The sequence below is a fragment of the Equus asinus genome, chromosome 9 (assembly GCF_041296235.1).
Source record: "Equus asinus isolate D_3611 breed Donkey chromosome 9, EquAss-T2T_v2, whole genome shotgun sequence".
Lineage (NCBI taxonomy): Eukaryota > Metazoa > Chordata > Mammalia > Perissodactyla > Equidae > Equus > Equus asinus.
The window spans coordinates 48685383-48829561 of NC_091798.1; the positions used below are offsets into that span (position 1 = coordinate 48685383).

Here is a 144179-nt window from a genome sequence, read left to right on the forward strand (position 1 = left end):
AGAATAAATTACTTGATAAGGAAATTAAATTATTTTATATAAAATTTGTGGTGTTTCCATAAAATTGAAACTTTTCTAAGCCTACTTATTATCTCTCTTGCACACACACAAACACCATGCACACATACTTCCTTTTTCATCTTGAATTTTCTTCTAAATAAGCAGACTTCACAGGCCTGGTCTTGATGCCAAAATGAACTCCTTTCATTTGCTGATTGAGATCTGGCTCAACAGCCCATGTTTCCCGCTGGGTCCTTACAGAGGGAGCATTCATATTTTACCCTAATTTATTCATTATCAAACATCAAACCTTTGGAAGATAAAACAAAGACCTAGTGAACAATGAAGGGAGAACTTACTGGTTTGTTTTCATCTTCACTCTCAGATGAAAGAATTCTTCAGTAGCACAGCCCACTCTGCCAATACATCATCCAGGTAATTGGGGGAAGGGGGCGGGGGGAATGACAGGCTGGGCCAAATCAACCTTCTGCATCCACTGGTGCACACAATAATCTCCAACATCAAAAGTATCTAATGAGAACTTGGGAATCCACGGCATTGTATTAGCTGACCCAATCTTGTAATTAAGTATCAAAAATCCCCAAGCTTTTTGTGAACATTTACAAGTTACATAGCTAGATCTCTACACATGCAAAACAAAAGGCCTTAGTCATACTTTCCTTCTCAGAGGAAAACTTTAATGACAGCTCTGGACAAGCACCAGATTTTCAGTATCAAAGACCCCAGTTTCTGTGTTAGTTCTGCTGCTAAGAGACTGCATAATGATGGATAAGTCGTATATTCTTATTTATAAGGAGATATTACCTTTCTCAAGGATGTTTGAGAAGAGATGAAATCATGATGTGAAAGTTGCTTTGTAAAATGTGAAGTATCTTACAAATTTTTGGTATTTCTATTACTATTATGACAAACACTGATACTATTGCTTGCACTCATCGGGTAAAGCAGCAAGGACAGCAACATCCTTCACCATGATTGGCCTCATGGAGAGATGCTTGCAGACTTAAGATTTGACAGTACCACAGTAGCTTAAATATGGAGATTTTTCTGCCCTACTTAAAATTCCAATGTTCCAAAGAATAGGTTTAAGACATCAAATTATGTGAAAGGTGTAATAACAACATGAAGAAAAGATAAATAACTTAATGTTGTCTTCTCCTCTTGTGATTGACACTGATAGGAATCAGGAGACAACAGTTACAGAGATGTATGGGTACACTGAGTGAGAAAAGAGGTAAATTCTGCCCATGGGCAGAAACCAGATGAATCTTTAGAACTCTGGATGGTTTGAGATTTTCTGTGGTGTCCCATCAATGTCGACACACTTTTAAATTCATGTTGCTGTTCCAGTCTAATCAGCCAACTCCAGACACATTATTGTGACCCTTGAAACCAATCTGTGTCATATTTTTGCCTATCTTGGTCATTTGCAATCTGAAAATGATGCATGTTTTATTGCAAAGGCTGCTCAACAATGGACTGAGAGTCAAGTTATTCAGTGGATTTCCTGTTCTCGCTACGACACACAGGCTTTGGGTATAGTTGAGTGTTGGAACAGCCGCTTTAAAAATCAACTCAAAAAGATTTCTAACTCTGCCTCCCTCACCTCCTACTGGTTCTCATACCTTCATAAGGCCGTTTGGTCACTTAATGTGGCTGCATCCCAAAAGGGCCGCTTCATGAGTATAGATCAGGCCAAAAGGAATAGAGGGTTATATACTAATTTGGAAAATTCAGGATTCTGCCAAGACCATTTCTGGACCTGATGCTCCTTTCTTTCCCTTAACAGCCTGGCCAAAAGGGGATCTAAGGGATTCAAACTTAATTCTGGTTTGGCTACCTGGATTCTCTTGTTGGACTGACATGATCCTAGATACTAAGGATAATGACCTCTTGGCTGCATAAACTGCTCACCAAGAGGCTACATGTGTTAAAGTGGGATACAATGGGTATCTGTGTGTTTTATAAAAATGTCCTTTCCCCTCTTGTACCTGTCCCTTCTTGACAAAAGTTCTGAGCGTTGAGTAGGGGATAATTTAGTAAAACGTCAAGTTATAGCAGCTAAAATGGGACAGCCAGATTTTGTGGTGGTGGAGGGATATCAATAACCTTGGCACCAGGGGAGGGAACACCTCAGACCCCAAGAGTGATAGAGGAGGTAAGGATATGTAAAAAAATAATGATAAAAGATAAAAAGACTTATGATAAAATATTGAGCCAGGACAATGTGTGGGAAATCTTAAAAGGCTGATTAAAAAGTGAGTTGACTCAAAGAACACTCTGGAATATACTGGTTATATAAGGTGATCATATAAAAAGTTGAGACATTTGTTTGATCCTGGGTCCTGGCAGTAGGTTGGTGCTACTGGTGATAATCATGGTGGCTTTACAGGTGGGACACATTCTCTGCTAAGTGCTTTAAGGAGTTAATTCAAAAATATAGAAAAATAAATTAGGGAAGAGGTTTCTTAACACAAAAAAATCTTTGCTCTTTTTTGTTGTTGTTCCTTCAGCCTTCTAGAATTAATTTGTCTTGAACAGATGTCAACTTTAACAAGACATTGATATTTATTTTGAGATAGAGATTTAAGTTGATTTTTATCACTTTACTTTTTTTTAATGTGGACAAAGGAAGGCAATGATCCTTTAGCCTTTAAGAAGAAAGAATTCTACACAATTGAAGATTTCACTACAGTTTACTACAGAAAAAGGTATGAATATAAATCTTATTTTTTCTTACATGTATTATAAATTTAGAACAGTATACATATATATATATACGTATGTACTTATATATTGCACACAGATATGAATATATATAAACATATACACACATATAGTTTAAACAATTGCTGACTGAAATGTTGATATATTTTTCCTCCAGATGTTTTAAATGTATATCATTAGTTAGAACATTATTTTGTTCGCATGTTTAAGAGTAATCAGATTTTTAAAGATGTATGTATTACATATACCAAACTGGAAAAATACAGCTGTGTAATTATTCTCAAAGAGGACCAGGAAGGTGCTAAAAATAATGGATTTTAAATTGTCTCTGTTTAAAAAGCAGTTTGAAAACTGTTTCAGAGTGTAGTAGCCACGATTTTTGCTATCTTTTTGGTCTTCACCTTATTTCATGGATTAGCCTTTACATAATTTTTGTCTGAAAACATTACGGTCATCTCATTTTGTCTTGAGAACACCAGGACTTTTACTTCTTCCTCTCTCCTCTTCTCTTCTTTTTCTTCTCATTCTTTTTTTGAAAGTAGCAAAGCTCTTCTAAAGCCATTGAGAAATAGTTTTTTCTTACAAAATCACAAAATAGTTCTTGGAATAATAATTCCATAGTTACTAAGTTATTAAGGCCAGAAGATTAAATAATTTTCAAAGATTTATAGGAGAAAAACCTTAAGAATTTAAAAGGATTTTACTTATTTCTTTTTCTTGGCATCATAGATTGATTCTTAATCCGTTGCTTTTCAATTAAAAAGATATTTCTAGACAATTTTTAAACTATTTTCTCTCTTTTTAGAAGTTGGACAGGCACAGAGCTTTTGTTTCAATGGTTATGAAAAGCTATAAATATAGGAGTATAAACTAGCAGTAAATGGTAGATGTACAAAATTAAGAAAATCGGAAAACAAAACTTAACAACATTGCTGGCAGAGAGCAGGCAGTTGGGAGCACCTAAAAAAAATCCACTGAGACGTCCAGCTTGAAAGTCATTTTATTTCCTGAAAAATACTTTTAATAAGAATAAACTTTCAGATGGACTAGGTTCCCATACAGTTCTAAATAAAAATGTGCATATTTATGAATATACTAGGTCTTATTTTAAATCACTTATAAAGATCGATGCCACAAATCATCCTCCCGCTGAAGGTTAAGTTCTTTGAACATATGACTCACATTATATCACCCCCATTCCTCTGGGAAGAAATGTTTTAATTGCGGTAAAAATATCCACAACATTTAAATATTTATAGTACAAGGAACAAACTGTTCCCTATATCTGATGAACAGCGTCAATGGAGTTTTAAGTTACTACTCAATTTTCAGCTACCCATTCAGATCACGTTTCCATTACTTTCTGTTACAGTTGAAATTGATGAACGATTCTATGCAAAGAAAGTCTCTCTCAAGAGGTCTAGAGGTTTTCAAGTCTCTCTCCTCTTTCTTCATTTAGGGCAGTTTCTTCCGAAAGCTAATGAAGCAAACACACTTAGGAGAAAAGACTACATTCCTTAATGCTGAAAACGTTCATTTGAGGATCCAGAGTTTAGTTTTCTTTTTAAAAAAATTGCAGATAGAGAATCTGAGCTTCTCAGTTGAATTACAGGACACTTCCACACAACAAAACAAAGGCTCGATGTAATAAAAGTGTAACATTCTCCTACCTGCCATAATGACTTTTAGGAAGAAAAATTCCAGTGACAAAAACAAAACTCCAGGACCCAGGAGTTCAGAGTACCTATTCCAGATGTAGAAGAGTCTTTATAAAAAATGTATTCATACTTACTTGGGTTGTCTTAGTTTGCCTGCACAGAGATCATCTACATTTTTCTGCAAATGTGCGTACTATTACGATGTTATAAAGATGTTAGATTATGCACATGCTTTGTCTAACACAGAGTTTTTAACAAAGTAACAAAAATAGATTTGAGAATTTAAGCCTGAGTTGTATGCAAATTCCTTTTTTTGAATTTGAAAACTGCTATTGGTGCATGAAAAGAATTCCAACACTTTGGAAAGTGTTAAAATTAAAAATAAGCAATTCCCTTTTGCTCTTTACCAATTTCCAACATAATTCTCTACTGTAAACTTCTACTGAGAGATATTGGATGTACTTTCAGAGGTTTTAATTTATCTACAAATAAATGGTTTTGTCCTGCTTCGAATAGCTTTCACGAGGTTTCAGTATCATTTCACTTGATTTCTCAATGACACTGACTGTTCAACTTTGTTTACTTGAAATATTTTCACTGTCCATTACCTAGAATTTGTCATTTTGTTTTTGCTTTAAACAATACCTCAGTTCTTCTCCAACTTCAACTACTCAAGTCCTACTCATCCTTCCATTCTCAGATGGAGTATCACGTTCTCAAGGAAACTTTTGCTACAGTCTCAGACCAGGTCAGTGGGTCCCCAAAACTGTTATTCTTTCCTTCACTGTACCTATCAGAGTGATCATTTTAAATGTGTTAATGAAATATTTTGCTTAAGGATCCTTCACCACTGCAGCATAATCTCGAGGAGGACAGAGCATAAATATTTTGAGCTCAGGTGTATTTTCAACAAGTTGCAGAGGTTCTGGAATATAGCAAGAATTTAATGAATGTTCATTAAATGAATGAATGAACAAAAATCCTCCTAACAGAAATCAGAGGACATGAATAATACTAATCAGAATCTTATACTTTTCTCATCATTCCATGTTTTAGATATATCTTTAAACTCCCTTGAAGCTTGTCTCAGATTTATTATCTTCCCCTAAAGACTTCTCTTTGAGTGCTAGGTATTACTGGTTTGTGTTTAGTCTATTGCTTGAGCATGGACATGGGATTAAACTCACTTTGGGCTGTGACAGGTGCAAAGTGTAAGGGATTCCCTCTAGTCAAATTTGTGACAGTCTGGGCTTCAATAAAGAATACGATTGTACATGATTGAAGCACAATCTATGAAAATGCTTGGGTCCATCACCATATTCAAAAAAGAAACATGAATTCTCTATCCAAAGAAATGACTAATCAACTCTTTTCCTTTGAAATTTGGTAATTAAAGATGGATAATTAAGAATTTATTTTTCATTTAAATAGCAACTGTAGTTTAGGGTACTAAGTAGCCCCATTTAAAAGAGAAAGCCAGAGAATTCTGTACAAGAATTAGGAGGAATGATCAATTTTTGCAAATCTTGATGACAATCTAGATTCTGGCAACAATTATCAGTAGGTGCTGAAAGCATAAGATGAATGGTTGATGGGAAATGGGACATTCGTAAGGCACCAAAGTCATAAACCAGAGATTACTTTTTGCTTGCACAGGGAAAAACCTAACTGCACAATAGTCTTTACTTAAAAGACATAAGAAGCAAATTAAATCCATGCTATTGGGTTTCTCTTGTTTTGGACATTTGGGGGCAATTGGGAAAGTTTGAATAAGAAATGATAATATAGCATGTTAAGAAATTTTTATTTTAAATGAGGTAATACTTCTGTTATGTAGAAAAATGCTCTAATTTTTTTGGATTCATACCAAAGTTGATGAATAAAGGCAAAATAAAGGCATTTTTTGACATACTTAATTTGAGAAGTTTGTTACTAGTCGATCATCATATCAAGTAGGAAAAAAAAATGACCTCAAAGGACAGGTGTGAGATGCAAGTAGTAAAGAACAGAGATAATGGAAAACTATAAATAAGGCTTGACATACAATAATAAGAGTAATATCTATAGTGGTTTAAAAGAGAAAAATCAGATAGACTTAAAACATAGTAATAATAGGTTGGGAATGTAAACTATAAAGACGAATGAAGGAGTTATGTGGATCTCAGGATGCTAACTTGATGTGTGTTTCACAGAGCGGGGCATCACACCCACCTGGGAGTTGTTACAGTGTTCACTCTCTGGTCCACCATGACCTCCTGAATCAGAAACTGCATTTCACAAGGTCCTTGAGTATTTCACATAGATCTTCAGTTCAAGAATCATTAAAGTCTAGAAGAGGGTAGAGATGTTGCTAACTGTAGACTGCAAAGTAAAATATTAATGTAACCAAGCCAAGTAAAGAATAGAAATATATTTTATAATTTCCAAACTAAGAGAGCAAAATGAAAAGAGAATAATTAAAAAGACAAGAAATGAGAGAAAAACACAGATTAAGGAAGACAAATAAAAAGCAGAAAATATGATAGACAATGTAAATTCAAACATTTTAAGAGTCCAAGCCATAGGCCTTTAAAAATTCTCTTGAAAGACGTTCAGTGTTTCTTACTCCTCCTAGTCTGGGATCACACCTACGGTTCATATCCAAATGGTAGGAGTTAGAGGGTTTTTCTCAGAATTGTGTCCACTCACTTTCTCCCTCTATTTCTACCTGTTGATTTGAGGAGGACAGAAAACCAGGAGTAAACATTGTGGCTGATTTCTGAGTTCTGTCTATTTCTGATGGCCAATGTGGAATTGGTGTTGTATCCCTTCCTTCATTTTATAGCTGCTTTGGTTGGCTTGGCCTTCTGGTATTTACTCATAATTTGGATATTTTTAGTTTTTGGAGGTGGTAGATTGAGGAATTTCATTTTCCTCGAGAATTTTAAGAATGCTTCTGGATAATCCTCGTGTATATATGCTTTAGTTATCTATTGTTGTGTAACAAATTACCCAAGATTTAGAAGCTTAAGGTGATAAACATTGATCTCACAATATCTGCGGGTTAGGGATCAGGGTACAGCTTTGCTAAGAGGTTTTGGCTCAGGGTCTCTCATCACGTTGCTGCCAAGATGTTGGCCAGGGCTGTAGTCATCTCAAGACTTGTATGAGGCTAAAGGATCTACTTTTAAGCTTACCCCTTGGTTGTTTCCAGGCCTCAGTTCCTCATGGGCTGTTGTACGGAGGACCTCACTTCCTTGTCACATGGGTCTCTCCATAGGGCTGCTAACAGCATGGTGAGTTGTTTCCCCCGTGGCGACTGATGAGGGAGAAAGAGAAGTACTACCTTTTTAACCTGAACTTGGAATTGACATGTTATTTCTGGCATATTCTATTTGTTAGAAGTTGAGTCACTAAGTCTAGCACATACTTACAGGAAGAGGAATTAAGCATTACCTCTTCAAGAATGGAGTATTAAAGGATTTGTGGATATAGTTTTAAAAGCAACACAATGTATTTGAAGGACTAACATATAGGACGATGACCAGACATTCTGTTTTTTCACTGAGAATAAAAATGAGGATGCAGTCATTATAGCATGAGGACTATAAATCCAAAGGTGGCAGATAATCCCATTTTTATTGAATATATTTCTTCAGTAATTCTATTTTCTTATTACAAAAGAGATTCATGTTCATTATATTGGAACATATAAGAAAATATGAATAAGAAAAATGATATAAGCTCATATTTTGACAACTGCAAATAACTACTCTCTATATTTTGAGCATTACGGTAACTTTCCTCCCAAACATTTTTATATATATATATTTTTGTGTGCATATGTGTGTTGGCATGCCTCCGTCACCTACCCTTTACGTCTATTTCTTCCCAAAGGTTCATGATTTTGCACACTTTCACATCTAAAGCTTTCTTAGCCCCTGAAAGAGAACAATGGTTTCTACTTAAAAATAAATCTGAAAGGCATAAGAGGTTTTTTTTTAGAAACTTGATTAATTTCCAATGGCATTGTTTTCCTTGTTAAAGCTGAATAAATATGTGCTGATTTGTGATTTTGGCTGACTTCTTTTTTAAAAAGTAGGTTAAAATGGCAGATTTTCTTATTGTTTCACTCCAATTTGGGTTTAATTAAGACAGACCCATCAGAAAAAGAAAGCCAGAGAAAACAGCCAAAGATAATGCCTAATCACCATCTATCATAATTAAGCTTATGACAGTGCTAATCTTCTGGAACACTGGGACCTGGCAATCACTGGAGGCCTCTCAGTTGTACTTTGCCCATTGTTCTGACAATTCCCAGCATCAATCTCCAGAGGAGGAATTTTTTTAAAGATTCATCTTTTTCTTTGATTTAAAGTGAATCCATTTCAATTTCAAAAGAAAATAATTTTATAGCAACTGTTGTAATTAAGACCTGTGAATGATTAACAGTGATAGTGAAAATATATAGATTGTCCAACTTCTTCATATTCCTATCATGGATCCATTTGCTTCCATGTGTACTAGCAGATGCTTTTTTTGTTATTGTTGCTTTTTTGTTTTCTGATTATGGGAAAAGAAAGAGAAAAAATAAATACACCCATTTTATAAAGGGTAATGAATGCTGGAATTATGTTGAGCTGCCTGTAGCGAGACTTGAAATTTAACAGTGGCTTATACTTGATTTCAGAATGTCTTTTTTTCTCATATAACATGGGCTAGCATGGTGGCTCCATTGAGTTATCACAGCCCAAGTCCCTAGTATCTTTTTGCTCCACCATCCTTAATGTGTAGCTTCCATCCTCACATTCATCATATGCTCACAAGATGGTTATTGGGCTTCCATAATCGTTATTGAATTCCAGACAGGAAGATAGAAGAAACGAGAGAAGCAAAACATCCCCTGCCAGTTCCAGAGCTCTTAAAGAATTTCCCCAAAGCTTGCTCAATAGATTCTGCTCATGTATCATTAGCCAGCCCCATAAGCATGGGAGACCAGAAAACATAATTTTTTTGATGGGCAAATTGTTGTTCCCAACAATATAGAGATTCTGAAAATAATCGAAAAGTAGAGAATAGATATTCAGTAGACATATAGCCCACAGGAGGAAAAATCCGATTTTAAGTAATCAAGGGTTAGGAAGAGTAAGTACTAATATTCTTTAAGTGCCGTCTTTCCTAATAGAGACTTGATGGGTCACGACTTCACATAAAACTCTGTCCACTCAAGTATTGAGATTAATTGTAAATTATATAATCATTATAATAGCAAAGATTTTAAAATTTAATCTAGTACAATAAGGATGAGGTCTCAGAATTGTTTTATTTTAATCTGATAATACGATGTCAGCTCTTAATATCTGAAGAAGCCCAAGCTGCTCAAAGTGAGCCTGGCTATGTAATTGCCAACAGCAGTCATCTCCTTTTTAGTCTATCATTCTTCCAGACCTTAATGCAGATCTTTGCAATGGGTTTCTAGAAAAGAATAACCAATAGGGGGTACTTAGTGAAGAGGAAGTGAAATCACAATGCCATTTTACATTTACATAAGATTTTAAACTAAAAACAAAGACAAACTTTGTATATATATTATTTTTAAAACACACGATGGATAGGTATTCTTATTCCCCTGCCGCTTATAAGGAAAATAATTCATTCTCTCTCAGAAAAAGAAACTCAAGGCAAAGTCAAGGATCAGAATTCATGACCACTAAAGAGCAACAACAACATCATGAGAGCCTTAATTAAGGCTCATGAATTAAGGCAACGTTGAACACTGTGCTGACAGGCTTGGAGCAGTGGAAGAGGCAGAGTAGACTTGAGTCATTTGACTCTTTCAGTCTCAAGGGTTATGTAGATGTGGGGTATAGACATGGGGTATCAGTGGCAGAGGTGGTAACAGTGACTCAAACAGAAAATAGCCAAGACAATATTATGAGCTGTACCCATATTTTCATGGTATAAAATGTAAGTCTCTGGAAAGAGAGTCTTTTGTAGTCAAAATTTAATTTGATAGAAAACCTGATTGGAATTTAATTAAACTGATTATAAAAGACAACTGTTGTCATTCATTTTCCAATGTGAATGTGGGTGAGGAAAACCAGCAACACTTTTCAGTGGAGCTGAAAGTCCAGCTTTTGTAAGGCAATACTTTTTACCAGACTGCTCTAAAATGACAGCACAGATGACATTTTTGGTTACCTCTGTTAATAGGCTAAAAACAAACTCTTAACATCTGCACTTGTCTTGAACTATTGAATCCAACTGTCCGTCAGATGGTTTTGTTGTTCAGATCACAAACAGGCCTAACATAATTCATCAAGAACGTCACTCCTCAGTGGCCATGAATCAGTCACGCACTGCCACTGTTAAAATGCAAACATGATGCATATTCATGCAAAAACAGGAGGGTAGAATGCATCCTCACTTTGTTAGACTGTCTTATAATGAATGCTTGACAAATACCATAAACGATTTTATATAATACTTCACCATTTTCTGTGCGAGGGGAACTTGGAAAGAGTATAGAGAAAACTACCATAATGATTCAAAGAGCCAAAAAAGGCAGACAAATGATATAGGATTGAACGATTTGTTTAGTTTTAAGAAGAAAAGTTCCAAGAATACCTAACTGCATATCTTCAAGTATATTATATAAATATAGATTTTGACCATGCATTTTAATCTTCAGTGAAGGGAAGAATATAGACTTAACATAACAAGATACATTTAAAATATAAATATGTAGAAAATTCTTAACTACAGGAGCTATTAATGAGAATAGTTGCCAAGAGAATTTGGAAAGTTTCCTTCCTTAACTCATCTTCTGAGCAAGATCAATAACACACTAGAGCTTGTTGGGTGAATGATTGGATTTGTATTGTGCTAATAGTGTAGAACACTGAGGGGTAGACCCTACAGCAGTTGGGTGCTACCTTGTAAATGACCATGTAACCCAAGCTATGTGGTTTGAAAACTATTCTGGAAGCAAGGCAAAAGGTGCAAAATAATTTTAACCTAGAGAATGACACGATTTGTTTTATTGGAGGACAGTAATTTCAGCAGAAACTTCATCTGTGAGATCTGGGTTTCATTAATTTATAATATTTATTGAGTTCTTTTACTCTGTATACGGCACTTTACCACCGTCAAAAACTGTCTTTAAAAATGTTGGGAGGAGATATGAAGAGAAATAGAATGTTACTCCTGCTTCAAAATTCTTAGGGTACTCTGTAAATAAAAAGTGGAATTACCAAATTAAGAGATCCTCAGCGAGTCTATTCCTTTCCATTTAAGAGGTCTCCCCTAGTCCGAATCCAAGCGCAGTTAATCTGGACACAGACTGACTTTTCACTTAAATCAGACATAGCCTGAAGATCTCTACAATTAACCGGAATCCTTTTGGGCCAAAAATTCTACCCATATTGGCCAGATTATTGAAGCTAAACCTACCAACTTCATATTGACTCACCCAAACATTTCCCCAAACTTTCACAACACCATTTTAAACCAGAAGCAAAAGAAGGAATAAGACCTTTCTTGAAGGATTAATAGACAGGGCCTCATCCATTGCAGTGGCCCTTTTAAGCATTATTTTTCTTCAACTCCTCCTGAAACTTATTTTATAGTTATGGACTGAGGTTCTGCTTTCTTTAGAATCAGTTTACATGTAGGTAGTAAATGCTTGTTTCCCTTTACTTGTGAAAATCAACAAATACACATGGACTGCCATACTCCAGAGGTTCAATGAGATTTTGACTTACTTTTCACCGGTTTCTAATAAAGATCTCCAGGATCTCATATTCCCCAATAATTCTACCCTCAACTCATGAGTGGATTATCTGTTGTAGTACTCTGAAGGGAAAAAACTCCAAAACTTACCTTCCATAAAAAAGAAGTGTCAAGAAAGAAACCCTTACTTGAGACATGATTTCCCTCAGGGAGATAAGTACATCATGTCCAAGTAGTGTTTATTCAATGTATGTAAAGACATCTAATGTAATTTATCACCTAAAAAGATTAAAGGAGAAAATTTTATACCATCTTCTCAAAAGGTTTTCATACATTTATTTTTTGCTAAGACTTACATAGTAATTACAGTAGGTCATGAAAGTATTAAATGCTTTCGAAATAGCTTTCAGCAGCAGCTCTTCCCTGCTCTAAGTGTTAACATGTGAATACATGTTGAGAGGTAAAATTCAAAAGATAGAATATGATGTGAACATTAAGCGGTGGAAATAGAGCTACAAGTACCGTCTTTTATCATTTTTCCTACCTCCTACAGCTTGGAATGCAGTCTTGGTGCTGAAGAGTCAGTTTCTATGACTCAAGACAAGGAGAGCATCTTGAGGGCTGGTAGAATAGTAATATGAAAGGAATCCTTCTCCCTGGATATCTTTTTGCTTAGAGTCATCTACTTGCCGCAGACCATCTTTCAACCTTTGGACTATCATGTGTGAGAAATATTAACTTCTATTTTGTTTGATCCACTATATTTTTTAGTTGCTTCGTTTTATATATATATATATTTATATATATTTATATATATTTTATATATTTATATATATGTTCATAATTTATTTACAAATTAGCCCCTGAAAATAGGATACTGCCACAACAAAACCTGTAATATTGATTTCTTAGTTTTTTGATGGGCAGCAAGAAAATAGATGGTACATCCTGGAAAACTGATGGCAGATGTTTGAAAAAACTCTGCCCGTGGTAAATCTGATGGCAGATTACGTGCAGACTGAGGTCGTAGCTATAGGGAAAACATTTTTAAAAAGTCAGAATATTAATAGATTTGACTGTTCCTTACTGCATTTATCAAGATGCTACAATATAGGAAAGAATTAGGCAGTTTGCAAATAATGAGTACCATTTTCCTCCTATAAAATTATTACAGATGATGGGATATGATGTTTTAAGGCTATAGTGAGATAGAAAGCTTTAACAGCTCTGCTAAGGCTACCCGTGGCCCCAAATCTAAATTAACTGAGACTCCAGTAATTTGGGAAAAAGCAAACTGCTTCAAAACCTCCAAACAAGAAATAAAAGTGTTACTCAGAGGCTTTCTCAAGTGCCTCCCATTATTTCTCTCTTTCAGACATTAGGAACCAGCTCAGCAGCAAACTTGGGTTAAGATTTTGACCAATGATCCAGATCTATAAATTCAGGAGGCCTCAGGGTAGGCACCATTAAATTGAGGGTGAGAGAAATGGGCCAAACAAGACAGACCACCAAGCAAACAGTTGAAGGCTTAAAATAATGAGTAGCCCCAATGAGCTACCATTTCATACTCACTAGGATGGTGGTAATCAAAAAGATAGTGTCAAATGTTGTCAAGGATAGGAAGAAATTGGAATCTTTATGCATTGCTGGTTGGAATGTAAAATGGTTTAGATGCTTTGGAAAACAGTTTGATATTTCTTAAAAATGTTAAACAGAGTTACCATGTGATGCATATCCTAGGTATATACCCAAGAGAAATAAAAACATATCCACAGGGGCTGGCCCCGTGGCTGAGTGGTTGAGTTCGCAGGCTCTGCTTTGGCAGCCCGGGGTTTCACTGGTTGGGGTCCTGGGTGCAGACATGGTGCCACTTGTCAGGTCATGCTGAGGTGGCCTCCCACATGTCACAACTGGAAGGACTCACAACTAAAATACACAACTATGTACTGAGGGATTTGGGGAGAAAAAGCAGGAAAAAAAAACATATCCACAAACCTCATACTCAAATGTTCATAGCAGCATTATTCATAGAAGTCAAAAAGTAGAAACAACTCAAACATCCATCAAATAACAAATGAATACATAAAATGTGGTATATCCATACAATGGAATATTATTAAGCAATAAAAAGAAATAAGGTACTATTACATAACATAACATGGATAAACATTGAAAACATTCGGCTAAGTGAAAAAAACAGTCCTATGAGACCAAGAAATTTTCCACATTGGTAATTGACTGGGGAAAGTCACAAATAACTTTTGATCTTTTAGGGGAAAGAGGCTTTCTATTTTATGGATGTCATGGCATGGATAATGGACTTGGGACTAATAAAATTGATATTTATCTTTAGATGGAAGTTCTGGCCTTTCGTTGCTGTCTTCACGAGCTGGAGGAGGGAGCAATGACACTGTGAGGAGGAAGGCTTTGGGCCCTGGAGCTTATTGACAAACGGAACTGGGGGGGTGAAGCTCTTTTGCTGTTGAGTGCCTGCATGAAAGGATCACCTAGTGAACAATTTCATTTATATGAAAAGTCAAAAGAGAAGAATATATAGAGACAGAAACTAGATTAGCTGTTGCCTAGGGCTGGTAGTAAGTAGTTGGGAAGGGAGTTAATGGGAGTGGGAAGTAACTTTTAATGGATATGGGGTTTCTTTTCGGGTGATTAAAATGTCCTAAAATTGCTCGTCGTGATAGTTGCGTAACTTTGTGAATATGCTAAAAACCATTAAATTGTACACTTTGAATAGGTGAGTTGTGTGGAATGTGAATTATAACTCAATGAAGCTGTTAAAACAATTATAACTGGGACAGATGATAGCTAGGATTGATTTCATATGAAACTGACTGGGAATAAATAGATAGAAACTTACCAGTTTTTGTTTTTGATTTAAAGGAATAATAGTTCTGAAGAAATTACAAGCTTGACCTGCAATGCCTGTGATTGCTAAACCCTTAACACAAGCTCCAGGTTTCCAAATATACGTAGAGATCAACTCAAAATACAAGAAGCCCTAGTGGCCTGCCTGGTGGCGTGGTGTTTAAGTTCACACGCTCCACTTCGGTGGCCCTGGGTTCGCCAGCCTGGGGTCCGCCAGTTTGGATCGGGGGTGCGGACATACATAACTGCTCATCAAGCCATGCTGTGGCAGGTGTCCCACATATAAAATAGAGGAAGACGGGTACAAATGTTAGCTCAGGGCCAATCTGCCTCGGCAAAAAGAAGAGGATTGGTGGCAGATGTTAGCTCAGGGCTAATTTTCCTCAAACAAAAAAAAGACAAGAAGCCCCAAAGAAGGTGTAGTCTCCAATGGCCACTTCAGATTCAAGGAAAAGTCTCTAGAAGAATAAAACCAAGGGCACAAGAGGACAAGAACATTCATGCAAGTGTGCAGAACCAGGGTCCAAATAATGAATTTATTTTACTACTAGGATAGGAAGTCTTTGCACTTCCTGCCCAGCAGGGCTTGTTTGACACGGATCAGTGAGTGTTGTGTATTTCCTATTCTTTCCTTTACTGAATAGGGCTGTAATTGCTGTTAACCTATTCCTACCCCAATGTTCTTTAATATGTGTGTGTGCGCCCATGTGTGATGGGGGGAGGAAGGGCAGATGACTTGTCTGTTAGTTTATATATCTCTGGATCACAAGGAACCAATGTGACCATACCCACAAATGGTGGACTCTGAGCTGGACAGAGTAAGAAGATAGATGGGACTTTGACTTTGAGTTGTCTCCCTTAAGGAGGGAGCAAATGTGTAGTGTGTGTGGATAAAAATGGTATGTATGGTATGTATACCCCATTTGTACATTTTCATCTTGGGAAGACATGGAGGGGTGCAAGAGAAATAAAAGTACACAGTCTGGGTGGCCATAGGCTGGGAACATACTAGCTGTTTAGACTAACCAGGCTAAAAATCAACCTTCACAGAAACTGATGGTTCCAGACTGATCACCCTGAACCCTGACATGCTTGGGACATTGACCACCCTTCCATGCTGCCACAGAGGCAGTCCCTGGTAAGTCTGCACATGGGGAGAGGTGAGTGGAGCAATAGCAGGCCAAGATTCCTCAAGCTCTCTGGGGTATATCTGCAGGTCACGGATTTCTTTTATTTTTTCAAAAGGTGTTTTGTAGTTTCCAAGAAAGAACGGATAGCGCCATCAAATAGTTACACCTATTCCTCCACCTTTTCATTTTTTTATAACTAATTTTTCCCCAAAAGTATTGATTAGGACAATTGTATCGTTACAATAAATACTAATTGCATGCCCAAAATGATAATATATAATAATAGTGGTGATGGGGCATCCTTCTCTGGTTCTTGACCTTACTGGAAATGGGAATAAGAATTTTTGCTTATTCCATGTTGAGATACAGACAGTGATAAATATCACGTATATACAAATAGGTATATGTGACATATATTTACATTAGATTTTAAAATTTCCAAACCATTACATATTTATAGATTAAAATGCTATGAAATATTCACCTATTTCTTTTTTCTTTTCTTCTTTTTTTTACTGAGGAGGATTTTCCCTGAGTGAACATCCATTGCCAATCCTCCTCTTTTTGTATGTGAGCCACCACCACAGTATGGCCACTGACAGACGAGTGGTGTTGGTCCGCACCCAGGAACCAAACCCAGGCGCCAAAGTGGAGTGCACCAAACTTACCTACTAGCCCACCAGTGCTGGCCCTCAGCTATTTCTGTTTTATGAAATATTTTATCAGGAATGTTATTGATTTTGGCAAAGCTTTTTCTGCCTATAAAGAACGGAACATATTTTTCACATTTGAATTATGATTAATTTTATTAGATTTCCTCATACTAAGACCTCTTTGTATTTCTGGTTGACATATAATTGGTCTCAGGGTATTACTTGTTAATCTGCCATTGGCTTCTACATTTTTAATACAGTTTAGAGATTTTTCATTGATATTCATAAATGAGGCTAGTCAGGTTTTATTTTACTTTTTTGTATATTTTGTCAGGTTTTAATATGTTATGCTGGCTCTGTAAATATAAATTATGATAATTTTTGTTAGCATTATATTACATTAGTAGGTTAATGTGGGAAAATTAAAAGTTTTTCTAGCTCTCTCTTCTTTCTGGAACAGACAATTTCTTCTTTAGAGTCTGTTCTAACTCATCTGTGGAAACATTCATACATGATCCTTTTAATAGAGATCACGTTGACAACTTTCTCCATGCCTACAATGGATCTAATCTGTGTAGACTTTCTATCACTTCTAGGTCAGCTTAGGTGATTTAGATATTAATAGAAAAACCATCCATTTCACTCAAGTTTTCAAATTTATTTAATGAATTAAGTGTTAGCTTCTAATCTACTTGAAATGCTTTTTACATCGTTGTTTCTTCTTTTATGCATGTACGTATGTTGTCTACCTCTTTCAAAATATATCTAGTAGATCTCTTCATATTTTAAATAAATGAGTTCTATTTATTTCCTATTTTCTAATTATTTTCAATTATAAGTTTTATTTTTGCTTTTGTTAGGTATATTTTTGTAACATTGTGAATTTAGCATTTTATTTTGTCTGTACTAGAAATACAGGTGTTTATCATTACAAATGATTCTCTATGTACTGCTTTAGTCAGTGCATCTCATAAGTTCTATACCATAGAATTTTACTAACATATTTTATACATAATCCACAATATTGGTTTGAACTCTTCTGGGGATGAAAGGTAAATAAAAGTAAAATTAAAAATCTGAACATAGTGCTTTTTGTTTTGATCTACTTTTGTTACTCTATGATCAATGATTGTGGTTTGGGATGCTTCTATTTTGTTATTTGTAAATGTTTCATGAGTGCTTGAAAAGAATGGTGTTTAAATGCAAACAAAAATATGGCACATATGGGGCCGGCCTGGTGGGATAGCCGTTAAATTCGAGTACTCCGCTTCGGTGGCCTGAGGTTCACCAATTGGGATCCCCAGTGCAGACCTAGCAATGCTCATCAAGCCATGCTGTGGCAGGCATCCCCCATATGAAAAAAATAGAGAAGGATGAGCAAGGATGTTAACTCAGGGCCAATCTTCCTCAGCAAAAAGAGGAGGATTGGTTGCAAATGTTAGCTCAGGGCTAATCTTCCTCAAAAAAAAGAAATTAAAAAAATGGCATATAATAAACACTATACAGTGTTTTAAATTTTCCATTTGTCAACTAAATCTTCTATACCCCTACTTCTTTCTTATTTCCTTAATCTGTTGTGGGCTGATATTCTTACTCCTACTCCTCATAGCTTTGTCTTTCTATCAAATTATGCTTTGTCATTTTATATACAAATATTCATGACAGTAATACACTGTAGATGATATTGTTTTCATTATAAAGTGTCTTTTATCATTGTAATATTTTTCTATGGATTAAATATTTGATATTTTTTATTAGCTTTTGCTTTTATTTAGTTTACATTTGTGTGTTTTGATTTACCCATTTAACTTTCTACCATCCTTAATCATTTGATGTGGATAAATTTCTTGTATATTCTAATTAGTAGGATTGCTTTGTGGTCAAAGCTTTCATTCTAATAATTTTCTATTTCCCATTTAAGGGGTGCATTTATTTTATTTATATTTGTGAATATGATAGATATGCTTATCATTAGTTCTGCATCATATTTGTGTAATGGCAGGAAATTGGTGTTCTCTGCCTGATGAGCATAAACGAGCCAATGAATTATGGCATCAGCCTCTTAGGAGAGAAATTAGCCATTTATTCTGCGAGATCCATCTGCAGGAAGACGGGGCATGCGCCCTCAGATCTGTCTCCCCAATTCAGGATTTGGCAAGAAACTTAAGAGGTTAGGGAGAACAGGCTGGCACGTGGGAATGATAGGGTGCCAGGTTTTGCTTGGTGGGCTTCAAGCATTGACGGTAACGTTTTAAACATTTATGACAGGGTTCCAAACATTTATGATGAGGTTCTAAACAATTTTGATGGGGTGGGGAAAAGATTTTAACACCAGATCTCCTGAATAAGGGACTCCTCCCTTCTGATGAGAGTCTGACTTTCGAGTTCTGGTCATGTCCCTGTCCTTGGGTTCCATGGGGAAGACCTTTAGTTCAGAGGTCATTTCAGGTCATGATTTCTTCTTTTACACATGCTCTGGCTATGTGACTTTGCAGATTTTCTGAAAGGCAATTCTTAATCACTCTGTTGATAAGAGATGGGGTCAGCTGAACCGGTCCTGGAGCGCCACAGTTACACTTAAATAAATGCTCATTTTAATGCTAAAAATGCTCTTTTTGGTAGATGGCTTGTGTTGTCCTTGTTTGGCTTTTGGTGTGTTTTATTTCTACTCTTTGGTTCTTCTGTAGCTTGTTTGTATAACTCAATACAAACCATTATCTACTCCACTGGAATGGTGAAGAAATCAGAACATAACTCTCATTCTGTTCATGTCCTGACTTTATTAGTTATTCTATATTTTGTATCTTGTCAATGTTTTTAAGGTTTTAAAATTTTTCTTCTGCAAATGTTCATTATTCTTAAGATTTAGTCTTATATTTAAAAGGAGTCAATGTTCATTTCCAATACTCATTCTGTGTTTCTCTAACTTTAGGTGGGCCAGAGTTCATCTTCATGCAGGTTTTCATAAGGGTTATTGGATACTATATTCCTGGGTTCTTGTATATTCTAAAAGTGTAAGACTCTTTCTATAATGAATGAGAATTTGCCTCATACTGAGACAGGAACCAGCTTAACAAGACAAGGCCATCTGCGAGGGAGCTTATGCTGAGGAGGGAACTTTCTACATAAAAACTTGTATTTTGAAAACTAGAAAAGTCCTCTTTGGACTAACACGGTAAGGCCTCTAACCAATCCGCAAGCTAGGAGAATCAGATAGAGACCACCAACATCCATATTCCGCAGTTTTGAGACTTTCCTGGGTTTATGCATGCTCCCTAGCACCCACAAGTTGTCTGAAGGTGACTCTAGCCCCAATACCATACCAAAAATCACACCCAGGGGTGGAGAGCTAGCATGCTAATGACACGTGGGTCTCGTATAGCAGCATGCTACATAACAGCACAGGCACAAGCACAACCCCACCTCTACATACCATGACAAGGCACTCCTCCCCAACCTTTGTCAAATAAAAGCCCCACAATCCCGCTCCCTAACCAGCTGGCCACTTGCCCCTTTCCTTTCTGCACTGGCTCCCTTGTGCTTCCCCTGTGCATAAGCTAATAAACTCTTACTTTTCTATTCCCGTTTGTTGTCTCTCTTGATTTCTATCTTGGGGGACAACCCAATGTGCCAGTAACAATACAAATGTTGAAATAATGTTTTCACTTTAAAAGTAGAATTTGCTCTACAATATCCGTATATTTTTGACTAATTATTGTAAAAATTTTCAACCATTCTCAAAACCAGAGAAAAAAGTATGATGAACATATTTGAATATTAGATGTGGAAAGGTTTGACTTCAGCCTAATTAGTTTTCCTATTAGTGACCTGAATTTGTCTCCAAGTTATTTTTTTAATTTCTTTTTCTTGGGACACGCATTACTTAGTCTGCATATTCATATATTCCTTTATTTTAAGGTGGTTTTCTTGTATCATACTTGAATGGAGTTTGTTTTGTTTTTTAATTGGTTCTATTCTTTTCTTCAGATACACCAACATTTAATGTGTTGGAATTTTTAATTTTGTTTATTTATTTATTTATTTTTTAAAGATTAGCACCTGAGCTAACATCTGTTGCCAATCTTCCTTTTTTTCTCTTCTCTGCAAAGCCCCCCAGTACACAGTTGTATATTCTAGTTGTAGGTCCTTCTGGCTCTGCTGTGCGGGACACCACCTCAGCATGGTCTGATGAGCCGCGCTAGGTCTGCGCCCAAGATCCAAATCGGTGAAATCCTGGCCACAGAAGTGGAGCACTGTGAACTTAACCCCTTGGCCAGGGGGCCAGCCACCTGTCTTTTATTTTTTTGATTTTTTAATTTTATATGAAATACATTTTTAAAATCTATGTTTTTCTTTTCACCACATCCATTTTCTTCAGGTATCTGTTATAAGTATAGCCTACTGAAGAAAACGGCCAAAAATGTGTGGATTTTTTTTCATTCACAGAGGGCAAATGCTGACAGAAATTAGTCCTTTCATAATTAAAAGACCTATAGTCATGTATTTTAACTCAAATAAAAAATGAATGCCTTAATGTTTTCATTACCCCATTCCATTGTCATATCTACTCATTCTTCTGAATTAATGCTCTGATTGCCTTTCTTTCAATTGTATATTTGAATCTCCCTTAGGTTGTTACTTTACTTTGTTTACTGGGCAATCCTTTATTTTCAAAATACATCCCTGAATCACTTTCCAAATACGAAAAAAAGACATTGACTTATTACTGGTGCAAGGAATAAGTACTTAGAAGAAGGTTGATTTGATGTCTGAAGAAATATTAATTGCTCAGTAACTTCATTTGTTTAACAAATTAGACATTTAATGCAGTAAGACGGGAGTTTTGCTCTCCATGCATACAACATCCTTGGACTTTGGACCTCTAGTGTTGTGTTTCTCCTTTCTCACCTTTGCAAAGACCTCATGCTTATTTCTTTCTGGTTATTACTCATCTTTGAAAGGGAGGCATTTTTTCTTGCCAGCTCTTTGTTGAAAGATGGTGTGAGGAACAGGTCTGGCATGGGAACCAGCTGGGTCAGCAGACAGTTCCAGTTTGCATTGGTAGTTTTCTATCACTTTCTTACCAGACGTTTACTGGACATCTGTGTGCAGTCTGAGTCCCACCCAGGCTGGCAGGAAAACCATAGGCCCCAGGCAAGACAGCAGTGTTTGGTGTGGTGATTCAGCAGTAATATCTCTTCCTCTGATCCAAATCAGCAGCTGTAGAGCTGTTTGCCCTGTGCTTTTCTCAGACCCTCTGACACATTGTCAATCTGCTCATTGACTCAGTCATCCTTGTCTTACCTTCCACAGCTTTATGTCAAATGGGGGTAAGGAGCCTTCCCTTAAGTACCCTTCAAAGCAAAGTGTCACTGGATTGGACCCTCAGAGTATGGAACATATTTTGAAGGACTTCACGTGATGCTAATGATCTGCATGCACTGTTGAATTTATATTACCACCAACTCCATTTTTTACTTTACTTATATCTCTTCTTCAAAGAGTATGGCTCTTGGCTGTGGCTGCTTTCTAGGTTCATAAAAATAATAATTATTAAATTATTATAACACATATTAAATGTTTACATAGTGCCAGGGCAGTCTCTGAACTTTTACAACCCTTTATGAGGTAAAGACACAACCTCATTTTACAAATTAGGAAAATGAGACACAGAGAGATTAAGGAATCTGCCCAAGATCACACAGCTGGTAAAGGATTCAAACTCAGGCAGTCTGGCTCCAGAGGCCCTGCTTTCAATCACTCTGTAGTCCATTGGGTTCCACTTGCTGATTTTCATTTATTTCAGAAGAAAGATCACGACATAGATGCCTTTATTTCAGAAAATGTTACTGGAAATCCTCTGTACATTTTAAAGAGTGAAAGTTCTTTGAAATTTTCAAAGTCCTGGGTAAGAAAGAATGGATAAGAGTCATTCAGAATTTCATTTTGTGATTATATTCTACTTATTTACACAATCCTAGGAGAAGAGTCTGATGATAACCTTTACACTATGAAGATTTGAATGGTTCGATTACTTTTAGTTATTTTTTTTAGCTCTGAAATTTTATTTTCATCTTCTTTACTGTAACATAATATTTTTAAAAGAGTTGAATAGTTTCATAATGAAAATTCACTTATAATGTAGTCAAGTTAAAAGACAGAAAAAGAAGATGTTAAAAATAGATACACAATTTAAAAATTTACTTTTTACTAATGCTTAACACCAATGGAAGATTAATAAAATAAATTATGGCAATTTTATGCACTGGAATATAGCACACCTTTGAGAAGGGATGTCTGTTTATTTTCATTAATGGACAAGATCTCCAGGACTGGTTGTGGGATGAAAGAAGTCATTGCAAAGGTGTATGGCTAATACAATCTTACCTGTATAAAATTATATGGGTATAATACAGCCAATTGAAAATATATTCATAAGGAAAGGCTGAGAAGTCTGTACAATAAAACATTGATTGTAATTATCTCAGGGAAATTTCAAAATATTTTTTCATTTCTTAGATTTATATAGTTTTAGATTTTCCATGAATTATGAAATAGCTATATTAGCAGAAAATACAGATGTGATAAGTATAATTTGAAGATACTGTGTTTAATTCAAGTCACCGGCAAAGAAACCTCAATATATTAAGTAGAGAAATCCCACCTAAAAAGGGAGTAGACAGAGATATTTCCAAGGACAACAGAGCAGAGCTAGCCAGAGAGAGAAATGTGGGGAGCAAATGGTCAGATGGATTTTTACTACTCCAGACTAAAAATTTGCTGTGGGAGTGGGTAATGGTCAGGAAAAAACAAATAAACTTAAGAGAATCCCAGAGCAATGAGTCTTGTTTTTGGCTTGCCCAAGTACAGAATGGAAAAATTTTAAATCTGTTTAATGAAATCTGCATACAACATGTGCTACCAGACAGCGGGCTACAAGTGGCTGAGGGAAGGGATTGGTTGCCTACCAGTTTCTTGGAAGTTCTCACGTGTTTCAGCAGGGTGATGGAAGACAACTGAGGACTGGGCCAGTGGTTTTGCCGCAGGGCTGCCAGGGTAAGGGATGATGACGTTCTACTCCAGTAGCCATGGGAAGTATGAGTCAGACTCAGGGGGGTCTGTTGTAAAAGGAAAAACCAAGGCGCCTTCAGGTGTGCATAAGGACCAGTGGAACCCAACAAAAGCAAGCGAACCAGTCTTGAGTTTACCAGCATCACACAAGAGCAGGTGTCATTAGGGTGTCCAGTGAGGCAGCAGAGAATAAACTACCACAGAGACCAATGATCCAGAGGACAGCACAAACCACAACATCTATACACTTAACCACCATTTTAGGGAGAAAAAAGGGAAAACAAAATGAAAATTTACCCTAAAGAGACTGAGTTAACCTGGGACTCCATACACAAGAAGAGTCTGAAACAGCCTCAATTGGCCATGTAAATTCTGACTTCTCATTTCCAAGAAACTTATAAAGACTAGAGTAATTACAGAAATGAAAGAAACTACATTTTATTCATAATCTAGTGGTAGGAAATAAATGAATTATTGACAATTGTGCAATCTTAGAAACCTTTCTCCTTTTCTTAAGACAATATTTAAATAATGGGTAAGTGAGCAAGTCTGATAATCTGAGGTTAAATCCTTTCAAATTATTTTAGAGTTAGAAAAATCTCAGAAGTAAAAATAAGTGATATTGTAGAAAGCTACCATAGGCTTTGAAACAGGAAGGGGTGAGAGTCAGTCTCTGATCCCCTGGTAGACCTAATCCAGAATGGTTAGTTCCTTAGTCCATTCCGGCTACTATTACAAAATACCAGTGACTGAATAGCTCATAAACAACAGAAATTTATTCCTCACAGTTCTCAGGGCTGGGAAGTCCAAGATCAAGGTGCCAGCATGGTTGTGTTCTGGTGAGGCCCTCTCTTCTCGGTCTACAGCTGGCACCTTCTTGCTGTGTCCTCACACGGTAGAAGGGTCAAGGGATCCCTCTGGAACCTCTTTTATGAGGCACTAATCCCACTCATAAGAGTTCTGGCCTCATGACCTAAGTACCTCCTAAAGGCACCACTTCCTGATACTGTCATCTTACAGCAGTTAGGATTTCAACATATGGATTTTGGGGGACACGAACATTCAGACCATAGCAGTCAGCTCTAAGAAATGATGACATTGGTCAAGGGGAACTAACTAGTTCTGCTGCTGTGAAGGAAAGCTGAAGAATATCATGTCAGTAACGGGAGAACTAGGCCTCAGAACTGGATAACGCACGATTTCCGAGACTGTAATATGACTAAGAATCGTAGATTAGGGTTGAGGCTAAGATTTCCAAAACACAAAGACCTGAAGATCTCAAGGAAGAAACAGAAGAAATTCAGGTTAACAAAGGTAAAGTCTAAACTAATGCATAGAAAAAGATTCTTTGGGGACCCAGAGATAAGCACGGAGTTCATTAAGACGTAACTTGAAACAACAGAGTGAAGTTGTAGCCAGAGATCCCAGAGATATAAGGACAGAAGTATGGTGGATTTGCATAAGATTTAACTAGATTCACAGTTTCTCAGATGGAATGATGTTTCTAGTGGACTTGAACACCGTGTACTCTGAACTAGGATTTATATCTTTATTTAACATCAAGGCCAATTAAGGAATATTTATACAAACTTTTCTCTGCTTGTAACTTGATCCACTCCATTTTCAAACCTCTAAATGCTTTCATTGTTTTGTTTGGTTTTACTGAAATTCCTTCCTCAATTAGCTCTTTAGGGTATACTCCAATTTGTTAAGACTTAGGCCCACGCTTTTTTGAAAATGTCAGTATGGAGAAGAGCCACGTGTCAGGGCAGCAACGCCCAGCTGGTCGTGTATCCCTGAGAGATTCAGGGAACTGGTTGGAACAGGCAGTAGAAGTGAAGGCAGAATGTAGTCTAGACTAATGGTGACCCCTTCTTTCTGGATTCTTCTTATTTGGCAGGAACATAAAAGGGACTGTAACACAGACCATAGAGTTCCTCTATTATCTATTCTCCCCTTCTTCCATTAATTACAGGACCCTCACTTTTTATCTGAGTACGTAGCTACTAAATTAAAGATTACGATTCCCATCCTCCCTTTCAGATAGGAGCAGCCAATGATAAATGACCCAAAGGGAAGTGTGCAACATTGAGGGCGTGCCCTTAAAGGAACCGGTCATGCCCTCCCCTATACTTCTTCCATTTCACTACCTAGAAGGAAACATAACAGCAAGAACTTGGGCAACTTTCTTTGAGTACTAAATGGAAGATTCTTATTATACATGACGGAGCGACATAGTGGAAAGATTCTGGGTTTCTAGCAACTGGGAAGCCTCGCTACAGCCCTGGAGCAACTCCTGGGATTTTAGGTGAGAGGGAAAGAAATATCGGCTTTTTAAGTTCTTGTTTACTCAATCTGTTACAGCCGTGAGATCAGTTCTATTGGTCGCAGACTAAAATAATCTACAAAAACAAGAAAGATTTTTAAATGTGACATTTATGGAATCATTCCTCTCTATACTAAATCTTCTCATTTCCAATGCATCTGAAGAAAATCTCAAATCTTAAGACGAAGACGTTAAAATTTTTATGAAAATATTGTCATTGTCTCTTAGCAATATGCCAAGAGAAGCACAATATACCTTTCTAATGACAATTTTGCTTGATGGCTCAGAGAAATGAAATAATTTGTGTAAGTTCATGAATATATAATATATCCTAGATTTAAATTCTTTTCTGTTCTGCTCCAAACCCTGTGGTTTAATCACCTTCTTTTAGCATCCTTTTCTTATTATGAAGTTAAATATAAAATTGGCATGAACTTTTAAACCAAAATGATAATTTTAATGTATTCTAATTGTCAGGAATTTTCTCTTTTGTAAACAGCACATCAGAGGAAATGTTTGAGAAGCAGTGTCTTAGGTAATTTTACTTTACAAATCCAAAAAACTTTAATATTGAAACCTAGCCTGTTGACTCTGTTCAGAATAAACAGTTCACGTTGATGACATTTTTTCCCCATCATTTTTCCATAATAATATTTAGTATATATGACTTGTTTTTGTCAAAGAGAATGGGCACTTCCGTTTATCGAGCACGTAAATATAAGGAATTGTGTTGCATGAATTTAAATAGATATTTTGTTTAAATTTTACGGAAGGCTATATAGCAACTGTTATTCTCTTTTCACAGAAAAAACTAAATTTCAGGGAACTAAAAAAAACTGACTGAAAAATAAGTGAAGCATTGAACAGTACATATTTGAAAATACTAAAGCTTTAAAATTATGTGTTATGCAAATAAAAACAAAATGTTTACTTCAAATGGAAAGAGTATTTTTTCCTCACATTTTCCCAAAGGAAAGTAAACTACTATTACAGACAACCAACTAAGAGAACATCAACAAAAACTGGTAAAAATTTCCAATATCAACAATCCATTAAAAATTAGTGGGTTATGAAGCTACATTTCAAACTTTTATATAAACTTTGCTACAACATAAATGTACGCATTGTAGAAATAATAATACGCAACTTTTCTCAGAAATGGACACATATATTCATAAACCTACTTGATGCCTTGTATTTTTCCAACTATCACAAAGACTTAAATATGCAAAACTTTTGTCTAGTTTCTAGATTGTACATCATATGTGAGGTCAGTTAAAATCCTAAAATGGTATAATCTTACCATTTACAAGCCTGTAAAGTTGGAACTGTGATTCCTATTTTGTAGAAGGTCAACCTAGAAAGATTAAGTGTTTTGCCCAAGGATGCCCAGCTAAACAAAACTGAGATATAAATTAATCCCAAACCAATTTGTAAAAGTCAGCTTTGAAGTCATACAACTCCAAAATAAAGAATTGTGGGTTATTGTTGACAACATGCAGGATTTAATTGTATTGGCCTGGACTTAATTTACATCTCATCGTGGCTTAGTTTTGTATCCTTTGGTGAAACATTTAGGCTATGTGTAACATCTATAAAATAGGAACCCAGTTTTGACCATGTAAGGTTGTCGGCAATATCAAATGTGATATGCAAAGTACAGGCACTTGCATGTACCAATAAATGGTAAAAAGGTTAATATTTTATTATTAATTAGATATCACTTTTGAAATGATAATTCAGTTTTCCATTTGAAAATACAGAATGTTTCCAAAGGAGACCTATCAAGGGAAAGATAATATTTTTAAATAAACTGAAACCTTACAGATCCATGGATAAGAACCAACAGCTGCCAACCCCAGGAAGGCAGGCATTCTGTTTGTTTTCCTAAGTATCTCTCTTCTCACTGTTTACATAATACCTGGCACTTTGTAAGCACTCAATAAAAGTTTGTTGTTAAATTGTTTTATCTCACGAAAAGGAAAAGAGAAAGACGGAAACTGTTAATTAAACTTCTGATGGATTTCATATATTTAGGAATGTAGTCACTGATTTCTCATATAGGGCATTATTAAGTCAATGGAGAAGGCAATTTAAACAATAATAGCCTCACTAGAGATCTTAAAGGAATTTTAATCTATGACACTCCTTTCCTAAGAATATTACTGGGTTAATTAAAGAAAGCTGACTTCAAGCATGCCTGTGCTCAAAGCTCAGCCAACTCTGAGATCTTGTCAATGCTAATAGGTTTCTAAAGTACTATCTTTCTGAATATTCATTTACAAAAATAATGAACTACAAATCTTTCTCCACTTAAGATGGGGTTACTTCCTGATAAACTCATCGTAAACTGAAAATATCATAAATCAAAAATGCATTTAACACACTTAACCCACCCAACATCACAGCTTAGCCTAGCCTATCTCAAACGTGTGCAGAACACTTACATTACTCTTACAGTTGGGCAAAATCATCTAACACAATCAACACAAAAAAATCCTATTTTATAATAAAGTGTTGAATATTTTATAATTTATTGAATACAGTAATGAAAGTAAAAACAGAACATTTGTAAGTGTCTTAGTTGTTTATCCTTGTGATTGTGTGGTTAACTGGGAACTGTGGCTGCTGACGTTGCCCCGCATCATGAGAGAATAGCATACCTCAGAGCTCTGGCCTGGGTAAAGATCAAAATTCAAGATACAATTCCTACTGAATATGTATCACATTCACACCATTGTAACGTCAAAAACCGCAAGTTCACACCATCCTCTCAAATCATCATAAGTCAGGAATCTTCTGTATTTAAGTTCTTAAAAAAAAAGAGGTAATGTCTTTTTAATCTAAAAGCAAACTGTAGCCTTCATGAGTATGATAGAAACCTAAAAACTAGACACATACGTGCATTTTTCTCACATAAAAATTAAAATTTTTTTACTGACACATTTTAAAAAACCCACCAGAAACGAATTGGAAAAGACAAAGGACAAACTGGAAAAAAATTTTTGCTACAAATATTATAAGCGAAGGGGCTTGTTGTTGTTTTGGCCCCCAAGGAATTCCATTTCTAAGAATTTTCCAAACAAATAGCCTAACAATTCATAGAGGTTATTTGCAGCACTTCTGTGAAGGAAGTAGCCTGGAAACAGGACTAATTGGCTCAATAGTATTATCTCTATGTCATTTTATACCTGGTAGTCATTAAAATAAATGCTTTAGCTATGAAAAGATTTACAAGATATGTCAGATGAGAATAGAGAGTTCCTAAACGTCATTTACAGCATGATTCTACTGACAGGTCTGGAGGGATACAGAAGAAAACATATCCCTAATGAGTGGCCTGAGACTAGGACAAAAGATTTGTAATATTTACATAACGCTTACTTGCAGCATTAACATTTTCCCACAAAACTCAATTATTACCTCCATGTATTTTTTAAAAGAAAGAAAACCATCTGTCATATTAAATGGGGAAATGGTATTCTATTTTTTTAAGTATATAATTTTCTTTTATAATTTTGAAGCGATGCTTCTTTATTTTGTTAAAGCCACAAGCAAGTTTAGCAAGGGTTTAATCTCAAGCCAATGTTATTATGAAAGGAAATTTACTACTCTGCATTCACACAGTAGCCTGAAAATAGCGCAGGTGTTTACAGTAACAATTATTTATGACATTCAATATAGGAGTTTCTTCAAGGGGAAAAACTCTTCTCAAGTGAAAAACCAATTTGAAATACATTCTTTATCATCTGTCAGAAGTCTAAAATTTATGTGTTATCTCTCTTCAAAGGAAGATCTGAGAGCTTTTGAAAACATAGGAAAAACTTAGAACAATTTCCCTTGATCTTAAATTGAGTTGACTGTTGATTTGTTCAGAACTTTATTGATTTTGCTTTGTGTCATAGAAATACAAATCATCGCAGCAGCTTTAAAAATCGTTACCTATATTTTGATTCAAAAGTAAGCATAGTTATTTCTTCTGCAAAAAGGATATTCTTGGAAATGAATACAATCTATGCTTAAAATCTATCCCTCCAAAAACTAATTGTTTTTGCTTAATTACTATGTAACTTTCCTATTTTAAAAAACATTTTAATTTTGCAAGTGAAAACATATTTCAAATATGTTACTTTAACAAAAGCAATAAATTTTATAACAGTTTAAAACACCTACTCTAAAATGTCAAACATAAAAAGATTAGTAGGCACCATCTTCCAAGTTAGCATACTTCTACTAACACAGCGGCACGATAGCCTATCATACAGTAACATCAAATATATTCCGGGAATTCCAAAACAAGACAGTGAATATATATATTAAGTCAATGAGTGGAAAAAGCAATAAAACTGCTGAAAAAGCAACATTTTAAACTTTTTGGATAAGCTGAAAGTGTAATATCCAATGTTACTGCTTCTTGTTTGCAACTCAGCCATTCTAATTACCTTGCCGGAGGCAGTCACATATCCTTTCTGTGCCTTCAGAAAGATGAGAAATGGAGCCAGATTCCATTTCCTTTCTCTTCACTCCACTTGTCTTATTTGCTTGGAGCTTCTTTTGAAGCTAAGAAGGAATAAGAATTTGACCCTTTGTTTCTGAATGGATAGTTAATCCCCCTTAAATAAATTCCTCTGATCAACCCGCTTCTAATTAGGATTGGACCTTTTCTCCTGCCTCAGAACTTTTCTGTAGGACTTAGAAAGTCTGGTGAATATTATACACTAAGAATAAACACGCTATGTTGATGTAATTGGCATTACAAAACAGCTCCTCCAATTAACATGGCATTATTTTCATTTTGCAAAATGTAGTCCTTTAACAGGATATTTTTGCGATAAACTGCAGAAAACTTCAAGATCATTTTATTTTATGAGTCTGTTTCTTTCCTCCTCTATATGAATGAAATCCCATCTCTGAAAAAGCATAGCCTCCTTTAATTATCCCAATGGGAAAGTAAGAGCAAATAGTGTTATATTTGGTTGGTGGATTTACTAGATGTGATCAAAATCCAATTAGACGAGCTCCAATTTCATCTGACCCAAAAGATTAATTCTATCAAAAACATTTATATGTAAAGTAGAATGTGCACACATTTTTAAAGAGAGGGCAGGCATATGGTTAGACAACTAGATAAGATTTTACAATGTGATCTTTTAAGCATACGAATTAATTCCTGATTAAAGATGTACTGGTCTTGAGCCTATAATCATGAGTTCTAAACCTGGATTTATTAATTATCCCAGCTGTCCAGATGGCTTCTCTTTGTTATAATTATTTTTTCATTCAACAAATTTATTCAACATACATTATGAAGTTGGCATAGAGTAGAAGTTCAGTAAATGGTAGTTTGCTTTTCCTTCCCTCATTGGTGTGAGTCCTTTTCTCCTCACTCCCATTCACCACTCTGTCCTTGCTTTTTTAATAGATATATCACAATAAACTCCAACTGTTCATTTTTCTAAATGCACCAAAATACTGTGAGCTCCTCATGCTCAGGGACTATGGCTTGTCTCATTTTAATATCCTAGCCACTGGAACAGAGGAGATTTCACGTATTCTTGTTGATCTGAATAAAATTACATTTATTAATTGTCAAAATTGCCAAATACTCTTTTTATCCTATGCAGCAGGCATTCTTTCTTCTTTCTAGTCAACAAAACCCTTCTTTTCTTTGGACACCAACATGCCTAGCCCTAGGGTCCAAGACAATTATGATGGTATCATTAGCACTAAGGGTGGAACTTAAACTCATTTTTTACCAGTGGAATATAAGGGGAAATCTCCTGGAGAAGGGCTTCTGGGAAAGATAAAATGCCAGAGTGAAGTCAAGAGGATACTCGTAAGTCCTTTTCTTCCTAATTGAGATGCTATCATGCAAGGATGTGATTCTTAAAGGTGTACTGTCCATCCTGTGACCAAGAGGGGAAACATCACTGGCACACAGAGATAGGCACGCCAGAGAGCTTTGAAAAACTGGGTCATTATTTACCTCATTGCACAAACAAATCAAAATCATATCATCCACAAATAATGACAATTTTACTTCTTCCTTGTTAATTTGTATGCTTGCCTAATTACTGTAGCTAGGACTTCCAATATTATATTGAATAAGAGTGGAGAGTGGTCATCCTTGTCTTGTTCCTGATCTTTGAGGCAGAAAATCAACAAGGAAACTTTGGAATTGAACCATACTCTAGACCAAATGGACTTAACAGACATATATAGAACATTCCATCCAACAGCAGCAGAATACACATTCTTCTCAAGTGCACATGAAACACTTTCCAAGATAGATCATATGACAGGACACAAAACAAGTCTTAGCAAATTTAAGAAGATTGAAATCATACCAACTATCTTTTCTGACCACAATGGTATGCAAATAGAAATCAACAAGAGGAAAGCTGGAAAATCTACAAATATGTGGAACAACACACTTTTGAACAACCAATGGGTCAAAGAAGTCAAAAGAGAGATTAAAAAAAAATCAAAATAAATGGAAATGGAAACACAACATACCAAAACCTATGAGACGTTCTAAAGAGTTTACTGTTATAAACTTTCTGGAAAGTTTATAGCAATAAATACATGTATTAAGAAATTAGAAAGATCTCAAACCACCAAACTTTATACCTCAAGGAACTAGAAAAAGAAGAACAAATTAAGCCCAAATTTAGCAGAAGGAAGGAAATAATAAAGATCAGAGTATAAATAAATGAAATAGAGGGGCCAGCCCCATGACCAAGTGGTTAAGCTTGCCTGCTCTGCTTCAGTGGCCCAGGGGTCACCAGTTTGGACCCTGGGCGTGGACATGGCACCACTTGTTAGGCCATGTTGAGGCAGTGTCCCACATGTCACAACTAGAAGGACCCACAACTAGAATATATGACTGTGTACTGGGGGGATTTGGAGAGAAAAAGCAGGAAAAAAAAAAAGAAAGAAATGAAATAGAGACCAGAAAAACAGTAGAAAGGATCAACAAAACTAAGAGCTGATTTTTTGCAAAGATAAACAAAATTGACAAACCTTAAGAAAAAACAGAGAAGACTCAAATGGATAAAATTAGAAATGAAAGAGGAGATATTACTAATAATGCTGCAGAAATAAACAGAATCATAAGAGAATACTATGAACAGTTATATGCCAACAAATTAGATGATCTAAAAGAAATGGATAAATTCCTAGAAACACACAACCTGCCAATATTGAAGCAGGAAGAAACGAAAATCTGAAGAGATCAATAATGAGTGAAAAGACTGAATCAGTGATCAAAAACTCCCCAACACAGAAAACTCTGGGACCAGATGGCTTCATTGGAAAATTTTACCAAACATTTAAAGAATTAATGCCAATCCTTCTCAAACTCTTCCAAAAAATTGAAGATGAGGGAATACTTCCAAACTCATTATATGAGGTCAGCATTACTCTGATACCAAAGCCAGATAAGGACACTACAAGAAAGGAAAATTATAGACCAGTATCCCTGATGAATACAGATGCAAAAATTCTGAAAAAATATTAGCAAATAGAATTCAAGAACACATTAAAATGATTATATACCATGACCAAGTGGGATTTATCCCTGGGATGGAAGGATGGCTCACCATACACAAATCAATAAATGTGTTACACCACATTGATAGAATGAAAGATAAAAATTACATGACCATCTCAGTAGATGCAGAAAAAGCTGTTGACAAAATACAACATCCTTTTATGATAAAAAAAAAAAAACCTGAAGACATTGAGTATGGAAGGAAAACACCTCAACGTAATAAAGGCCATAGATGACAAACCTACAGCTAACACTACAGTCACTGGGGAAAAACAGAATCATACAATTATCAAAGCTGAAGAAAAGCTTCCAGGATCTGAATGACTTACCCAAGATGATCTCATCAGTTACTTTTAGAAATGTGGCAAACATCTAGTTCCTATATATCTGCTTCAGTGTTCTTCTCTCTCCACTGTGCTGCCCAATTATCGTCTCCAAGCAGGAGAAGAACCATTTCCTGCTCTAAGGAAAGCTTATATTTGAGATGGATGAGGATTTTAATTTTATTCCCAGTTGCACGAAATAATCTATTTTGACCATGTTTGTGCTTGTTTGAAAACTTTTAATGATTTCTCATGTTGTAAGGAAAAAACCCCAAAACATTCATTTAGCAGTCATTTCCTCATCTTCAACCTACATCCTGCTTTTTGGTCTTCTCTCCCTTATTGCCTACTCATAAATAACTCTTTTCCTAACTAACTTAATTTACTCATTGTTATCTAAACATGGCTCGTGTTTTCCTTCTTTTCATTCCTATATCTATGCCAATCTTTCTTCAGGAAGACTCACTGATAAAATTCGAGTGATCCATAAGCACTTTAAAATAGTTCTCCAAATTATTTAAAAACATATGTGGATTTTTTGAGGAGTTCTTTAACTTTTGTCAAACTTTCCAGAATTCTAAGAAGCTCTGCTCTGGTATACCATTCACTGCCATCTACTATTGAAATCACTTTTCCTTCTCTGTAGCATCACCCCAATGCCTTTCCTCCCAGAATCTCTCACAATGTTAGCGTTGTACCAAAGTAAACTGTTGAGAATCTCTGAGGGGTCCTAATAAATAGCATCCCCTTCACAGTCTGAGTTATAAAAACTGATACATTGTTTAGCAACTAAAATACCATACTTATTAGTAATAAAGTCCAAGGTCTATTAGCTAAGTGGTCTTTCTAATGTTAGGTCTTAGCAACAGGCGGGTTTATTCACCTGGTCGCATTTGTTATTGGACCAGGGTAGGCTTCCACTGAAGGAGTAGGTCCCTGTACAATTTATGCACCGACAAGCAGTGGAAAATCCTTATTCCCTACGAACAGGTTCATTTCTAAGTGGAAGAAGGAGTCAATGAGAAGTGAGTAAAGAAGAGGTCAAATCCTTGGTTGTTAGAATCAGTAGAATCATCACTGTGCATATGAAAGGAAACATTAGGAGAGGCAAATAAGCACTATGCTCAAGACAAATCAAGAAATAAATAAGATATACTTACCTAATAACATATTTGACAACTCTTTTCAAATGTGAACCTTCTTTATCAAATTCTTATAATCTAGGCATGAAAAACACATATTATTTTTGTTTATAAATAACTAACAAGTTAGAATTTCTTTCATTAAGCTAGAAGCCATGAATTATTTCTTGATTTGTCTTGAGCATAGTGCTTATTTGCCTCTCCTAATGTTTCCTTCCATATGCACAGTGATGATTCTACTGATGCTAACAACCAAGGATTTGACCTCTTCTTTACTCACTTCTCATTGACTCCTTCTTCCACTTAGAAATGAACCTGTTCATAGGGAATAAGGGTTTTCCACTGCTTGTGGAAATTAATTTTAAATGTATCATTAAAGCTCAGTAATGGCCAGCATTGACGTGAGACTTCTGTAACTGCAAGAATAGCCATTTTACGGATATAAGCCTTCCAGACAGATATAACAAACGGATTATGGTTTCAGTGGGTGTTCCTGAAACTGGATATTACCTCCATTTGGAGCACAGAACGTACACACATTGTTTCAAAAGGTTACACTTCCAATCTTTACAGATCTCTTGAAGGAGATGACACATATAATATATCTTGCTTATATGGCACCTATTTAAATTGTTGTTATGAAGTAAGGATGATAGAAAACTTTTGAACAGAAAAAGGTTAAGAATTGGTATTTAGAAGAAAGATAGACTACATAAACATTTAAGTTTTATGAAAATTGTTCAGTAGTTACATCATATCTCTTAACATGAATTAAATTATAAGCTTCCTTTTGTATAAAATAATGTTTTGCAAATATACTCTTTACTATATACTATATATTACAAGTATGCATTATACATTTATACTCAAGGTTACATGCATATAACCAAGTTTAATATCATTTATAAGACTACTTTTGACTCTAAGATATCTTTTTGTTTTATATACTGACTTTACAATCTAAAACATCATAAAAACTTAACAAAAGGAAAACTTTAAAGTTAATTTTCTATTTTACAATTGGAAGCGTTCAGTTAATTCCAGTAGTTAATTAAGAAAGCTGGAGTGTGTGTGAAGTGAAGACATTTACAAGGTTGTTGTGTGTGTGCATGCGCACACACATACGTGCATTGCTATATTTAAGATGAAGAATACATGTAAGATTTAAGAGAGAAATCATACCTTGCCTCTTCTTTATCTAACTCTATCCCTATTTCTGCGAGTGTTGATCATAATACTTATGAGTATGACAATTTTTGTAATTCCAGTTATGTGGAAAGCATGTTGGTATTTAAAAAATTTTAAACTACATGCATATCTATAACCCTCCCAATTCTTACATATACTTATTTAAATACATGAATAAAAATGCACAGAAACGACATACAGTGTACAAACACAGCAATATATTTTAAGTCTTAAAGATTGTCAGCAGGAGATTTGAAGAGAAAAAATATAAGAAATGTGAGTGAAATATGTAATATGCGTGGGATAGAAGGTGGGTGGCAGGTTTGGGGCATTTGATACAGGATGTGTGCCTTTATTTACAGAGTACTTTCCTTCAAAATTTTCTCGTAGAAAGTAGTGAATCTGACTCCTTGTGGGTATGGACAATGTCTGATTCACCTTTGCGTCTCTGACTCCAGCACATCATAAGATAGATACTTTATGCTCAAGAAGTGTTTCAAAATTAATTTAAAAAACTTCCTGTGAATCAGTTACTGCTAAACCTGAAATCCTGTCTGACACTAAAAAACCAATTGAATACATCTAAACTTTTCTCCATAATCAACTCTTTACAAAAGTACTAGAAAATATAGCTTTTGCTCATACTGGAAGCTTACATTGTCATGTAAAACAATAATAAAATAAATGATTTAAAATCAGTCTGTTTATTCATTAATGGTACAGTGTAAGAAATAGTAATGTGTGAATGTTAAATTTGGTGTGCATTATGTTTTTTTACCTACTCACTACTTGATTTTCATTAAATTAAAAGAGATATTAATCATATAATAAGGCATGGAGGAGCTGTAGTGAAATAAAATTAAAATCAAAAACAATATTTGATTCTCCATCCAGATTTCAGAAATCAAAGCCCTCGATTATAACTAAAACAGCAGCTGTGTATGTTTTGAAATAAGTTGACCAGTTTGAGTACCTAGGAACCATCTTGCCAGAGGTTCTCTAACTCTTTGCTAACATGTGACTTACATTCTCTCCAAGGTGGGCTAAATTTGAGGCTTAAAGAAAAAGAAAGAGGAAAAAGACTGTTTTTAACAAATCACTGGTCTGACTTGAGAGAACTATTTTGTTCTTAAACAGGAAGCAGTCTCTCAGAGTTGAGAAATATTTAGTCCTAAGTGCCACTCTGTTCTTTGAAAAAGACTCACAAGCTGGTAATTGTATGGACTTTTTTTTTTTAGCTAAATTAACTGCAATGTAAAATTTACACTGATTTCCAACTGTGTTTTCTAGAATTTTGTTGGCAAACTGTTTCCCTAAGAGCACACTGAATAAAAAGATGGTTTTAATCAAATAAATGTTTTCCTTTTAAAGAACCAATGAGCCCCTGCACAGATTATACATTCTTACCACACAGAATTACAAAAAACTAAAATACTAAAATAAGGTTAGTATAAAAATTATCCTTGAGATTTGTATGTTTTATATTAGATTTTGGAATTAAAAAAAAATTCAGATCAGTCTTGATCTATTAATAGCTCAGTATAATCCATCTAAAGAAATCCATGAAGCATTTCTTAGATAGAATACCTAGGAAATTATAGGGGTCCAATTGAGTTAACAAATTAACATTGCTTACATCTCCTTCAACTATATACTGTGCACTTAGATCAAAATAGGAAAAGGATGGCAACAGTATTAGTGTATATATTTTCTCACAGGACAAAGATGAGATGACTTTAAGAGCTAGAGAAGAAAATTTCATTTGTTTTATTTATTAAGCACATTTTCAGTTGTGATTCCTCATTCCTTCTTACTCCAAAAGAGAAGAAAATAACACAGGTTGCCCCTCAAGCTATTAGTCGAGTGACCTACTTTCAGTCATCCCTCTCCTGGACTAAGCCAACGCTGATTTTTCCCAGATGACCATACTCTCTTTTATTCCCATACAGGCATTCTTAGAGTTTTAAAAGGAAATTGTGGCGTTCCTCCAAAATCTGTGGTCAGAACACAAATATTTTGAAATAGTCTCCTTCCCAGCCTGCTGCAGCTATCAGCAACATCACCAAGTCCTTTTTAAAAGGGAATCTGTGAAAGATAGTTAAGAGAAACAAACAAACAAACCCAAAAACCCAGTTTCAGAATCTATCATTCTCTTTCATGGGACAGTCAATTGTACACAATTCACATGTTTTCCATATATTTTTTTTCATGCCCTTAAAAGTCTAGGTCTCCTGCTGGTGACACTCAAAATAATCATTATCATTTAATGATAAGGTCATTATAACATCCAAATGATGTAGGAATGGAAAAAGTATTTCGAAAGGATAAACTACATCATTTATAGGCAACAAAGGCGCTCTCTCTTCCTTAGTAGGAGAGGAAAGAACATGAAGGGCCTTTAAAACTTCTGGTGGATTTGACATTCACATGAAGACGGCCAGGACTTGCGAAATTCTTCTTTTCCTCAAATAAAAGGAAAAGTGGAAAAGGGAAAGAAGCTATGGATTTTTCCTCATTAAAAGTGTCTGGGCTAAAATGCCTAACAAAAATTCACACACTGAATATTACAAGTACACATATATAAAATATGTAATAACTAATTACTTCTTCCTTTCCTCTTGTTAGTTTATGTAGTAGGGTGGTGGTGATTAACATTATAATTTGGTGTTTGCATTAGAGAGCATTCAGGTGAGACTGTGGCTAAACTGAGGAGGAATTAATGCTGCTTGGGGAAAGATAGCAGGACAGCTATCCAGGGATGGATACAACAGCTATTGACATTTTTGTCTCTCCTTTGTGAGTAGATGCTAAGAGCATCTTTGTATGAAAGATCATTGTTAGTTGCTTCATATTGCATGGAAGCCTGTATTTGTTGTTTTATGGAAGGTCAAATATGTATAGAAAGGTGTGTATGAATGACTAAATTGCATTACAGTATCTTGCAAATGTACCCACAAAATCAATATTTTTCATACCATGTTATAAATTTCCCTAATATTTTCCCATCCATTTAAAGGATAATTTAGGGCCCGGCCCTCTCGCGCTCTGCTTCGGCAGCCCAGAGTTTCGCTGGTTAGGATCCTGGGCACTGACATGGCACCACTCATCAAGCCATGCTGAGGCGGCGTCTCACATGCCACAACTAGAGGGACCCACAACTAAAAATATAAAACTATGTCCCTTGTGGGCTTTGGGGAGAAAAAGGAAAAATAAAATCTTTAAAGGATAATTTAAAAATATGGCTCCCCTTACTACCTACAGTCATGATCTTCTTCCATTACTGGTGTTAATAATCTCAAGTTTCTATCACAGTAGTTTGTGAAGGAAAGCGAGTATCTGCTTTGTGAACCCATGGAAACTGATGTCTCTGGGAAAAGTCTAACACTGTTCTTCAGCAGTGACTACTGGAATAAAAGACTCACAAAGTACCTGACACTGCAACGAGATGTATCTCTTTGAGGATAATTGATGGGCCATTTCTGGGCTTTGGTGGTGAGATCTCCCAGTACTGAGGGACGACAAATTATTCTGAGAATGGATATACCTATTACATTATGGATAATGCCAGAAAGACATTCCCACAAGCTAGAGCCATTCAGCAGAGTTTATTCATAGAAGGGAAAAAATACATACAGGAACATGGTCCTGGTGGGGGCTCTGGTGTGTAGGGGTGGAGGGTTGGGTGGAAGGAGGGCTGGTTAGAGAGATCATTGTATCCATCACCTGGCTGTAGCCCTCCTGTGAGGACTAATGACAGAATTGTCAACTCCTAAACCCTAAGATTTTTCTCCTGCTAAAGTATAGCAAATGTCCAGGTGTGTAGTGGAAGTTCCTGAAATCAAGGATACAATGCAGTTTGGAAATCTGCTAATATTTTCCTTGCATTTGATAAAATCCTCAGTTGATGAGGGCAAGGGTAAGGCTACACAACGGGCAGAATTGAGGGCAGTATGTCTGGCAGTTCACAAACAATTGGGCTCTCACTCAAGAAAAAATTTTTATTTTCATGGACTCATGGGCAACGGCCAATTGTCTAGCCATGTGGTCAGGCAAACGTGCCCTACAGTTAAGAATATATCTGTGTGGGGAATGCAGTTATGGAAATGCTGTAGGAATTCCAAGAGAGAATTAAAGCGAGTCCACGTACCTAGTCAACAGAAAAACTCAACTACGGGCTCAGAAAGGGGCTGGGATACAAAAGCTGGTGCCTTTGTTTGAGTCTTAGATGTAGCTACATGTATAGCTCAAACAAGTGGGCTGGAAAGTACTCAAACTATGAAATGTTGTGTGGAATAACTACATATTTCTTTAATACATTATGAAGCTGCTAATGTGGTAAAAGATTATACAGACTACCAACAAGAATAAGAATGTGTAAGATTTCCCAGAAACAACAGCTGACCAGAGCTGGCAGGTGGGCTACTGAGGACCTTTACCAGTAGTTACAAGTTGCTTCAAATGGATTCTGACTGGAACAGACATGTATTCTCTTTTGGGCTTCACTTATTCTATAAAGGAACAATAGCTAAGAATACCATAAAATTTTTGGAATCGGGGGCCAGCCCGGTGGTGCAGTGGTTAAGTTTACACGTTCTGGTTAGGTCCCGGGTGGGGACTTACATGCTGCATGTCAAGCCATACTGTGGCAGGCGTCCCACATAAAATAGAGGAAGATGGGCACAGATGTTGGCTCAGGGCCAGTCTTCCTCAGCAAAAAGAGGAAGATTGGCAGCAGATGTTAGCTCAGGGCTAATCTTCCTCAAAAAAAAAAAAAGAAAGAAATTTTTGGAATGGAATGTTTATCAATTTGGTCCCATTGTCTAGTTATTGAAATTACTCAATTCTATCCCTAAAACATGTGTATGGGCAAAAAGCAAGCTCTAAGGAAGCTATATTCTGTCCTGTGGGTGGATGGGTGCCTGAATCAGAGGTCCCACCTAGCATGGCTGAGCCTGGATTAAGACAGGCAATGAATAACATTTTCAAAAAAACAAAACAGGAAATTCTGGCAGAAGAGAAGTGATCGTTTAAATTGGTGACGATGTCTTAAAGAGAACTTCTCAGATCAGAAGAATAATTTCCCTAGTTGTTGCTTTCAGATGTAGTGCCAATTCATGGCTACCTCTGGAAGAAATCCCTGGATTTGTTTTCTGCTGAGAAGGGTAGCTGAATGAAGCCGACTATGACATTTATCCAAGAAGTGTCTTTGGACACTTTGGAGGAAAGCTATCAACATCCCTTGCTGGCGATGATAATGCTCCTAGTTGAAGACCTGCCTCAGTAACGGTAGTTTGGAGCTAACATTTGGACTGTATGTGTTGTGGTTTTGGTTTTCCTACCTTTGCACTGAACTGGACATACTGGTCCTGGCAGCTGGTAGCTGATGTATAGTGTTGCTGTAAATCAGGATGTTGCCTGTTAACGTAACCGCCTGGAGTATGAGGGGCAGCATGTCATTATTACCTGCTCTGTATTATACTTGTTTAAAAAATCTTTACCGGATATGAATGTATGTGGGATGCTACACAAACAGGAGTTCAAGGAATTATATAAGCAAAATGGTGACTATTGCTATGATAGAGCAGTCGCATATCATTGGGGTCTTCCCCGGAACATGCAAGAAGGCAATTTTGGAAGCCTTATGATACTGAAACTGCACAGCAACTAGGAGTAGAATATGCTTTATTGATAATCTCCCAGGGCACTTAATACTTTTGGGGAAACACAATATGCCTTATTTTTTCTTAGAATTTCCATTTCTTTGCTTACATTCCAATCTGTCCTTGCATGTTTTCTACTTTTCCGTGAGTCCTTAGCATATTCATCACAGTTATTCTAAATTCATGGTCTGATAATTCCAACATCCCTGCCATATTTGGGTCTTGTTCTGAAGTTTGCCCTGTCTCTTTAAACTGTATTTTTTGCCTATTAATCTGTCTTGTAATTTTTTGTTAAAAGCCAGGCATGACATAGTGGGTAAAAGAAACTCTAGTAAGTAGACCTTTAGTGATGTGGTGGTAAGGTGTGGGGATAGGGGAAGCTGTTCTATGGTCCTATGATTAGCTCTCAGTCCTGTAATGAGCCTTTGTCCTGAGCTGTGCTTCTCAGTCCAGGAGCTGGAGTTGGGTATTCCCTTCCCTCTGGTTGGTTAGGTTGTATAAAACCTTAATAGATTAGGCTTTAGTAAAATAGTTTCTCCTGAGGGCAGGCCTTGTTGAGAATAGAATACTGTAGCATATTCCAAAACGGTTACTTTTGCCCTCCCCCTGCCCGCCAGGGGATTTTTCTCTGTTGTTCACTGTGAGAGCCTAATAGTGTTCTAGGAGGTAAGACTCAAAAAAGTGTGGGAGTTGCCCTGGACTTTTAATTCCGTGTTGTCCACGCTGAGCCTCCAGCAATTCATCAGTTACAGTTGAGGCTTTCCTACCCTGATACTGATTTCCACAGAGGTTTCTGCTCATGGGTTTCTTCCCTGGTAAGTTGCGATTCTCCACATCTGCCTGTCTGTTTCTCCAGTTATCAGGGCAGAGGTTTGCCCTGTGACCTCAATTCTCTAACAGATCTAAGAAGAGTTGTCTATTTTTCCCATTTGTTCAGGCTTTTACTTATTAGGATGGAGTGGCGACTTCCAAGATCCTTACATGCTGGATCAGAAACCCAAAGTCCTCCACAATACACTTGTGTTGCATTCATACCATACGTACTCAGAAGCCAACACTTAATGATGTTTCACTGAATATTGGCCCCAATATACTGAGGGGAAATCGGGGTTTGGGGAAATGGTATATTGAATCACGAGACTCAATCAAGGAAGAAATCTAGCTTTGAAAAAGTTGCGCGTGCAGGTGAATGCCCCTGTCCAAACCTTTAAAAAGCTACAAATAATTACGGCTAACTGGGGTAAAAGTACAGTCCAATTGGTAGAGAAATATCAGAAATTTCTGAAGGGGTATAATCAGATTTAATGTGGCTTTTTTCCCTCATGTGTTTGTTGAATGATAGAGGTCCTGGTAGTTGTCAATGTTTTAGTATGTTTATTTTTATGCAACAAATATTGTAGAAGCTGCTGTATTAAGAATTATAAGAAAAAGATGGAGGAAAAGTAACAAAAATATTGACAAGAGTTAGGAAGAAACTGGAAGTAAGGGATAACAGGTGGTTCTGTGGCCTTTCTTCTAGCTTCACGTATACCTAGCATTTAATCTTTGGCTGAATCTTCGCTGTACCACTAACTCATAGAGTTAATGAGTATACCTATACTTAATCCAGGATAAAGTGGAATCTGATTGAGGATAATGTCCCACACTAAGCACCTGTGTCTCATGCTTGACATTGATTTTCAAGTAATGAATAATCAGTATTGATAATATTCAGCTGCAATTGGAGACCAGGCAGCAGCGATAGTCACTTGAGGATGGCAGGTGACTAGCATTATACAAAAGCTGAAGCAATCCCAGAGTGATGAGTTTCCTAAACAAGAGATTGTCTATCTCTATTTAGCCTCATATCTCTGACCACACTCATGCCGAGTAAGGAAGGACTTCAGACACTGTTCCTGGGAGCCATGAGATCTCGGCTCAGCTGTGTTGTTGCTACATTGTTGCTCCTGTTCTCTAGTCTTAGAGCTGAGTAAACTTTGTGCTGCATGTGTTTTATGAGTGTGATGGTCAATCCAAATCTGAGACCACTATTGCTAAAGGAAATTTGAGCAAGAGGACATTGCAATGAGTATATTGAAAATCATTATGTTTCTCGAGGTCTATGTGAGCCACTGGAGAGATAGGAACTATGTTATATGCAGTCTGCATACTGAATGCCTAGAAGTTTGGTTGTTCAATAAATGGTTGTTAGAAAAATAAGACGGTAAGTGTTTATTGATCCAACTAATATTTATCGAGCACCTTCTATGTTATAGTTACTGTGATGGATATGAGAATACAATTCGGAATAAGACTGATAAGGTCTACCCTAGCAAAACATGCACTCCAGTGAGGATTAAAAAAAAAAGAGTGTGCAAACAAAGAAAATGATTATATCTCCTGATATTATAATAAACTTTGTCCAATAGGAAAAAAACTAAATGGAGCACATTCCAGAGTAGAATTTAATATTGAAATGAAAAGCCTCCTGTACTTACTGGTGAAGAAAAATAAATTGAAATAAGAAATCCAAATGGCCAAAAACTTTGTAAAGATACTCAACCTCAGTAGGAATTTTGATCTCTAAACTTAAAAAAAAAGGATTATTTCTCTCCCCTAAATTTGGCAGAAATTAAAAAGCTTGATGTAGGAAAATAGACAGGCTTGACTACTCATGAGAGGCTAATAAGTATATCAACTTCGAGAACAATGTGGCTCATCTAAACATGTTGAAACGGCACATAACCTCTGACCTAGCAGGTCTACGTATGGTACATAATGTAAAAAATTCTCTTGCCCATACATACATGAGATATATCCACACACTATATTAGATTGGACAATATAAATTTGCCAATATTTGACTGTTACTACTTAAAGTTATACACGGTTAAAATAACTGAAATGACTTTACATGTTGATATGGATAAATCTAGAAAACAAAACACGGAGTGAAAAAAAATTGATTGCAAAGTGAATATAAAACGGGTTTTTTCAATTTATAAATCAAATAAAAATTTTAATATACAAAACAGTACTAGGTGGTGTTTATGGACACGTGCCTATATAGTCAAAGTATAAAAACCTGAATGGATGGGGGCTGGCCCCGTGGCCGAGTGGTTAAGTTCGCGTGCTCCGCTGCAGGCGGCCCAGTGTTTCGTTAGTTCGAATCCTGGGCGTGGACATGGCACTGCTCATCAGACCACGCTGAGGCAGCGTCCCACATGCCACAACTAGAAGAACCCACAACGAAGAATACACAACTACGTACCGGGGGGCTTTGGGGAGAAAAAGGAAAAAATAAAATCTTTAAAAAAAAAAAAAACCTGAATGGATGGAATGCACGTACATTTTTTGTGCAGTCAATGAATGAACTAGAGTGTCTGCAGTTGTGTGTATATTTTGCAGAAGAAACTGCAAGGATGTGAAAGGAGAGGCAATAATAGGGGAAAGACTCTTATAGAATAGCTTTCTATTCACAGATAAGGAGGAAGAAGCACTGAAAAATAAGCGGAGCACTGTCAGAATACCTGATATGACACTGCTCTCACAGGTCAGGGTGACTTTGACATTGGATCCAGAGGACAAAAATCAACACAGTTTTCAAAGATTTTACATGAATTCATTTTAAGAATGTAAATCAACAAGCCTAAATTTTATTCCTGTTTTTGTGTTTTGAAAATGTTCTATTTATCTTCATCCCTTTGAAAAAAAATTGTTTTTCTGATTGCTAAAGTATCTTTCTCTAGATTTTTGGAATTATTTTAAACTGGAATTTATCCCTGTTCTCTGTTTTTTCTCTTCACCTCCAGTCCTCCTTATTGGACTCATTCTCCTTTTTTTTCCCTGCTTTTTTCTCCCCAAATTCCCCCAGTACATAGCTGTATATTTTAGTTGCGTGTCCTTCTAGTTGTGCTATGTAGGACACCGCCTCAACATGGCCTGACGACTGGTGCCATGTCCCCGCCCAGGATTGAACCAGCGAAACCCTGGGCCGCTGAAGCGGAGCGTATGAACCTTAATCACTTGGCCACGGGCTGGCCCACAGGACTCATTCTCTTATCATATGATCCTTTGAGTATTTTATCTCCTAGATCATATGTTTCTTATGGCTATAAATTCTAGTTGATGTAGACAACTGAAAAAATCATTCTTCATCCTTTTTCTACTTTTGTGCAGTCACTTAATATACACTGTATTAATAGCTAGCAACAAAGAAGATATATATATAAGTAATATCAGAGCCATTATGGCATAAAACAAGATTTAAGCTAAGCCAGATATCTTATTACTAGTTTTGGAACAACAGATTCATCTAGTTTTAGCAAAATCTCAGGATGACTCAGATCATTAGTTGCAGATACAATGCGAAATAAAATGCCACACAAATATAACAGAAAGGATAAAATCTCACCCATAACACACTTAGGAAATTAATAGCATTTTATTCTAATGCTGTAGAATATGATATATTTTTTAGATCATCTTAAAATTTCAGATTATTATCCTGATACACTTTAGAAATTTTGAAAAAATTCACCATAGCTTTTTATACTAACAATACATTTAATGAATAAATAAAGTTTAGATAGAAAGATAGACTTAATGTAAAGGCTATGGTGGATGTTTTTTCAAAGCTTTGAAAATATACATATATGGGGCATTTGTGAGAGAGAGATAAGTAAAGAAAGAAATTCAGATCTGGAGAATTTCTGATGGAAAAATAGCTGCTCTGTACAGGTACATTGTTTTACATTGAGAGAAGAACTTACTTTGTTTTGTAAAACATAAACAGGAATAATTTACAACTGGGTTAAAGTTAGTACTAAATTTCTAGATACAATTATGATGCTTTAATTTACTAATTTTCTTCTGGTAAGTTTTAACCCCATATAGGAAGAATCTATTTTCTACACTCGCAGTTTCTTAATTATAAAAGTATATTCTTAGCAGTCACAGGATTTAATGTCTCTGTACAAGGAAAGGATCGTTTTACATTTAATTTCAAGTAATCAGGAAAATAGGATTAGAATAACATTAACTAAATAATACATGCTCCATTCTAGGCTCTATGAAAAAATAATACTTAAGGGCAAGCCAAACAACTTGAAACAAGCTGATGTCAAAAATAAATCCTCTGCAGCTGACAGGCCTGGGCTATTGAGAAACAATACTAAGTAGAAGTACTTATTAATGTGCTTGGGGTGACGATGGGGCGCACATGTGCCATCTCCAACGCTAATTTATTTGTAAGCAAACTCTTGACTACTGTGATAAAGAAGAGGAGAGGAAGTCATCATGCTGACGCTGCAGTCATGCCTCTTACTTTGATATACTATCAGACGGAGCCAAAAAAAAAAAGCTATAGATTAATAGAATGGCTTAACTATTTTTGATATAGAATATTTCTTTGTGGGGCTGGCCTGGTGGCATAGTGGTGAAGTTCACACACTCCGCTTCGGTGGCCTGGGGTTCGCGAGTTTGGATCCTGGGCGCAGACCTACACCCCGCTCATCAAGCTGTGCTGAGGTGGTATCTCAGATAGAAGAACTAGAAGGACCTACAGCTAGGATATACAACTGTGCACTGGGCCTTTGGGGAGGAAAAGAAAGAGGAAGATTGGCAACAGATGTTAGCTCAGGGCCAATCTTCCTCACCAAATAAAAGCATACCTTAAAAAAAAAATATTTCTTTGTTTATATTAAGAAAAGGGAACTTGGCTGGCTAATTCAGTAGCTGAATTTCTACAAGCACCTTGTTGCAAATAAAGCAAAACCAAAAAACGATTTCTGAACTGACTTTCTAGTCAACCAGATGAGCTTTGTAAAAGTCCTCTGGACTGAAATGGAGAAGCGAGTTTTCTGTCTGAGAAAAGCAATCTGCCACAGATCTTTGTAGCTCTTCTGGGAGCTTTGCCTACTTTTAATATCCTCAGTTCAAGAAAGTTTCATTGGTCCTTACTAGAATTCAGTATTGCTTTGAAGTACTATAGTATTTGATAATTTGGGGAAGCGCAAAGTACTTCAAAGTAATTCCATAAGAAGGTCAGAGGCCTACCTTGGTGGTCTAGTGGTTAAAATTCGTCTCTCTCACTGCCTCTGCCCAGGTTCATTTCTTGTCAGGGAACCATACCACCCATCTGTCAGTTGTCGTATTGTGGTGGCTGCATGTTGCTGTGATACTGAAAGCTATGCCGCAAGTATTTCAAATGCCAGCAGGGTCACCCATGGTGGACAGATTTCAGGGGAGTTTCCAGACTAAGACAGACTAGGAAGAAGGATCTGGCCACTCACTTCTGAAAGAGCTGGCCACGAAAACCCTCTGAAAAGCAGTGGAGCATTGTCTGAGATAGTGCCAGAAGGCGAGAGGACAGAGCAAAAAGTCAGGGCAGGTTCCGCTCTGCTGTACACAGGGCCGCTAGGAGTCAGACTCCACTCCACGATACTACCAACCCTAAAACATGTAGAAAGAATGGCATAATACACTCTCCTATACCCATCACCCAGCTTCAACAATTGTTAGCACGTTGCTAATTACTATCTTTCTACAATTTCATTTTCTTATAGAAACTCACCTTTGTATTGTGTAAACTAGTGATTGATACAAACTATATTATTGGCCTCACACAATTTGGTTTTACAAATATGCACATTTTCTAATAAGCCACATCACAGTCTCATGTGTGTAATAAAATATACACCATGCAAACTCTAAAGTGAAAGCTGGAATGGCTATATTAACAGAAAGTGGAGATTAGGACAAGAATATAGCCAGGAATAGAAAAGGCCATTTCATAATGATGTGTGGGTAAGAAGAAATAAAGATCCTAAGAGTATGCACCTAATAACGGGGCTTCAAAATACTGAGAGAACTGAAAAAGAAAAGTGACAAATCTACAATGACACCTTGGCTTTCTGTACAAAACTCTCAGTAATAGATAGCATACGAAGAGCAAAGATAAGTAAGACTATAGAAGATCCGAACAATATAATATACCAACTTTTACTAATTAACACATAAAATATCTTACCCGACAACAGTAGAATACAGTCATTTCAAATGCACACGATAAGTCCACAAAGAAAAACCTTATTATGGTACGTGAAACAACTTTCAACAAATGTAAGAGGATTTAAATCACGCAAAGTATGTGCACCAGCCTAAATGGAATTAAACCGGAAATCAGTAACAAAGATACACTAAAAACTAGGAAAAAATAAAAAAAGGGAAATTAGACAATGTATTTCTAAGTAGTCTGTGGGTCAAAAATCACTAAGGAAATTGTAAAATATGTTTAACCAAATGAAAATGAAAATATATGTCAATATATCATAACCTATGAAGTAAAAACCACAATGATAAAGTTCTACTGAAGCTCATCAAAATTCCAGGTAAAAATACAATGCTGATAAGCCTCAAAGAAAAGAGAAAAATAAAACAAGGTCAATCAATTTTCAGTGACCTATGTTAATTAAAAGGGAACAATGTCAATTGAAAATATCAAAAGCAGCAAAAACATTTTAAGAATTCCTCTTGGAGGTTGTCTTATTACTGGTTTCTGATCTTGATTCCATTAGAAATTCTTCCCTACCTCAAGGTCATATGGAAATTATCTTCTATTTTCTTCTAATAATTTCAATGTCTAAAAATATCTTTTCTGCCTTTCTGCTTATTTTCTACTTTTAGAACCACTATTACATGAATATTTAGAGTCTCTCAATCTAGTTTTCCTTTTGTGAACTTCTTCTTTTATACTTTTCATCTCTCAAGGTCCTTCTACTGTATTACCTAAGAATCTTTCTACTGTGTTTCTTGTGAATTCTTCAGCACTATCTTCAAATTCGCAAATCTTTGTGACCAGTATAGAGCTTCTTCCATGTATTGAATTTTAATTCCAAAAGCTATATATATGTACATGCGTATGCATTCATTTTGAGGATTTCTAATGACTTTTTGTTGTTTCATTTTCCCTGTTTATAATTTCTTGTTGTTTTTATGATTATTATTCCTCCCCTGAAATCTTTGAGGTTTTAAAAAATAATTAAAAGTCATCTTCAGATTTTTGTGCCACTCTTTATATTTTATTGGGCAGGAGTTCATTCCCACTGTATAATTTATTTTCTGTCTCAGAGTTATACCAGAATTAAGTGGGCTAATTTTAAGTTAAATATAGAAAATAGCTGTAAAACTAATAAAGCGTGACGAAACACTTTGACCAGCATTCACCTAATTGATAAAAAAACAAAAGCAAAAGCAAAACAACTCAAAAATCCCACCATACCACTTGTTTGGACCGCAGAGCCTTTTCAAGAAGAAATAAATAAAAACAACAGTTTCCGCACGACAAGGTTCTGGAAGACAATGTCTCAAGACTCAGTTATAAGTGAGCCAGTAGTAGAACCAACTCCATTCAACCCTCTCTGTAAACTGCAGCGCCTCTCCTCCATCACTGTGCTAATTGTATTTATTTTTTTTTCCCCAAAGCAGAAAAAGGTGTCTTGCACGGCCTTGATTGTGAAATCCTCCCCTAACTTGGCAGGAGCAGCTAGTAGGAGAATAAGAACTTTGGAGTCCTGGCCAACAGTCTGGGGAAACAGCTTGATAGAGTCCATGACAAGGCCAGATGTAACAGTTTGATGACATAGTAGGGATCTCCAAAAAATGAGCAACCACAGTACTTGAACAACAGTCATCTGAAGTCAGATAAATTTGCTATTTTGAGACTTTATATGCACAAACTACACATTTTAAATAGTTGCTGCCTTCTGTTTTACATTGTTTTAGGTGCAAGAGTTTTAGAAGCTTGTATCACCAGGTGATTCCTTCCTTGTAATGGAGTCAGTAAAATTATGAAAATTACATTTGCCTGGCTTTAAAATTAATTTACTTTGCTTATATCTGTACAGGAACTGACTTCTGAATCTGTGGCCATGCTGAAATATCGGTTACAATTGGGTTATAGAATAAGTTGAGTTTATTTCATGGTTGCCTAAAACTCTGCTTGTACTGTGAGTTTTTAATAAGAAACAATTTATTCTCTAGCCAAATAATTTTGTTTTCACTGGCAAATTAAACCATCAATATACATGTTTTAAATGTAAGCAGAATATCCCCATGATTTTCACATATTTATTGCTCACAATTTATTGTGCGACATGGTACCACAGTCTAAAAAGATGAAATGAACACCACTGTTGCAAACATTCCACAATACAAGAGAGAAAGATTCGACCTGATTCTCCATGTGACTGCCAACTCATCACTGCAACTGGCTTCTCTTTCTCATGCAATTGTGATTCATTTACTATGGTATTTTTCTACAGGTCAAAAGAATTCATCTTTCTATTGCCACTTAGGAAACAATGTTATTGTTTAATGAAATGCCAATCAAGATCCTTTCTCAGTCTAATTCAGGGAGTTGGCTACGTTCTTAACTCATCAGGTGGTGAAACTTTACTCTAATGATGAAATCTTTTGTAATTAGAATTCATGTATATTTAAAACATGAGCCCAGCGTGGTGGCCCTGGAAACAATTTTCCACCCTTCATGACTGTATCTGGGACACACTTTAAAGGACTGTTTTCCTTCTAATTTTTTCCTGTATTTGCTGTGATTGTTTAGTAGTACCATCTTCACGGCTAATCTATGATGATTAAGATTACCAAATGCTTACTCTAAGAATTTCCTCCCATGGACTTGTGCAGTTTTTACTCTAGGTAATGCCCCTCTAATGTGTATCCACATACTGAGCCATTTTGCGAAGCAGAGCCTACATTATCTCCTCTCATCCTCATAACTACTAGATGAAATGAAAAAAAATATGGCTTTGAGAGCTCAAATAACTGGCCCAAGGTCACTAATCCAGTAGTAACTGGTTGAATTGTGATTAATATCCAATCTATGTTATTCCAGCAGAGCTCTGTACTTGTAGAGATATCCTAGAAAAGCAGTTCTGTGAATTCTCCTGATAACTGAAGGAACCTTAAGAATGTTTTGTGTAGTGGTTTATAGTTTCCCGTAACAGTCACATGCAAGGCATTGACTGTAATGGGATCGTGATTAGAACAAACCAGATATAAAATAATCTACCTGGAGGGAAAGGGTGAAAATTTGAGTATGGACTGATATAAGATAATATTAAGGAATTATTAATTTTCTTGGCTGGATAATGGTATTGTAGACGTGTAAGAGAACGCTTTCTTAGGAAATGCATGCTGAAGTATATAAGGATGAAATGTGTCTATAATTTCAAATGCTTAAAAAATTTTCAAATGTATAGACATACGAACATATAAATAAAGCAAATGTTGTAAAATGTTGACAAGTGGAGGATAAGCAGACATTATGTTCTGACATTAGACAATATGTTCAATTTTCTGTATGTATGGTATTTTTCAGAATAAAAAGTTGAATGAAAAGGAAGAAAGAAAGGATTCTACCCCTGAAGTCATACTCTGAACTCGAATCCTTCTCTACATAGCACTTACTATCTTGAGAAATGTAACCTTACATTTATGGGCTACATATCCTCATATGTAAAATGGTGACAATAGTAATAACTACTTTAAGAAGAGTCTAGCAGTTAGTGGCTACAAATATATCTTATTATTCAGCATTCCCAAATTATTCTTAGTATATGATTGTCAATAGAGCCCATATATTTCTGTTTCTATTTATCTGGAATCCCTTTGGGGACTAATCTAGATAGACCCATAAAACCTAAAGTTAAATTAGTAAAAATATATATAGCTACAACTGGCTACAGGGAGGTTTCATCTTCCTTTAGTTACATAAGAACCATGAAAGTTGGTGGTTCTTACATTCTGCTGGGTGTAAAATTCAATAAATTTGCCTAGAGTTTTTTATAATAATCTATCATTTAGATATAAAACTTGGATAAGAAAGCTCTTTACCTATGATGAGAAGGAAAATCCTGAACCAGACAGGCAATTAATGCATAGTTTTGTAGCTAATGGTGATGGTGATTTAAACTGAGTATGAAGTCTCTTCAAATGATAACACTAATGGTCTCTAAGTATTCAGAAGTGTAATTGATGGAACTTAATGTCGAATGAACTCAGGAGCACAAAATAAGTTTAATGCATTCCATAAAAATAAGCATATGATTTCTGCTTGAACTTTATCACAATTAAAGCAAACTAAATCCATATAATCTCACAGTAAACGTAATCTGTAGTTTCTTTATCAATAGCCTTTAAATTTTACTTTTTGCATTCATATATTTATACACATATGGACAACTAAAAGTCATGACTAAAAATGTCACCTTCAAAATCCCATCATTTTATCATCATTTATATTATCCAGTTTCTTATAAAATAGCCATTTATATAACTTGTATAGGACATAATACAGGGTTCCTCCATCTTCTAATTGATAATGCATCCTTCTCTGTTTCAGAATTTAATCACAGCATTGTTTAAAAATAAAAGCCGGGGCCAGCCTGTCAGTGTAGTGGTTAAGTTCGCATACTCAATTTTGGTGGCCAGGGGGTTCACAAGTTCGGATCCTGAGCATGGACCCAGCATTGATTGTAGGGCCACACTGTGGCAGCATCCCACATAAAAAAATAAAAAGAGGAAGATTGGCACAGATGTTAGCTCAGGGCCAAGCTTCCTCACAAAAAATTAATTAATTAATTAAAAAAGAAAAAAACCAACCCTAAATGTCAATAATTGTTGCCAAAGTCAAGACTCTTGTAGCAGGTATTTTTTTGTTTCTTTTCCTCCCTCACTTCTTCCTTCTCAACAATCTCTAATTTTCTCCTTGGAGACTCAGTTTCTGGGGAGGTTGACTCCACCTCAGCTCATAACCTAATTTAAGCCAATCAGCAAATCTCATATGCAGTGATTGGATGAAGTCTGAGCAGGTGACCTAAGGCAATTCAAGTGGAAAAAATACCAAAGATTTGCGGTGAATGCTAGTAAAGCTATTGCTGACTGTGTTAACATGCACAATCAAATAGCACAGGGAGTTGCTGAAAGCCATCTTGGATGCCCAGAAGTAGTCACCCAGAATATAAAGCTGAATTGCAGAAGTTGGAGCACAGAGACGGAAAGAAACCAGGTCTTAGACAGAAGGTGGTGCCTCCTAATTAGCCTCATCTGAAAGCAGCGATATGTCTGGATATTTTATTTATAAAAGACAAAATGAAAAAGTTCTTCATTGTTTCTGCTAGTGGAATCTGATTTCTGGTATTTGAAGCTTAAAGTGTTCTTACCAACACATATTATCAGATATCTTCTGTGCTGTGGAAGCTAGCATAAACCACACAGCTTTGGCCTCCCATACAATTCCGTGCAATTATGGAAATCAGAGTGTTATTGAACCTGACCCTTATTTGAAAACTCTTTAAAAATTCAAACATTCTGGAGTAAACAAATCACTCTAAGAAAAACAGTTTATTTTCAATCTATAATTCAAAAATTTACAGAAACCAAAGTTTATGATTAGAAAATAAATATTATTCCAAGGGTATACCACCAGCCACATTGCTGCTTGCACCCATTTCCCCTTTGGTTTTGATTTCGCATTTTTCAAACCAATATTAAGACAAGAGATGAGCTTTCTCATTAACCTCAAATCAGAATTACGTGAATCAGTGTCTTCTTTTAGAAAGTGCGTAACCACCATTTTACTTGGCATTATAGTTCAGTGGTTGAATCAGAAGACATCAAAGGCTTGCCTTTGATACAAAATTCTAGCTGTGTACCTGGCTGTGAACCAGCTGACTATGTATCTGAATACACATTTGACATCTTTAAGTGGATGGCTGCCTAAGTTTTCAGTCCCTCAATTCTGTTTCTGCTCAGGTCTCCTGTAACTGTCTCCTTTAAATCTGCTCACAGGCTGATGCAGAAAACAGTTTTCTGAGACTTGGCTCAGGTTTCACTAGAATTTGAGTACAGGTTGTATGATATTGATAAAACCAGAAATGGTTGAACCGGATGTTGCTTAGTTTACTTGAGCATGGGTATTTTGTGATTACTTTATATGAGGTAAAAGGCCTTTTCGTTTCCGAAGCGGAAAAACAACCTCATTGAAAGATCTGTCTCTTTTTCCTTTCTTCATTCCTCCATCAGCCCCACCCCTCCAACCCCCTTCCATCCCAGGAAGGCTTAAATCAGTCTGTAATCTGTCCTGCAGCTCTAGTGCTACACGATAAATGTGATAACAACCCGGAGTTCCTTCCAGGCCTCCTTGGCTTCAGATCACAGGAAGCTTCCTTAGAGGGGGGAGAAAATGGACTTTCAAAGATTAGAATTACCACTTAACAGATACACAGGAGCCAAAACCCACAGACCATTGAGATAAAAAAAAGAAAAATACTAACTTGTGATGTCTTCCACTTTCCAGTTTAACCAAAAAAGTCATTCCCCATCGCTGACACAGTTATTGGGCTGCAATCTTGTTTATCGAGTGTGCTTTGAAGTTTTTTCTGTTTTAGAATCTCTTTCTTTTTAATCTGAGTTCGGCTTCATCGTTGTTCACTAAAGCATCATAAGTGAACTCTTATGTTTGAATTCTAAGTTAAATGGGCCACTTGGGGGTAGTGTGCAATCAAGCCAACAGAAAAAGAAACTAATGAAGGCAGACAGAGTATCACTCATCGCCTGAATTTACAGAGGGACTCCTGGAATAGAGGTGTTCTGAGTGTGACCAAGGTCTTTGTCCTTAACTGTCAGCTGCTGTTCTAAGAGACAGAGGTAAGACGAGAAACAGGAAGTGTTGAGTGACTTTTCTTTAAAGTCTCTAATAACAATGAAATTTTAAAAAACATTTAAATCACTTATTTGCCATTTTCTTTTGCCTCTTTTGCTTATCTGAGCTTCTCCAAGAATAATACGTGTGTATAGACATATATGTGTACATATATTATTCAGCTTGATATCTTGAGCTCCATGTGTGTTGCCTTACCTTAAAAATATAACAAAACATTCAATTAGTATTAAGTGGAATTGAGTGAATGGGATTTTTATAAAGGCATAAAATGATGAACTTGTTACTTTTTGTTTTAGGGTCTCCATTCATTTCATAAGTAATTATTACAGGCCAGTTCTGCACCAGATTTTATACTAGTACTATATATAAACTAAATATACTCTCCTAATATTGACTCACATAATTTTATATAACATTACTTTCTAAAGACTACTAAGACATTACACTTTCACAAAGTGTTTTAAAAAAACATTTGTTCAAGTTGGGCAAATATTCCTAAATTGCTAAATTAGGAAATAAAGGCTCAAAAATATAGAATGACTTGCTGAACACAAGGAATTAAGATGGGAACTCAGGTTTTCTGATTTTCATACCAGTATTACATTTGGGTGGAAGAGGCATCATAAATGCTGGTTAAAATAAGTAAATATTTATAATACGTAAATTTGTGTAAAAATGATGAGATCAAAAATTACCTCATTGTATGAGTTTCCCTTGTCTTTCCTCTCCACAATGAATATATATTCTTGTGTATTGGGTGCGTTTCTGGAATTTCCTTTGTAGAGCGTGACGGTAAGGGGCCTAGCCACATGATAGCGACCAGAGATCAGACTGAGGAAACGTTTTGAGCAGCTGCTGTGTGGGAAAGGACAGGTATCCATATGGGGTTTTAAAGAAGCTTTCCATGTGACATGCGACATAAAACCACTCTAGCTACCCCTCTAGGAGAAGCCCAAAACATAGGTCTGTATTTTCAAGGCTTCTGGGGTCGGATACATTTCCTCTGAATGTGACGCCACTTAGAAATTGAACCTCATGGGGCTTTGATAGATGAGAAGATTGTAAAACATAGTATTAGCAAGAGGTCACAATGCAATGGAGCCCAAAAAGTCAACTCTGGTTTCCAATAGGTCAACTATTGCTCCTGGCGTCCCACCTTCCTCCATCTTACACAAGACCAATCTGCACAAGCCAGTTTCCAACCAGCCAGCTGTGTTCATGTGTTATCTCTAAACTGCTACCCTGGTCCAGTTTTTTATGTTCTGCATCCATACTCTCTAGGTTTCTGACCTGAGGCTATTTTTCCAGCTTGTGAGCTTAGGTATTAGCTCTCATAGGATTTGCTCAGCAACATTTCCCCATATCCAAGTGATTGTTGTCTTAGACTATACTTTCTCCCACCCGCTCTGATAGCACCTGGGATTCCCTTAATCAGTCTAGTACCTGAGGGGCAGGGGTTGAAAGGGTGTGTGTAGAGTTGAGGGTACACTTCTTACATCACAACCGGATAATTCCTGAAGAACAAGATTCTACTCAATTACAGAACAATTCAAAATCACCATGTTTTACTGCTTACCACGTACTGTGAAGCAACACATGGTTTCTTTAGGACAAACTATGTGTTAAATCAAAGCCTGTGAAGAGTATACGATAATTATTGTTGCTACAGCGCTAAGCCAAATTTTAAGGCACAGAGCTTTGGGAAAACATTCCAACACAGTGAGCTTTCTACCTACTAGAGAAAGAACTTAACCATAAATGTGAAGTTTTCTCTTTACTTTTGATTTTGTTTAAAATATATACATATGTATATATATTTTGTGAGGAAGATTGTCACTGAGCTAACATCTGTGCCAATCTTCCTCTAATTTATGTGGGATGCTGCCGCAGCATGGCTCAACCGATGAGCGGTACTAGGTCCATGCCTGGGATCTGAACCTGTGAACCTGAGCCACTGAAGTGGAGCATGCAAACTTAATCACTATGCCATCGGGCTGGCCCCTGTTTAAAATATTTTGACTCCTTTGCTCTTGCTGAAGTTTCTGTATGAGAGTATGAAGAGCAGTTTCTGACATCCCTGATGATTTACAGAAAGGTGCTCCCTAACTTCTAGAATTACATTCTCAACCCAGAGCATTCATGTCCCTCACATTACTCACTTCACATTTTCCCTTCTATGTCTCAGAGACATTTCAGCTTTAAGTTTTCCAAATCTGATCTCTAGATTTTTAGCGCCAAAACTTTTCTCTTTTCAGACTTCTCCATCTACAAATGGCATTCCCATTGATCCACTAGCACAGTCAGAAAATGGTGCTCTCTCCTTACCATCACCATCATAAAAATTTTCAGTTTTACTTTCAAAATGTTTTTAAAAATACCCACTTTTCCCAGTCTCCACTCTAATTCAAGTCACTGTCATCTACTTGCTAGACTGTGCGGGAATCTCCTTTGCTGTCTTTCCTCTCGTCTGTACTCTTGCCTCCCTCCAACCCATTATCCACAGAGCAGCAAGGGTGATCTTCTTAAAATTTAATGACCTTCCCTGCTGAAACCTCTTTTGTAGTTCCCTGTTGCATATAAGATATGATCCAAATCTTAAACATGGTCAGCAAAGTCTTACATAATCTGTCCTTAATAATGTTTCCATCCTCATTTCATAACGTGCTCGCAGTAGCTTGCCAGAATCCACCATGCTGATTCTCTTTGTTATTTTACAGCACCCCACACTTTCCCTCTAGTGTCTTTAGTTCATGCTGTTCCTTCTGCCTGGCATGTTCTTCTTCACAATCTTTATCAGGATAACTTAAAATACTACTTCCTGCCATATGGACTGGCTAGGACTTTTTAATATTTTGACTAGTGATTCTTGCCTGAAGATAGTCTCTGGCCATCAAAGGATACCAACCCATGCAAGAGACAGGTCAGAAGTACTGGGGATTTAACGCTTTCTTTCCTCACTCCAGGAACAGCCGTCGACCAATGACTGATGGGAGTCAGACAACTACCCTGGCATCCTCTACCCTTGGTTGGGAAGAGGAGTGTTGCACACTCTGTCTCGGCATTCCTAGAGGGATTGAGCCTCAGCTGCCCAAGTGGGAATCTGTTTAATAAAAATCTTTAAGTGATTCCTTCTTCTCCGTTTCATGTCTCCAATCTCCTACCAGTACACCTCCCAAATAAACTTCACACACCTTCATCCCTGCCTTGGGTCAGCTTCTGGAGGACTGCAACTTAAGGCACAGGGCATTTCAAAGCGAAGACAGAATCTTTTCTTTAACTAAGTTATATATACATAAAGCATAACTGGGAAATATTTCACTCATTTTGCCTGTTTTGGTCAAAAAGAAAAGAATTGACTATATAAATATATATGTTTATGTGAGTTAAATGTGTGACTATGTTTACTAATTATTTCTGTGTGAAATAAATGTTTTTATGAGTTAACGGGGGTGATTTTATTTTGCTATTGGTGGGTATACATTTGTGTGCAAACTGTTGGCATGAGTTACTTGTGTGACCATGTTAACTATGTAACTGTTTACCTGGAGAGTTTTTAAAAAATAAATTATTTTGGTTATTTCATGTTAGGAAAATAGTGTTTGAAAACTATACTAAATATATTTTTATTAAGAACACTGAATAAACAAATTAGATACAATATTGAAATATTGAGTACCAAGTGGCCAAACAAGTGCTTTAATGGCTTCTATTACTAAATTTTGTCTCCCTAAGTAACGGAAAGGGTTTAACTCAGATAAGTTCAGGAGCAGCCACTGGCGAGAACTACTTGAACAGAAGGGGTCAGGCCAGCCTCGGGGCCGAGTGGTTAAGTTCGCACACTCTGCTTCTGCAGCCCAGGGTTTCACTGGTTCGGATCCTTGGTGCAGGCCTAGGACTGCTCATCAAACCATGCTGAGGTGGCTGATGTGAGAACTGGGGGGCCTACAACTAGAATATACAACTACGTACTGGGGGGCTTTGGGGAGAAGAAGAAGAAAAAAGAAAGAGAAGATTGGCAACAGATGTTAGCTCAGGGCCAATCTTTATAAAATAAAAAAAGGAAGGGGTCAAAATGCTATCCCAGTGAGTGTTTGCAGCTGTTACTCACACCCTGCCTTAACAGGCCAGGCTGGTCTCCAAAAATGCTGCCAGGTCAGCCTTCATGCAACAAGGACTCCATGTCTCTAACACACATCTCAGAAGTTTGTTGTCAGTGAAGAACCTTAGTGCGGTCACTTATAAATGAGTTAGTGATACAAAGAGAATAGGTCATCCTTTAATATAGAGTTAACAGGAAATAATCTGTGGGGCCAACGTGAGAGTTCTCACTCCACACAGATGGTATTTTGCGGCCTCATTTCTAATTAAGGATCTTAGTACTCTTAGAGATGTGCTACTTTGCCTTTTATTCTCCCTCCTCTAACAGGGCATACTTTTCCCCTCCTTCTACCTGAGGTTGAATATTGGGAAGCTTATGTATGGCCAGGTGGTTGCGGAAGGAACTCTGGTACTACTACGCTGTGCTTTCTGGTTGATCTTCAGTGCTCTGTGCTGAGCCTTTGGTGAATCCTGGGTCTATATGATACATTCAATTCCTGGGTATCATGAGTGAGATCTAACAATATGTAACTCATCTATCTGGTCTTTTGGACTGTCATACCAGCACCCATGCTGAAACTTGTAGTCCATAAAATTTGTATCTCAAGGTGTTCTCCTTATATTGGATACAAACTTCAACTGCTCTACTGATTTTCTTAGCACTGCCATGTCTCTACAAACACACAGAAATTTCCTGGACCTGGCACACTGTTTGTAGGCTGTGGGCGTCAGGGCCCTATCTCAAGCCTGGACTTATAGACACTGCCATCTGCTCTTGCTCTTCTGCTCCCAAGCCATGCTGAACATGACAGTGAAGTGTAGCACCAATTGAATGTTCTTAGAATGTTCTTCAACTTCTCCAGGACTTCTCTCATGATGCTTATCATCTGTTGCTCTAATTTTTCTTAGCACTTCTCTTTTATACTATTCAAAGTTTTTAAAAAAATATAAATATGATTCAAAGTCACTTGGGAAATCAAAACTTGAACATGGTCTCTTTATGTTTACATCATTGCAACAAAAACACAAATATCTAAAGCAGTGGATGCTGCTAAGAGAAAGATCACAGTCAAGAAAAAATAAAAAAAGTCCATTACTGCGTTTTAAAACTACTTTCTTCATTATTTTAACAAGAAATGGCACAAAGATTCACACTTTCATAGCCATAGCTAGATTCTGAAGGTTGCTGACTTTGGGATGAAGTAGTGTTTCTGAAAATGTTTTTGTTGTTCGAACTCTCTTTTTTCCTTGTCAGTTGACAATAACTGATTAAATCCTACTTTCAAAAATCACAGATGAGATGATGGGCCTTCCCCTAGGTCATTGAACAGTTCAGTAGAAGAGCAGGGATTGTCTTTTCTGTTAATTGCTAAAAACAACCCACCCCTACAAAAGAGAATCTACCATAGAAATTTTATAAGAAAAAAATAGCAACCATGATTTTGTACTAATCTTTAGTAATCAATGGTCTAATAAAAGATGGACTATTCTGGTGGATGATGTGATTTGGAAAGGGGAAATGAATGTAAAATTGAGAGATTTGCTTTATTGTTAATAACGCATCCAATTGTTAAGAAATTGTTAACAATACAAGAAATGTTTTTAACAATGCAATTGTTAAGAAAATTTAGAACACATTGCAATAGCTATTGACTAAAAATTTTAAAAATGGTAACATATTAAAGATTTTGGGAGTCAAAATGAAAAACTACAATAACTTATTATTCAAGAAATGCATTTGTTACGAACTTGTACAGTGTGATCACATGAAAGAAATTATACCATCTCTCTAGGAAATAATTCATTCCTCTTGCCAAACTAGGTTTTTATCCCTGTTCCTAGTTAACCTTGCTCCTCAAACAGACAAGAGATATAGAGACCAAAGAAAGATGATTTTCTATATTCATTATAGTTATGAAAGCATACATTTTTTTATATGACTTTCTATCTTATATCCATTTAAGGCCTCATGGATTTTGAATTTCACCTCAAAGCAAAGTAACTCAAAAAGAATGGCTCTTTTCATTAAACAATAGAAGAATATCATGTTTCTTATAATGTCAAAAACAAAAAGCCAGCAGTCATGCAATGATGAATAACAGATCACAGAGTCCTTTTAATCATGTCATCTAAAAAAAAATCTTTACTTTCTTGTTACATCAAAACGATAAAATTACTTCACAAAATCCAAATGCATATACTCCAGAATAAAAGCTACTACATTATGTTGCCCCCTAGTAATTTAAGCCAAATGTTTCTCAAATTATGCATATAGATTCTAATTTACCTTTCTAAATTAAATCTAGCATGAAGTATGTGCGCTAAACATAAAATTTGGTTTCAGTACAGCCTGAAGAAGAAACTTAATTGGATTTTGCTGATATTATGCCCTGAGCCTGAAAAAGCACCTAATGCTTCTACTTTTATTGTCTTCTCCTGATAACTTTCTTGAAGGCATAGCTACAAAAGATACACTTGTGTTATCTTAAATGGAAACAGGATAAGGGGCCTGGCATGCTAGGAGTACATAGAACTTCCCTTTAAAGTAATTGTTCATGGACGGGGTTCAGGGCAGTTGAATAGAATCTTTCTACATTTAGCATTATTGAGACAACTTATAACACAGGCAACCTTACATCATCATGGAGGGATTTAGGTAAATTCATTTTCATGGGCTAGCGCACATAGTTTAGGGAAAAAATAGAAATCAACATTAATTGTGTCCAATTGTTCTAGTTGTGGCTTTAAAATCATTTGCAGGTGGGAAATAACTGTGTACAACACCAAAGCAAACTTACTCAAACACGTGAGATGACACATCCTGTCATGTCCTCCTTTTTTCTTTTCACATAAAACTAGGGCATCCCAGGGGGCCTAAATGGGAAGACAAATGGGAAGAGAAAGGATAAAAGTTTCAATGTTTAGGAGAATATCTTCTCAAGTAACATCACTTGCCTATTAAAGTGCTTACGCAGCAAATGCATCAAACTGATGATGCTCATGGTGGCCATGGTGTGAAAGCACGAAACACAACAGCAAGACCTGGGTGGTCCTAGAGGAAAAGGAACATTATGGGAAGTTAAGCAAGGAAAACCTTAAATCTAACTATCTCAGGGAGCTGAAGAGCCACATCATAAAACCAATCTGAGCCCAGAATGAAGTCAGAAGGAAAGTCTATCCTAAAACACCGAACATCCAAAATATCTTTGAAAAAGCTATTATTGAACCAAAACCAAACCTTATAAGTTAGAAGTAAAGTCTAAGTAACAAGACGCAAATCACCTACAACTAGGGGCAAGGGTAGATGAGGTAAACACTCTTAAACAAATGCCGCACTAACGTAGGGTGCTAAGAGCCAAGATGATTTTGCTCATTCATTCCACTAACCTTTATTTACTGAGTCCTTACTATATACCTGGTATCATTCTAGACCCTGGGAGTATATCAATGACCCAAAAATAACAAAAATCATTGTCCTCATGCAGATTACATTTTAGCAGTGGCAGATAGAAAACAAACAACAAAAAGTAAATTATATAGTGTGCTAGAAGATGGTAAGTGATAGAAGAAAGAAGAAACAAAGCAAGTTCCGGCGGATAAGAAATGCTGCGGGAAGGAAGGAGGATCAAGAAAGTTTTCATTGACCTAATGGAGGTAACTAAGCCATGCAGACTTCTGTGGGAAGAGTGGTGTAGACAGAATAGCTTGGGTGAAATCCTGATGCAAGAATGTGTCTGGCTTGTTTGAGGAAGAACAAGGAAGCCAGTGTGACTGGAATGGAGTAAACAATAGATGAGAGAATGAGGCTCAAATGACGTAGAGCCTTAGAGTAGCCTACAAGGACTTTGGCTTTTACTCTGAATGGGGGGGAGCCCATTGGAAGATTTTGAGTAGATAAGTGCGAAGATGTTTTTTAGAAAACTACTCTGGATGCAGCATGAAAAGATTATAAGGAGGTGAGAGCAGAAATAGGGAGCCTGGGTAGCAACATAGCAATAATTTAGGTGAGAAAAGATGGCAGCAGGAAGTAGTAAAGGAGGTGATAAGTGATCCAATTCTAGAGCAGGGTTTCTCAAACCTTAGCACTATTGATATTTTGGGCCAGATGATTTTTTTTGGAAGATTAGCCCTGAGCTAACATCTGCCACCAATCCTCCTCTTTTTGCTGAGGAAGGCTGCCCCTGAGCTAACATTCGTGCCCATCTTCCTCTACTTTATATGTGGGATGCCTACCACAGCATGGCTTGCCTAGTAGGGCCATGTCTGCACCTGGGATCCCTGGGCCACTGAAGCGGAAGTGTGAACTTAACTGCTGCGCCATCCGGCCGGCCCCCAGGCCAGAGCATTTTATTTTGTAAGGATTGTCCCATGCACTATAGGGTGTTTAGCAGCCTCTCTTTTTTCTAATAATTAGATGCCAGTAGGAAACCCTGATCTCATTTGTGTCAACCAAAAATATTTCCGAACATTTCCAAATGCCCTGGGGGGAAATCTGATCCTGATTTAGAACAACTATTCTAGATACATTTCATAGGCAAAGACAAAAAGGCTTGAAAAGAGCTGAGTCAAGTATGACTTATTAGCTGGAGGACAAACTTTTCTCACCATGAGACAAAAAATAGAGTAGCACCAGTAAAGCTGGTGGACCTTGTTCAACGAGGTCACCCAGGGACTAGCCTGGACAGGGGCCCTGCCATCCTAAAAATCTCTAATCACAAGAACTAGCACCAATTTTCAACTTATGGAAAAGGAGAAAGAAAATATGGAGATCAAACAACAATTTTAAGATGCTGAAGTGGAAATCATATGCTTCATTTTCATTCATATCTCTTTGGAGAAAGCCTAGCCATATGGCTACACATAGCTACAAAATTTCTGAAATGTAGTCTCTAGCTGGAAATATATATGGCCAGTCAAAATGTAGGTGGAGAAGAGTCTATAACTAAATAAAATAATTGAAAATGAAAGACAGTTAGTTGTCTCTGCCAACAATGTCTCCAAAGCTTCTTGATTGGATTAACTGGAAGGATCATGTTACCATTAATCTTCCTGGGAAAAACTACCAGTGCAACTTGTTTGTCAAAGGTGGTAGTGAGGGGGGACACGAGGAGTTCAGTTTTGAACATATTAAGTTTAAGATGCTTATTTGACACCCAAGTAAAGGTGTTCACTAGATCAGAAGAAAGTTTTGGAATAGAAATATAAATTTAGGAACTCAAGCTTGTAAAATGGATAAACTCATCAAGCGAGAGTATGTACAAAAGTAAAGAATTCCAAGAAGTCAGTCTTAGGCTCCTCTGATGCTTACAATTCAGGAAGAAGAAGAATCAACAAATGAGACTAAGAAGTAGCAGCCAATAGGAAGGAAATCAGTAAAGTGTCCCAGAAGCTTAATAAAAAAGTGCTTTAAGGAAAATAAAGTGATCGATTATGTTAAACTCTGATAAGTCAGTAAGATGAAGATGGAGAATTAACCAAAGTGATCCTGGAAAGAGCAATTTTGGCGGGATGGTGGATGTGAAGAGGATTCAAGAGAAAATGGGAGAAGGGAACTGTCAACAACTGTTATGGCATCTTATCCAGGGAGTTTTGCTATACAGCAGAGCGGAGAGATGGAGCAGATGCTTGGGGGGTAGGGGGAGGTGGTGGTGATGACGATAAAGTAAAGCTTTTATAAGCCAATAAGTTCCATAGCATGTTTGAATACTAATCTAAAATATCCAGAAGAGAGGGAGAAATTAACAGTAACTTTTGCTAATTTTTTCCAGCACATCAAAGGTTAACCAGCTTGAGTTCTGCTATAAATACCAGTCTATTAATTATTTTCTATTTAAAAAGTGATATATCATGGGAAATTCTGTATTTTCATTCAGAAAATGAAATATGAAGAGGTGTAAAACTTTGATCTAATGAATCATATAAGAAATGTTATTTGGAGGAGATTGATATTCCATAGCTCTCTACAACTAGACATTTTCTCCTAATCTAATAATCTGTGTTTCCAGCTACGTGCTGCTCACAATAGACAAAATTAAATAAAAAAAACAGCAGAAAGGGTGAATGACAAATAATAGAAAAAGAGATAGGCAAATGTTAACAAAATAAAGACTGATATAATCATTAATATAAAACACAATTTCAAAGCAAAAAGCATTTTGTCAGCTAAAGAGTTAATACATAATGAAAACAATTCAAATCATTAGGAAGATAAAACAGTCCTAAAATTGTATATACTTCACAACATAGCCTCAAATATATAAAGCAAAAATTCACTGAAATACAAGGAAACATTGACAAACAGATCACAGTAAGAATGTTAATATAATGCTTAGTAATTCATAGAAAATGCACACACACACTATCAGTAAGCTTGATCTGAAGGTCATAAATAGAACACTATACCTAATTAATAGGGAAAGTATATTTTTTTCAAGCCCAAATGAAACATTTGCAAATATTGACCGTGTACTATACCTATGAGCAAGTCCAACAATTGTTATCCTCTGACCATAACACAATTAGGTTAGATATCAGTATAAAGACAGCATTCAAAGTATTCCATTTGGGGAAATTTAAAAACATAGTTCCAAATAACGGGTGAGTCAAAGATCAACCAGTGCCTTTTTTGACTGACTGGTGTCTATGTTATGCTGCTTGTTAAATATTTTCTTAATAACATCCTAGAAAAGACTGACGTAAGAGAAATCTCTGGCATGATTAAGAAGTAAATAAGAAGAGAATGCAAAAATTATTAAGAATAAGAAAATACTGAAGATATACAAATATTTTTTAAATTGGATTAATAAACATAGATGACAAAAATTAAAATGAATACGAATAAATTTGACAACAAATTATATTCTAGGATAGTACAATTTATGAAAACTGGCTCAAAAAGATAGAGCAAGAAAGAATATCCCATAATTATTACGGAAATTAGTTGAAAATATGCCCTACTTCCCCTTCCTCCCAGAAGAAAACGTGAGCCCAAATCATTTGAGGGGTGAGTTCCTGTATCCATTCAAGGAATAAACAGTCCCCAAAATAAAAGCTCTTCTCCAGAACATAAAATTAAGAAAGAGAGAATAAATAAGTCTAGTATATTCTTTGATACCCAAACTGGACAAAGTAATAAGGGAGTATAAAATTATAAGTAAATCTTATTAAAGAGCACGAATAGAAAAATCTTATATAAGACATTACCACATTAAATTCTACAATGCCTTAAAACGTCACGAGGGCCAAATTGATATTTTTTTCAAGAAAGGCAGGGACTTTCAGCATTAGAAAAATCGAGGAATGCAACTTCTGTTGAAGTGACATAGTAAGCAGATGCTTTAATAAGCCTCATGGATTCCAAACTCATCCAAATCACAGATTCTGCATACACAGAGAGCATTCAAAAATGCTAACTAACGGCTCCATTGGTGAGGCGAGTTACACTGACACAGTTTACGATTTCGTGATATCTTCATATTACTGAGCTAAACCCTTGGTCACAGTATATTAGCTATTGAAAATGCAACTGTATTTTGTGTGGAATTATTACTGTGGTCATTTACAAAGTGGATTATGATTTTATTTCTCGTCATTGAGTTTATGTTTCAAATAGACACTAGTATCACTGCGATATTAAGATATCCTGTGTCCAGAGAACTCATAAAAGTGTTACCCGTAAATTTAACATTTGCTAAAACTTAACTGCAGCATGTTTGCTTCGTGTTGTCCTGGAAAGCCGTTCCATTACCAGCTCAAAGTTTTCAAGAACTATTGCTCTTATTTGAGTTTTCTTCTTCTTGTGCCAATTTTTGCATTTCATATTCCCCCCCAAAATGTTTCACCTAGGATTTCAATTATTCCTGTATGGTTGCTCATTGCTTTCTTTTATAATTTATAACTTCTACTATCATTGTAGCCATTTCTTTTCATTTTGTATTTTATATGTTCTTTTATTTCTTTGTCAGTCTCAGAGAAAGCTTATCTATTTGCACTAATCTTTTCAAAAAGTACCAACAATTTCCTTTGCAAAATGAGATAAAATATATATTTTTCAAATCTTTTATTTTAAATCTCCAATCTATTTTAGAAAACAATAGATTGACTGAAATGATTAATAAGATAACTCTCTAGCATACGCTTAACCAAAAAAAAGTGGAAACAACATTAATACCATAAAAACAGACTACAAAATGAAAACCATGAAAATGACCCTCAGAAAGCTATTATTTAATCTATCAAGAAAATTATCAGTCATGAAACTTTATTGACTTAGCATCAAAGATTTGAAATATGTAAAGCTAGAATTGGTAGGGTCTACTAGAAGAAATGGAGAGATCGTATTGGGAAAGTGTTATATAAATTATATCAAGAAAATATAAATCTCTAAGAAATCAACAGGTCAGATAGACCCAAATTAAGCAAGGATAAGAAAACTTAAATTAGACAGTTAAGATTTATTTATCTGATAAATAGATAGCTCTGCATCCAATAGAGGATACACTGGCATTTAAAATGTGTATTGGACATTGATAAAAGCTGACCCAGTAATAGGCTACAAAGTCAACATAATTCCAAAAACTTGATATGTTTAGGTGACATTTGTATAATAAAACGAAATAACGTCAGAAATCCACAGAACAATAGACTCATGTACATATATGGAGATGAGCATCTTGTTGGCTAATCTAGGTTGGCCCTTTTTGGGGTAACTGAAATGACTTGGTTTGCTATTTCGTTCTCCAGGCAGCTGACCCAGGCATGTTCTCATGGTAATGGCAGTGCTTAAGTCAGAGGAAAACATGCAATACCTCTTGAGGCCAAGCTTGGAACTGACGCATTGTCATTTCCAGCTCATATTATTTGCCAAACCAAGTCAAGGAAAACTCAAGGGATAGGGAACTAGAGTGCTCCTCCTTTTTGAGAGAAGTTAGGAATTCACATGGCAAAGAATGGCTAGGGGAAGGGTGAAGAATTGAGACCATTAATGCAATCAATCTACTATTTGAGAGTATAGGAAAGAGGACCTATTATAGTGCTTAGCAACTAGTAAGAGTTCATGCAATGCTTGTGGAAAGAATATGAGAAAGGATAAAGACTACCTACCTGTGCCCTCTCCAAAGTAAATATGACGCAGTCTAACAGCATAGAAGATCGGGGGAAATATTTTTTCATGGGCAAATAACTCCCACCTCTTTGTCGAGCTAAAAGAAGAACGACAAATGCAGGATGTGTTCCAAACTGCGGGAACATCATCTTGATAAACACACTGGTATTAATGGTTGCTCTGCTATGTTTCTGTTTTCCTTTCTACTTTGCACTTCACTTTTCTCTCAAAGAACAGTGAAGGAACTTTAAACATTCTGTGATATTTTAGTCTTTACAGGAGGAAAAGTTATTTAAACTGCCTCAGAGGATTCCATGAAAAGGAACAGTTTTTCATCTTTGACATATCTATGACTTTATTAATAATGACATTTCTCCTTCTAGAGGAAAGTTTAGCAGCTTTTAGCTTGGTTTCTTAATCACTTAATTAAAATCTCACAGCAAAAGCTTTGTGCACAGTATGGCGAAAATAAGGGAAGTGCTGAAGGCCATCACAAAGCCCTGTGAATTGATTAAGAATTTTAATAATGGGTGATGAATATGATACTATCATGTAATAATGCTTTCATTATGTTTCATGATACTGCCACCTATGTATCCTTGAGCATTTTTCGTCTATGCTACACCTCAATTCAAAAAGGATTTGAAGCTGTAAGTGGTCTTGACTCATTCAAGTATTTTGCAACGTTAGGGATCCATTGTTTTATGATTAACTGCTGATATGCAACACTAGAAGGAAGAGAAAAAAAGGAATATTCTCACTTATTCATATGCCATATTGCAGTAGAAGAAAAAGACTGCATGAACGGAGGGAGACTGTGAAAATAAGAGTTCTAACCGTAATCTGAAACAGGATTCCTGATTAAAATCAGAACTCTCTATAGAGGAGAATTGTTAAATTTTTATGCTCCCTGAAATATCAGAATAAATGAATTACACTTTAGTTACATGTAAAGAATGCTTTATTTTTAGCGAATTTTGAAACACCCTGCACAAAAGATTAATAGAAGCAACAAAATGCATTAGACAGATGTGCTGAGGTACCTGCTCCAAATGCCAGCTGGATTTGTAATTACATTTTTGGAGAGACTGAAGACCTGCATGGCTACCCTGAATGTGGGCTATAATATTTCTTGACAGTCAGTGCTACTTATCAGACACTCTCTTTTATATATAAGGACATATAAATATTTTTAATATGTAATATATGTTCTATTTAATATTTTTCACAAATTAAAGATAAAGCTTTATATTAGTATAAAATAATGAAATATTAGGATACATTCTCTTATATTAAAAAGGAGATAGATACATCAGTTTTTTCCGTAAGATTTGATTTCTTTCACATTGCCTTTTTTTTTTTTTAAAGATTTTATTTTTCCTTTTTCTCCCAAAGTCCCCTGGTACATAGTTGTGTATTTTTTAGTTGTGGCATGTGAGACACCTCCTCAGCATGGCCTGATGAGTGGTGCCATGTCCACGCCCAGGATCCGAACTGGTGAAACCGGGGGCCTCCGAAGCAGAGAGCGCAAACTTAAACTTGGCCATGGACCGGCCCTGAGAAGTTTGTAAAATCGTTTGATCGGTAGATCTGCCATTTCTCTTATTAGCACAGATCCTGAACAAATGTATGTGCTGTTTACATAATCTCTGATGGATAGAGGAAAGCATTTCAACAGACAGGTGAAAAGGGACAATCAATTCAAAATTAGATGAGAGAGAAATCTCTCCAAAAGCAGCATGCTATGGGGCTGGCCTGGTGGTGCAGTGGTTAAGTGCGCACCTTTGGCTTTGGGGGCCGGGGGTTCATGGGTTCAATCCCGGGTGTGGACATGGCACCGCTTGGCAAGCCATGCCGTGGTAGGAGTCCCACATACAAAGTAGAGGAAGATGAGCACAGATGTTAGCTCAGGGCCAGTCTTCCTCAGCAAAAAGAGGGAGATTGGCAGCAGTTAGCTCAGGGCTAATCTTCCAAACAAACAAACAAAAAAGCAGTATGCTAGATTTTCATATTGTTCACTAAAAGATGGTGGGTCGTGGATCTGCGTAAGGCCAAAAGATGACAATGATTTGCAACTGCAAAGATGTGCCTAAGAAAGTTGCCTTCTAAGGAGAATGACAGGGAAAGAAATTCGAAGCAGCAGAGTTCTCTCCTCCCTGCTCGCCTTTCCTGTGGTCAGGGGTCAGCCTTTCCTGGGGTCAGGGGTCATCCTCCTCTGGTGCATCTGAAAAAGGAGGAGGGTTGGTCTCACGTGCCCTCCTCACTTAGCCCGGCTACAGCTCTCCACCCACCCTCACTTTGCAGTTGCTGATCACTGCCCGCTCCACCCACAGAGGTCACAGGGCACTCCCACAGCAGCTCTCCTTGAGACAATGCTGTTTCTGCCCTGCCGACCTCAGCAGAAGGGAAATGAGAAGATGGTGCCATGTCTCTCACAACACCTGAACTTCATTCTCCACATATTGAAAGCTTCGCTTTACTGAAAGATTAGTAATATCTAAAAAGAATTATAACAAAGATGTGTGTAGGAGAGAGGAAATACCTTTAAAATTGTGTGCTAAATATGACTCTTTGGGGAGTCCAAGAAAAAAATCAGAAGTTAGCCCTTCACAAAGGGACTTCTTATAAGAAACTCCCCTTTTCCAGCTTTTACCTTTACATCTGAGGGTCTACCGTTCACTCCGTCAGAGGGAAATTCTGTTTTTAATCTCCCCGTGCACATCTCCACCTCTCTTCAACAGGTTCCAGCTCCTTACCTTCAGAGGAATTTCTGCTCTGGGAATGTGGCCCCCTCCTCAAGCCCTGTAATTCATCCATCCTCCCAAATTGAATTCCTGAATATAGAATAATGACACCTCAGGGTGCATCAGCAGGAGACTAGCTGGGACGTGGCACCCCATTCTCAGGAGACCCAAAGTCTGGTCTGCTCAGAATTCCCCACCTCTGTGAGGTAAAGACATGCTTTCTTGGTCTTCCCCAAACAGGCTGTGTGGTTTGGTTTTTTTTTTTTAACTCTACTCACATACAGACATACACACACAATTCTCATAATGTGAATGTAACATGTTCCTCCATAAATGAAACATCATATTCTCCCACTGAAGATAATGAATCACACTGTTAAAGTCAGTAAAGTCAGTTTCCCTTTGCTCAAACTTCTTTTTCCAGACAATGCGTTGAGCACTGGTTTTCAAAGTGTGGTTTGGGGATCCCTGGAGGTCCGAAGGTCAAAACTAGTTTAAAACCATAACTGAGACACTATTTGCCTTTTCAACTCTTGTAAGTGTATGGTGGAATTTTCCAGAGGCTAGATAGCATCTATTGCCATCATCATTCTGACAGCTAATGGAATACCTGCTTGTGGATCCTTGTATCTTCTAAAATCTTCTAAAGTAAGCTCTTTGGGGTGTTTATTAATTTTTAAGAGTGTAAAGAGGTCCTGAGACCAAAACATTGGACAACCACTAGCATAGAAGATAACAGATACAAAACTAGTCATTTCCACTCCTTTAAACGATAGACTGGGGGCCGGCCAGCCCTGTGGCTGAGTGGTTAAGTTCACACTCTGCTTCTGCAGCCTGGGGTTCATTGGTTCAAATACCGGGCGTGGACCTACATACCACTCGTCAGGCCATGCTGTGGTGGTGTCCCACATAGAAGAACTAGAATAACTTACCACTAGGATATACAACTATGTACTAGGACTTTGGGGAGAAAAAAAGAAGAGGAAGATTGGCAACAGATGTTAGCTCAGGGCCAATATTCCTCACCAAAAAAAAAAAAAAAAATGCCATATTAAAAAAGAAAAAAACCAATGATAGACTGACCCACCTCTGAGGGACTCTCTCTAGGTGTATCACAAATGCTGAGAGTCCTACAATTGCAACTTTTCCTCGCCTTGAGCATATCAAATATCTGGCCCAGGTGTTCTCCCACACAAATCTTTGTAAGCCAAAGGCTAGCAGCGTGATTTCCTTTTAGCCCAGAATTTGAAATTTTATTCTCCCCTACCTCCAAAGTTGAGATTTTCTTCCCCTAGGATAGATAAATATCTATATGTCTATATCTATATAGTGTATATAGTTTCAAACTGTATATATATAAAGTTTTATTGTTAAAACTATTTTTATAGTAGACTATCAGAAATCAAGGCATTTCTGTACATATTATGTCATCTCTAGATATCTAATAGATACTTAATAGATAAGCATTCCTATTGTACAAACTGATAGTTGGTCAAAGGACATACAAACAGCCCTATAATTTATTAGAGAAAAAAATAAAAAATAAACCAAAGAAATCTGATTTTAAATACATTTATTTTTTATCTAGAATGAGCTATAATAGGTAACTACAGAGAAACTATCAGGGCTGTCATTTACCATGAAGATTGAAAGCAAACAGCCAGTCAACAATGACCATTCGATTATAGTTTAATAGTCAATGAAAAAATTAGCTTTCATTTTTGAATTTATTTTGGATTCTTTATATTCTAGCCACGTTAAAAATAGCAGGAAGGGAAAAAGGCAGTAGAACTATATCAATAAGCTAAAATTCATCTGTAAATTTGATTTCTGGTATTTCTATTCCATATGGCCTCTATGTGTACCGAGAGGTTTCCTGTTATTTACTTAGAAAGCACTTCTCTCCCTGACTACGGACCCATCCATTATTTTATCGCAGACCCTCAGAGGCAAAGCATAGCTCGCGAACTTGTAAAACCCAGCTTCTTGTTCACAGACTCTTTATCACTTTAAAAGTTACCTTCCGGTGCCAGATGTGCTGAGAAACTGCTAAAAGTGAGTCACAACCAAAAGTAGTGGGGCAACACAAAAAGACACAGGAATTAGGAAAAAATATTTGAACTCTGTTTTATAATTAGTGCTTGAACATTTTTAAAAATCAGGTTTGTTTTACGATAATTCAAGCATTATAAAACCTAGTTGGAAGTTACTTCAAAGTCTTTTTTGCTGCCTTTTCATTTTGTTAGTGTTAACACACAGCATAGAAATAGCAGGCATGATTTAGAACTGAAAACAAACCCAGAACATACACAGTTCCCAAGTGCCTGTAACTTGGAAAAAGAACAGAAATACCAAACCTCCCTTACTTTATATCTTTTACCTCAGCACAATAGTTAAAGCAAAAGCATCTTCTCTGTGTATCTGCACTGTGAAACGGTTTCAGTCTTTCTTGTCGTCGTACACACGTTTCAGGGTGCTAGTCAAGCCAAAACCCAATTCTTTAGAATTGAGCTTTCACACACATTCTCTGCTCAACTATTCAGTCCATGTGTTACGTTTATGCCTTCCTGATCACACCTGACCTAGAGAGTTGTGTAAGTGGGGCTGGGTCAATCAGATATTATCTTTCAAGAAATTTAACTAAGGCGAACAGATGGGCTGACAAATGAAAATAAGCTGGGGTACAGCAGCCCCCACTCCTACACACACACACACACACACACACACACACACACACACAGTCTAGGGTGCATGCATAAGCCTTAGTTGAGGCACAGGTCTTACAAGAAAATACTTGCCCTCCTCAAAATTCACCCCATCTCTCCTCCTGGCTAATGGATCAATAACTAGGATCAAAACCTCAGCATAGCCCAACTGAGAAAGTACTGACCCTACCAGAAGATAAAGGGAGTATTCGCATAAGGATCTGCAGGACCTGACAGGCTCCAGCAGGAACTGAGAATCCCTGGGAATGGGACCTGAGCAAGTTCTCAGAGCCAGTGTCCACTAATTGAAGGAGAGGATTAAAACTTAAGGATAGACTCTGTAATACTAAAGAAAATGTGCATAGTTGTAAAACAGGATCTACAGCCATTTACCAAGCTAATGACACTGGAAAAAGTGTCTAGATCTTTCCAAGACTTATGTATACAGGATCTGATCTACTATTGATACTAAAGGGCTCCAAATGCTGTTGCAGTCCCCCTATTATTTAAGGACATATGGAGGCCAGGTAATAATGTCCTGGCCCAGATCCATCTCATAGTGAGGTTATTGGATCCCAAAATCCATCTGTTGGTAATTTACCAAATGCCTAACCAGAATGGATATATGTAGGAGCTGACAGCACCCTCACATTGGCTCCTTGTCCTGTAGAGTAAGAGCTATCGTAGTAGGATATTCCAAGGGGAGGGCTCTGAAACAGTGACCTCTGATCACGACAGTTGATCACAATACAGCATTCTGCGTAAAACAGAGACAGCTGCAGCTCAATAACTTCAAGGTCTTGGTTATATTGTGACGTCCCCTTCAAGGTCAAGAGCACCTCATACCACTTATCACTAAGAAAGAGGCACAGAGCTTGGCAGTCAGCTTCAGGTTTTGGAGGCAGTATATACTCCTTGAGAATACTACTCCAATCTATTTTTATCGCAAATGTAGAGTGGGTGCAAAGCAATGGAAGTCTACGCTATACAAGTGGGAGGCTGCTTGGGCCACATGACCCAGCAGTTCTCATGGTGCTAGACTTAGCTAGGATGGATGAAAATGCAATATGGAATCTCTGGCATGCCGCAATAGGACATTTGCGCAGATCTCTAGGACCTAGAACTATGCCTTCGGAAAACAGTTCCCGGCATGCCACCTGCTCCTGGTAGAGACTGAGCATCTGAGCCTGAGATGCTAAATGGCTGTGTACCATAGCCACCATCTGTGAGCTGTCACATCTACAAGTTTACCATCTTAGGTGAGCACAGCAGCAATCCACTACTTGATAGGAGTGGTATATTTGGGATTAGGCCTTAGAATGTCCTAAGGACACAACTAAATTACAGAAAGTTATCTCAGATCTCTCTCCCCAATGTCATCTACTTCTGTTGTACTAATGATTCTCTCTTGTCTTTTACCAATGATTTCATGGTGGGTGACGTTAGGAGGTTCCTGATAACCAGTTGAACAGAGGAAAAGAAAACACAGTGTTAATTCAAAGATAGGTCAACTCTATATGTTGGTGCTGGTCAAACAGAGATTGCAGCTACTTTGCAGCCCCACTCACTGATGACACTCAAAGAGAATATGTATATATGTATGGATGATAGAGTATTGTCCAGTGGGCAGAACGTAGGTGCCTCTTGTCACTCAGGTTACGTGTAAAGAGAGAAAGAGCTTGAGGTAAGAATGTCTATGGAATCCTGAGCAGTGGATTGTCTGCAAGCATTGGATTGGCTGGATTGGCTGAGGACTAGAAGGAACAATATTGGAAGGTTGGGGACAAACTGGTCTAGTAAGAGGAAGCACCTTCTCTAGACTTGTCCGTTTTTCTATTGCCTTCTTTTTGTTTTCTCATTGATTTGCAGAACCTCTTTATCTATTTTAAATAAAAGTCCTTTGTTGTAATATGTACTGCAAATATCTTTTCCTACTGAGTGGTTTGCCATTTCACCCTCTAAATTTTGTAATTTGATGAACAGTCATAATTTTAATGTAGTTCAATATATGAAGTTTCTATTTTCCTTTAGAATTTTTGCTTTTGTACACTTTCTAATCTCTCCTTACCCGCATTGTCAAAGAGAGAATCTTTATTTTTATCCAGAAGGTCTAGTGTCGTATCTTTCACATTTAGATCTACATAACATTTGGTGGTGATTTTTGTGTATACTGTGAAAAGGGAGGTGGGGGGAGTGGTGAGGTAGGAGTTTTCGTTTGTTTGTTTTTAATATGACTATACAGCTGACTCAGTACCATTTATTGAAACACCACCCTTTTCCCACTGCACTGTAATACAAAATTTGTCACAAGTTAACTGTCTGTAAGTGGTTTCTTTCTGGACTCTCCAAGTGATTCCATCAGTCTATTTCTCTTTTCTGGTGAGAAAAGCTAGCTGTTTTAATTATTATATCCTTGTAATAATTCTTGACTTTCAGGCCTCTAGCTTCATCGCGGTGGCGATGGTTTCTTCTTTTCCTCTCCTCTCTCTTCTTCTCCAATTGCCACACTATGTTTTGTCGTTTATGTTTGCTATCAATTCTGGAATCAGCTTTGAATTGTAATAAATGGTTACTGCTATTTTGATTGGATTTCACTGAATCTCTAGTCAATTTGGAAAAAATTGACAGCTTTACAAGAGTGAATCTTCTCGTACGAGAACAGGATATATCTCTTTATATTTAAGTCTTTTCAACTTTCTCTCAGCAATACTTTGGTGGTTTCAGCATAGAGACCATGCAGATCCTTTGTTAGGCTTGTTGTTAAAAATGATTTTTAAAAATTGTAGATAATATCTTTTTAAAATTCTATTTTGTACTTGTCATTTGTATATAGAAACAAGGATTTATACATATTGATGTGAGTCACATCAAGTTCTGTCTCCAATGATTTCCTTTTTCCATGAGAATGTGTTACATTATTAAATGTCTATGTATTCTGGGTAATTTTGCATTCTATCCTGGCTTTTATGTATGTTATATTTTGAAGACTTTTGGTGCTGTTACATTCCCCTGAGAGTTATGTTTATTTTAGCAGCAATTAACTTGGTTGAATACAAACAGCAATTTTGTCTCTCGGGGTCTGACACTCAAGTTCCAGTGTGGTTCTTGCATGCTTAGCTAGGCTGTTTCCAGTCCATCCTGCACACTTTTGTTTCAGGTGTCATCCAGAGATTTGGCAAAGTTTATGTACAGAGTATTCATCTTCCGTTCTTTAGCATTCTCTCCCTATTTCCTCCCACTGTCTTTGGTAGCCCTGAACTCTGCTCTCTGGTTCTCCTAGCCGGAAGCACTGTGAGTTTTCTATTGAACTTTCAGTCGTGCCACATGGTATGACTGGGATCTGCCTTCAGGCTAGAAACTATGAATTAGAGAAACTTACTCATCGCTGTTTCTTTTTTTCACCAGATCACTCTTTCAGAATCCACCTGCTTTTAGTCTTTCCTGATTCTATTCAGGTAGTTTGGGATTCGTTTATCCACAGTGAATAGATTTGGTCTGATAGGAGCGTCCTGACCCTATCGCGGTAGTTAAAAAATTTGGCCGCTTGTCCCCTAAGGGGACAGTCAAGATTGAAGGGCACACTTTTCTGTTCTACACTTCTGTCCAGGATCGTGGGCCCTGAGGCCTTGGGGAGTTTGTTTGGCAGATGTAAACTGTGTTTGTCATCTCTCTGGCTCCACAGGATTGCCTGAAGCTCTGCTGTCTCCTCTGCCTCTCAGCCAGGGTTCTTGTCTCAGCCTTTTGCCTTGAGCAAATATAGTCAGCAAAAGCACCTAGGAGTAAAGTAGCTCTCTGGGGATATAGGCCCCTCTTGCTGCCAGGCAGATCTCTAATTTTATAAAATGCAAGCAGAATATATATATATATATATGCATATACATATACAATATATATACACATATACATATATGTGTATATGTGTTGGTCTGGAACAAACTACTCTATCTAGAAGTGGAAGTCTTCAGTACATTGTTTTGAATGAATGGACAGATGAAAATCCTTTAAAAAAATCTTTAATTGTATGTTGCCCTATATGTTGTACTGTGCTGTTCATTATTCAAAGCAAAATATATAATACATATACATAAAATGCATTTTCCAATTGAACAGGAAAAAATAATGAAAATATATGCAAAATATATATTAGAAAATAGTGTAGATATATAAATCACGCCACTAGATCAAGTTCCAAATTTTACTTATAGATTATAATGAATCTCTACAAGTGTGTTACATACATACATTTAAGAAAGACAGACTCAAAGAAAACATAGCCTCACAGTCAAGTATGGACAGAGACAGTTCAAAAGACACTCAGCGTGAGAAAGAATTTCAAGAGTTTTTATTGCTGTTTGATTATCAATTGTAAGAAGCTACTTGGTATAAGTATATGGAAAGTTCAAGGAGTCTTCTAGAGAAACTATGGCTCTTGTTCGTATAATGTGATAAGAACCAGTCCAATCTCCTGGAAAGTAGATAACAAAATGGTTAAGATAGATGATGTAGCTATTAGTCCAAAATGATGAACCAGATATTTCTTTTTTTCTATATCCCTGTAGAATATTTCTATTTATAAAGGTGAAACCGGCAGAGTTAGCCATTGATGATTAAGTAGCTAGGAACTGAAGTTTTTTTTCCTTTTTGCATTTACTGATTACAGCTTTTAGCTGTTTAACCCACCCGTTGTTAACAGTGCTGCTTAGGCAATATGCTATCTGGCTCCCACTAGGCTCCTATAGGTAACATCTTTCTGGAGCCTGGGTCACCATGGTAATGGGTGTATGAGCTATTTTTCAGGAATTAGAACTCCTTGTCCACTTCAGCCCAGTTGAGACCACCAGTTCATCAACTGAGCCCATGGAGATGTCCGATAGATGACCTTTTGATGTCAAGAGGCTAAAAGCTCCACCCTCAGATCATGCTAATGCCACCATTTTGTGAACGTGGGTCCTATGAAGATGCATGACGTCTGACTACTTGTGCAGATCATCAATTATCTCACCTCTCCTCACCTCCAATCACCTACCTCCACATTTCTGACTACCTTGTCCCCTATCCCATAAATATCCTTGAGTCCCTATTTTTGGGGGAGCAAATTTGAGGCTCATGCTCTTGCTTCCTCACGTGGCTTCCTTGTGAATAAACCCTCTCTCTGCTACAATCTCGTCGTCTCGGTGTTTGGCTTTCTGAGTGGTGGGCAAAAATGGACCTGGTTTGGTAACAAAAGTTCCTTTAACAATAGAAAAAGTTTAAAAGGTTAAAATTAAAAAAAGGGACTTTTGGCTGACTTTTTGAATACTCAGTGTTCACAAAACCAAGTTTAATTCTTTTTAAAATTATTATTTACAGAATTCACATGTACTTGTAAAATTAATATGCTATAGAAGTTCTCAATTAACACCAGTAAAAGACCTTCCCCATTCTCTTTACATTCCCATTTCTTGCCAACTTGAAAACAATGTTAAATGTGAATGTATCCCTGTGGGCCTTTTTCCTTGTGTGGATCTATATGTTTATATCTTTGTATATGTGTGAACACGTTTACATATATGCAAATTTATAGGTTAAGTATTAATTCTGTATCTTTCTCTGAATCTTGTTCTTTTCACTTACTAATACTGAACATTTTCCATGTCAGTTTATAAAGATCTATCTCATTCTTTATCATGTTAGTATGGTGATACCATTTTTTTCAGTAATTCCTCTATCAGTTTACATATTTCCTTATTTTTGCATTTTGTATGAAGTTGCAATAAATATCTTTGAACGTTAATCTTTTGATAAATGTTTGACCATGTTTGTGGGGCAGAATAAAATAAATATGAAATGTATCAAAATGTTTGCTAAGATACCCTACAAATTTATGTTCCAACTACAGTATCTTTAAGTATCTGGTTCTCCACACTTAACACTAGGTATTATAAACATTTTAGTCAGATAATAGCTATATCTCAGTGTTGTTTAATTTTGTTTTACATTTCCCTGATTTGTGGTTGATTTCTAGATCTTTAAATACCACGGCTCTTAACTCTTTACTATGCTGCAAACATTTTCTTCAAGCCTATTTTCTAAATTTGGCAGATGATACCTATGGGTGACCAGCATGTTTTTCAATTTTAGATTTTGTTTTTGTATTAAACTTCTTATGTACATTTTTCAAAACCTCTGGATCCTAAGTTATTTCATTGTCTACATGGTCTTGTCTTTTTAGAAAGAAATGTGTTAATGCTTCCCACAATGATTGTTGATTTCTCTAGTCCTAACTGCTCTAGCATTTCAAAGCTATTTTAGGTGTAAAAGTATTCATGACACTTATCTTTTGTAGCTTTGCCTTGTTGTCTTGCTGAATGCCTTTTGCATTAACATTTTCACTTCTGCTCTTTTGTGTTTGTCATTTCTTGGTTTATATGGGTCTAACTACTGATGCTCCCTTTTGTTTTAGATGTTTCCTTAGAATCCGCACACAGATGGCCTTTGAAAAACAAAACTGAAAGGTCTGTCTCTGAGTTTAACAAAGATATTTCATCCATTAAAAATTTTTTTCTTATAATTGATATATTTGGTTTATATTTCTTTCCCGTTTGATAGTTTTTGTTTTAGTTTTTCTGAAATTTGAAGATTATTTGAGTTGATTATTGTAGATGTTTTATTTCTTACTGCGTTCAATTTCTATTTAAATATTACTTTTCACTTTTTAGCAAGTTTTAAAAAATTAACCATTAAAACCTAGTTTAAAGCAAGTTGTTCTTCACATATAGTCATGTCTAAAAATTTTTCGGTAACTCTGGGAATTTTCAATTATGATGGTCTTACTGAGCATTTGGAAAGCTTTGGAGAAGCCAGACTAATGAGTCAACCTTAGTACATTGGAGGCATAATTATAAAGTGTTAAAATGAGTTTGTAAGAGAGCCCAGAGACAGAAAGTTAGGGCCGGATGTAAGCCATGTTCCCGTTCTCCGTCTCCTCCTGCTCAGTGAGATACCCCAAGCACCCCAGTGTTCTTACACACTTTTCCTCCTTCTTTCCCATAAAAAGGAGCTGTCATGGGGCCGGCCTGTGGCCGAGTGGTTAAGTTTTCACGCTCCGCTTTGGTGACCCAGGGTTTCGCCAGTTTTGGATCCTGGGTGTGGACATGGCACCGCTCATCAGGTCATGCTGAGGCGGCATCCCACACGCCACAATTAGAAGGACTCACAACTAGAATACACAACTAGGTACTGGGGGGCTTTGGGGAGAAGAATAAGAAAGAAAAGTTTGGCAACAGATGTTAGCTCAGGGCCAATATTTTTTAAAAAAAAGAAAAAGAGAGACTGAGAGAGATAAAGTATTAAAAAAAAAAGCTGTCATAAAAGTTCCTCAAACTCATCTGTATTAAGACACGAGTAGAAAGGATTTAAAATGTTATTGGTATTTTAAAGAAATCCTGGACGAAAGAAACCAAGTTCTCATACGTGAAACTTCAGATATTGTTTAGTTGGCAGACATAGAAACTTCCAGCAGGACAAAGTTTTCTTTTGTCCCAGAAATCACAAGGCCAACTATTTTACCAAAAAAAAGAAAGGAAAAAAAAGACAGAAAGAGAAGAGAATATTTTATCTAGAAAATCAGTATGACAATATAAAATGTAAAGAAAATCCTACATTTTGTGTAAATGAAATAGTTAAGCTCGTTGCCTCTGGACTCAGACTGGCCAGGTTTTAATCCTAGCTCTGCGACTTCATATCTTTGTGACTTGTCATAACATCTCTGCGCCTCATTTTTCTCATCTTTAAAATAAATAAAATAATAGCCTGTTGCACCTACTTTGTTGGATTCTAATGATAGTTAAATGAGGCATTATATATATATATATATTCTCTCTCTATATATACACACACACACCACATATACACACACAAGTACACATATGATTTTAGCATTTAGCACAGTGCCTTCATGGCATATCATAAATGCTTAATAAATATTTTTACCAAAGAATATGGTATTTAGTTTTATATCTCATGATAGCTTCAGATAAAAATAAAAGCAACTGCTAATTGAGGAAATATTTCTCAAAAGTGAACAAAATTCTAAAAGAAATTTAGTTTATAGACATTCATAATGAAAACTGACTAGCAATATAAACAAAACCACTTTTAAATGACTTATATTGACTCCCAATAAAAAACAAACATATGACTTTAAACAAGGAAAATGCTACCTTCATGCTTAGGCAATTTTTTTTTACTTCTAATTTGAAAACAAACTCTTACAAGACCTCTAAAGAAAAAATGTATATGATTATCCCAAGATGGTCATTTTGCTCGTTTCCTTGCCACTTCTTTACCAACTATATAATCATACTTATTCATGTGCTACTTAAGGCACTCGACTCAAATGAGATTGGTGGAACTCTAGTTCTAACTCCACACTTTATTGTGAATACAGATTTTTCAGTCTTTGGAGAAAAGTATTTATATGTTTATGCTGCAGTTTCTTCAGTGGGAATGTAGTAGATTTATAAAACCCCTAATTTGGCCCTGATTATGTCAGCGGAACCCAAAGATCTATTTGAAACACCTCTGGAATCTTTAAAGCCTGCTAAGCAACACCAGGAACTGGGATATTCGGATCAAACGGGTCTTGACCCTGCCCAGCCCATGAGGGATGCAGGGGTACCATGTGGCTCACATTCCAAAATCGACCACAAGAAGACATTTTCCAAGTTTAAAGGGGAAAGCTTGAAGTTTGCCCCCTGGTCACAGACATGAGTAAGACAAGAACGTCCACTAAGAGTAATAATAGCTGAAACCCTGTCTCTGGGAATGAGGAAATTCCCGAATGTGGTGGCTGTCACAGAAACTTTCCTTCCATCCCACATTGCACTAGTCTTTGCCAGAATGTTACACGTGATCTTTATACACCAGATACAAGTGGAGTTCCAAAAAGAAATAAGAGATATACAGAGCTTTTCATTTCATTATGAATGTCCATAAGCTAAGGTCTCTAAACAGAGGTCCTTGGCATTTGAAAAAGGGGGGAAAGTAAGGGTAAGAAAATCTATTCTCCTCTCCACCCACCTTTCCTTCTCTCTACCTCTGTCTTCTTATCTTTCTTTCTCTGTGCATCTGTCCATCTCTCTCTTTGCCTCTTGATCTCTGATCTCTCTCTCGTACTTTTTCTTCTCATCTTTCAGGATATCTCTTTACCTCATCCATTTTCTTGTAAGCTGCCAAGATGGGCAGTATGAGGAGATTTTCCACAAAAGTAAACAAATCATTATACAATAGCCAGCACATCTGTGATTGGAGATTACCTGAATTCCTTCTCTAAACTGTACCTCAGCTCTGACTTTTCTATCCAAATTTAGAGCCATCATTTGTTCTAGCCTTTCATCATTCTTTTCTGTATATTCTAAAAATATCCTAATTGACTGTTTAATTAGTCTTTCTAGACACATTAATTTATCCCCCTCAAAATACTCCTTTCACAATTCTGTTTTGCTCAAGAACAATAATGAGTCACTACTGTCTTTTGGGTCAGGTTTTAAAGAACTAGTCTAGCATTCCAGGTTCTCCTGTAACCACCCAATCACATTTCTGAATCGACCTAGTACAGCTCATCATCCGTAAAGCCAGCCCTCTTATTACATTCAATCACTTGATTTCTTCAGCTTCTCTGTGTTTGCTCAGAATATTTTCATCCCCTTAATGGTCATACTCTTTCATTCTATCTATAAAATCGATTATTTCAGTCTCTAAAGGACTTTCCAATTATAGCATTCTTTCATTCTAAGATTGAAATTATTTTGAGAAATGAGAGATAGTCTTTCTCACATTTATATCCTCAGTACTTGAGAACAGAACATTATTTTTGCCGTAGAATACCTTAAATGTTAGTTGAGTTGAATCACAAGTTCTATCTCTACCTAAATCTTCTACGAGGTGAGTCTTCCTCGAAAGTTCTAATCATGATAATAACTCCGTATTGCATATTTTTTCTTCGATATTATAAAAAAAATTATTAGACTACCCTACTATTCCATTTTTACCTTTTACATCTTCTATCTTTATATGATCTCCCAAATTTGAATATAAGCTTATGGGAGTGAGCATACATGCTGTTATCCCCTTTACGCCTGCTTAAATGAGTTTTATTAGGTTTTCAGCCTTTGAAGGTCCTTAGTGAGAGTCCTGGTGGCCTGATGGATGAATGCGTGCATGCATGCTTAAGTAATTGATAAATGTTAATTAGAGCATCTTTGAAATATTTCTCAAATATATGAAATTTTTTTTTGTTTTGGTTTCTTGCTTACCTATCTCCACTTTACCTTTCAGTCTGTCATAAAAAATTAAATAATTTACTTTGACCCTGTCCTGTAAAGGTGAAGTACAGGAAGGAGTTGATGTCATTTGATTATTTTTTTTAAAAAATGTCCCTTTTGTTTTTCTTAACTACTGCTGAAGAAATAAAGTTCGAAAGGGTGGGAGAAACAGGTGAAATTTAAACACATATTTACGTTTTTTCTTTGAATTTATTGAAAATCACAACTTAAAAAGAAATCCTCCAAGGAAACAGCTATTGTTGCTGCATTTTTTTTAACTTTAAACTTTTCCAAAATATTATCTTAGATCTTATACCTTTTATAACAGTATAGTAGTACTAGGTCCCAACTTAACAAACCACAATATCTTAAGTAAACACCATCAACACAATTTATAATCTAAGAACACAATAATCATAGTTTTCACAAACTGTTTAGTATCATCCAGATTTTATGAATAGCTAGTAGAATAAATATCTTCAACATTTGTAAAAACATATCTCTATCCTTGAAAACAATTCAACTTTTCCAGTCTTAACCTACTTTAGAATTTTAATTTTTTGGAGTTTAACTTATTACATAGGGTGGTTCCATCTCCAGATTAAAAGGAAGAGCGAGAAGTTTATTCTAAAAGGTGATTTAAACTACATATTCTCATTATAAAAAAAACTAAACAACATCAATAAAGAGAAAGCTTCGCTTCTCTGCATCCCTGCTTCTAATGCTACTGCCCTCCTACTGTTCACTCTCTTCCATGAAGAAAATTTTCATAGATTTACATAAATGTGTTTGGAATATACACAAATATTTAGTTTGTGATTTAGCTTTTTTATTTAAAAGTAATGCTTGCATATGGTAAAATTCAAAGACGACAAAAGAATATGCAAACAAACACAGGCCTCTTTCTATAAATAGACTCCAAGTCCATCTCTAAGAAAAATTGTAAGCATATATATGTGTAACTGTATATGGGCCTGTGTGTTACGTATGTATATAAGAGATGTATGGAGATACAGACATAGAAATAGAAATAAAGTATACTGGGTTAATATAGGCTAATAGGAGCAGAATATATCAATATTTTTGGATCTTGCATTTTCTCCTTCATGGCAATCTTTCCAAACCGGCACATAAAGAATGATGTTATTCTTTACTACTGCATTGCAGAGTGGTATCGTAATTTATCCAACCCTACTGATGAACACTTAGTTTCTTTCAAGTCTTTGTCATCATAGATCATGCATCAATAAACATAGCTCTAAGTACATCTTTGTGTATATGAGTGTGCCTGTAGCAGAATTGTTGCATTAAAGGGTATATTTTTCACTTTGATATATATTGCCAAATTGCCCTGCAAATTAATCATAACAGTTTTGATAATGTCTTTCCACTCACATCTTCCAGATGTTCTATATTACCAAATGTCTTTCTGTGTGAAGTAGTTTAGTATAGTGATTTAGAGTTCAAACTCAGGGGACTGACTGCTGGGGTATGACAATTAACTCAGCCACTTAGCTATGTGTCAGGGCAAGACACAACTTCTCTGTGGCTCAGTTTCCTCATTTGTAAAACAAAACTTTTTTCATTCACTAAACATAGGGTATATATTGTGAGCTAGACACTTTTCTAAGTACTAAGGAACCAACACTGAACAAAACAGGCACATATACCCATATCTATGAATGTTAAACTCTAGAGGGGAATAAGAAATAACTACCCCTCAGGGTTTTGCAAGGATTAAGTAAATTGATTCCTGTAAAGTGCTTAGAACAATTTCTGGTACATAGTAAATGCTCAGTAAACACTTATTGTTGTTATTATTTATTATTATTATTACTGTTGTCAATATTACTTAACAAGAGAAAAAGATTTCTTAATGTTTTAATCTCTACTTTAATCATTTCATCATTACTGAATATATGTTCATAAGTTTAAAATAATTGAATTTCTTTTGCTGCAAGCTGCTGCTTTATGCCTTAGCTTATGTTTCTAATACATAGTGGTCTTTGTCTGAATACTTCGTAAAAACACTCTATGACTTTAAAAAATTATCCTTTATATGACATGGCATTTACCATGTAGAAATTAAAATATTTTTTCTCTTCAAATGAAGCAATCTTTCAATTGCTGCATTTCTGGATTTTCTGTTTTTAGAATGGCTTCATTAATCCAAGATTATTTTTAAAAATCTCTTACTTTATTCTGGAACTCTAATACTCTTGCATTTTTAAATTTCATAGTGAATGTAAATTTCAGTTCATAAACTCAGGAGTGTAGAAATTATAATTTTATTTTTTGACTCAACATAATTTTTAATTTGAATCCCTATCCCACTTGGTTGATGGGAAACCTAATCTCAGTCTTTTTGTTTGTCTTTAGTCTCCCTGGGATTCTGAAAGGTTCTAGGGGCTCTCACAGAATGTCAAGATTTGGGAAAACAGCCCATATCATCATTGATTCATGTGTCCCAACAAGGTTCACCTCCCATCAACACAGCACTTCAGAACTCACAGCTTAAAAAATGCCCAGCTGAGGACACAGGAGTCTTTTGTTGTCAAACCACCCATGACCTCATCTACCTAGATGCACTCCCCAGGCATTTCCTCCCTGGGGTCTTGCAGCCTAGCCAAGCGCATGAAAGGAAGTCTGCACAGGCATCTCCCATGTCTCTTTCCTCGCCCTCCTCTCAGTCCTCAAGAATTGCTCTCTAGTTTGAGATGAACTCTACTAACCCCTGATTCTGTCCCAGACATTTTATCAAGCCCATTCCAAAGCTTAAGTTTTTCAAAAATAAATTCAGAATTTCTGCTTAACCCAGCTCTGTCTCTTTCCTTAGGCAATGAGCAGGAAGCTGACTAAATACTTAAATGGGACAAGAGGAAATATAAGTAGAAAAAATACATAAAGCTGGATATTTAGTTGTAAAGCAATAGAAGTTAACTCTAGCTACATTAAGCAGAAAAATTATTTATTAAAAGGATATTAGGTAACTCCCAATCCAAGAAAGCTGGAGGACTTAAAATGGAGTCCTCGACATCTAAAATCAGGCCACAGTACTAGACCACCATAACATCACTGGTGCCTCCATTAAGTCCAGACTCCACACCTTACCCTGCCATGTCACTGGCCACTGGATATCACCACTATGGCTGCTGTGCCATTGTTATTGTTGAAAAATGGAAATCACTGCCACAACCACTACCATGTAGTTGACCATAATGATAATCTGTTGGTTGACTTGCCTCTTTACATTGTGATGTATTGACTGAAAGTCTATTTTTTGGTAATTGATTGGTGGAGCTTAAGTCATGGGCCATCAATTGAAAATAAACCACAAAGAGAGTGTTTGGCATTTTCAGCTTTTCTCAGTCATGTATCTCTGACACGCAAAGTGAGGGGTTGCCCAAACATAGGGTGGATATTTATGTGATTGGCACCCCTCAAGATGTTAGATATCCACTACAGTCCCTCACCTTTGGCTGTCCAAATTAAATATGCTAATTTGTGCTTCTAAGCTAAACAAACTCAATCCTGCCTAACTCAAGTAACTCTCGTACAATAAAAATTTGAAAAGCATGTAACAACTCTCTAAAAGACATACATTCAAAACGTTATCCGTCACTGCCTCCAGGTCCAAGTTCAGGATCTCTTGGAGACACACATTCCTCCTATCATTCCATCATATTTCCATATGAGTATTCCTTAATATATATATAAATTTCACCAGCACCACCATACTACTCCTATAAGAAGAAAACAAATGTAAATATTATATAGCAAGGAAGAAAATGCAGGTATCTTCAACTAGTACCAAGACCTTTTCAGGTATTTATGATTTCCCTCCTCTATCACTTATTATATGATCTTTTGCTTCAGCCAGTCCCTCAGCTGAGTGGGGTAATACATCTGGTACTGGATAACCAACCATCATTCCTGAGAGATCTGAGCACATGTAGCTTCGACCTGTGGTTGCTGTTGTCTCCATTAACCTTTACTCTGGACTTAGAGACGTCAGGCTAGTCCCTGGTTTCATCTACACTTTCCCTTGCAACTACAACACAATTTCCCTTCAATCGTCAGGAATAATCACCTCAGAAAACAATATATGTCCCCTTCTATCTGTTCTCCCAGTGTCATAAGAGCTTGAAATGGGCAAGTGGAAATATTAGCTTTAATTCAATGCAAACATCTCCTGTTTCCTGGCAAAAGAATGTCTCCTGGTGGAAGTATTCTTTTCTTTGGGTAGTAAGACCTCTAAATTAGCAAAGCCCAAGTCACAGGACAAATGTGGCAAGTGGATCAATAGATATAGTTGTGAGTGGTGCCACTCTCATTTCTTCTCCTTCGATTCCACTTCCTTGACATGTGTATTATGGCCATGTGTTGGTCAACAGCACAGAGCATATATTAAACACATCCCCTTGAGAGCCCTTGATCTGCCACTATGTCATCTGCTATTAAATGTACAAAACTGTTTTCAATTGACCATTCCAGGTGTCCAAATGACTACAGTGGTGGCTGTATTTTGGTGTTGGGGTGAATAGAAAAATCAGTGATTTCTATGAACTTCAGCCCATTGCTATATGATACATTTAAGTTGAGTTAAATGCTCAGAAACAGTGCTGTACGTCCATGGATGATGGTGCTATAGAAGCAAGGTGGGCAAGGAAAATAAATCCGAATTTAGAATGTGTTCATTTTAGTGTGGAAAAATAGCTGTCCCCTTGGTTTTGGGAAAAGCTTGGGAGCCAGAAAGGATTAAATATTTGCTAGTTAATACCTCAAATTATCACCATATTTTAGTTAACCTGGAATGTATTTTGATTTGAGAAGTAGGAATCCAGTTTTACTCTTTCCCAAATAGTTAGCTAATTGTCACAACATTAATTATATAATTATTTTTTCACTAGTGCTTAGAAATTCTATTATCTTATACTAAATTTCCATATACATTTACTTTTACTTGTTTATTCTCCACTGAGTTCCATTGATTTGCTTATTTCTTAATGAGCTGGAGCCAAATCTCTTTACTCACCGTAGCTTTGTAACCAATCTTATACATGATAAAAGTACTCACTTACTGCATTAAAATATTATTTTACAGAATTTTTTTTTTGCCCATTTGTGTGTGTTTGACTTTGCAATCAGCTTGACTGCTTCCAAAAATTCTTGCAGATATTTGTATTAGTGTCACATTAAATTTATAGATTAAGGTTGGGAGAATTGACCTCCATGAAATATTAAGTATTTCTATCAAAGAACAGGGGATGTCTTTCCATTAATTCAAGACTATTTTTACAGCTCTTAGCAGATTTATACAGATTTTATACATTTTATGACAGGTTTATTTGCATTTATATGTTAATGTGGATGTGAATAGTATCTTATCTGTTTTATTTTAAAAAACTTTGTACAAAAGAAATATATCGAGGCTTGAATATCGATTTCACAGTAAGACATCTTACTGCATTTTCGTGCTGTTTCTGTGTTACTAACAGTCTTCAGGTTGTTCTCGTGAATTGATCAACTATGCAATCACCTGCTAATAATGAAAACATCTGGTCCTTTCCAATTTTTTGCACTTTTTGCCTTTTTCCTAACCAGAGGATATACTTTCAGAGTAAATTTAAATGATGATGGTATTAAGGGGCCTCTTTGTCTTCTTCCTGATTATAATGGAAATTATTCTTGTTTTTCAATATTTACTGTACATAATTTTGGCTTTCAGTTTTGATATATAGTTATAAAAATCAAGAATATAAATATCTATTTTATTCTATTTATTCTATTTTAGTAAGTTTTATATTAAGTTGGGAAATGATAATTAGTTTCATCAAATTCTTCTTTAGCTGTCATTGAGGTGACCATATAATTTTTTACCCTTCATTTTTCAATAAATGAAGTATATTAGTTTCCTTTATATTGTAACATCTGACATTCCTAAAATGAATCCCACTTAGTCATGGCATAGTTAAATTGATAAAGTATGCTTATTCTTAGCACGTTATTAAAGATTTTCTTATTCAAATTTATTAGTACAGTGGGCTTATAGTTTTTAGTGCTCTCTTGTTCAGATTTTACTATTCATGTTGGAATGAATATAAAAAACAAAAATCACCACCAGGAGATTTACATCTCCCTTTATAAACAAATACTTTGGATAACATTGGATTTTTTTTGTCCCTGAAATAAATCATCTTCAAAATTGTTACATGTGGGGGCTGGCCCCATGGCCGAGTGGTTAAGTTCCCACACTCCACTGCAGGCGACCCAGAGTTTCGTTGGTTCGAATCCTCGGCGAGGACATGGCACTGCTCATCAAACCACACTGAGGCAGCATCCCACATGCCACAACTAGAAGGGCTCAGAACGAAGAGTATACAACTATGTACTGGGGGGCTTTGGGGAGAAAAAGGAAAAATAAAAAAAAAAAATCTTAAAAGAAAAATGTTGCCTGTGCCAAGTCTGGTGCTATTTATTTATTTACTTGTTTACTTATTTGAGTGGTGTTATGGAGCAGAGAAGAGCTGATGTTTTCATAACTAATCTGTTCATTGTAGTTTATCTCCTTAATTTTACATTCCATATTAAGATAATACCAACAAACAAAAATTCCCACATGGACTTGATTTAGAAATGGGATTTAGGAAAGTCTTTAAATTTTATTCCATCTACGTCCATCAGATAGATTCCACATCTTGCCCAAATCAAATTTAAAAATTCAAATTTATTTGCATTGTGTTTAACATATTATTTTGTAACGTTTCTTTTCATTTATATCTGTGTTTTCATTTTCATCTCCAATGTTATGAAATTATGACTCCATTTAAAAATTAGACTACATAATGCATTACCCAATTTATAAGTTGTTGTTTTCCAAAAAAGTGTCTTCCCTTTACTAAGTCCATTTTCAATTATCTTTCATTTATTGCTATCTTTAAATATTTGTTTATTTCAAATTTTACAGTGCATTTTGTGATTCTTTGTGCAGTTGCTTGTCGAGTACTAATTGCATTTAAATTACTTTGTTCATTTTCACAGATATAAGGAATCAAAGCAATAAATTTTATTGTGAATGTAGACTCAGCTATATTTGTAAGTTTGATATGTAGACTATCCAAGCCTCATTATTTTCTTGATATTTTTCAATTTCAGCACTGATTTTTTTTAAACCAAGAAGTTTTATAAAGAGAAAATTTATATACAGTCATGAGTCACTTAACAAGGGGGATACATTATGACAAATGCATCATTAGGCGATTTCGTCATTGTACAAGCATCATAAAGTGTACTTGCATAAACATAATTGGAATAGCCTACTACACACCTAGGCTATATGGTACTAATCCTATGGGACCACTGTCATGTATGTGGCCCATCATTGACAGAAATGTCATTATGAGATGCATGACTGTACAGGGTGCCTTGGCATTTGGTTTCTATTTTGCTATTGACTTCTTATTTTTTATGTTGTTTTCAGAATAATGTGTATACTCTCCCTTGTTTGTATGTTTTAAAGTTTATTAAGGCAAAACATACAGAGTATGTTGTTCCTATTGAGCTATCGTCAAGTTTATTCACTTTCTTCTGTCATTTCTGTTCTAATATTGAGCTCATCCAGGAGATTTTTTTATTTTAGTTATTGTATTTTTCAATAATGAAATTTCCATTTGGTTCTTTATTATAGCTTTTATTTCTCTTCTCTGACGTTCTATACTTGGATTCATTTACAGAATGGTCAGCCTTACTTCACAGAGTATGGTTATAATAGTTGCTTTGAAGTCTTTATATGATAATTCCAATGTCTATGGTATCTCAGATTTGGAGTCTGTTGATTTTCTTTTTCCTTATGAATCATTGTTAATTGTCTGGTCCTTAATATGTTTAGTAATTTTGATTGTATCCTGGACATTGTGAATGTTATGCTATGAGACTAATAGTCTTATCTAAATTTTATGAAGAATGTTGGTTTGTTGTTGTTGTTGTTGTTCTTTTAACAGGCAACTGACCTGATTGGGTTCAGACCATAAGTTCCTACTTGTCCTCTTGGGCTGGGCTTCCAGTATCAGTTCATTTAGCAACCTTTGCCGTGCTACTCAAGATCAGTCCTACATGTGTGCCACATCGTGGCCATTGTAGGACCTGCACAGTGACTACCCTAGTAGTTCAACTCTCAAAGCCTTTGGGAATGCTATTTCAGGTCAGATCCATGCATATGTAGCTTGAGAATGAGCTTAGAAGTACATACACAACTTTGCAGACTCACTTTCTCGAGCTCCCTCCTTTCTGCTTACTCCTTGACATTTTCAAGTTCCAAGGGTCTCCCTTCCTGGTCTTGGGACTAGAGAACCAAGGTTTCAGTTTCTACTCTGTTACATATTTCCCCTGACTGCATCTGCCTCTGGATCCAAGCAATATGAGAATATAAAGGAAAAAAAGCAATGGAGATTTGCACCCATGCTCTTGGGACTGTATTCCTCTAGTCAGAGAGAAGGGTTCTCCTCCCTCTGGGTTTTCATTGACTGCATAGCCACTCCTATCATCACTGTCATAGGATGGTCTAGGCCTGGTGTGGGAGAGAATGAAATAAAACAAAGTAAAAACAGAGGATTTAGGGGCCGGCCTGGTGGTGCAGCGGTTAAGTTTGCACATTCTGCTTCAGTGGCGCGGGGTTCACCGGTTCAGATCCCGGGTGTGGACACGACACCACTTGGCACGCCATGCTCTGGTAGGCATCCCACATATAAAGTAGAGGAAGTAGGGCACAGATGTGAGCTCAGGGCCAGTCTTCCTCAGCAAAAAGAGAAGGATTGGCAGCAGATGTCAGCTCAGGGCTAATCTTCCTCAAAAAAAACCCAAAACACAAAAAAACAGAGGATTTAACATATACTCTCTGACACATAGGAGCCTCCACAGACCAGAAATAGAGGAATTCTCCTGGATCTTTTTTTGTCCACACCAGTGTGCAGTTTCTGACTTCAGGCTGCCTTTGAGTCCAGGTCAAGATAGATTAGTGGTAAAAAAAATTAAATTAAAAATTAAAAATTGGAAATTCATCACCAATTCAGTGATACTTTAAGGTCTAGTTTCCTTTCCTAATCCCTGGACTAATACTTAACATTTTTTACTTTTTAAATTTTTTATTATTATTTTTTTTTTTTGCTGAGGAAAATTCACCCTGAGCTAACATCTGTGCCAACCATCCTCTATTTTGTATGTGGGTTGCTGCCACAGCATGGCCGCCAACAAGTGGTGTAGTTCTGTGCCTGGCAATAGAACCTGGGCTGCCAAATCGGAGCATGCCAAACTTAACCAATAGACCACGAGGCTGGACCCTTAATATTTTTTACTAATAAACATTTTTTTTACAGAAGGTTTAGGTTCACAACAAAATTGAGGGGAGTACAGAGAATTGTCATATACCCATTATCACCCTATGTGCACAACCTTCCCCACTATTGACATTCTGCACCACAGTGTTATATTTGTTAATCAATGAACCTACTTTGATACATCATTATTGCATAAAGTCTGTAGTTTGCAGGAGGGTTCATTCTTAGCATTATACATGCTATGGGTTTTGACAAATGTGTAAGGACATGTATCTACTATTGTAGTATTGTACAGAATAGCTTCACTGTCATAAACAACCTCTGGGCTCTCCTTATTCATCCCCTGCCCTCCCCCCTCCCCAACCTCTGGCAAACACTGATATTTTTACTGTCTCTATCATTTTGCTTCTTTCAGAATGTCATATAGTCAGAATTATACAGTATGTGATCTTTTCAGATTGGCTCTTTCATTTAGTAATATGCATTAACTTTCTTCCACGTCTTTTTATGGCTTGATAGCTCATTTCTTTTTAGCGTGAATAATATTCCATTGCCTGGATGTACCACAGTTTATTTATCCATTCACCTACTGAAAGACAACTAGGATGCTTCCAAGTTTGGGCAATCACGAATAAAGAGTATGTTTAGTTTTGTAAGAAACTGCTAAACTGACTTCCAAAGTTGCTGTACCATTTTGCATTCCCACAGCAATGAACGAGAGTTCCTGTTGCTCCACATCCTCACCAGTACCTGATCTTGTCAGTGTTCTGGATTTTGGGCATTCGAATAGATGTGTAGGGATATCTCACTGTTTTTTATTTTTTTATTTTTACTTATTTATTTGTTTATTTTTTTGGAGGAAGATTAGCCCTGAGCTAACTGTTGCCAATCCTCCTTTTTTTGTTAAGGAAAACTGGCCCTGAGCTAACATCCATGCCCACCTTCCTCTACTTTCTATGTGGGATGCCTACCACAGCATGGAGTGCCAAGCAGTGTCATGTCCGCCCCCGGGATCTGAACCGGCGAACCCCGGGCCACCAAAGCGGAACGTGCGAACTTAACTGCTGCGCCACCAAGCCGGCCCCTCACTGTTTTTTAAATTTACAATTCTCTAATGATGTATGATGTTGAAGATCTTTTCATATGCTTATTTGCCATCTGTATATCTTCTTTGGTGAAGTGTCTCGTAAGGTCTTTCGCCCATTTTTTAATCAGGTTGTTCATTGTTTTATTGTTGGGTTTTGAGTTCTTTGGATAATAGTCCTAGACGTATCTTTTGCAAATATTTTTTGCTAGTCTTTGGTTTGTCTTCTCATTCTCGACATTGTCTTCTGCAGAAACAAAATCTTTAATTTTAAAAAAGTCCAGCTTATCAATTATTTCTTTCATGGATCATGCCTTTTTATTTTATCAAAAATGTTATCTCCATACCCAAGGTCATCTAGGTTCTCTAGTATACTATCTTCTAGGAGTTTTATAGTTTTGCATTTACATTTAGGTCTGTGATCCAATTTTGAGTTAATTTTTGCAAAAGGTGTAGGGTCTATGTCTAGATTCTTTTTTCTTTTTCTTTTTTTTGCTTGTAGATGTCCACTTGTTCCAGCACCATTTGTTGAAAAGACTATCTTTGTTCCATTATATTGCCTTTGCCCCCCGTCAAAGATCAGTTGACTATATTTATGTAGGTCTATTTCTTGGTTCTCTATTCTGTTCCATTGTTCTATTTCTCTATTCTTTCACCAATACTACACCGTCTGGATTAATCTAGCTGTATAATATGTCTTGAAGTTGGGTAGTGTCAGTCCTCCAACTTTTTTCTTCTCTTTAAATACTGTGTTGGCTATTCTGAGTTTTTTCCCTCTCCATATAAACTTGAGAATCAGCTGGTTGACATCCACAAAATAACTTGCTGCAATTTTGATTAGGATAGCATTGAATCTATAGATCAATTTGGGAAGAACTGACATCTTGACAATATTAAGTCTTCTTATCCATGAACATGGAATATCTCTCCACTTACTTAGTTCTTTGATTTTGTTTATCAGGGTTTTGTAGTTTTCCTCATATTTTATTAGAATTATCCCTAAGTATCTGATGTTTGGGGGTGATAATGTAAACAGTATTGTGCTTTTGATTTGACATTACACTTGTTCCCTGCTGGTCATTTATTCTTTTATATGTGAAAGAATGTACAGAATCATTGAAGATGATATCAAAGATGATACAGACATGATTCTTGCCCTTTTGAAACTTACACTGAGAAATTATCATATAGCAGCCAATTTTTCCTGCTCCATTTTAACTGGGTGGTTAGGGTGAATTTTTGAAGGTAAAGAAGAATGTGAAGGTGGATTTTCAAGGTGAGTAACCAGTGGATACAGTCAGTAGTCAAAGAGCAAGGCCTATTTGGAGAGCAATGAGGCACCAACATAAGACATAGGAAGAAGAATCAAGATGTGAATCCTCTGAAAGGTCAAATATGCCAAATTATGGAGTGTAGCATACCAACCAGATGTAAGAGTCTTTATGTTGTAGAATCAACAGGTTTTATAAACAATTGGATGTGGAGAGGAAGGAAAAGGGATGCCGAGAATGACGACAAAGATCTAGTTTATGGAATGAGGGCTATTTTCATGGTCACTTTAAAAAGTTCTTTTGGCAATTATCTAAGCCTGGGAATTAGGACAAAGAAAAAGAAAAGAAGATTTAGGGAATTTTCATTCTTCTCCTTTAGAAAATGAAAGCAAAGACCATAATAATATTTAAAGTTTAGATAGCAGAAATATTCTGTCCACATATTTGGATGAAAAAACAATAATATCTCCTGGTCAAAGTGACCTAGATAGGACTATGTTCCAATTTATTAATCTTTTCTTAAGATATAGGTGGTGATAATTAGTAGTTCACTTCACCAGCTGGGTCTTTGGAGGAAGTTAGTTAATGAGAGATAAAATCTGACCCCCTTCAAAAATCTAGTGAAATAGTTTAAGAAGAAGCAATAAATGAGAAGCCAATGTGTGTCTGCTGACAAGGATTTGGTGAGAGAGCACTCTTTAAAATCTAAGCCCTGATCACAAACTGGGGCTGCTGTAGTACTCGTTAGTTTCACATCCAAGACGTTTTCCAGGGATAGGAAAGGAAAGTCTGAAAACCTTATGGAAAAAGAGATGGCTGGTGCTTATCATCATTTGGGTGCAAGATTCTCACTGTCATTTGCAGGCAGGAACCCCAAAACAATTATATTTTCAAAATTCCCAATAAATAGGCCTTGATTTTAAAACTCCCATTTCTTTTTCTCTTTCACACTCCTGTTGTCATTGAAATATGTAATTCTCCTGAATCATGAAGATGAGAATTAAAATAGAATGTTTGCAAATCACTAAGGGCAGCCTGCTAAAAAGCAGTCTGCAAAGTGAGTGACAGTATTAATCAAGACACCTAAACAAGCATTTTGAGGAGAAGATAATGAGTTCAGCTCTTGATGTGTTGTGGTTGGGAGGTCTGATGCACACTGAGATGAAGATTTCCAATAGGAGATGGGGAATATGGGTCAGGATTTCAAGAGAGAACTCAGAACTGGAGTTACATTTGGGAATCACTGTCAGGACAGAAGTTCCAGGCATGGTGCTGATCACCCTGAGAAGGTATACGGGACAGTATTGGAATTGGATCAAGGAGAAAACTCTGAAAACCACCAAAATTTAATCAGGAAGATTAACTGGAAGAGAATCCAGAAAGGAAGATAAAATATGAAAAGATAAAAGACTAAACTTTGGAGTCCTTTCCTCTCACTGTCTTCAGAGAGAGACACATTTGATTTACGTTATTTGTGAGTTTCTTATGCAGTAGATGACAAGGAAAATGGGGATGAGAGATCCACTTATGAATTAAGTTCCAAGAAATTTAACTATAGATGCATGCCAATCACAACAGCATCAAAAAAGAATAAAATACTTAGTAATAAATTTAATTTCAGAGGAGTAAGACTTTTACACTGAAAGCTGCAAAATATTTCTGGAAGAAATAAAAGATCTAAATAAGTGGAGATACATTTCATGTTCATGGATAAAAATTCTTCATAAACATCGGACACAATAATGAATAGAAAAAGACTAGAATGCTCACTATAATCACTATTATTCAATACTGTATTGATGATCCTTGCCAATACCATAACGTGTTACATATACACACACACACAGAGGAAACAAAGAGCATTGACTTGATTTACAAATGACATGGTCACAAAGAATATTCAAGAGGCGACATGAAAAAAAACTAGAGCCAATATTGCCAGACACAAGACACTAGACTAATTAATAAGTAAATATTCTTCCAATCTATCAGAAATAAGAAAATATAACAGAAATGTTAGATTTTGGGACTCAGCTATAAATAATTATAATTAAAGTTGGAAAAGTTCTTAATGGAAAAAAAATTATAAAACTTTATTGAAGACATAAAAGAAGATCTGAAGCAATAGAGAGATTACAGCTTGTAGGGAGAGGAACGCTATCATAAGGATATCAGTTCTCCCTAAAGGAATCCACGAAACAATTGCAGTTCTAATCTAAACACCAAAAAGAACTCAAACCTCTTCTAAAATTCATATCAAAAGAGTTAAAAGGAAAAAAAGGCAAGAGAAGCCAGAACTATCTGATGTCAAGATTTATTGTGGAGTTGTACTAATTTTCTTAATGTTGTATTGATGAAGGCACAAATAAATCATCCTGTGGAATAGACTGGAAGCCTCAAAAATAGACCCAAGCAGAAACGGTGATCTTAAAGAAGAGATGTTATTTTATACCATTTGCAGAAGGAATAAATGGTGTTGATTTTCCATATGGATAAATTTAGATGTCTAGCTCACAAACAAAATTCAAATGTAATAAAGACCTACATATGAGAAATGACACAAATTTTAGAAGAAAATGGAATAAATATCTACGACTAGGGATAGGATAGGTGTTTTTCAAATAACACACATGAGAAAAAGATTTAAAAAGAGATCAATAAATTTCATTACGCTAATATAAAAAACTTATATATGCCTAAAGATAGCATAATCAATGTTAAAAGACAGGCAACAATCTAGAAATATATAAAATAAAAACCCAACTAATCAATTAGGAAAAGACAAACAACCGGTACCAAAACAGTCAAAGGATTTAGAACACTAGTCTCAATATAGGCTCTCCGAAAAGTAAACAATCGCAAAAATGTTTATCACCATTATTCAAGGAGGTTCAAACTACACCAACAATTAATTACCATTTAACACCACTGGCAAAAACTAAAGCCTGCCAACACCAAATATTAATTAAAGTACTTATATAGCTAGTGGCAAAAAAAAAAAAAGGTCTTTCCGATTTAAAACGTAATTTGGCACTATCTGAGAAAATGTAAAATGTAAATGACCTATGATGGAGCATCAAACCTGTTTAAGTAAAAAAAGCAATTTATTGCCTAACGTACATTGAAAACTCAGGGAATATATCCAGAATTTAGGACGTTTAGACCTAGTGGTGCAACCACTATCAAATGGCAAAAAGAGAGTAGAGCCCTCCCTTTGAAATTGCCTTCTTAGTAGTGTTTTTCACGGTGTTGGCATTCTCAAAAACATAGTGTTTTCCAGGTGGCAAGAAATTTACTGACCCTTGGAGTAAACAAAAGGCAGCTCTTCCCCTATAGTTTCAGCAAAAGTCCTAGCGTGTTCTCCAAGACAAGAGACTTGGTAGGGTAAGCCAATTGCGACAATTGGCTTAGAATTTTCCTGGTTTTGGCCCTGAAAGCCCTGCATCTCAGGAAGCTGCTCAAACCAGAATGATTTGCCCAGGACTATCTGGGTTTTAAAACTCAAAGCCCAGGGTCCTGGGAACCATTGGCTGCCCTACGAGATGGGGACATGTGGCCACGTTCCTCCCTATGGGGATGGACTGAGGATTTACTAAAGAAAAGTATGCCGAGTAGATAAAATTGAAGTGCCTATAGAGGATTTGGGATGCGTGCATTGTGGTGTTCACTCAACTCAATCTGGCTGCACACAAGAAACCCGCAGCTAGAAAAAACGCACAAAGATCTTTGAACAAAAGTGAGGTTTTCCAGCAGCCTCATCCTTCTTTTCTCTACCAGAACATCATCCATAACTTACATATACACATTTGCTGTATGTTTTCTTCTGTCTTCTGGTTCATTATCTTAGAAAACTGCCTAAAGGTGTCATGGAGTGAGTCCATTTGTCGCCTTCCATTTTTAATTCCAGGTTTTTACTCATACAGTGGTGCATATTAATGTCTTGTACTATTCTCCATTCTAGCCTCACTTCAGATTTTTCTCTAGGTAACTGTTTTTCATTAAACTTAAAAAGGTCAGTGAAAGCTGAATTTTACTGTTTACCTTAACAGAGCTGGTTGCCATTGCAGAAATCCGACTAACCCTACTTCTAAGAAAATCAGTTTGCCTGCCTGGTTTCTTTGACCAACATCTGCTTCCTCCTGCCTGGGGCAACGTCCAGCACACAGTCTGTGGTGCTGCGAGAGTGATGAGCTCCTCATCTCCCCACAGCAACAGCGATAACAACAAATGGTTTGAAGTCTGTAAGAACCAATTTCTCCAGACTTTAAAGAAAAATCAGAAGTTGCAAATCAGAGTGTGCAAATAAGGAAATCAAAGAACTGTTTGTAGAGCTGAGAAAATAGACAGCAGATTTGCAAATGTCTATAACCAGCAGGATTTGGTAAACACTGGAAGCAGCATGATTTTATTTACATTTATTGTAAGCCATGAGAATGCCTGGGTTTTCTTAAGAGCCTAGCAAACTTTCTTAAATAAAACTCAATTGTCTTTAATTGAAATTCATTTCTCAGAACCACAGGTAAGTTTTTGTTTCAAGATTGAGAAGTTAATCTCCCTTTGGTTGTAAGTGCTAACCTTGATGCCTCGCTGACTATCAGCCATACTGAATAATCAATCACGATTTTAACTTTAATTCAATTGATTGAAAATGGAGTTTCTTTCAAGAAAAAAAAAACTTATTGAAATAAATATTATCTTTTCAGGAGTTAGCCCTGAATAATAATAGAAAACCATCTTGCAATGTCAGTTGATCATAAACTTTATGTGAGGCACCATAGTGAAGTGACTGTTAGAAATATGCCACAAAGGGAGACTGTATTAGGAGAAATAGACACTTCTGTAGTTGAGACTCTCCTCTTTTACTTCACCTAGTAATTATCTGCTCTGTGGTAGGCAGAATAATGCATCCCCCACCAAAGATGTCTATGTCTTAGTTCTTGGACTCTGTGACTATGATATCTTACAGGGCAAAAAGGATTTTGCAGATGCGATTAAAGCTCAGGAATTTGATTTAGGGAGATTATCCTGAATTATCTGTGTGGGCTGAATCTAATCACATGAGTCCTTCAAAGCTGAGAACCTTTCTTGGGTATGGCCAGAAATGTGAAAATGGGATAAAGGTCAGAGAGATTAATATTGCTGGCTTTGAAGAGGAGGAAGAGGCCATAAGCCAAGGAATGTAGGCAGCCTCTTGAAGCTGGAAAAGACAGGAAAATGGATCCTTCCCTGAAGACTCAAAATGGAGCAGAACCCTGCCTACATCTTGGTTTAACCCAGTGAGACTCATGTCGGACTTTTGACCTAAAGAAGTTTAAGATAATAAATTTGTGTTATTTTAAGCCACAAACTTTGTGGTAATTTTTACAGTAGCAATAGGAAACTAATATAGCTCTTGTTGTCTTAATAAATGGATATCCTGAGACCTATAAATTTGTTAATCTTTATGAGACTATTTTTCCTTTCTTCTCTTCAAACGTCTCACTTCATTAGAATAGTGTTACCACAGTATGAAAACAAGTTTGTGGCTTATCGAGGTCTCCAATGTCCTTATATTTAAAGTTGAGCTCATTATTTTATCTACAGAGCTTTGAAACTTCAAAACTTCACAGCCGAAGGTAATCTAATCCTTTAATTCACATTTATACACATTATTCACATAGTTATATGTATATATTCTTATATTCAATAACTTATGTTTAAAATTACATAAGGTATAAATTACTCTCACATAAAGCAAATGACCTATTCAAATATTGTCTGCAGATCTCACTAGTGTAGTCAAATTCTTCCTAAAAGGCATATGTACAGATCATAGAAATAGACTTCACCCAAAAGAAGTGTGATACAGGAAGACAGTTGTCTCATTCCAATGGCATTTTGTAGGCTAAACATATTGATGGACTTTTGAAATAGTTATTTTAATCACTCCACTGAACAACAAAATTACCTACTAGCCACATCAGTGGAGGAAAGCTTGGAAACTCATTTCATCCTCTATTACACAAAGCCTTTCTCACCCAGGTTGTTCAGTACTAAAATGTGTCCATCTCCATGAACATAGAAAAGACAAGACCCTTTTTCATTTTTGGAAAGTTAGTGCTGGACCTCAGTTAAGAGTGGAAGATGGAAGACTTACGTGAAATTTGAGTATTTGGATGAAGTTACCCTTCAGTCGATACTACCATCCTAAGCAAAACATTACATTTTTCCTGTATACACATAGTTCCATACCAAGGGTAAAACAATTTTGTTGTTTTCTGTTTTGTTTTATATTTTTAATATCAACAAGGAAGCTTAATTGAGCAATAGTTTTATAATAAGTAGTACTTTTATAATAAACACAAGAGAATTCTCAAACAATTCTTCCTGATACTAGAAGTCTAAAGGGACTTCATCAAGAAATTTGCTCCCTAGAAATTCTATGATTAAAAATGACTAGCCCTTTTGGACATTGGACAGAAGTTTAGGTAAGACGACTTTAAGATCACTGGGTTTCTACTACGACGCAAGCTTTAACCAATGCTCAGGATGAAGAAATAAGCTCCCACTTTTGTGCTTCACAACTACAACAAAATTATTAAGAAATTAACTTTAAGACCAGGAAAATATTCTCCTGATGAAAGTGAAGCAGAACAACTAGAGACCATAAATGTCAAAGAGAGAAATCTTAAAGAACACTAGAAGAAACCAAAGGAAATTCTGCAAAGAATAGAAGATTTTGAAGATTTAATGTTTTTTCAAAAAAAAACCAGAAATTTTTTTCAAATACTTGTTAGTAACATTGATTGGAAGGTGGGAATTTTGTTTGTTGTTGTTGTACTAATTTTTCAGAGAAATTATTTGAGAAATTATTCTTAAACATCAAATATTTAGTAGATGCTTTTGGTGACTTATCTGGTTGGGCTGAGGTACCCATTCTCCAGCTGCTGCAGGTGTTAGCTGCTAACAATTCACAGCTCACCCTTCTCCTGTGATTTCACTTTGGCCTGAGTGTTAGCTCCCTCAGGCATGGCTCTCAGAGGGGAACTTCCTGACAAAGGCCTACGTAAGCTGGCCCTCTTGCTTCAGAGTGACTCTGTGGTACCATTCATACATCAGAGCTCCCCAGGGTATTAGGACAAGGCCAGGCTTCAGTTGAAGCCCTATCTTGGCCGAGCTTCCCTGTCTTATTCAGCTCAGCTCACTCCCTTAAGATCTCTCTTGAAAACACTCCCTCAATAAGTGCCTGTGCAAGAGTCCTCCTCTCAAGCTCAGCTTCTAGCAAACCAAACCTAAAACATAAGAAATGGAAAATGTAGAAGATAGAGATGGAAGATGGGTGGCCAGGAGACATAGATATGAGTTCCAGAAAGAAAGAAAGTAAAAACTAGGAGAAATGATGTTTAAAGAAACAAAAGGAATTTTCCTGACTTGAAGAATCTCTTGAATTCTCAGATTCAAAGGATTAACCAAATAAAAGGAATATCCAAAAGTCCACCACCATCATCAAAGAGTATCTGGAGGTTCTAATCACTACAATGAAGTCGGAAAAAGCAGCAACAACAATTAGAAAAACAAGAAATAAAATCACCATAGTTTGCAGATGATTTGACTACAAACCTAGAAAACCTGAGGAACTCGAGTGGGAACTGTTGTAACTAACAAGAATTCCAAAACATGGTCAGAGACAGGCTATGTAGTCAGCAACAAGGAAAATCAATAACGTTCCTTTATACTAGCAATAACTACTTAGAAAATACAGGGGAGGAAAAATATTATTCACAGTAGCAACAAAAATTATAAAGTTGCTAGAAATAAAATCAACAGGAAGTGAACGAAGTCCATTTTTAAAAAAAATTTATAAAGCTTTACCAAAGGACACAAAACAGGACCTCTGGTAGCAAATAAGGTACCCAAATGAGAAGAGTATAAGGATGTCGATTCTTTCCATGTGGAGAGAAAAATACACTGCAATACAAATTTGAGCACCAATCTTGGGTTGGAGGGGCAGTTTTGTACTGTGTACAGAGTCTTAAGAAATTAAAAATGAAGGGGCTGGCCCCGTGGCCGAGTGGTTAAGTTCGCGCGCTCTGCTGCAGGCGGCCCAGTGTTTCGTTGGTTCGAATCCTGGGCGCGGACATGGCACTGCTCATCAGACCACGCTGAGGCAGCGTCTCACATACCACAACTAGAAGGATCCACAACGAAGAATATACAACTATGTACCGGGGGGCTTTGGGGAGAAAAAGCAAAAAATAAAATCTTTAAAAAAAAAAAAAAAAAGAAATTAAAAATGAAGTTCATCTGGAAAAATAAATTCATGAGACTGGCCAAGAAAAAAATAGATTATCTCCTACAAGTTATTCTCTTATGAAAGCTCTGCACAAGCAAAGATATATTTTCTACACAAAGGAATTAAATTTTTAAACGTGTTGAATTATAGAACCAAATTCTAGCTTATTAGAGTTGTCTGAATTGCTTATGGGTAGGGTAACTAGGTAATTTTCCATCTAAATTAAGGAGACTGAAAGAAGGAACTATTAATAATTGTGGTGGGATAACAGGTGTTAACAGGCCTGACTTAGTTAAACCAAGACCCACAGTTATATTATTAATGGACCATATCTTATTAGAAAACAGCTTAGTATTAAGAATCTTAAATGAGGAGTTAGGAGGCTAGTTATCTCATTAATAACTCAAAGTATGCCCTTAAAATAAAAAACCAGCTAAATTTCTTTAAACTCATTCCAGCCACTTCAAAGGATCAAATATCACTACACTGTAAGTATAAAGTATTAAAAAATTATTTATGTAATTTACCAGTTCACTACTCCTATGGGATAACATACTCAGACACAGAAATTTGCGCTCCTGTTCCTCTTCCCAAATTATTAAGTTAATAATGCACAATAGCATGTTTTATTTAAATACTTGTATGATACCTGAGTATACAAGTTATTCCAACAACAACTGTGTTTGGTCAATCTGGGGGCACTCTTTATAAGGCTCTCTTAATATGTATACATTTGTGCCCAAATTGCACTTGAATTAAAAGTAACTGGAATAAGTCACCTTAGCTCACCTAATGCAGATAGGAGCTCTGAAGCCCTCAAATTAATGACTTAGCAGCACTAACATGGCAAGTTTGACTGAGCACTTTAAAACTCTTTTCAAGGTGTTCACTGTGTTACTTCATTGATATCCAAGTCCAGAACGCACGAAATGTTTCTGTAATTAAAACAGGGAGTCACGACTGAAGAAATTTAAAGTGCAATCTTGCCACAGAGCTTGAGCATTTCCTTCATAATCTCAATGACTATCATTCCTATATTTTTTAAACACTGATATTTTTAACCTCTGATACTGGCTAACATCAGGGCTGATATGAGAAAAAAATTTGTATCACATGACAAGAATCTGATAATTAAAATATGAAGAAAAAAACAGATACCACTTTGTCAGTATAAATTTCAATTATATATTGAATTCTGAGAGAATGTTCCAGTTACTACAATTTTCTATTCCACTGACGGTTTCTATTGAAACATTAATAGAGCATATAATTACATATTCCTGACGATTTTAGTGGATCAAATATAACAAAAACTTTTAACATTCTTTACATTTATCACCATCCTGAACAATAATCTTTGCATAATAATATAGGTGTAGAAACTTACCAATTCAGTTTAAGTGTGCACTGAGCCCAGAATGTATCCAGTAATAGCTATATTAGTTTCCTATTGCTGCTCTAGCAAATTACCACAAACTCAGTGGCTTAAAACAACACAAATTTATCATCTTATAGTTCTGCAGGTCCGAAGTCCAAAATCAGTCTAACATCAAGGTGTCAACACGAGCATTCCTTCTAGAAGCTCTAAAGGGAGAATCTTTTTCCTTGACTTTTCCAGCTTGTAGAGGCTGCCCACATTCTTTAGTTCATGGCCCCACATCACTCCAACCTTTGCTTCCATCATCACGTCTTCTCTTACTTTAAATCTCCTGTTTCCTCTCTTACAAAGACCTTTGTGACTACATTGCAATCACCTGGATAATCCAGGATAATCCACTCATCTCAAGATACTTAACTAACATCTGTTAAGTCTCCTTTACCGTATAAAGTAACATAGTTACAGATTCTGCAGATTAGCATGTAGACATGTTTGGGGGCCATTATTCACCCTACGATGATGCCATTTGAAAATACAGCTGATATTTTAGCTTCTATCTCTTTACATTTCCTATTTTCTTCTAAAGTGGAAAATGGCCAAAATGAGGGATGAGGGAAGTAAGGGTGGATGAAACTCAACTCATTGTTCTGCTTAAATGAGTTCCAAGATATGCCTCTTACCTCTGGCAAAGAGAAAGCTACAGGGGCCGGCCTGATGGCACAGTGGTTAAGTTCGCATGTTCTGCTTCAGCGGCCTGGGGTTTGCCAGTTTGGATCCCCGGTGCAGACCTACGCACCGCTCGTCAAGCCAGGCTGTGGCAGGCGTCCACATATGGGGTGGAGGAAGATGGGCAGGAATCTTAGCTCAGGGCCAGTCTTTCTCAGAAAAAAGAGGAAGATTGGCAGCGAATGTTAGCTCAGGGCAAACCTTGCTCAAAAAGCCCCAAATAAACAAAAAATAACAGCAACAACAACAACAAGCTACATATATCACGAAATACAATTGCAAAAACAACACAGGTAAGACATGAGCCTTCTCCAGATTCAAGTCTTCTAAGATTAAATGTTTCAGTTGATAAATGCTCAGAGGCTTGACTGTCCTACATAAAACTAGAATAACCTAGGGTATTTATCTGCTGTCTTTCCTAGGACATAACATCTATAAAGGAAAAAAATGATCACAAGTATTGGCAATAAAATAACACCAAAAACTGCAAAAAATGTTCTGAGAAATGTAAAGTACTTCTCATGGGTTACCTCCAAATATCTTGGTATGGTTTAAAGTCATTACCCCTATACTGCGATAGACCCAGAGAATATAAACTGTTCTTTCAATGTTGTTCAGATATTGAATGGTTGAGCTAGAAACATATGCAAGTCTCTAGAATCTTGTCTGTATGCCCGTTGAGTGAGAGGAGGGGAATGACAGAGGGAGGATGAGGGAGGGGCGAGGGGAGTTTGAGGAGTGGGAAAACGGGGAAGCAATTGGCCAGCTATGCTGCTTCTGAAGTTCCAAGATAATAAACCAGACAGATTGGATAGCGCCTAGCCAAGCAAATCTCTAGTTGCTGAGTGAGGGAACAAAATAATCCCAATGGTAAAACTAAGAAAATACCCGCTGAAGTCCTGCAAGTATTATTTATTCCTCTTACAGCAGCATTTGATGATGAAAGTACATATGCATGAATAAACCATTCTTAAGAACTGGAAGGAAAAACAACACACATTTCACCCAAATCTAACAGAAAAAATGCAGGTCTTTCAGTGCTTAGGGAACACATTTCTCCTAAATATATGTCAACTGCTAGGCTTTTGTGGTCTTTTGCACCAAGGTTGTCTTTTCTAAAGAACACCATCAGTGGGAACCCAAGAAGTCCTAAAACAATCTTTAATCCTTGGAGATTAATGTCATATTAATAAAAGCTCAGAGAATACAAGTTATTTGGCCCATTCATTCAATTCTCCTATTAATTTGTATCCAATAAATCTAGATACTCCCAATTTCCCTACTTGCTCTCATTTTCCAGTCTATGCCTTTGCCCACCCTATTTCTAGTACTTGTAATTCCTTTCTCCATCATTTCCTTTTCCCATCCTAATCTTGAGATTGCCTGGTTGTTAAGACCTGGCTCAAAAATTGCCTTCAGCTTTATGTTTTTTTAGATCAGAATAGAACAGTGGTTAACAGGTAGATTCTGAAATCAGACTGAATTTGACAGCTAGATCAACTACTTTCTGGTTTTGGGCAAATTAACCTTTTTCTACTGCTGTTTTCTCCTCTGTTAAGTGGAGGTTGAAGGTTTAACCCACTACAGGCTGCAGTGAGGTTTAAATAAACTAGTATAGGTAAAGCACTAGAACACTGACTGATTGATGCATAGTCAGCTCTCAATGAGGGTCAGCTTTCATGTTCCCAAAGTGAAACTAATCACTTCCTCTTCTGACTCCAATTGCACTTTTTGTTCTTTACAAATCTTCCCACGTTGAACTAGTTATTAATGTATACATTTTATCTGCATGCCCAGTTGTGTCTTCTCTGAGGATAGGATAAAAGTCTTCCTTATTTTTCGTCCTCTACAGCCCTTGCATATTATAACAATGGGAAAGCTAGCATTTATTGACCACACAGTACGTGCCAAAAATTATGTGAGATTTTTATATGCATCACCTCATTTAATCTTCGTAATAACCCTATGTGGCAAGTAATATCAGTCATCCTCACTTTACAGATGAAGAAACAGATTTAGAGAGATAAACTTGCTTAACGTTACATGGTTAATAGGAGGTTTTGATTCTAAATCCCAAACTTTTAACTACTATGTTATATAATCTGCTAGTTGTTATACCGCAAATGTGTAGAATGACACGTTGAATGACCATAATCTTAACCATAAAGATTTTTACAGTCTCTGCTGTGTGGTGGGCACATTATAAATAACCACTACCTGTCTTGGAGAGTCATGTTTGACAATTTTTACTGTGAAGAATGAAGTAAACAATAAAGTCTCGAGAATCGTGTAAATGAGTCGTAGGGGGAACTGAAGTACATTTAATCCGTACGGCTGCTATAGAGAGCCTTGCTACTCAGAGTACTCCCTGGCCTGGCAGCACCGGCATGACCTGGAGGCCTGCTAGAAATGCAGAGTAATCTTGGGCCCCACTCCAGATGCATTGAATCACGATCTATGTTTTAGCAAGATCTCCAGTGTAAGAATCATTTTTATAGAGGTCGTGAACCAGCAATTCTCCACTTAAGCATAGAGTAAATAAAAATTGTTGGGACTTAGGGAGATTTTTCTTTCTAAAAGTGAAGAGACTTTTCTAAAAGTTAAGAGACACGTTAAGAGATATGGGGTAAAATATGATAAAGCCTCAACTTTCTAAAAATTAAGAGACATGTTAAGAGATCATGGAGTAAAATATAGAAGGAATGTGTAAGAGTGCCTTTTCAAGAAGTTATCTTTAAATGATAGATTAGCATTTATCTAAGAAATATCAACTAGGAAAAGGGTCTTAGTTCCTGAGTATACGGAAGACTATAATTAATTCCAGAATATAAACTTCCTGAAAACAGAGTTTTAGGCTCATTTATTGCTGTATTCTCAATGCAAAAAAAGACTGCCTGGTATATAGTAGGGACACAACAGATATATGTTGAATGAAGAAATATGTTCTCAAGATTCTGAGGGCAATTTGAGTATATCCTCCGAAGAGCAGGAGTGGGGATAGAAATAACTTCTAGGGTTCTGCTGGCTCAAACCTTAGAGTTGTGATTTGTCTTAAGTGTCCTAATATGGAAGAGGTTTTCTGCCATTAAGGACACAAGGAGGTGAAGAGAACACAATGTTAATACCTTCATATGTCTTACATAAGGGGTGACTATAAATTATATAAAAGAAAAAAATATCATCTTTTCTTGATGGTCGGGTATCAGTTCCATTTTCTTGTTTTAGAAAACTCTTGGGCATAATAAACTCTGAATTTTGTTCTTTGAACGCTATCCCAAGAGTTTTGCTCACGACAAGATGATTAATTCGGCACCTATTTCTGGACACCAGGGAGCACATCTCAGAACAGCCCAATAACAAAGCCAGACCTCTAGCTCAGTTAGTATAAAGAGAACAGCTGTTTTCACTCCAGCATCTACTCATGATGATGAACTCTTACAGTGTGTCATATCCTCTTTCTGAGTTAAGCCTCAAGGCCAGAGATACAATCCTGACAGTATTAGGAAGAAAAACAATAAATACGTGTCCAGATGTCAGATCACAGACAGTCTAATAAGCCCTTAAGTTTATAGTTAAATAAAACAAATGTAGACATGAAAGGCATTGTCTCGTTAATTACGCACTGGATAACTAAGATTTCTTATTATCCTTAATTAATGATAATATTATTCATATACCAATTTCACTCTTAGAATGTTACGAAGGTGTCTGAGGTTTAACTATCTTGCATTCACCATCAATGCTGTGAAGGAAGGAGTTAATCTATTTCAGAGTGTTAGAACAAAAAATGGTTTTTTTCCATTGTAAGTAGAAATTTTGAAATGCTTTTAGCTAAACAAGGAAATAAAAGCAGGACAACTTCTAGTATTGTACCACAAAGCCAGCTATAATAATGACATATTCATTGACAATAGCAAAATATTTTACTTATTTGTTTTTTTTAACACAATTTTTTTCTAAGGAAGATAAGATAATTCTAAGATTTCTTGGTTAGTTTTACTGTTATGACAAAAGTGAAATGTATAAGAATAAGAAAAATTATTTTGTAAGGAATTAACGACAGCAAAGCACTTCAACAGGGACATTGTTCTTCACAGACGTTCTTGGCAGTGTCCGGTTGTGCCTGCCTCTGAAGGCCATCTGCTCACCTCTCAGATAACTCTCATGGGCAAACCCGGGGCAGTATTTCCTATGACAAAGAAAACTGAAAATATCCGCAGAGGAATGAAGCAGTATTTCAATCTCCCAAGCAAAGTAATTCCAAAGGGTTGATGGATGAGAGGTCAAAAATGTCAAGTGCTCCAAAAATTAAATAGTTCACTCATAAATCATTCAAGCCAGGCAAGAGCAAAAATAATAGTGCTTGTCCTAACAATCACCAGAAAGAAAGGACACATTCCAGCCACAGTGACAACATTGCTTTCCCCTGTAATCTCTAACTGCAGCATGTTTGGGAGCACAGGTAGGACAAAGAACAGAAATATCCATCTTCATGGGTGGAACCCCATGACATATTTCCAACTAACAATCAAAAAGAGCAGCTCATGCAGACAGCAAACAAAACAAAACCGAAAAACTAGAACTGCACCTTTCAACTGAACGATCCCTGAAATACCTATGAAACTGTGTGAGCACGGAGCATAGCAGTCACCTTTGGCTGAACTAGGCAGGGGAATTGCAAGGGCATGGGGTGGGACAGGCCTGCTTTTCCCCTGATGTACACACCAGGAAAACAAAAGATGTTAAACAGATTCAAAGTAAACAGATGTCAGCTTAATCATACAGATATGAGTCATCATACACTACCAAAAGCTGCTTAGGCTTTTTACTTAAAAGTGCAAAATGTCACATCAATAACCTTTGTCTATTCTTTCTTTGAACTTATCTTGATTGAAAAATAACACTGTTACTGGTATATACTTCTAAAATTTTGTGTGTTTCTGTGTATGTTTTTATTTGGTTTGTTTGTTTTCTCCATAAATGAAGGCATACTTTATACATACACAGGTGCTATTCTGAACCTGGTCTCTTTTTGCTGAGAATGTTTTGAGCTATTTCTTTGTTAGCACATAAACATCTGCCTCACTTGTAAGGGACCTGATATTACATTGATTGGATATCTCATCACTTATTCAACTAGTCAGTAACACTAAAGTTGTTTTTGTTCTTTACAACTGAAAATAACGTAGGGACCTTCTTTCTATGGCTGTATCTGCACATGTGTATGAATATATCTATAAGATAAATTTGCAAGTACTGAATTGCTGGTCAAAATCTGTGTTCCTAATTTTGATAGACATCATCAAATTGTCCTTTAAGGACATCAATTTCTCCTTTGAAAAGAGTTTAATCCACCACCAAAACTGTATGAGGATGTCTGTTTACACGCATCCTCATCCCCACTGTATTTGGTCTTTGGTGAATCTGATAGGTGAAATAGCATTTCATTTTTTGTTTTAACTTTTATTTTCAAAATTATAAATAACATTAACATCTATTCATATTTTTAAGTGCCATTTGAATTTGTTTAAATGTGAATTCGGATCGTTTATCTTTCATAGATTTGTCAAAGCCCATTACATTCTATATTTCTTCAAATCTAAGACACCATTAATCGTAAGAAGAAGGAGAAAATATCCCTGCCCGGTAAGAAACAGTGCTTTCTTATCACCTATAGTTTTCATTTTGAACATATTAAAATCATCCTTTTACACTTCAGTAGACAGATATTTTTGTCATGTTTCACTCTTGCACGTATATAGACAGGAAATAAAGCAAAACAAATTTCTCTAATTCAGTGTCTGACTCTTCAGAGTCCCTTTGCAACACTGAGTCCTCCACGCCCGTGGTTTTCCCCGCTAACCTTCTTCCACGCCATCAAGAGCGCTGGTATTGAAGCATTTCTTTAAAAACATTCCTCAAAGAAGTAAAAGCCACCAGGTCTGGGCTGTTAAACTGACATTGCAATTAAGCAGAGCTAGCCTGCTCTCGACTCCAGCCGCAGGAGTGCTGCTCGTCGAGTCTGATACCCCACCTCCGCTGCCCTCTCACAGCCGGTTCTTTCCTGCAGGGACGCCATTTCAGGAAGCTTTCCCCACGCCCGCGTGCTGGAGATGTTGAAATGTGGGGAAGATGTGAATTACAATGAACAAAATCCTTAACAAAGAAACCATCCTTTGCGTTAGGGGTTGTAAATCTCTTTCTCAGCGTGTTACTTTTATTTTAGCTACTATATTTACATTTTCATGTGGTCAAATGTATCCTTTTTATTTTTCTTTATGGAGTATGAATTTTGTGTCTGGAGCTTCCCCACATCAATATGATAGAAAAAATGGGTCGTATTTTCCAAGGAACAGTTTTGTTTTGGTTTTTAACTTTTAAATTTGTGATGCAACAGGAGAGAGAGTGTGGATGTTGTGTGTTCAGTAGAATGTCTGAGGTAAAATTCCAGCTCTCTTTTGTCCCACATAACTACCTAGATTTCCCAGCATCATCATCATATACTAACTTTCCACGTCAGTGTTGGTTTATTTTCTAGTTTAAGTTCTTCTTTTTATATGCTGATCTATCTATATTCTCATAAAATGCAACAAAATTGTCTTATATAGTGAAATTTTATGAAATATTATAAATCTTGCAAGGCTAGTGGGTTTTCAATACTCTTTTTGTTTTTGGCATTTTATTTGAGTGCTTATTTCTCTTGAATTTTCTAATCAGTTTAAGTTACAAAAAATCATTTTCCTCTTTTTATTGTCGCAATATTGAACTTACATAATTTAGAGAGTTGCAATCTCTAGAAGACCAATTTACTGTGTAAGAACAATGAACTCATTATATTTATTCAACTCTCGTTCTGTTTTAAAGTTTTCAATTACATAAGTCCTGTTAATTTATATTGTTAAATTTCTCTCTATTTTACTGTTTTGTTACTGTAGTGAATAGGGGGTTTTACCTAACATGATTTCTGACTAGTTACAATTAATGTATAAGAGGTTGTTGATCTTGTAACCAGGCTGATTACTCCAAATTCTTCTTAGTAATTAATATTTTTTGAGTTTATTATTTTAAGTTTGCCAAGGATACAATCGCATTTTCTATAAAAATGGTATTTTTTAAATTTTTCAGTTGCTAAAACTCTTTGTAAAATTTGTTGAACATTATGTCTTCTTTTTTTTCAGTTCTAATTTTAATGCATTGTATTCAGAGAATGAGATACTTTTCATTTCATGAAATAAAATTGATTGAAGTTTATTCTACAGCACAATATGTGGTCAGTTTAGTAAATATTCTAAGGCACAATAAATGAGATGTTTTCTGTGTTTTCAGGGTATAAAATTACATACAAAACATGGCACTTCCCACTATGGAATAATTCCATGGCTTACTCATGCTTCCAGATTTTTATATTTCAAGTAAAGTTCTCTTGACTATGTTCTTCAAGTTAAAGACACTTCAGAATATATGTAATCCTAAGCATGTTTCTTCGTTTGCCCAGAATTTCACTGCTTGGCTACGACTGCTTCTAATTACTAGATTGGGCTTTGGCTGTGTGCTAGTGTCATTGAAGATAAGAGTTTTGTTTTTTTTTAATTTGTGTCATTTTAATTGGTTTCTGAAATGGAGTAAACTAAAAACACCTTAACTTTGCCATCTTGAACTAGAAGTAGTGTATTTTATGTTTACTAAAATAATTTATAAGATTGATTTTTCTCCTGATAGAGTTTGAGTTTTTGAAACATTCAGCGGGGAGAAAAAAAACTTTATCAATTTTTTTACCTTTCTCTACCAGAAAATACTTGGGAGGCTTTTAAATGTCTCAGTTTTCGTCTCTTGTTCGTAAGCTCAAAACTTCCTGTCATTATGGCAGACTGAACGGAACCCTTTACAAAGACACATGGAGATCATAGATAATGCATCACCAAAAACGAAATATAATGCCACACCAAGCTTGAAATCAAGAAAATATCTAAGTGCCGGAAATAAAGAAGAAATTGAAAGTCAAAGGTAATTGGAGCTAACATAGAATTGCTCATTGGAACATCGGGCATACCGCCTGTGAGCTCACAGGAAATTGGGCCTCATGCCAGTGCAGGAAGGGTGGTTGGAATTAATCCACCTTCGTAAAAGTGAATATGAGCAAGTCTTACCTTATCTGTTTATCTGTTGTACAGGGACTAAAATCTCAGCCAAAAAGCCTCGAAGTTTTGCAGAAAATATGACAGGAGCTTACGTGAGACTTCTGTTGTCCCAGAGTTGACAACTTGGGTCCCCAGATGAAAACACAAGCACTAAGCCTCCCTTATTCTAAAAAGAACCATCAATGTCTGGGGCTTCCTAAAAGTTTCCAGAACTGGCCCTGCTGTAATTAACTACCACCCCAAACCAAATATAAGTAAAACACAAAGCAGAGCAAATCTTGGAGGTTGGGTTGAAGTCATTGGCTTTATGTGGGAGTGGAATATGCCCAGGGAAAGGTACTATTTCCTTCCCCATTGAGAGAATGTGAGTTTACCAATATCTTCATTTTTCATAGTGAAGAGTAAATAGATGTGGATAAGTCAAGTGGATAAAACAAAAAATAAAGCAAGGAAGGTATCAAAGACTAATCGGTTATTTTAAAACGACATCGAAGTAAACATGAGGAAGCTCCCATTAAGCAAGAACAGAAAAATTTGAGTGTCTAATGAAAAATGAATACTATTGAATGCGTCCTGAATATGTTAAAAACCCTTAGTTCATGATGATAATCCCCCAAAACTAAATGCTAATTCAACATCATTGGAAAGAATGAAATGAACTTAATAAATATGGAAGGAATAATAAAATTAGAAGGTCTCCATTTTATAATCATTAAAACCTAATTTAGCTAACGGTCATCCTTGATGAAACAGGAAAGAGACTGATGGAAAATTTACAACAGAGAGTTCAAGCTGTCACTTGATTAACTGGAGCATCACTAAATGTGGGACAATTCAATGTGCAACTAATCAATGGCAGGGGAAAATGAGAGGAAGTAGAGAGGTGGACTATTCTAGAACAAAAGATGCTTAAGAAAAATAATCAAATGTAATGTGTGGAGTTTGTTTAGGTCTTAATTCAAATAAGCCAGCTGGAAAAAAAAATTGAGAATACTGCGGAAATTTAACTAAGGTTTGAGTATTAGACTATATGAAAGTGTTAAGGGAATATTTTTAGGTGTGATAAAATTCTGGTTATGTAGGAAAATATACATATCTGTTAGAGAGGTATACATAAATACATAAGCAAAAAATGATGTGATAGCTGGGATTAGCTTTAAATGACTTCAGTAAAGAGTAAAGAGCAAAAGCGGAATAAACAAAAGTGGCAAAAAATGGATGGCTGTCAAATCTGGGTGATAGGTATATGGGGGTTCATTATACTATGATTTCCACTTTTGTGTATGTTTTATTTTCTCGTCAAAACTTTAAACTTTAAATAATATATGCTGCTTACTAACTACTTTAATAAAACTGTATGACACTAGTTTAGAATCTTGCTTCATAACCAAAAGTAACTGTATTTACTTGTATACATTCCTAAAATGGCAAGCAGATTTCCTAACAAGACAAAAATCAGCCTCTAGGCTTAACCCTACAAAACTCTAACATGAATAGCAAAATCAAAATAAGCCTGGTGGCACAGTGATTAAGTTCACGCACCCCGCTTTGGTGGCCCAGGGTTTGCAGGTTCAGATCCAGGGCACGGACCTATGCACCACCCATTAAGGCATGCTATGTTGGCATCCCAAGTAAAATAGAGGAAGATGGGCACCAGTTTTAGCTCACGGCCAATCTTCCTCACAAAAAAAGCAAAACCAAAAACTAACTAAAAAACTATCATTGTAAAATTTAAGAACTAGGATGAATTCCACTTCTGACAATTTAATGGACTAGTTGTCTGAATCAACACTTCCATCAAAAACAGTAAATATTCCTTGGCATAATAAAGAAAATATCTTTTTTGATGCATCAAGGAGTTAGCATGAGGGTAAGAAATTCTCAGATCTGAAAAAGAAACAAAAAGGAAAGAAAGCAGGACTCTAGAGAACTGCTGACTGCAGTCACCCTGAGGGTAGTTGCCTTTGAAACAGAGTATAATAGCATGTTCTTCCCCAACAAATGTAAGTACCAAAGACTATAGCAGCCTATAGGAGTTATCTGGAAATCCTATTACTGCCTTGGGAATTGCAAAGAAAATTGATTCTTTAAACCTAGGTACAAAGTTGAAAAGGGGAAATATCACTGTTAACAATTTGTAACCAAAATCTGTTTTAAAGTCCAAACTGAAATGATTCTCATTGTGAGGAAACTCAGGCAAGAATTTGATTCAGAATGATTGTGAGCCATTAGTGTCCTGGGCACTGGGAAGAGCAAATAAAAATTCTCTCTGGAGAAGACCCTTCCTTTCAAGTTCACAAAGATTGTTCAAAAATAAAATTCTGAGGAAAATAAGCATCATAACAAAAATAAGTAAACACTTAATAGCTCTGTAAAAAGGTACAGCAATCAACAGAACCAGACTAGCCATGGCCCAAATATTCCAAGTGGAAAGTAACTATTATCAATATATTAAAGTTTCCAAAGGAAAAGATGGACAACATATAAGAACAGGTGGGGAATTTTAGAGAAATAGAAAATGACAAAAAAGAGTCGGATAGAAATTGTCATGCTGGAGGAAATCCTGTTTCTTCCCTTCTTGTGTTCTTCTGGCTGGACTATAATAAAATTGATAGGAGACTAGATTAAAGCAGAAAAACCCAGTTTAATATGTATGTATTGGAGACCGTAAAGAAGTGATGCTCAGAGAATGAACAAAGTAGGTAGTATATGCATCTTTTACATAAAGAAGGGAGGAATTCCTGAAAAATCGACAGGACAAAGAAACTTAGATTTGAAGTACCTAATTAGTGAGGAATTTAAGGAGAGTTTAGGCTTGAGGTGGTAAATTAGCGAGGTTTGTTTATGCAGGCTTGTGGGCCCTGAATTCCCCACCTCTGACGATAAGGATGCAGGGAGAGTACCTTTCACTTGGGAGGTTTATTTCGTGCTTTAGGAGGGAGCAGACATAGGATGGTCAGAATGCCCGTGGTGCCTTTTAAGCAACTTTAATTCAAAATAATCAATATGCTATTGTGAGATATTTTGGAGTGGTCTGCCCTGAGACCCAACAATCTAAAACACATGATAACAAAGATAAAGAATGACTTCACCAGGCCCATCAGTAGACTGGACACACTGGAGGAAAAATGAGTGCACTTGATAAATCAATACAAATTCCCAAACTGAAACATTAAGAGAAAAATGAGTAGGAGGCAAATACAGAACCAGAGCATCTAAGAATTGTGGGAAAGTATCAAATGGTCTAACATACACATAGTTGGAGACCCGGAACAGAAGAAACATTTGAAAAGGTTGAGAATTTTATCTTAAAAAGCCATCAAACATAGATCCATAAAGCTCAGAGCATAAAATATTTTAAAAAATCATATTTAATCTGGTAAAATTCAGACATAAAAAGAAAATCTTGCAGTTAAAGGAAAAAGAAAAAGTACTTACAGTGGAACAAAGATAAGAATTATAGCTGACCTCTCATCAGAAGCAAGGCAGACTGAAAAAACTTAGCAATCTACACATCATGAAAATATCTGTTCAGAAACTGAAGGAGAAATAGACTTTTCAGGAAAAAAGAGAATCCATTACCAGTAGAAATGCACCATATGGAAATTTTTTAAAGTTCCAAAAAAATGAACATGATTCCAGACAGAAATTTGATTTCTGGAAATTGTTAAAATGAATATTAAATACTTTTCCTCTTATGTTTAATTGCTCTAAAAGTTAATTGATAATATAAAGCAAAAATAGTAGCAATATACTGTGGTTTGATACATATGGGAGAGTAATATGCAGTATGAAGATAACACAAAAGATGGGAGGGAGGAATTTGAAATATATTGTTGCAAAGTTCTTACACTACATGGGAAACATAGTAATTATACTTGAAGGTAGGCTGGTTATTTAAAGATGCATATGGTAAACCCTAGGGAACCCACTTTAAAAGAAATGAGAAGAGGTATAAATAATAAGCCAATAGTGTAGGTAAAGTGGAAGCAAAAAAAGTTCAATTAATAAAATGCAAGTAGAGAAAAAGAAGAATAATGAAACAAGTATAAGTTATTTAGCAAGATCGTAGCTTTTAACTAGGTAAATAATTACATTAAATGTAAATGGTCCAGATACATCAGTTAGAGGACAGGTTGTCAGATGGGATTTTAAAATAACTCAAATATATGTATACTTTCCATAAGAAACACCCATCAAGTATACAGAAATATTGTAAAAGACAATGGAAAATATATTGTGCAAACACTAATCAAAAGAAAACTGAACTGACAATATTTGTATCAAAGAATGTAGGTTTCAGAACAAGAAATATTTCCAAGGATAAAGAGGTACATTACATAGTGATAAAAGGAGTCATTCACCAAAAAGTCATAGCAATCCTAAAAATGTATATATCTAACAATAGAGTTTCAAAATACATGAAACAAAAACTTATGGAATTGAAAATATAGATAGACAAATCCACAACTATAGTTGGAGATTTCAATACTCCTCTCCCAATAATTGACAAAACAGGAGCAAGTCACTAAAGATATATAAGGCTTGAAAAATACTACCAGCCAATTTTACCTAAGTAAGATTTATAAAACAATCCACCAAACAACAGATTACACAATTATTTTCAAGTACACATATCTCTAAGGAGGGTAAGGTGAAAGCTATTTTAATCCTGGGACATTTTCAGGGTTCTCTATCTTTAGGGAGACACTATCTCTAGTTTCCAAGGCATGTTTGTTATTGAAAAATGCTCTTCATTCGGAGGCTTGAACTGTGCAGGGATGCAGGAAATACAGGGATAATGGTTTCCATAACAAGAGGCTATAAGATATTTCAAAGAATTGAAATAAAAAAATTTGTATTCTATGATCATAATACAATTAAATTAGAGACCATTAACGAGCTATTAATTAAGTCAAAGGTCAGAGAGGAAGTCACAAGTGAAATTAGAAAACATCAACTAAAAGAAAATGAAAAACCAAAGTATCAAATTTATGAGATGCTACTAAAACTGTGTTTAAAACTTGTAGCATTGGAAGCTTATATTTGAAAAAGAAAATGTGTGTCAGATAAATTTTTTTGACGACAAGACCCTTAAAATAGAGCAAATTAAACTGTAAGCAAGCAGAAAATAAAACAAAGAACAAAACTCAATGAGAGTGTAATAAAATAAATAAAGAAAAATCAATGAAGCCAGAAGCTGAATCTTTGTAGAGATTATTAAAATTGATAAACTTCTTGACTGACTGATCAAACAAAAAAGAACCACATGAAAGAGAGAAAATACAAAATACCAATATCAGTAATAAAAGGAGGAAAATTTTTGCATCTCCTAAAGACATTAAAAGGATAAGACAGTATTGTTACCATTTTTTGCCCGTAAATGCAACAACTTAATGAAATATATAAATCCCTCAATAGGCATAACTTACCAAAGCTCATTCAAGAATAAATAGATTGTTTGCATAGCCTTTTATCAACCAAAGGAATTAAATTTATAGTTAAAACAATTCCAGAAAAGAAATCTGAAGGCCCAGATCATTTCACTGATGAATTCTATCCAACCATTAAAGAATAATACCAATTTTATACAAGTTCTTCAAGAAATTAGAAACACTGTAAAAATCATTTTATGAAAACAAAACCAGTAAAAGATATAAGAATACAATTCAACATCCTTCATGAACATAAATGCAAAAAATCCTTGACACAATATTAGCAAATTTAATCTAGCAAAATATAAAAAAGATAATGCCTCCTGATCAAGTGGGATTTATAGTCTTGGGACTATAAGTCTACTTTAACATTCAAAATTCAGCCAATGGAATTCATTACATCAGCAGACTAAAGAAAAGCCACATGTTCATCTCAATAGATACAGAAAAAGCATTGCTAAAATTCAACATCCATTCATTATAAAAACTCGGCAAATTAAGAACAGACGGAAACTTGCTTAACCTGATAACAAACATCTGCAAAACCCCTACAGTTAGTATGAAATTTAATGGTGAAAGATTGAATGCTTTCTCCCTTATATCAAAAATAAGGTAAGGATATCCTCTTTCCTTACTTCTGTTCAATGTCCTAGCCAGTGCAATGAAACAAGAAAAAGAAATAGCAAGAAAAAGAAAGAAGCAGCACACAGTTTGTGAAAAAAAGAGACAAAATCATTTCTATTCAGTGATTATGATTGTCTACATAGAGAACCTCAAGGGATATACAGAAATGCTATTAGAATTGAGTTTAGCAAGGTTTCAAAGTACAAGACCAATATATCTAAATAAATGAATAAATAAATGTATTACTACAAACTATATACTATATAGTCATGAAATATTTAAAACTGAAATTTATAAAAAGGAAATAGTGCCATTTCCAACTATACAAAAACACATGAAATACTCAGGTACTAATTAAAAACACACATAAGATGAAAGAAATTAAAGGAGACCTAAATTAATGGAGAGCTACCATGTTTATGAAATAGAAAATTCACTATTTTTAAGATGTCAGTTCTCTCTAAATTAATCTGTAAATTCAACACATTTCCATCTAAACACCGGAAAGAATTTTCTTTTCAACATTGACCTGCTTATTCTAAAATCTATGTCAAAAGTCAAAAGAAACTAGAATATCCAAAACATGTTGAATAAAACAATGGAAGATTCACATTACTTCATTTTAAGACTTAATATCAAGGTATAGTAATCATGGCAGTGTAGTGTTGGTGAAAGATAAACACATAGATCAAAAGAACAGAATGGAGAGCCATAAGGGAAAACTGACCCATGGGGGAAAAAAGGACCTTAATCATACCTCACACCATATACAAAATGGACCTAAATATAAAGCCTAAGTTGAATTAATTGAAATTTTAAAATGCCATTTATCATAACATCAAAACATATGACATGGGGTAGACAACAAAATAATATGCAAGAATTGTACCATTTAAACTACAAACATTGTAGCCATATTAAAAGTGATCTAAGTAATTAGAGAGGTATATCAAACAGTTAGGCAATTTTCTATCACTAAGATGTCATTTCTTTTCAATTTGATCCGTAAACTTAGCAAAATCCACAAATTCCAACATACTTATTTATATAAAAAGATGAATCTTAAATTTATATGAAAATGCAAAGGATCTAAAACAGCCCACACAAATGTTTTAAGGAAAAATAAGGTTGTAGGAATTACATTACCTAATTCCAAAACTCACAATAATGCTAAAGTAATCAAGGCTGGTTAAGGATAGTTGTACAGATCAACTGAACAAAATAGCAAGTTCAGAAATTCATTCACATTTATATGTGCAATTGATTTTCCATTATGTTTTCAAGATAATTCAAGGTATTAAGGAAAATATTCCCAGCAAATAGTACTTGAACAACCAGACATTTGTATGTAGAAAAATAGAAAAATTTGACACCTCACGCCAGACATAAAAATTAACTTTAAATGTATCATAGGTTTAAGAGGCAAGCTTAAACTATAAAATTCCTTAAGGAAAACATAGGAGAAAGTCTTCACAAACTTGAGGTAGGCCAAGTTTTTTTAAATGGGAAATAAGAAGGATAGGCTGGAAAAGACAAAATAATTTCGCCTTCAAAAGTCACTATAGAAAATGAAATTAGGTGACACAGACTAGGAAAAAATGTTGCAAAGCAAATATCTGTATACAAATTATACCTCAAAAAAAATTTAATAAAAATCTAAATAAATCTTGACAATATAAAATAATAATAATAATAATAATGTCTCACCGAGTTATTAAAACAAGGCAAAAAATCACATCAACCATGAGTTCTTAAATAGGTAAGGAAAAGAAAGAGATAAACATTTTCTAAAACTCTTGTATTGCCTGCAAGGGAATTTCAAAAGTTGACTTTAGATTTTAATATAGTTTAAGATAGAAGAGTAACCTCTTATATTAGAGAGGCAGAGTTTATAACTTCAAATTAGCAGTATTAAAAAAAAAATTGAGAAAAAACATTTAATCTTCCCAAAGTCAAGAAAGTAAAGAAAGAGAAGCTTACAATATGCAGTACGAAGAGTACAAAGTAAGTCTGATTGTCAGAATCAAGTTTTCAAAAATCCAACTTAATATACTTATAATAAAACACATCAAAACATAAGATGAGGGGCTGGCCCCGTGGCCGAGTGGTTAAGTTCTCGCGCTCCGCTGCAGGCAGCCCAGTGTTTTGTTGGTTTGAATCCTGGGCACAGACATGGCACTGCTCATCAAACCACACTGAGGCAGTGTCCCACATGCAACAGCTAGAAGGACCCACGATGAAGAATATACAACTATGTACCGGGGGGCTTTGGGGAGAAAAAGGAAAAAAAAAAAATAAGTATGAGGGGCCAGCCCTGTGGTGTAGTGGTTAAGTTTGGTGCACTCTGCTTTGGCCTATATTTGCAGGTTCAGATCCTGGTCACAGACCTGCACCACTCATCAGCCATGCTGTGGTGGTGACCCCCATATAAAGTGGAGGAAGATTGGCACACATGTGAGCTCAGAGCTAATCTTCCTCAAGCAAAAAAAGAGGAAGATTAGTAACAGATGTAGCTCAAGCCTAATCTTCAACAATGACAATAATAAAAACATAAGGGTGAAAGTAAAATGATGAAATGAGTTTTACCCATGCTAATTGTCACCAAACAGTAGTCATAGTATTAACATCAGACAAAATAGACATTGAGGAAAAGGCATTACTTAAGATAAAGATGATTGGGTCATGGTGCAAAAACTCTATTCCTGATCATGGCAGAGTGATCTCCTCCCTTAGACTCTCCCCACTAAGATTCAATGAAAAGGGCATTCACAAACCAACAGAGGACATTCACACAACACAAAAGACTTCTGAGAGACCCATGCAGTCATATGTCTGAAGGTGGAGATTCAGGATCCCAAGGAGGAAGTGGAAGGAGGTAAGGGGATCTCCTCTCCCTCCCCCAAAAGCAGTGATCCAGGGTGTGGGATCACACATGAATCTGAGAAAAGATGGGGCATGGGTAGCTGCCTGCGGGAACACCTTTGCTCTCCAAATTCCCTCACAGCCCATGGAAAAGCCCCACACAGAGGTGGACAAGGTATTGCAGGGGTGTCTCCATCAAGGCAGCACACCAAGAGAGAAGATAGCAAGGATAGAGCAAGAACGTTGCAGGATCACACACAAAAGGAACCCCTATCCCCCTGTGTGGCACTCCAGCTCAGCTGGTTGACCAGAGAGCCTCTGCATATGTTAGAATAGCAGCATCTGTGAGTGAACGAGCCAGAAATTTCAGACAGGCACTGTCAGCATAGATACTAAGGACAGGCATAGACACCAGGGATTGTGGTGGGCTCAGAATACACAGCTCCTGACCCACCCCTAGTGGTGACAGGTGGAATCTGTGACCAGATACTATCACTATGCAAAGGCACAAATTGATGCCATCAAACAGTACAAAAAAATGTATTAATACTCCAGACCAGAAAGAAACTGACAAGCACCCAGAAATCAACCTTGAAGGCAAAGAAATTTAAAATCTTAATCACAGGGACTGGCACCATGGCCGAGTGGTTAAGTTTGTGTGTTCTGTTTTGGTGGTCTGGGGTTTCACCAGTTTGGATCCTGGGCATGGACATGGCAGTGCTCATCAGGCCATGCAGAGGTGGCATCCCACATAGCACAGCCAGAAGGACCTACAACTACAATATACAACTATGTACTGGGGGGCTTTGGGGAGAAGAAGGAAAAAAAAACCAAATGACAGAGAATTCAAAAAAGCTTTCATAAAAAACTCAACAAGTTACCAAAAATACAGATAGGTCAAAGAAATCAGGAACAAAATTAACGAGCAGAGGGAATTCTTCACAAAAATGATCGAAAATATAAAGGAAAACCAATGAGAAATATTGGAGATGAAAAACACAACAGAAGAGATAAAGAAAAATCTGGACTCCCTGAATACCAGAGCTGATATCATGGAGGACAGAATTAGCAGTCTGGAGGAGAGAAATATAGAAATGCTTCAGATGGAGGAGGAGAGAAAACTAAAACTAAAAAGAAATGAAGAAATTCTGTGAGAAATATATGACCCAATTAGGAAATGCAACATAAGGATTATAGATATTACAGAGGGAGAAGCGAGGGAGAATGGAGCAGAAAGCTTGTTCAAAGAAATAATAGCTGAGAACTTCCCAAACCTGGGGAAGGGGCTGGAAATACAAGTAAAACCTAATAGATCTCCTAATTATATCAATGTAAAAAGACCTTCTCCAAAGCATATAGTAGTGAAACTGGCAAAAGTCAATGACGAAGCAAAAATGTTAGGGGCAGCAAGGCAGAAGAAAATAACATACAAAGGAACTCCTGTCAGGCTTTCAGTGGATTTCTCAGCAGAAACCTTACAGGCTAGGAGAAAGTGGAATGATATATTGAAAATTCTGAAAGACAAAAACTTTCAGCCAGGAATACTCTATCCAGCAGAAAATATTCTTCAGATATGATGGAGAAATAAAAATTTTCCCAGATAACAAAAGCTGAAGGAGTTCATCGCCATAAGACAGCCCCTACAAGAAATGATCAAGAAGGCCCTCATACCTGGGGAAAAAAAAGAAAGAGTTTACAAAGCCCTAAGAAAGAGATAAATAGACAGACAAAAATCAGAAAATTGCAGCTGTCTGTCAGAAGAGGCTAGCAAACAATTATAACATTAAAGATAAAGGGAAGGAAAACATCAATAATAAATATAGTCTTGTCCTTTTAACCACAAACTCACAACATAAGATGGAATAAGTTGGGACAACAACAACTTAGAAGGAGAAAAGGAAAAAGATGGAATCTGCTTAGACTAAGGCAATACAAGGCTATCAGAAAATGGACTATTTAATCTACGAGATTTTTTTATACAAACTTTATGGTAAGTATTAAACAAATAGAACCGAGACACAAATGATAAATAAAGAAAACTGAGAAAACTATCATAGAGAGATACCAAACTGCATTGGAAGTCCAAAATACATGGAACAAGAAACAAGGGAAATACAGAACAAACAGACAATGAGAGATAAAATGGCAGCATTAAGCCCATATATATCAATAATCACTGTAAATGCAAATGGATTGAATTCTCCAATCAAAAGACACAGAGTGGTGGGATGGATTAAAAAACAGCACCCCACAATATGCTGCCTCCAGGAAACACATCTCAGCTCTAAAGACAAACACAGGCTCAGAATGAAGGGATGGAAGATGATACTCTAAGCTAATGGCAAACAAAAGAAAGCAGGTGTTGCCACACTTAGACAAAGTAGACTTCAAGATAAACAGGCAATGAGAGACAAAGAGGGGCAGTATATAATGATCAAAGGGACACTCCATCAAGACATAACGCTTGTAAATATATATGCAACCAACACAGGAGCACCGAAGTATATAAAGCAACTATTAACAAACCTAAAAGGAGATATTAACAACAACACAATAATAATAGGAGACCGTAACACCCCACTTACATCAATGGATAGATTGTCTAGACAGAAAGTCAACAAGGAAATAGTGGAACTAAACAAAAAACAAAACCACATGGACTTAATAGATGTATATAGAACACTCCAATGAAAAATAGCAGAATACACATTCTTCTTAAGTGCGCACGGAACATTCTCAAGGATGGACCATATGTTAGGAAACAAGGCAAGTTTCAATAAATTTAAGAGGATTGAAATCATATCAAGGATCTTTCCTGACCATAATGCTATGAAACTAGAAATCAACTACAAGAAAAAAGCCAGGAAAATGACAGATATGTGGAGACTAAACAACATGCTAGTGAACAACCAATGGATAATTGAAAAAATTAAAGAAGAAATCAAAAAATATCTGGAGACAATGAAAATGAAAATACACTATACCAACTAATATGGAATGCAGCAAAAGTGATCCTAAGAGGGAATTTCATGGCAATATAGGCCCACCTTAACAAACAAGAAAAACTTCAAATAAGCAATCTTAAACAACATCTAAGAGAATTAGAAAAAGAAGAATAAACAAAGCCCAAAGTCAATAGGAGGGAAATAATAAAAATTAAAGTAGAAATAAATGCAATTTAAACAAAAAAGACAGTGGAAAGGATCAATGAAACAAGAAGCTGTTTCTTTGAGAAGATAAACAAAACTGACAAACCCTTAGCCAGACTCACTAAGAAAAAAGGAGAGAAATCTCAAATAAAAAAATTAGAAATGAAAGAGGAGAAATTACCATGGATAGCACAGAGATACCAAGGATTATAAGAGAATACTATGAAAAACTATATGCCAACAGATTGGACAATCTAGAAGAAATGGATAAATACTTACACTCATACAAACTCCCAAAACTGAATCAAGAAGAAATAGAGAATCTGAATAGATCACTCACAAATAAAGAGATTGAAACAGTAATCAAAACTCTCCCCAAAAATGAATGTCCAGGACCAGACGGCTTCTCTGGAGAATTCAACCAAACATTCAAAGAAGATTTATTACTTATCCTTCTCAAAATATTCCAAAAAGTTGAAGAAGACAGAACACTTCCTAATACATTCTATGAGGCCAACATCACTCTGATCCCAAAGCCAGACAAGGGCAACACAAAGAAGGAAAATTACAGGTCAATATTGCTGATGAACATAGATGCAAAAATATTCAACAAAATATTGGAAAACCGAATACTGCAATACATTGAAAAGATCACACACCATGATCAAGTGAAATTTATACCAGTGAGGCAGAGATGGTTCAACATCTGCAAATCAATCAACATGATGCACCACATTAACAAAATGAGGGATAAAAACCATAAGATGATCTCGATAAATGCAGAGAAAGCATTTGACAAGTTCCAACATCCATTTATGACAAAAAACTCTCAATAAAATGGGTATGGAAGGAAAGTACCTCAACATAATAAAGGCCATATATGACAAACCCACAGCCAACATCATACTCAACAGGGAAAAACTGAAAGCCATTCATCTGAGAACAGGAACAAGACAAGGGTATCCACTCTCACCACTCTTATTTACCTTTTTACTGGAGGTTTTGGCCAGAGCAATTAGACAACAAAAAGAAATAAAAGGATCCAAACAGGCAATGAAGAAGTGAAAATCTTGCTGTTGGCAGACAACATGATTTTATACATAGAAAACTCTGAAGAATCCATCAGAAAACTATTAGAAATAATCAAGAACTACAGCAAGTTGTCAGGGTAAAAAATCAACATACAAAAATCAGTTGCACTTCCATATTCTAATAATGAACTAGCAGAAAGAAAACTCAGGAATCCAATCCCATTTACAATCGCAACAAAAAGAATATGTCTAGGAATAGATTTAACCAAGGAAGTGAAAGATCTATACAATGAAAACTATATGACATTTTGAAAGAAAATGGAAAGATATTCCATGCACATGGATTGGAAGAAGAAATATAGTTAAAATGTCTATACTATCTAAAGCAGTCTATAGATTCAATGCAATACCAATCAGAATCCCAATGACATTCTTCACAGAAAATACGAATCCTAAAATTCGTATGGCACAACAAAGGATCTCAAATAGCTAAATCAATCCTGAGAAAAAAGAACAAATCTGGAGGCATCACAATCCCTGGCTTCAAAATATGCTACAAAGCGACAGTAATCAAAACAGCATGATACTGGTATAAAAACAGACACTATTGATCTGTGTGATCAATAGAACAGAATTAAAAGCCCAAAAATAAAACCACACATTTACAGACAGCCAATCTTTGACAAAGGAACTAAGAACATACAACAGGGAAAGGAAAGTATCTTCAATAACTGGTGTTGGGAAAACTGGACAGCAACACGCAAAAGAATGAAAGTAGACCATTATCTTTTCCATACACAAAAAATAACTCAAAATGGGTCAAAGACTTGAAGGTGAGACCAGAAACCATAAAACTCCTAGAGGAAAATATAGGCAGTACACTCTTTGCCATCAATTTTAGAAGGATCCTTTCAAATATCATGTCTACTCAGAAACAAAAGGAAAAATAAACACGTGGACTTCATCAGACTGAAGAGCTTCTGCAAGGCAAAGGAAACCAGGAATAAACAAAAAGACAACCTACCAATTGGGAGAAAATATTTGCAAATCATATATCTGACAAGGGGTTAATCTCCAAAATATATAAAGAACTCACACAACTCAACAACAAAAAAACAAACAACCCAATCAAAAACTGGGCAGAGGATATGAACAGACATTTTTCCAAAGAAGATAGACAGATGGCCAATAGGCACATGAAAGGTGTTCAACATCACTAATTATCATGGCAATGCAAATCAAAACTACACTAAGACATCACCTTACACCTGTTAGAATGGCTATAGTCACCAAGACAAAAAATAACAAGTGTTGGAGAGGATGTGGAGAAAAGGGAACCCTCATACACTGCTGGTGGGAATGCAAACTGGGAAAGCCTCTATGGAAAACAGTATGGAGATTTCTTAAAAAATTAAAAATAGAAATACCATACTCCCCAGCTATCCCACTACTGGATATTTATCCAAGGAACTTGAAATCAACAATTCAAAGAGACTTATGCACCCTTATGTTCATTGCAGCATTATTCACAATAGCCAAGATGTTGAAGGAACCCAAGTCCCCATCAATTGATGATTAGATAAAGAAGATGTGGTATATGTATATAATGGAATACTACTAAGCCATAAAAAATACAAATCGTCCCATTTGCAGCAACATGGATGGACCTTGAGGGTATTATGTTAAGCAAAATAAGCCAGACAGAGAAAGACAAACACCATATGATTTCACTCATAGGTGGAAGATAAACTAACACACGGACAAAGAGAACAGTTTAGTGGTTACCAGAGGGGAAGGGGGTTGGAGGGTGGGCATAAGGGGTAAAGGAGCACATTTATATGGTGACTAACAAATTAATAATGTACAACTGAAATTTCACAATGTTATATACTATGATGACCGCAATAAATTGTTTTAAAACATTCTATTCCCCAGGAAGATATCAATTCTAAATTTTAAAACTAGATGAACCTAATAACACATCAAAATGTATGAAAACCTAGTGAAAGGAAATAGGATTTATGTTCTTAGCAAGTTGGCTAGGGTTCAACATTCCAAAAATAGAATATTTTTTCTCCTAAAAAATGCCAATTAAATTCTAGTAGAATCCAATTCTCTGATTTAAGGATTTTCCCTATTCACACAATGACTAAAGCATCTTGTGTCCACTTGGCCCCAATAACCAGTCACCCTCCTTTTCACAAAAACTCCACAGATGGAATGTATACAGTGTGGGTATGTTTCACCCCATTCATTACTCCTGCTAACTGTTAGCACAGCACATTCCCAAACTAAATCCCTCTTTAAATGATGTTGCAGAAAAACGGACATAAAATGATCAATGTTGTCACTAAGGCCTAAAGATGAAAAATGAAAGTTGAAATGTTTATTTTGGATTCAATAGTGAACATATTGAAAAAGACTTAAAATGTTGATAAAAATACTTTTTCTTCTTCTCCCCACTCCCATTTTTGTAACAGGCTGATGCGCCTGTTACACTTGATCCGCCAGAGGCCATACCATGTGTCAATCACAAAACAAAGAAACTCGCTGATGTTTGGGTGGTAGATAATCTTTAAATGACATTTCTGCTAGTGGGGACATAAACCTGGAAATATTTGAAATTTTTGTTTATTTGTTCTAAATTTTCTGTGGTTATAATTTTTAAAAAGAAGTTCTTAAAAATACATTCAGCATGATTACAAAAATTCAACTCTGGCAATAGTACTTTATGGAGTTTTATATCCTTTACACAGCAAATGTTGCTAGAAAATTGAAAAATTTTGGCAAACTAAATCTTCTAATGGACCCTTAATGTTAAAATTTTTTTCTGGCACATCTTTTGGTGAACCAAATAATTCTTTTAATGTAAGCAACCATTCCATAATGTATATAATTTTGATGTTTATGTTTCTACATTATATACATACTAAAGACATATTGTTTGCTGTAAACTATCAAAAGTTTATAGAATTATAAAAACTTCATGTGTTTATCATGACAATATTTTCTTTCAAGTATGTACATGGACCGTATATCATTGAAACCTTCCACATCTTTCCCTGGGAAATATTTAGAAAAATATTGATTAAAGCTAGTTTTTAGCCTCTGGAATACAACTAAATTATCTCCCAATAACTTATACAATTTTGTCCTTAAAGACACTGAGAATGCTGATTTCAGTTTCTTCTAAGATTTAAAATCCTCAGAGTCATGCAATTAATGCCAAGCAAGATTCTTTAAACCAATTGTCTCTTCTTGGATGCTTGTCACTTATTCAGCGAGGAGGAGCTTGCCAGCCATGGCTGGAAACCGAAGAGTCAAGGAAACTTTAATCAAATCATATTATTTCTGGAAAACAAATAGCCCAAGTCAGTGACTACCTCTTCACATTTCAGTAAAACATTGTCTAATATTCAGGACTCAATTTAGAGTTGTGACAAAAGCACACGCGAAACTAGCTCAATCAAAATGTGGAGTCTCAGGGTGGCCATCGGCATAGTGGCTAACTTGCGCATTCTGCTTCAGTGGCCCAGGGTTCACAGGTTTGGATCCTGGGTGTGGACTCACATCCCACTCATCAAGCTGTGCTATGGTGGAATCCCACTTACAAAATAGAGGAAGACTGGCACAGATGTTAGCTCAGGGGCAATCTTCCTCACCAACCACCCCTCCCAAAAAAACCAAAATAACAAAATGTGGAGTCTCCATAAAATTGAAGGAAAAACAGCTCTAGGAAGCAGAGGGATGACTGGAGACTGGGAGGTCCAGGTAGTCAGGATTCTCTGCCCATTTTTAATCTCTGCTGATTTTACACATGGGCTTTATGCTCTCCTACCATAGATTAGCTTCTTCCATACCACCAGAATGTCTGGGTTTGTGCTTGACTTATAGAAGTAATACATGAAGATAGAAAAACCGCAAAACATACAAAATGGAAAGTAAAAGACTTCCTTTCAAGTTATAAGGGAAATATGCAGGCAATTTTATCAGAACTAAAGGACAAGGGTCTCAAAATTGTAAATGATCACTAGGTGCCTAGCATAATGAATGAAAGAAAAAATTACATAGTTTACATGAATGGTAAAGATCGCTAAATCTTCCAGGGGAGGTGGGGAGGAGCGGGACATCTATAAAGGGAAATGGGAGTCAGAAAGGCTTTTGGCTTCCAAAATAAACACTGAGTGCTAGAAGGCAATATACAGTCCAAAGCCTATAATTCTATACGCATCCAAATTATCACTCACAAGGGATGACAGAATGAAAATATTTTTTCAATCTAGCAAGGATTCAATAATATTAACTCCCACGCTCTCTTGCTTAAGTATTTACCAAAAATGTTTTTAAATCAACTGAGGTAGTAAAACAAGAAAAAAGAAGGCATAGATCTATAAAACATTTAATCCAGTCCCCCTTCTTTGGTTTCCGAAGTTATATATTTACGTTATTGGAAATTGGTTTGGTGTGTGTGCCACATGTAGGAGAGCAGGATAGAGGAGAGCAGGACAGGGGGATCCCAAAGGAAGAGATAGAACAAAAGGGATAGTTTGGAACAGAAAGATGTAGGACTGTGCAAGGGGGTCCTCAGTGGGGAGAAGTAAAAACTGATGGAAGTTTTCAACGTTTGTGTAAGGTCATACACTATAAGATGTGTGTGAGTGTCAGATGCTATAAGGTGTATGACTAAGCTGTATGTGTATTTGGAAAAAAATGCACTAAACATATAGAAAGCATTCATTAACAATATAAAGCAAAAAGTTATAAAAGATGGGGCTGAGGCCGGCCCAGTGGTGCAGCAGTTAAGTGCACACGTTCTGCTTCGGAGGCCTGAGGTTCACTGGTTCACATTCCAGGTGCGGACATGGCACCACTTGGTAAGCCATGCTGTGGTAGGCATCCCACATATAAAGTAGAGAAAGATGGGCACGGATGTTAGCTCAGGGCCAGTCTTCCTTGGCAAAAAGAGGAGGATTGGCGGCAGTTAGCTCAGGGCTAATCCTCCTAAAAGAAAAAAAAGATGGGGCTTAGGTACAGCACATTCCTTGAGTCAGCATGGAGCAGTATTCCCATAAACATGCAAACACTGACTACTGATTTACTATAAATTGTGATATAGTTAATTGAAAGGAATATAAGTGGATGGTAAAGAGCTAAACCTTTAACTACTCCAAAGGGAAGTCTCAGACAATATCTAAAAATAGTAATGTAAGCCTATCACTTAGAAAAATTGAGTTAAATACCAATAAAAAGAACTAGGAGTTGAAAGTGATTGCCTTTATAAAATTTATAGGATGGTTTGATTTAACTATGTACACTTATTATTTAATAAAAATAAAAATTAAAGTAAATTCAAAAGTAGTCTTCACCACCACATTTATGCTCCCTGGAGGTAATCACTGATAAGATCTTCTATTTTATTCATCCCCGTGCTTACTATTAAACTTTAAATAACATGCTTACACTGTACTTCTTGATTTGTCAAAATTTGAGATGATATATTAACTCTCCTATGTAAAACATGAGGAATTTTTTTCACTTATGCTACCTGTCAATTTTTCTACTCCTTTTTGTCTCTCAATTTTTATTAGTTACATTATTATTTGTTCACTTGGTCAAAAAATATTTATTGAACCTGTACTACATTCTAGCCAAATGAACAAAATAAATATCCCTGGCATTGTGGAGTTAACATTCTAAAAGGAGGAGATAAAAAATAAACATTGAATGTAAGGAAATATATTAATGTAAGAAAATGATGTCTGTGTTCTTATTGGGCTGTGGATGTTGCAATTACTTCTCAAAAAACAATCTGGGCACAGATGCACCAAGAGATGCCCCAGTGAATCTCCTGGCTTTCAGATACATGCTTCTCTGCAGTCTTTGTAAAGCATCAACTATGACTCTTCATGGCAACCAGAGTCAAACATCCTTGCCAATACGCTAAGTCCTTTCTTGGCCTGATGGTATATTGGCATAAAGAGTTGAAAGTGTCCAGGTTGTACTCATACCTTCAAGTTCAATAGAACCCTAACTGTGCCCTCCAATAGAAGAATTCTTGTAAGAATCCAGAAATATCTGTGTCTGCAGGCACAGGAATGGTAGTTCTCTAAGTGGGTCACCTCCAGGTGATGTTGAGAGGAGCCAGTCTTGCTTTTACCCCTTTTGTCCCAAAACAATGTATTCAAGTTAATGGGAAAATACCACTACATATTGGCAACTGGTTCAGGGCATATACCACAGCCTGTAGGACTGCAATCCAAACCCCCAGAATCTTGTCCTCAAGCTAGTTTCTTATCTGAATCTATGACAGGCCATTCCACCTTTCCACATCTGGGTCATGAGATATACAAAAAGACAAGTAGATTTCACTGTCATGGGCCAATAATCACATCTCTTGATATAAAATGTTTCTTCATCTGAGACTATGTTGTACAGAACACCCATGACAATAAATCGAGTAGTCTAAATCCTGGAAAAGTTGAGCTTGTAGGAGCACTGTGGGGAAGCAAGAAAAATACATATCCTTATAAAGATGAGTTGCTGCCCCCCTCAAGAATGGAAGATCAAACATAATCAATCTGCCACTAAATGGCTGAGTTATATCCTTGAAGGCTAGTGTTATATTGAGAGATCAGTATTGGTGTTTGTACTGCTACATTGGCAGTCGTTAGTTCAACTTTGGTAAGAGGAAGTCCCTGCTATTGGCCATCACAGGCACTCAAGTCATGGTTAGCACAATGCACCAGCATTGGCGTGGCCAAGTACAAGAATGGCTGATCTCACAGAACAAGTCATTCTATCTATCCACTTATTGATGACTTCTCTGCAGTGGAGGCTTTCTGTTGGACATTAACATAAAGCACAAAAATCCTTGACTTGCAACCACTTCCGTGAGACCACCCACAATCCAATTTCCCATATATTCTTGACTCTGATCTTCCGATTTTATACCTTCAAGGCTCCTGACCAATCAGCCAAGACATTAGTCACTTCCCAGGTGTCTGCATGTATCCATAGCTCATCCTACTTTTCATTCATACAAGTATACATGCATATAGTCGAATGTATATCCATATCAAGCATACAGGTCACAGTTTTGCCTCCTAGGGGGATTTCCCTTCTCCAATAGTTTGAGTGGTGTCAGAGGTCACTTATGGATAGCACCAGTATGGTATTCAATTTATGATCTAAGAACTAGACTCAGTTGTTTCCCTCTCTTTTAGTTGATCACAGTATGTCACCCAGAAGTAGGGTGACCTTATATCTCAATTTGTCTGGGATAATTCTAGTATATACTATGTATCCCAAAGTTATAATTAATAGTAGATGTAATGAAACTTAGATCATGATAAGAAGTTTCAGTTGCATAGACATTTGGTGTTTCATGGTCAGGCACTCAGTCTTTACCAAGGCCCAATAGTATGCCAGGGGCTATTTTTGAAATGGTGAGTAGTTCTTGGCTGCAGAAGAAAAGACCTTGCTCTAGAATTCTAAAAGTCTGTAGGAAATCCCTCTACTAGAAATTGCCATAGATACCACAAGCATCCTTTTCTATTATGGAAACATCTAGCAACATCAGACATTCTAGGGTAGAAAACCTATTGTAGACCATTCTCCTTACTCTGGGCCACACTCTAACTTGACAATCTTCTAGTCAGTCAATAAGTGGGACTGAGCATTATTGTCAAGTGCATTATATCCTGTCTTGTTATTCATGGTAAGTGGTGAGGATGATTTGACAAGCTACAGACTTCACTGATATGGCTGGCCCCTGCATCTTCATGGGGTTTACCCACCCTCTTGAATCCATTTGTCTTTTTAGTACTTCTAGAACACTTCTTGAATACTCGCCACCTCCTGCTATCTGATCCAATTAGCATGATGCCATCCATATGGTTTACCAGCATGATGTTCTATAGCATATCAAGATGAGAGAGGGCCCTGCAAACTTTGTTATGACATAAATCAGAGAGAATTAACATAGCCTAAAGCAAGAGTATAAATGTCTCTTGCTTCCCTTCCCATGTAAATGTGAATTGATGTTGATCCTCCTTATGGCAAGTGAGAAGAGCACATTCAACAGATGAATAGCACATTCCAAATGCTAAAGGCTTTGTTCATCTGTTTCAGTAAAAATATCAGGTCCAGTACAGCAGCTGGGATTGGGACTAGCACTTGGATCAGTTGCTAGGCATTTGCCATCACCAGATTTCTCCTCCCTGCCCCCCACCAGGGCATATAGGTGAATTACAGGGTGTGTTTTGGGAACCACTACTTCTACGTCCTTTAAGTCTTTGAAGATTGGGATAACCTCTTGAAATTCCTGGTAAAATGTGATTATGCTTCAGACTCATTTTTTCAAAAGCATGGAAAGTTTTCCATTTGGCCCTTCCTACTTGGCCTTCTTTGGGTATTACTTCATAGGTCAATGAAAAAATGTGAGGCTTCTGTCAGTTACTAAGTCATTGTGTGTATCTCTGTTTCCCTGTACACAGGTACCCACACTTGAACCACTGTGAGGTTAACCTGTGCCTAAACTCCATTTAACATCTCCATAGCTTCCTGTCTAATTGGAGAACCATGGTGGTGTCTCAGATCTCCTGGTAGCAGCATCAGCTCAGAAATCATACACAAGAATCATGAAACAGTCTAAATATTCCACTTACTCCAGTGCACAGTTAACTTGGTAAACAGTCGTACATTCCTTTGAGAATGGATCAGAGGAATGTTTATTATATGCATTGTAGCTTTGCAAGTTCCTTCCAGAAGGATCTTCAATCAGTGGGTTCTGGGTCAGTGAATTGGCTTTGATCTGGAAACTGGGTGAAGAACTGATTTTTCCAATCGCGGTGGCTGACATCAGCCTTCTGCTCGCCAAGTTTTGATTTTTTTTTTGTCAGACAAGCCAAGTCACATCCAAATTAGTCATTTATCTCACTATTTGCTTGCCAGACTCTACTAGCCATCTGCAGATATCTGTGAGTCAAAGCACTCAAAATAATTACGTCCATCTTGCCTCAGATAGTTTAAGTGCCACTCTCTGGCCTCCTCCATTCCTGAAAAACATCATTCCCTTCAGGCTAGGAAAGTCATCCATCTCCTAGAGTCAATCCAGACTGCAGAGGAAGCCATCGCCAAACTTCTCAAAGATGCTGATCTGATCCCTCAGACATTCCATTGCCTTAGCGAATCAAATAGGTACGATGTGTACAGTGGAAGGAGTCTGGGCTTTGTAATTATATGGATCATGTTTCAATACTGGCTCAGCTATTTACTAACTGTGACATTAAGTTCTATTCTAGTCTTCTCAGCTTCAAATATGGAGATAAAAATATCTGCCTTGCAGAGTAGCTTTTAAGGTTCCAAAAAAACAAAACAAAACAAAACTGTAGCACAATGCCTAAGACATATATGCACTCAAGAAATGTTTCTGCCCCTTCTTCCTTTCTTTCCTGTTGTAAGGAAAACCATAACATCCTCTCACTTTCTATACCTACCTTTTACCACGTTACACAATCCACTCACTCTGTCTCAAGTTCTACCTACAATTCTCAAAAACAGCAAAGGCATTAAGCAATGTTAGTGATTCCTTCCCTTCTTTTCCTGGTGTCTTTGTTTCAGCTGCCCCCAACAAAAATCCACACTGAGAACACAGCAAAATATGCCAAATTTCTAGTGAAGTCTTGCCCTACAATTATTTATTTATTTATTTTTTAAAGTATGCTTTTCTTTGATGAGGAAGATTGGCTCTGATCCAATATCTGTTGCCAATCTTCCTCTTCTTTTTTTTCTCCCCAAAGCCCCAGTACATAGTTGTATATCCTAGTTGTAGGTCATTCTAGTTCTTCTATGTGGGATGCCACCTCAGCATGGCTTGATGTGCAGTGTGTAGGTCCGTGCCCAGGATCTGAACTGGCGAACCCCAGGCTGCCAAAGTGGACCTTGTGAACTTAACCACTCGGCCACAAGGCCGGCCCCCACTGTCCAACAATTTTAACAAAGTAAAATTAGAAAAATTAAGATATTGTTAGGATTTGCATAAATTTCAAAAGCTTATGTATAGTACACATAAGCTAGAAAATTACATTTTTTATGGCTAATAAATATAAAATATTAAAATGCAAAACGTTTATCTTCTTGCAAATATTAACTGCAAAAGAGCTTTTTCTAAATACTATAATTCATACACATTTTTAAAAATCATACTAATTTAGCACCAAGAATAGGAAAGTATAATGGAAACTATGGCCTGAAACTCTGAGCTACCCAATTGCGTTTCTCTCACTTATGTCTCTATTTAAAGTTCTTTTAAAACATAGATCAAGGGTCAGCATAATACAGTCTGCTGGCCAAATCTGGCCCACTACGTGTTTCTGTAAAGTTTTATTGGATACAGTTACACCTATTCATTTACTTATTGTCTATGGCTGCTCTTGGGCTGCAGTATGAGAGTGAGTAGTTGTGACAGAGACCACCAAGTCCATCTGAAAAGCCTAAAATATTTACTCTCTGGCCTTCTACAGAAAAAGATTGCCAATACCTAATATAGGTCATGAGGGATGTCATAGATGAGCTTGTTCAAATTCACAATACAAATAGTTAAACCAACAGCAGCCAACAGAATGTAGGCATTGGTGAATAAATCTGAATTCGCTGAATGAAAGCCTAGATTAAAAATGTTCAGAGTTCTTATTTTTTCCTTATAACATTTTGAATCTGTGTGAGTGAATGGTCATCTTCCTAAAGGTGAACCAAAAACAGTTCTTTTCTAAAGCTAATATCTATAATTACAAATATCCTAGATGATGTCTTCTGACAAAGTAGTTATCTTAAACATTACTTTGCTATCCTAAATACTATATATGAAAACTATGAATAAATGGCCAATTCTATATAAAATTTCTAAAGCATATTTAATGAAAGCTCTAGAACATAACTTTTCTCTTCAGGATTGCCACGAGCAAACTACGGAAACTCAGATTAAAGGCTCCACTATCCAGGCTTCAGCCTTCTCCACGTCTAGCCAAAGTTTTGCAATTTAACAGAAGATAGAAGGCAAGCAACGCGAAAGTTTCGGCCTTGCAACAACCAAGCACGGAAGCTGACCGCATATTCTGTTTTGCTACAACAGAACTCAAGTCATTTATGGTAAATGCTTATCCCCATTTTCATCAATCATGCCTTGAAACCTACTCGTGAGACTCCCATTTTGTTAAGTATGAATAAAAATGCCAAAGCAATGCCCTGTCACTTTGATTTTCCTGGCTGAGCTTGGCTTTTAGTGATTTTTTTTTTATAGGGAGGGGATTCTCATTCTTTCCACTGTCGTTAGGTTGTCAATCTCTTGGAAACTAGAAGTCACAGTTTGATGTCTATCTGCATAATCTCACCAGTTTTAATCTCATTTTCTAAAAGTACTTTTCCTGGAACACATGTCTCTCGTGAGTCCACAGTCCACTTGCTCCTGGCCATGTTTATTTGGGCTCTTCCTACCTCCCTTGGTTCTTCACTCCCTCCCCTTCCTGCCCACCCTCCCTCACTTGCTCACTGAAATATTACTTGGAATAGATAGCATCCGTGAAGAAAAGAAAATATTGCTGAACAAGTCAAAACTCACATCGAATACCAACTAGAGAAACATCACCGTTTTTTATTTGTAAGCTGTCCAGTGAATAAACTGATTCCCTGATAAACTTGCAAGCTTGGCCTGCTTGGAGAGGGCTCCGTCATGGGTGTGGTAGAGAGCTCTGTGCTTTAAGGAGGCATTTTCACCTCCATAGCTAGCCCCGTTTCACCATGCAGCCTCCTGTTGGGCTTTGCCTACTGCTATCCAGTTCAAGCACACTGCTGGGATTCCTTGAGCATTGTGACCTACATGACCCTCCTTCCTTCCTTCAAACTTCCACCACTCTTACCCTGCACACACCCTCCTGATTTCTCTTCATTCATCTAAGTCCTAGTTAGTCCTCGAACCTCATCTTTGGCATCACACTTTCTCGGGCCCCTCCAGTTTGTAACTTTTATCAGTGAAAGTCCTACAGCACTATCTCTTCCATTTCTCAGACACCACATGCGCTACCTTATAAACTTACTTCTCTTTTCCAGTAAATTATCTTATCTCCCCCAATGGAATTACAAGTTCTTAGAAGGCTAGTGATATGCCTTTTATTATCTTCCATTCTCCCATTGTAGCCCACATAATTTGCTTCCCACACTCTATGCTTACTAAGTGATGGCCGATTAATTCCTGTGCATAAATCTACCCCATGATGAGTGTACCCCTTGATCTTGTCTGTTTTACCTACAGATGCAGGAAAGATATCTGAGCAACTTTTCCTGGATGTTTTATACTGGGGTTAAATTACAAGTATTACAGATGCTGTCTTCTGGCAGACTAAGACGTTATCTTAAACACTGTTTTGCTACCCTAAATGCTATATACGAAAGCTATGAATGAATGGACAATTCTACACAAAGTTTTTAAAACATACTTAATCAAAATGTTAAAACAATATGTATTAGAGCAAAGAAAATTAATGTATCTCTGCATTGTGTAAAATTTGGATATAAATATACAGCATTCAAGATTTTCCCAAAAAGGGGTGGGCTGGCCCAGTGGTGCAGCGGTTAAGGTCCCACATTCCGCTTCTTGGCGGCCTGTGGACATGGCACTGCTTGGCATGCTGTGGTAGGTGTTCCACATATAAAATAGAGAAAGATGGACATGGATGTTAACTCAGGGCCAGTCTTCCTCAGCAAAAAGAGGAAGATTGGCAGTAGTTAGCTCAGGGCTCATCTTCCTCAAAAAAAAAAAAAAAAAAGAGAGAGATTTCCCCAAAAAAGCTAAAGGAAATAGAAACTCAATTTTTAGAACTTAAGATTAAAAGTGATTTAGGAAAAAGTATTTCCAATAATATTCTTTCTTTTTTTCAATAGAAGACAGAATATAACTCTTATCAAGCATATGGAATTATAGTCCCAAACAAGAGCATCTGGAACTCAAGGACACATGGCAGAGAAAAAAAGGAGAGGATATAAAAGTAGTATTTTATATGAGTCAAATCTTTCAGAAAGAAGGGACAACGACTATGACAGAGAAAAGTTGAAAAGGAAAAATAATAAATTTAAATTTTAGGAAAACTGGTTGAGGATATATATTAGTATCGTATTAGAGAATACAGAGTATTATGTTATCAAAAGTCTTAAACACATCAATACGTTTGGTCAGTAATTATAAATCTCCTAAGGAAATAAGATATGATAACATTTTAAGCACATAGATGTTCTTAAAAATGTTTGTTAGAGTAATAGAATATTCAAAGCAACCCAAATATCCAAGAACAAGAGAGTTGGATGTTTAGTTTAACAGAAATATTAAAATGCGTCCATTTTTTAAGGCTAGTGTGAGGAAATGCTTACGGAAGAATAACTGCTCCATCTCTGTGCCAGCAGCATCTTAGGCACATTACAGGCATGATCTCATTTAACCTTCAGATTTCCACCTTGGGAGGAACTTACTCCACTTTTACAGATAAAGAAACTGTCACCAGGAAGGTGAGTCAACTTGCCCAAGATAACAAAGCTACTAAATGCAAAACTAGAAAACTCTATACTATACTTCATTACCTCTTACTCTGTACTGTTAAGTGAAAAAAAAGATAAAATCATATATTTATTATTTTCTTAAAAATGCATTAAAATCTTAGAAAGAAATATGCATTGGATTATATTGAAAAGCAACATCTAAACAGGAATTTGTAAACAGTAGTATAGTAGGGAAATTTTATTTGCTTCTTTGCACCTTCATGTAATTTCTAATACAAGCATTTATATATTTCATGAGCCAAGAAGCTCACACGAGGAGGAATAAACCCGATACCTCAGTGCACTGGACACCATCACCAGTAGACTGTTCAATGTCCCCTCTTGTTTATGTAGCTACTGACTCCCTTTTATCCTTGTTCCCTACTGCCATGCCCCTGTCCTCCTTCATAGACAACTATTCTAACGTGTTTGTGGGGCGTCTTTTAGTTTCGTGCACTCTTCTAAAAAAGGGACTATTCTGTTGTGTGTATGTACTTTAATAAATGGTATTGGGTTACATGTTTCACTCTGTTGTTCCTTTTTCCCTTGAGCATCATGCTTTAAAGTGCATCCCTATTGCCAAGTGTATATATATTCCATTTCTTCTAACTCTCCATCAATTCTCCATCATTTACATACACGCATTTCAGCTATCCATGCCCCCAACTGGCCTCCAGCACCCCACTCCCACAGGCAGCACTTCAGCAAACATCCTCACACACGTTCCCTTAGAAGCCCAGGAGACAGTGTCTTTGGGATACACACCCAGAGTAGATTTGCTGACAAAGTGGTCCCAGATTTCTGTCAGAATGGCTGCCTGCCCTATGTACACCTCCTCCAGCAGAATGTTAAGCTCCTCTATTCTACAACCACGAATTACTTTTTTTCTCTTTTCTAACATAAGCAGGAATTATTTGCTTACAAGAATCATCAGCTTTAAAATAAATGGATAATGACACTGAAAGTTTCAATGATCCAAGTCCATCTTAGGTTTAAACATTTAAAAAAAAAACCAAACAGAGTTAAACTTGGTCTTTCATAAATCTAGTGGGAAAAAAAGGAAAAGGAATTCTCAAATTCATATTAATAAACAAGTAACAGGGATATTAGACTGAATAGTATATTTTTCTTTTTAAACTTTGTTTATACTCAATGATATGTCACTTATTTGTAATGATGAACAGCTGGTACTTTAAAACTCTTACTATGAGTAAATAATGTAGGATACTGAATTAGGAGTCTATTGAGACAAAGAGTATTCTTGTGACATCTAGGGACCTCTGTCATGTTTTCACGATGAACCTGAATGACAGGAAATGAGAAACACTAGGAATAACCTATGCCTTCAGATTTCTGCCCTATAATATCCAAAATGCTTTATTTCCCTTTGTTGTACTGTCTGCGATATCAGTTAACAAGTCTCCTTTTAAAAAATGCATACTATCCTAGCAGGCGGTGCTGGTGAGTCAGACATTCCCGTGGTAGCTTAGATCAATTTGCTCTGGGTGATTCCACTCAGGTTATAGTAACTAGTGGGACTCTAGGAGGACATGGAGGTTTTGATCTGGTTAAAGAAAGGGAGACAGTTCACAGTAAAAGTGATTCTAAAGGTTATGATACTTTAGAGGAGAATGTTTCTTTCCTTCAGTTAAAGATAACAGTATCTACTCAGTTGCACAGAGTTAGAATCCTAACAATCATTCTTGAAGCTTCTTCCTCCCATCCTTCATTCACATCCAGCTCACCACCAAGTATGGTGGATTTTACCTCTTAAATCTTTCTCAAATCTGTCTAGTTATCCCTATCTAGTCCATTTCTACCATGTCTACCATCATCCCCTCTCTTCACCCCCAGTACAAGGTATCATCATCTTTTTTTCCTAAACTTGTACAAGAGTTTACTTGCTCTACTTCTGGAGACAAGGCCAGTTGTGTTTTTTGTTTCTGCTTGTTTTCCCCACCTCACAGAAAGTGTCTTCCTTTCCATATGCAAAGCAGAACACATCACCCTAGACATGTAATGATTTCCCTTGGCTTCAAGAGAAACCAAAACACTTCTCAACACGGAATAGAAAGGCTTTTCACAATCTCTCCCCAGACTCACTTGGCATGATGAAGCTCCCCACCTTCCATTCCTGCCACCCTTGTTTTCTTTAAGTCCCTAGTAAGTGACATGTACACTCCCTTCCTTATGTCTTTAAACGTGATCTTCCCTCCACCTCAAGCCCTCCTCCTGTCTCTTCCCCTCAGTTCCTCCCACGTTTTCTTCTGTTTTCTGCCCAAGTGTTACATCCTCATGGATCCCTTCCCTGTCCATTCTCCCATGTTTCATATACTCACATAGCTCCTTGAGTCTCCACAGCACTTGTTGAGCAGGAATTTTATATGTACTTCTGTCTGTTTCCCTCAGAGATTATCATTGCCTAGGTTCAAACTCATATGTACTTTATTAACTACTATCTTTCTAATGTGTAGCATATAGTAGGTCCTCAATAAATATGAGTTTAGTAAGTGAACGAATAGAGGAATGAAAATGAGTGAATAAAGAGGCTAGAAAAAAGGATGGGTAGCAT

At 36.3% G+C, this 144179-nt stretch overlaps 1 long non-coding RNA gene across 1 annotated transcript; it reads right to left on the reverse strand.

The window, feature by feature from the left end:
- Nucleotides 1-12885: 12885 nt before the first annotated feature.
- LOC123290329 (uncharacterized) lies at nt 12886-112853 on the reverse strand. Its single transcript, XR_006534755.2, has 4 exons — nt 112648-112853; nt 62664-62739; nt 23751-23900; nt 12886-22686 (listed from the first exon to the last, which is right to left on the reverse strand). It is a non-coding gene; the product is annotated as an uncharacterized lncRNA (long non-coding RNA).
- Between the last annotated feature and the right edge of the window lie 31326 nt (nt 112854-144179).